Below are 137560 nucleotides of genomic sequence, written 5' to 3'. Positions count from 1 at the left end.
TATTATTTCTGTTGGGTAGGAAGCAGGGAAAGGGGAATTAACTTTGCCATTTAAAGCACCAATAAGTTAATATAAATAGGACATCATAATAAATAGACAATCATGCTGGGTCAGACACACAGCACTCTCGGCTCTCAGGCTTCTCTGAGACCCTGACCTCAGGTTCTGCTGTTCCCTTGCCCTCAGAACCAGAGATGACCTCTGGTCCCCCTCAAGTACCTTTGTGTGACGTCACAGGGCCTCCCTGGGTCCCAGATGTGAGCTCCCACTCTTAACTACCTAGTCCTTCCCATCCCTTATAGACCATTGCCCAGAAGGAAGAATCTGGGTCCCCTCAGAAACTCCTCAGCTGACTTTGCCACCTGCCCACCTCCACAAACCCTACCTCCAGGTCCAGCCACCAGACCCTGGCCAACCCAGGCTTCAGGAAAGCCTGAGGGCAAGAAGGAGAGCTTGTCAAAGCTTTCTGGACCTCTCTTCCTTCCCAGGCCCGAAGGTGGCCTCTCTGCCTCCCTAGGAGCCTGAATGCCAGTGAGCTCATTCTGGAACTTTCTGCCTCATAGTCCAGTCCCTAGGCCTGAGCTCTCCAATCATGATCAAGAGAAGGAGCATCTCAAACCAGAACTCCCTTCTCTAACTTCCACTCGCCATACTTGTAGGGGCCAAGGAGTCCTCAGGACCCCAGCTCCTCTGGCCTGCCCGAGCCCAGTCAAACCTTCCAAAACCTACATTAAGGGGCAGCAAAGGCACCAATGGCGGTCATTCTGCGGGGCTGGGAGAGTCCCCTGACCCCTGCTGTCTTGCCCCATGGTCAGGGTCACCATGGACAACTTGTACAGTTTTCTCACAAAGTCCCTGGCCAAGGGGACAAGTGGGGACAGAGATCCAGCCCATAATCCCCTGACCAGCCCGACACTCTAGTGCCTGGCTGCAGTCTCCCAGAGGAAGGGGTGCCTTCTTCTAATTGGCGCTGTAGATAGGCCCTGCCTTTGGGTGTTTTGATTCTGCTCGGCTTCATCACAGCCCACCTAGAGGGGAATGGACTGGCCAGAAACCCCTCGGGGTCTGCCAGCAGTCCCCACTTGGGTCTGGCGATGCTCTGGCCCTGGCCACAGTTTGACAGCTGCCTGAGCCTAAGATCTCAGGTCACTCACTGCATGCTTCAGGACCTCCTGTCTAGAAGGCCTGGGCCACCACAGCAATGACCTGTTTATACTTCCCCAGGAGCTGACAGCCCAGCTTCTTCTTCTGAAAGACGTCCTTGCCTGAGGTGTCAGGGCCATAGGCCACGTCCACGTGGGCCACGTGATACTTGTTACACAGGCGGCAGAGCACGTTGCTGAGGAGGCCCCGCATGATGTCTGCAGTGGCGTTCAGCTTGCTGTGGAGGCTGAGGGCATTGGGATTGAGGACCTTCTGGTCCCGGGTGATGTTGCCCAGGGAGGCACCAAGGTAAGCGATGATGCGGTACAGCTCCACTAACCGGGTCTTCTCTGTGCCGTTGGCATGGAATGGCGGGAAGTCCGTCACGTTGGGGCCGCACAGTTTGTCCAGGTTGTTGGGGAACGGCTCCCCCTGGGCCGTGTACTGAGGAGCAGAGAGGGAGAGGGGAGGTGATGTGGGGGTCAGGGATGGGTATTTCAGCCCGGCCACCAAGCCTCTGGGTGAGTTCTTGGGTCTCAGTTTCCCACCTCTGGCACAGAGAGCTGACTACTTGCCCCGTAGGCATCTTGGGATTGTTATGAGAGCCCAGAATAATCGTGGTGTGAACACACTTGGTAAAGAATCAAGGGCCACACCAGGCAAGGGATCGTCATCACCACCAGCAAGAGCATCAGGGGACTGAAGGGAAACACCACGTCCCACTTCTTGCGGGCACACCACGCACACTTGCTCTTTCAACCCACCATCCTCCTCTTCTTCCTCGGCGGCCTTGCACCTCCAGACACCCGCAGCCCACTTTCCCAAAAGCATCTCTCTGGCCCCCCTACTTCCTCTCTGTCTCTCATCGGCCTTCTGCTCCACGTGGGGGAGGAGTCCCTAGACCATCAGTGCCCGGCCTCTCCCTTCTCCCCCAGCTCTGCCCAGGATGAACTGGGCACCTTGGGAAAGTGGCTTCCAGTCTCAGAGCCTGGGTTGGGGGTGGGGTGGGGGGCTCAGAAGCTGTGGGGGTCCGCGTGTGGTTGAACCAAGCCCTTTCCCCATTCTCTCCTTCCAGCTCCAAAAGCTCTCTTCCCTGACCAGCCCCGACAGCCCAGGTCAGTGCAGCGGCCCTCCCCCCTCCCTCCCTCCTCTCTCAGGACCTGGAAGGGGGACTTACATAGAGAATAAAGAGGGCATTGGCACTGCCATTGAGCTGCGCCAGTTGGTTCCTGATCTGGTTCATGAGGTTGCTGTGACATGGGTGGCGTGTGGCACAGGTGGCGTTGACAGGGGTGATAGGAAGGGGGCTCCCCGCCCCATGTTTCCAGTGCAGAACCAGCAGCAGGGGCACGACTCCTGGGAATAGGCAGGAAGGAGCCATGAGCAGGGGGTAGGGGGCGGGCAAGGGGGCTCATGGCAGAAGATGCGCCTCATCTCCCCAGGGACACCAGTGCCCTGGCTCCCCCTCTGGCTCTATCTTCCCCTGGTTGCTTCTGGTTTTCATGAGGTCACTGCATCTGTTTCTATGTCTCTCTCTCTCTAGCTCTGCTTCCCTCCACTTTCCCAGTTTTTCCTTCTCTTTCCTGAGAGGACACGAGCTGTTCCCACCAACGGGGAGCTGGGTTCAGGGTGACACCAACCACCCAGCCCTTTCCCCTGAGGCCTCTTGCCCCTCTGGGTGGAAGGGACCATGCCCCAGGCCCAGCGAGTCTCAAGAAAAAGAGAGGCCCCTATCTTCCCACCTCGAAGGATGGTCCAGATTCCTGCACATTGTTTCATGCTCACTGACCCACTGCGGGCCAGGTCTCCCAGATGGGGACCCCATGGGACCCTGGTGGGGGAGGGGGTGGATCTTCTGTTGACACTCTTCTATCTCTTTAAACCTGTCATTTGATTCTGACTCCCAGGGTCATTTGTCCCCTAATTTCGCCTGCCACCCTCCCCCATCTCTTCTATAGCTTTCCTTCTCCAAATGTGGCCGCTCGCCTATCTAGGACCTTCAACCCCACCCCAATTCTGCAATTCTGCCCCCTCTCCAACCCCAAATCATCATTCAGAATTTCTTGTCCCCCCCCCACCCCCCACCCCGCCACCTGCTCTGCACAGCTCCTGCCTCCATGCCATCCCCCTCTTGTCCCAGGCCCTGGGTTAGGACTAGGAAAATCCTGGGGTCACAGGCCCTCAGAGCCTTAGGGAGGCAAAGGAAATGGTGCAACCAGAAAAGAGAAAAGGGAAAAGGTCACAGGCAGCCAGGTTGGCGGGGGAGGAAGGAAAGTGAAAGGTGACAGGAGAGCTGGGAGCTGTTGGGGCCTGTCCTGGGTCGCCCCTCCCTCCCAAGGCGCCTGCTTCCCCTATTTACTCTCAGGTCCCTTCCGAGGGACTTCTCCTGGTGGCCCACCAGCAGGAGCTGGGGGTCTGCAGACCAGTGAGGCTGGAGAACCGGTGAGGCTGGGGTGAAGGGGGGGTGCTGGAGCGCCTCAGGGATCTCCCCTGCTGGGACAGTGGCAGCCTCAAGTTCACTTTCCTGGGTCCCCTGTTCCTCCCAACATCCCCAGGCAGCTCTGAGGCCCCCGGGATGGTCGGGGGCCCCCCACACCCCCGGCTCACCTAGCAAAGACCACAGCTTTCCAGGCACTAGCAGATGGAGGCGGCACCTGCTTCCGTCCCCGCAGGAGTTTGCAAGCTGCTCGGCGGCCGGTGCCCCTCCCTGGGAGCAGCCCGGGACGCGGTTGGAAAAGAGAAAGCGGAAAGACAGAAAGAAAGAAAGAGGGAGGGTGAATCGGGAGAAAGCGGAGCGGGAAGAGCAGCAAGGGAGAGTGGCAGGAACAAGGAGGAGGAGGAGGAGGAGGAGGAAGCGGAGGAGGTGGAGGAGGAGCAGGAGGAAGGCTTCGGCAGCCCCCTCCGTTGCCCGCCAACCTGCTGGCCCCCGGGCAGGCTGGGCGCGCGGTGCCGGGACCATGTGTCTGCGCTCGCTCCCGGCCGCCACCCAGCGCCTCCGGCAGCCCGGGCCGGTTGCACGGGTGCCCGGAGCCCGTGTGTCTGAGGCGGGTGGGTGTCCCGTTCGCGATCGCCAAGTGCCCCAAGCTGCCGCAGCACCGGCAGTGGGGCGCGGAAGCCGGTGCGGGGCGGGTGGATTTACCTGCCGCCAAGACCTTCATTATGGGCTGGACTCCAGAGGGCCTTGGAGGAGACCTTAGATGCCGGCAGTTTTCAGAGATTCATGCTCAACGGGGAATTTGCCTGATTTATATACTGGAGCCTGTGTTGTAAGACAGAGAGAGAAACAGCTATATTTAGCAGGGATCCCCGTCCAGGAAGTTGTTTGAGGTGCATCATAGGAAATTATGAATGGAAGAAAGTGAGAGTTGAGGGGGGGGGAGTGAAGGGGGAGGGTGGAGAGAGCAGACTTTTTCCCTCTTCTAAGAATTTGATTGATAAAATTATAATGAACTCTTCTACAAAACAGCCTGTGGTTTTCCTGAATGGCTCGCCCTAGGAGTTGTTTGAAGTTGGAGAGGGCAAGGAGGGTCCCCAGGCCGAGTCATCGGGGTCCCCGTGGCTGTAGGTGCTCCAGACAGCCCTGACTCACCTGGGTTTGGGGAGGTGGCTTGACCATAGGCAAGCAGATGGAGGCTGGCACCTGTGGCCCCCTGATCAAGGGATTTTGGGGGCAGTGGGGAGGAGGCAGGCTGGGGCTTGGCTGAGAAGGAGGCTCCAGGAAGAGGGGCTGGGGCCCTGCTTGGACTTTAGACAGTAATAAAGCAGAACTGAACGTGGGCACCTCAGAGGTAGCCTCCTCCAACCTGCCCATTGCCACTGGGCAAAATGGGGCTCCAAAGACAACAGGTTGCCCAGAGTTCCACAGGGTCAGACCTCCTGACCACCATCAGCAAGCCTGCATTGCTGACCGCAGGTACCTGTGAGGCTGGGCAAGGGCTGGGAAGATGGGGAGGGGAGAGGTTGCTGTGACTTAGTAGTTCCTTGGGGACAGCCTGAGACACTTCTGGGAAGATGTTGTGTGTCTGGGGTTTACCTAAACTCTGCAACCCCAGCTTGCCCTTCAGGGGAAGGTGGTCCAGTGTTTCCATTCTGGAGGGACACCTGAAGCAGAGACCCAGGTTTCTTCCTCAGGATGCTGAGGGCTGGCCGGGGACGAGAGAAATAGCTTGCCCCTCAAAACCTGCCTTGGAAGCCCCTTGGGGCTCAGCCTCAGAGAATAATGGTGGTCCTCAAAAGGTGCCTCTAAGGTGTCTGTAAGGCAGGGTTACAAATTCTGGTGTCTATCGTGGCCAGTTAGATTTATAAATGAGTGAGGAGAGGCAGGAAGGAATGGTGGGGACCAGGGCAAAATGAGCACAGGGACATCTCCCCCCAAAAAGCATTTCCAAAAAATGATGTGAGTGAATGCTGGCCAGAGAACACATATCTGGCACCACACTGTCCCCCCAAGTGGTCAGGGGCACCCTTTGTCCCAGGAGATGTCTCATTCCCCTAGGGCCGGCCTGACCCCAACCAGAAAACAATGTGGGAGAGTTGGTTTTCCAAGACCAGGGAGACACACAGCCTTTCCCTGACCCCTAGCACCCCGTACTCACCCCCTCACCCATCCCCCATGCATGCCCCCAGCTCCTGCCTCTTGCCACATCCCGGACCTGCCCAGCCACGCGTTCCTCCCTCATCATGCCAGGACGAGCCCTCGTGCCTGCTGCGGTCGGTCCCCCTGCCCCCACACACACCCTGCCCTCTCCAGGCTCACTTCCCTCATGCTCTCCCAGCAGGGCCTGAGATGTGGGGTGATAAAACTGCCCATCCCAGCTGGCACTTCCCAGCAGGAAGGAGGCTGGTAGAGTCCAGACTGGCTCTCCTTCCTCTTCCCTACCTTCCCCCTGGTCTCTTCCTTGGAGGGCCATAGAAGACCCCACCTGGCACTTGCTCCTCCCATGCACCTACTGTGGGGTGGGCATAGGCCCCCAGGAGGCCCACCTACCCCAGCCTAGCTCGGATGACCCCAACGGCACTCCTCTACTCTCCTGCATGAGGGCCTGACATGAACACAGAGCACATCAACATGAACGCTGCATCAGCCTCCAGTCCTAATGCCACATCTCCTGGACCCCTGTCACCAGACTCAGCCTGGTGCTTCTGATGTGGACCCCAAATCCATTTGACCAAGGCCCCACCGTGGCCCCATCTATGGATCCCCTTGTTCCCCTACCTGAGACTCTCACTAGATGCCCTGATTTTCCTAGAGGCTGCGACCCTGTGCTGCCACTCTCCTGCCCCTGTCTCTTCCCTGCATCCTTCTGAGTGGACTTCCGGGTCCTCATACTGTCTTCTGGCTCCCCAGGTCCCACGCCAGCCCGACAATCCACCCCCAATCACCATGTAATCTCAGCCCCACCCCACAGGAAACAGGAAGTGGGGGCAGAGTCTAGAAGATATTTAACTCCCTCCCCAACCGGCCCCCTTCCCATGCCTCAGTTTCCCCTCTCACGGTACCTGACTTGGTCCATGCTCCCCAAGAGCTGTGAGCCCCTTGGCACCCCAGGCCCAGCCTCCCTTTCCTGTCCATGTCCAGGCACCACCTGCACCGGCCTCTGGGGGGAAGTTTGGGCAGGGTCTTGGAGCCGCCAGGCTGTGAGCTGCCTGCAACGTGGCCTCGGTCCCCAGGAATCGGCCGCCCAGACCGCGCTCCAGGCCAGCTTTGGTCTCCTGGAGTTTGTTTTCTTCCCTCCCTCTCTACACTCTGTGTGTGTGTGTGTGTGTGTGTGTGTGTGTGTGTTTTCCCCTCGGCTTCCTCACGGAAGGCATCCTCCCTTCTTGGCTGCATGCTCCTAGGGTCGTGACCCTAGGCCCCACCCTGGAGTGGCAGCCCCAGCTCAGCCCCTTCCAGCTGTGACTTCATCCCCAGCCTGTCCTGCTCCTGCACCCTGGCCTGCTGGGGATTTGACCTGCCTCAGAGTGAGGGGGACAGGAAGGGTCCACATGGGACCCTTCTCTGCCTGGGCAGGGCACTGCCAGGTCAGGGCCCCAGGGTGCTGTCTCCAGGTGGCTGTGCCAGCCACTTGCTCATCTCCTCTCCAGGAAGTAAGCCCATGTGTCGACCTTCCCTGGGCCCCTCAGGTCTCTTTCTGTCCAACACAGTCTGCTGCATGTGGCCATCCAGGCCTCCTTTTCTGCTGATTCTTACCCTCCATCCATAAGCCTCTCCTAGAAAGTCACAAGTGTTTTATTTTTCAGATGGGGAAACTGAGGCTTGGAGAAGTCAAGGCACTTGCCCAGGGCCATGCAGGGACAATACAGCAGGGTCTGGAACCCAGGCCTCTGGCTTGCAGGCCACGGTGATACCAGAAGCACCTCCCACTCTGATGAAAGCAAAGGTTGATGAGGAACACATAGGCCACTTCTTCCAGGATGTCTCCCCTGCACACGGCCCAGACCGGCTCGAGTCTGCCTCGTCCTGCCTGCTCTCCTTTCAAGTGGAGACAAGTCTTATTCCTTGCTCTTCGAGGGCTTGGATGGGGTCTGGTACTCATTTGTACTCTTGACAGCATCTGGCTTAGGGTTACACCAGAATAGATGCTAAGTAGCTTTTAAATGCATTTCACAATTTCCAAAAGCTCTCTGTGCCAAATGTCTCGTGGAGAGACGTTGTGGAGCTTCGTGGTTTGAAGCGTGGACTTTGGCCTCAGTCAGAGCCGGGTTGGAGGTTTGGCTTTGCCAGTTATGAGCTGGGTGACTTTGGAGAAGTGAGCACCCTGGGGCCTCAGTTTCTCCATCAATAAAATGGGAATAATGGTACCTACTCTGTGGGTTCGCCGTGAGGTGTCAGGGCTCAGCATAGTTCTGGGCACCCAGCAAGCCCTCTATACGTCAGCATTGATTCCTACCAGGTGAGGATCCTTACCTCACCCGTAAGGTAGGGGGTTTTGTCCCCATTTTACAAATGAGGAAAGTGGGCACACTCCAGGGCTGAGGGAGAAAAGCTGAGAGGATAATGGAGGCAGGACACCCTTACAGACCCTTGAGGGACACCCCGGGGAGATCAGACAGCTTACATGGGGGGGGGGGATGGCATGGCAGTCCGCTCACTCCCCCCTTGTCCCCTCCTGGCCCCTGACCACCCCCACCCCAGGCCTGAGCTGAGGACAGCAGCTGACCCCGGGCTCACCGCCCCCAGGAACTGATTCACCCCCAGGCCCCATCTGAGAAGGAAGGAGACATAGCTCAGCTCAGAGGGGCTTGAATCACCAGCCGCCCCCTGCGGAGCCCCAGGGGGGGATGTGGGGGCGGGGGCCAGCCCCCTGCCTGTCTGTCTGTCTCTTTCCTGGGCCTCGGGGCACTCAGGGGAGAGGGCAGTGTGGCAGTGGCCATCGGCAGGGGGGTGGCTGGGAGGTACCCTCACAGTCAGGCATCCTGTGTGGGCAGCCAGTAGCGGTTACTCACCAGGTAAGCAGCTCTCTGGGCATCGGGGAATTCCCCAAGACCAGTGACCCAGAAACAGTGCTCCGGGCAACCCCCACTGCCCAGGCCAGCCCCCTCCTTCCTTCACCATCCCCTCCCCTGTGCCCAGCTAAGATCTCAGTTCTCTGAAAAACCAACCAGCAGCTGCTCTTAGCCACCAGCTTTGCCCAGCCCGGTGCCTTGATGTTCCCACTTGGGAAATGAGCTCAGGGGAGTCAGATGGGCCCCGGGGAGGAAGGTGGGGGTCAGAGGCTGTGGTCCAGGACTAGGGCAAGTGAGGGGCAGCCAGAGTAGACAGGAGCAGCTCAGGAATTCCTGGCACAGCGCTGGAAGTTGGGTGTCCTGTCCAAAAAGGGAAAAGCACCTCATTATTCAACACTTGAGAAGTGAAAGTGTAGCTACACCTGTGGCCCCAGCCGGCAGCCCGCAGTACCACGAAACCATCCACATGCCCTTGTGGACTTTCCTGTGGCCCAGGGCCCCGTCTTGCAAGTCAAGCTCGGGCCAGCCAGGACTACGCTGGTGGTGGTGCCCATGGGAAAGGTGTGGCTTAGAGCCAGGAGAACCTGGGTTCAAATCCTGCCCACACCACCTACCAGCTGGGTGACCTGGGGCAACCGGCTTCCTTTCTCTGAGCCGTGATTTTCCCTCTGGAAGTAGGGAATCCTATAATGCTGTCATGAGGATGTTAAGTGGGAAACACAGATAAGGTGCCTAACACGTGACGGTCATTCTAACCAGAGATCTGAGTGGTCACAGGAGGGGCTCAAACCCCAGCTTGAGTCAGGGGTTTGGGTCAGAGAGTTAGGCCAGAGAGGGCCCCTGGGTCAGTACACAGAGCATGGCGTGGGTCCTGGGGGGACAGGCAGCTTTCCAGAACCTCAGCAGGGAATAAGTAATACTTCCCACCTCAGCATCCTAGAGAGCCCAGCTGTTGTTAGGACTCTTGAGGCCCAGGCTCTGGGCATATAGTCTGCTCTTTCTCACCCTCACCCCATCACATCTCTGGCAGGGACCAACTGTACCCCTCAGGGCCAAGCACAGGCCCGAAGCCATCCTGGCCTGCTTCCAACTGCCGCCATCATCATCCGGACATTTCCCGACTGGTTCTGCGTCAGGAATCACCCCCCTGGAGGTGAATCAGAGTGACTGCATTTTTTCTTCAATTCTGATAAAAGTTGCAAGGGAAGCAGCAGCCCACAGAGCCCTGATCCCATCACCAGCAGGGTCAGGAGCCTGCCTCCAAGGCCCATGTTGTTGCAGGGAGTCTGGTTCCACTCCGGGGTCTGCCCTCAGCATCTCCATCTTTAGAATGGGTTGCTCACCTCTCTCTTCATTCATCAGCATACCCTCTGTAAACACTTTGCCCTCCTCCGGGCTCTCCCTGAGTCTGCAACTAGCTCGAGACTGTAGCAGGAACATGTCGAGAGCAATACTTTCTATCATGCTATAGGTTTCAGTGGCTTCTTAGCAGCCCATGGATTCAGTTTGGAGGGCTTGCCGCAGCGCTTTCAAAACGGAAATGGAATGGCAAAATCATCGGGCATCGCCCGGAGCGAGGGCAAGCACAGTTCCACAAAACTTTTTTTCCCGTTGTCTGTATGTGTCAGCGTGCACATCATCTTCTTGTTGCAAGGTGCAATGTGTTTCTAACTGTGGGTCCCGGTCAACAACGTTTGTAAGCCACTGGTATCGATGATGAAAGCCAGGCCCTGAGGGGCTGAGGAGTGACTTGCTCAAGGTCGCTCAGCGGTTGGCAGCATGGGACTCATGACTTCTATGTCATCCGCCATCCCTTCCAGCTCAGGAATGGACGGGAAGCGCTGCAGGCGGGGCGGGGCGGGGCGGGTGCTCCTGGTGTGGGGTGGAGGCCTGTCATCACCTTGTGTGGGACAAAGGCCCTCCTGGGCCCCAACCTCCCACTGTCCACTCCCTTCCGTAGCCTCAGACCCCCAGCTCCCCACCCCAACCTGCCCCACCTGGGTGGGGTGAGGACAGTCATGGGCCTTTCCTCACTCATCCACAGGAGCCCTTCATCCTCACCAAAGGCGGTGGCTGGAGCAGGGTAGCCTACAACCCAGAGGCTAAATCCGTGTCTGGGAGTGCCTGCTGGGCATCCCATGGGTCTGTCTGTCTGGGTCTGAATGGGCACTCAAACATGAGTGTAGCAAGGGCCTTTGTGTGTCTGCACATCTGTGTTCAGCCATGTCTGACCCTATAAATGTGCACGCGTGTGCCTGTGCTGGTCTGTTTGCTTGTGGGAGAGAGCTGAAGCATGCACATCTCCAGCTGACCTTGTGAGTCCTCTGTGTAACTGTGTGGATGTGTAAGTGACTGTGTGCGTGAATCTTGTACACGTATGCATCTGACCTTGCGTCTGTGTGAGTCTGTGCGTGGCAGGGGGTCTCTGGTCACAAGCGAGGAGGCATGACCATGTGCGTGTGTGTGTGTGTGTGTGTCCTGAGTGTGTCTCCAAAATCCCTACCCCTCACCCTCCAGCTCCCGCCCCTGGGAACCGTGTGGCAGCCTCACGTCACGGGGGCCACCAGCAGCTGGTTTCCTCCCCACCCCGCCCCAGGCCCCCCCTGCCCTGGCCACCCTGACTCTTGGCACAGGGACAAAGCTGATGTCAGAGTTGAGCTGACAGCTTCCTTCTCCCACTGGATTTTCCAAAAGAGAGAGACCACAGCTCAGCTCCTATTAAATAATCATGGGGCCGGGGGTGGGGGGAGAAGGTGGGGGGAGGAGGATGTTTCACTCAATGATTTCCTGAACTCAGAGGCAATAAACAGAACAGGAAGCAGCCCTGTGGACCCACTCAGCCTGAAACTGGTCAGCCAGAGGTGGGGCCCAGGCTCCCTCCCGAGTCAAGCTCACTGGAGCCACCCAACCCGACCCCAGAGATGATGTCAGGGAGGCAGTCAGGCCCTCTCTCCAAACTGTCCCTCAGTGCCTGCAGGGACTGAGGAAATGTTCTGAGGACGGTGGGTGGGAGGTGATAAGATGGAAAGAGCAGAGTGGCCCCCTCCCAGTGGGTGGGGATGATGGAGGGAACGAGGCCCAGTCAGGGTTGGACCATTCTCTTCCCTGGGAAGAGAAGAAAAGATGAGTTCCCTGAAGTCAGGGGAGGGACAGGACCAGGTAGGGGAGCAGCTCCTGGGGAGCAAGGAGAAGGCCAGGCCTCCCCCTGCCTCCCTCAGGCAATCTGGATATGATGCCTGTCTCCCACAAACCCTGCACCTGTGGGCCACTCCAGCCCTGCTTCCCACCCTTTCTGGGGCACATGGCTGGCACACTTCAAACCCCAAAGGCCACCATGGGCCTCTGTCCCAATTAACGTCCCCCAAAGCAAGCATTACAAAGTGCTTCCTAAAGTCCCCTATTAACTTCAGTCCTAGTTGGCACCTCCAAAGGAGGCATTTTAATCCTGTTTCACAGACATGGAAACTGAGGCTCAGCGAGCTGAACGTTTGACCAAGGCCACACAGAGTGTGATGGAGCCGGTTCTCCCCCACACCCCCACAGCCTCCCCACAACAGGACCCAGGATGGCAGGTGTGGCCCGCAAGCCGGGCAGGGCCCGGGGGTCCCTGGGATGTGTCGTCTCGGGGGAGCCCCTCCTTCTGCTTGGGCCGGTCACTCAGCTGCTTATCAGCCACAGGACTCCATGACACAATCCTGCTCTGATCTCCTGCCCAGCAGGGCCCCTTCCACCCCGGCCCCACCCCAGGACCCTGTTTCCGTTTCCTCCCTTTCTGGGTGGGACCAGGCCTGCCCCGGGATCAGAGTGGGCAGTTGGGAGAGCCAGTATCCCTGCCAGCCCCTCCGCAGCCAGGAGCTTCCACTTGCACTCTGGCCAGCAGGTGGCCAGCAGGGGACCTTCACAGAAGGAGGATGGTGGCCTATAGTTCCCCATCCTTAGACTCTCTTCTGAAAGCCCACTTCTCCCAAGAGGTCTGAGGAGGAGGAGGGAACTTAGAGACCATCATGGCCTCTCTTGGCCTCGGTGTCCCCACTTGTAAAGGGAAAAGTTTGGGAGGATGAGACTGAGGGGTGGGGGAGAACTAGGTGGGCTCAGCAACTGGCCAGACCTCAGGTCCAGTCATAGCTCTGACACTTAAGAGCTGTGGCCCTCAGACAGGGGCCGTCATCTCTCAGACCTCCAACATCTACAAAATGGGACGGAACATCGTCAACCCGTGAGGGTAGCAACACCCTCTGGAAGGTGGGCCTAAGTTATAGATACTAACCTAGCTGTTAAAATTCCACAGGTGGGACCCAGAGAAGGGAAGTCACTCTTCCAAGGCCACAGGCCACATAGCAAATTAGTGGCACAATCCCAACAGCATGTGTGTGGTTTGCCTCACTTGGACTCTCAGACAGAGTTGGGAACCCTGAGTTTTAGTCCCCTTCGGTTGTGAGAATTCCAGAAGGAAGCTTCTTGGAGTCTCAGCTTCCTCAGCTGTAAAACAGTTCTAGAGAAGGCCATCAGTCTCAAAGGATCCAGAAACGGCTTTTCAAGATGTGGACTTTGGGGTCTGGTGGTGGAGGACAGAGAAAGTCCTCCAGGTGCCCTGGAAAGCTGGGCCCGGCAAGGTTGAGAGCTAGGTCCCTGGCTCGGAGCCCTGCGTTCTCCTCCGCCCAGCCACTTAGGTCCGCTCCAAGCCGCGGGCTGCAGCGCCCCCCACTGCCCAGTCAGCAGCAGCCGTCTTGGCCACAGCACCACCAAGCCCCAGGATGGCGTTTCTCGCGCCGGTGCCTCTCCCAGGGCTGGGCAGGGCGGTAATTGAGAGGGGGGATTGAGGAAGTGGGCGGGGATGCCTGAGGCACCGAATGGAGGGTAAGCAGAGGCCCTTGGCCAAGACCGGGGAAGAGGACACACGCGTTTGGGTCCTGGGAGAACCTTGGCCTGGCCCAGCACCTACGTGGGGAAGAGAAGGGGAGAGCCCCGAGTACCGGCCGCAAGGGGGCGCCAATGACCACACTCAGTGGGCTGGGGTGGGGCGGAGTGCCTGGATCCAGCTGGAGATCTGGAAGGAGGGAGTTGGGGACACCACCGCCCCTTCCCACCCACCTCGGGCCCCAGAACCACCTAGTTCACGTAGGACAGGCTCTGGGGACAATGTCCCCGCCATCCCGGAAGCTTCTCCACAGTCAGGAACTGCTGATGGCAAGATTGGGGTCCAGCCCCTTCTCAGGTTATTTGTGCCAAGGTGCCCTCTCCTCTGGTGCAAAGCTCTGCACAGACTTCAGTTGTGTTTTTCCTTTTTCCTCACCAAGCTGGTGCTTCCACAATTAGGCCCATCTTACAGAGTGAACAAAGCAGAGTGGTCGAGCCCTGTGCTTGACAAGGTCAAAAGTGTAGGAGCCGTGACCTTGACTGACCACACACCCCAGAGCCTCCAGTGAGGGACTTCGCTTTGCCCTTCTCCCCAACGCATAGGCAGGCAGGGTCCACCCCATGACCCACCACAGCCCCTTCTAAAGAGACAGGGACCCTCTGCCTGCCACATCTTCATCTGAGGAAAAACCAGGCTGCCATGGCCTCAGAACCCTCTACGTCTTTGGGGTAAGGGGAACTTGAGGGTCCCTTGGGAATCCAGGAATCAATACCCTGAAGAGAGGTGACCCTCTGGGATCACATAAAACCAGGATTCTGGCATCCCCATCCAGTTCTCTCTCCTCCACTCTTCCATGATCTTTAACCTTTAGTGACCCATAACACTTTCGAATCTAGCATCCGATCTATCCACTTTACCTCAACATCTTTGGTGAGATGGGCAGGGAATGTCTTCCCATGCCTGTTACACAGCTGGGAAGACTGAGGCTCGGAGAACTGTGCTGGCCACCAGGTACCCCCCCTCCCAAACACTGGAGGATTTGCTGGTGCTGAGGATAGATTTGGGGGCTGGCATCTAACCACCCCCGCCCCCCCCCCCCGCCCCAGCCTGCCCTGTGAGGGAAGCCTACCGTGGTCTGTTCTGGCGCAGGACCCTCTGGAGTCTCACAGGTGTTTTCCAGGTCTTCAATGGGACACCATCGACTTCAGGGCCAGGCCTCCTCTGCTTCCCTCTCTTGCTGAATCTTCTCTGGAGACAGCTCCTCACACTGCCCCCCACTTGACTTCCCGTCAAGTGCCGCGTGGCCCTGAGGCTCCCCCCACTTCCACCCCACCCCCTGGCTGAAGGGCTGGGTGCAACAGGGGCAGAGAACCCCAGGCCCCTGGCCAGACTGTGCCTAACAGGGGCAGGATCTTCAGGGTGGCCAAGGGGGAAAAGTGGGGCTGCGGCTGGGGCTGGGGAGGGGGCGACCCTGTGCCCAATGCCCCTACCCAGTGCTGCGTGGCAAGGCCGCTGGGACCTGAGTCACAACTGACTGGGCCGCACCCAGCCTGCCTGGGTGACCCAGGCCAGCATAAGGCGATGACTGAGCAGCCCTCCGCATGACCGGCCGGGGTCGGCCTTAGGTGTTTTGACTCAGACCTGCCACAAGCCGTGTGCACCAGGGCCATGCCCCTTGTCCCTGTCCCCAGAAGAGTCACAGGGCCGCAGCTGTCCCCCTGGACACAGTGCCCCCCCCCCAAGCCACCACACGCTTTCCGGACACCCACCTCAGAACCCCGGAGTCACCTGGCCCGTCTGGTTGGCCCTCCTCCACAGGCTCCAGGGCCCCACCTGCCCAACCCACCTCCCTGGGAGACCTTCGCCCCTCCCCGAGCCAGGGAGCAGAGCCCAGCCCTTGGGGCCGCCCCAGGAAGCAGGGAGTGGGGCTGGCCAAGTGGAAGGCCTCTCCAACGCTGACCATGGACTGTGAGCCTTGCCTCAGCATGGAAAAGGTGGTCTGTGTGCACTCTGGGTCCCAGGCCTGGTGTGGAGGGTAGGGGGTGCAGGGGGACAGGGGCACAGAGAGAAAAGCCGTGAAGAGAGCAATAAGGAAAAAGGGAAAATGAGAGAGAGAAAATACAGAGAACGTTGCTTGTGCACCTGCTCAGTAACCGCTTACGATAACGCCGAAATAGTGCAGTATTTGTGTGGTCTCCTGGGAAATCTGTCACAGCCAGGGCGGTGGGCCAGTTCAGCCCATTGTACAAAGGGGAAAGCTGAGGCTCAACCCAGGAGGTCACACGGCTTTGAGGGCAGGGTGGCTGGGGGTTGAACTCATTTTACTTAACTCTCAAGTATTTTCTCATCCTTCGAGAAAGAGGAGGAAAAAAATCGCATTAATAGTGGTGGACAGTGAAGGCCATGGAGGCGAAAAACCCGGCTCTGCCGTTTGCAAGCTGTGTTTGTTTTGTGGATAGGTAGTAAGTGCACCCCATCCCCACCTTTTTCCAGCAGTGTCCCTGCCCTCTGGGACCCCTGTCCTGGGGAGCTTTCCATCCTGTGTGTTACATGTAGTTGACTGAAGGTCTGTCACTTTGAAAAACTTGAAAAAGAAGAAGAAAATCTGGGTTCAAGCTGATGCCTGCAGCAAGGCCAGGACCCCTTTATCTTCCTGAGCCTTTGTCCCTTCACATAACCACTGGAGAGGAAACATACACTGTGGGCCCACAGGGTATCGCCACTCCAGGAAAATGTGCCTTGTATAGGATCAGCTCCTGTGGCACAAAAGCATTATTTGGGCCCCCGCCCCACTGCCTGTCACAGCAATGATTGTGGGAACCCCAGTCTCACCATCAGAGAAAGCTTATTCTGACTTGAGATGCAGACTCTAGAAATGTCACCCTGCAGGCTCTCTGTAGGCTACCTGTGGCCCCCAGGGAAGCCCCATAAACCCTTCTGGATGGGGGAATCAAGGAGGAGGGGGAATTCGAACTGGGGCTCAGGGCAGAAGGGTAGGAGGCTGAGGCTGGGAATGGAGGGGGGAAGTCCAGGCTTCAGGGAGGTCAGGATGCCTATATGGGTTAGGGAGCCAGCAAAGCATGGCTCGAACACAGATATGAGCGGGCAAAGCTGGCCTGGCATGAGAGCAGGGGCCTGGCATGTTACAATGAGGGGTTTGGAATTGATACCACAGCAGTAGGACAGGAAGGAGTCTCTGAAGGTTTGGGAGCAGAAGATACGGTGGCAGTGACATTTTTGACCGTGTCCAGGGAGCCAGGACCTGGCTGGCTGTCGGGAGAGCAGGAGACATGTGCCAGAGATGGGATGTGGGAGAGATCGAGGGACCTTGTGATCAACGGACAGGGGAGAAGCTGAGAGAGGTGACGGTGAGGACTGGGGCTCTGGAACCTCTGTGGGGGCAAATAGGAAGCAGAAATCAGGTGTGGGGTGGAGGTGACTTTGGCCCTGAGGCCTTTGGCACAGGGCTCCCGGCAGAGGTTCCTAGAAGTCGAGTCTGTAGGCTTGGGAGAGCACCAGACTGGAGATGGCAGTTTGGGGGCACCTGCAGCTGTGGTCTCATCAGGGTATGACATAGAGGTGACAAGTCCTCAAAGGTGGGACCCCTGAAACTCCCTCCCCAGATTCTGGAGCTCCCTGATCTGCTTCCTACGGAGTGGGTGCTGTTCCAGCTCAAAGTCAGACACCTCTCCTTAGGCTTATCCACAGAGTAAGGGGTTGGCAAGGGGCCCAGGCAGGGGTAGGGGGCAGCCACCCTGGGCTTTCCAGCTCTTCCTCCACAGACCAACCTCTGCTCACTCCGTGGGCAACCGCACGCCTGCCGCAGCGCCAGCTCCCCTTCTGCTCCGAGAACCTGAGCGTGCCTGGCTTTCGGCGTCTGCCACCTCCCACCCACAGCTTCCCAGCAACTCAGCCTGAGGAAAGCCCCCCCTCCCCTATACCGGGGCAGGGCAGAAAAGAGAGAGGCCCGGCCCCCTGCCGTTGGTGGCACTGGGATGGTACCACCCAAGCCAGCCTCTCTGGCATGCTGCTTGCTGAGCTCCTACTGGGTGCAGGCCCTGTGCCGGGTGCTGAGGTGGAGCAAAGGGAAGCAGCTGCTGTCTCCACATCCTTGGCAGCTCTAGGCTAGTGTGGGAGGCAGATGGTAAAGCACCACAGCAGGCAAGAGCCTCCCAAGAGGACAGTTTTACGAGGACAAATAACCAAGTTGCTGGACCCAGACCATGGGTGGTAGGGAAGAATAGCTGAAGATGCACTGAGCAAAATGACAGGGAACGGTGTTCCAGACAGAGGGAACAGCATAAGCAGAGGCCTCATGGTAAGACGGAGCCCTGGGCATATCGAGAGCCAAAAGGTGGCCTGTGTGGCAGAGCCTCAAGAGCAAGGGAGAGCCCAGTGGAAGATGGTGGAAAGCTCTTACTGGGGACTTGGTAGGTCACCTGGAACACATTGGGCATTGCCGGGAAGACTGTTGGTTGGGAGTCAGGGTCCGGAGTTCTGTGCTGGAGTTCCCTCTGTGATCTTGAGCAAGATGCTTCCCTTCTCCGGGCCTTTTTGATATAAATCAGTGACGCCCCTGGCTCACTATATGCTGATCCTGGAATGCTTGGAGCCTTTGCCCTAGCTGTTTCTGCCACCTGGGGGCCCCACCCCCTCTCCTGTGCCATTCAGATTTCAGAGTGGATGGAGAGGCTTCACCTCTCCCAGGGCCATGCCTGTTGCCTGAGGTTCTCACTCTATTACATCACCCGATTTCGTTTTGCAGAGCTCATACCCCAATATCCTGAGTTGGTTCTTCTGCATGTCTGTTGCCTGTCTGCCCCCTTGCCTGGGAGCTCTGTGCCCTTAGGGACTCATGACATTGCTGGCCAAGTTACAGAGGTTGAAGAGTAACAGAAGATGCTCTGGCATCTAACAGACCTGAATTCAGCATGTGTCCGCCCTCCCAGAAAACGTGTTCTGAGGACATGGGCAGGTAACTCAGTCTCCCTGAGACTCAGTCTTCTTATCTGCAAAGTGGATCTTATCTATTGCAGAGAGTCCTGCCAGGAGCCCTTCAAGAAACAGGTTCAAGCGCACAGCAGGTCACAGGCCATGTCTGAGGCAGGGTCTGTTACTATCTTGTCTATTTCACGTAACACGCATAAGCACACGTACCCCCCAGTCACACACCTACAGGGGCCCACACATTCCAGCTTTCCTCCCTCCTCTCTTGCTCCCAAACCCTCTAGTCCCTAGCATCTCAAGGGAGTCACATTCAGACACAATACATGCCCTGTTTGAGACACCCCCACGGTCAGGGCCCCCCCCCTTCCTCCAAGAGGCTAGATTCCCTCAAATTCTTTCCCACAAGGCAACAGAGAGACACAGGGACTTTAGAAACCAGGCAAGTTTTAAATATATGTTGGCACAATATTAACTTTAAATACATATAAATAAGCCTTATAAATAGGAAACAGATAAAAACTGATAAAAATCGATAAATTAATCATATCCCTGCAAAGAATTGGCCCAGCAGCTTCTGGGACTCCCTCGCTTCAGCATGAGAAAATTTCATGATGCACCACCAGGGGGAGGAGCCAGCAGCCAGGACCCAAGACTGGCTACTTCCAGACACTAGGTCTTTACTCCATGTCCATTTGCACTGCATTTGATATCCACTGTATGTCATAGAATCCCAGCTACTGGCAAGCAGAGAGGGCTTTACACGGTCCCAACCCTCTTGAATCACAAAAAGAAAACTGAAGTCCAGAGAGGTAAGGTGGTCTTCCCGAGGCTACACAGTGAGAGGGGTTGAGCTGGCACTTGAGCCCCACTTTTAGACACCCTACCCCGATCAGCACTCCTTCTAGGACACTCTGCCTGTGTCACAGCTGCCTAAAATGAGGTCACCCAGATGTCCAGGTGTCTGGCCTGAGACTGTCAATGAGGCATAAGAGGCCAGCTCAGGCCCTGACCTCCCCCTCGGAACCATGCCTCCATGGAAAGGAGGAAGTCTGGGGTCAACAGCCCTGCAAGTCATGAGAGGGAAGGGCCGACAGGCCTCTGGGGAGCAGAGCAGGGGGGGCAGTCAGTCTGGCCATGAGTCAGCCTGTGTCATCAGACCCCTGAATCAATGGAAAGTTAGCCCCGCGTGGCCTGACCTGGCCATCCCACCGAGACTGGGGAACTCAGGGCTGGGGGTTAAATGGTCTAACCCTACCCTCCCCGCCTGGAGGAGGTAGAGGGGCCTGCTTGGCTCCCACCCCTTAAAGTGCGCTTCTGAGTGGGGGGGGAACAGAGGAGAGCAGGTTTGGAGGCCGGCGGGGATGGGCCATCCTACAGAATACCTGTGAGTCCTTTATCTGTCAGGGGTACCCCTAAGGCTACCGGGGCAACCACCCTCTGGGCATGAGTCTTTTGTTCCTGCTGGAGAGATGCGTCCTGTGCTTCCCCTTCCGCAGGCCCCGGCGGGGGCTGTGTCTCCGTCTCCGACTCAGGCTCTGCCCCCACTCTCGGAATACCTGACCCACGGAGTGCATGAAGCGGTGGTAGCCATGCAGGAACCTGCAGCCCTCCAGCCTGCGCTGAAAGGCGTCTGAGATGGGGGTGGGTGACGGAGAAGCCCCTGGGCCTGTCGGAGTGGGCTCAGTCTTCTCCAAGGAGCCTGGAAGCAGCTGGGCCATGCAGTGGATATTGTTCTTGAACCCGCGAATGTTTAACTTTGCTATATTTAGCTTCTCTAAGTCCTGGGCTTTGGGGATGTCCTTCTGTAAAGTTCTCAGTCTGTGCAGAACGTGGCCCAGTGTGGTGTTAAGGATCTGCAGAAATTCCTGCCTGCTGAGCCGCTGCAGGACATCTTTGCTGGGGAAGACCCCGGGGCGCTCCCGACAGTGCTCCTTCAGACCATCCTTGTCCAGGCCTTGGATGCTGATCTGGAGGGAAAGGAGAATCAGAGGGTGAGTGCTAGAGCCCCCACCACACACACACACATACACACACACACACACACACACACACACACACAATTCTGCTCTGGTCAGCCTTGAAATGCTCAACCTCATGTATCCCATCCAATCCCCCCATCGTACAGATCAGAAACTGAGGCCAGGGAGGAGCAAGGACTCTCCCATCACTGCAGACAGGACAGAAGGATGTTGGGGGGCTGGCGGGTTGAGGTGACTGCACAGGCGGTGATTGTGGTGTGCAGAGTTTGAGTGGGGGTGGGTGGGTAACCTTGAGCTTTTTTAGGAGGACGGGACTCTGTTTTGTTCACTGTTACATCTCTGAGGCCTAGAGCAGGGCACATGGGTAGGTATACAATGGAGTTGAGGTTTTCACTCCGGCCCACTGAGCTGGGAAAGCTGTAACGTCTCCTTGGCATTTCAGAGGAGTGAAGTGCCAAGGAGTGGAACACTCCAAGGCCTGGAGTGTTCAATGTGGCCCAGGAATAACACAGGGACTTGGTTTCCCCACCTGCCCCATATCGAGTAGGGGTTGGGTGAATGGGAGTCAGGTCTCATCTTCTCTGGGCTCACTGCTGCCCTAGGCCTACGATTCTCTGAAACTCAGATGCCACCAGGGGCCAGGCGCTCACATAGGGGTCCAGGAGCATGCTGGTGTGCTGCATGAAGTCCGCCTGCTTCTGGAGCTGCCCAAGGAGCTCTTGGTAGTTGTCCAAACAGCTGCCCATGGCCGGCGTACTCAGGAACAGGAGTCCGAGGACCAGACCTGGGGCAGAGAAGGGGGATGTCACCTGACTTGGGGAGGCGGGCGGCTTTCAGAGGGGAGGGAACCTAAGAGGGCCTTAGAGGGCACAGCCCATCGTCTCAGGCTTCGTGCCGTCACGGGTGGGGCTGGGCACCGTGTGTGCACAGGAAGGAGCACCTGCTGGGGCCACCACCACCTCCCCCGTGAGGCACTGCCCAGCATCCAAAACAGGGCTGCACTTCACCATGCAGGCCTTTGAGAGGAGGTTTTGGGGCCCAGTTGGACCTCCTGCACTTGCCAATCTTCCCAACCCCAGGATCTGACACACAGCAGCCCAGGTGGGGCTGCTGCCTGCAAGACCTCCGGGTCCCCCCGTAACAGAGCCTGGCCCTCCTTGCAGGTGGGCTTAGCCTGGCAGCAGCCTGGTGCCCTGAGCTATGTCTGTACAAACAAGAGAGCCCCCATTTTACTGACAGGAAAATCAAGGCACTGAAGGAGAAGGGCTCACCCAGGTCACACAAGGCCAGCATTGTCCTCGACCTCTTGCACCTTCCTCTTCTCTCCCTTCATGTCCCACATCTGTCAGGCCCACCAGATACGCCGTGAGCCAGAATGTTCGGGGTGGGAAGAGCATACTTACTGCCGGCCAACCTCCCCACACCCACCCCCCCAGGCACCGGCAGCCATGTGGTCGGAAGGGGCCTGTGGCGCAATGGCCCGGAAGGCAGTGACACCATGTTCCCTTCCTAAGAACCGTTCAGCTCCTGGGGAAGGATGAGGGGCTGGCCACCCAGGCACGGCGACCACAGGGCACTCCTCGCCACCTCCTCAGGTATCTGCTGCTGGGCTTGGGCAGGGGAGTCCGCGTGAGCACCACATGCACGTGGGACTAGGGTGTCTTCATGGGCGTGTGTCCAGGTCTGTGTGAGGTGAAAGGAAGGAGCTGGCCACAAACAAACGTTGTGCCCTGTCCACCGTGGGGGCCCAGGCTGCATGTGGGGGTGCCCAAGTTGGTGAGATTGAGGGCTCTGAATGACATCACATGGCTCTGTGTGCGCATCATCCTGTGGGTGTGGCTATGTGTGCTGTGTGATTGTGTGGGTTCCAGGGTCCCTGGGCCTGGCTGGCTGTGTGTATCCATTCCAGACCCTGCAAATCAGGGCAAGAAGGAGGCCTCACCACCCCTCCAGACATCACACTGTTTTCCTCTTGGCTTCTGCAGCTTCCTACTCTATCCAGCACGTCTCTCACCTCCCCTCTGCTTCTCTGGCTTCTCCCCTCAATCTATCCCCTTCCCTCACTCTCTTGTTCCCAGAGCTGCCTCTACATCACCTCCCCTTTAGAAGCCTTCTGGGGATAGTCCTTCTCTACCTTGTAAAGATGCTGTGTTCTCAGTGGACCACTTGCTTTGCCTGACCTCCCAGCTCTCCCCCCTTCTCAGCATCCTTCTGGTGCCCAGCCTTTCCAGCTCCCAAAGGACAGAAGGTGCCTCTGCTCCCCGCTGGTGCCCAGGGGCACAGCAAGTGGGTACTGGTGGAGAGGAAGGAAGTACTTACTGAGCAGCGTCCTCCGCACAAGCTGTGCCCGCATGCTGGGTGCCCGAGCTCCGGCCGGCGCCTGCTGGGGGTGACACCTCCTGGCTGGGAGCCCTGCGGGCTAGCAGCCACTTTATGCCCGCCAGGGCGATTGGCCAACACCTCGTGAGGTGGGTGGGGAGCAGGGGGGGGGAGGGGCAGGCCTTCTGGGAACATGACCCCAAAAACCAAAGTTTCCACGGGCGGCCAATGGGCGCTGGGTGCGGTGGCATGCCTGCTCCTCCTCCTGTTTTCTTCGAATTCGTTCTTCGAGGTCAACCCCACGCCCAAGGATGATGCAAACCGCAGCCCCAGCCTTCCTGGGGTGAGTAGGGAACATGGGGGTCCGAGCCATGTGCAGGGAGCTGTGCCCAGGATAGAGGGGAGAGTGTGCCACCTGGGGCCTCAGAGGGCCCGCAGGCCAGGCTCGGCCCAGGAGCCATCAGCCTCAGCAGCCACTGTGGTTTGGGACTGAGGGGAGCGAGACATCTTCCTTCTTGAGTGCCCTTCCCGCCCTCCTGCTGGGGCTGTTGGGACATCTGTGAGCGGAAACCACCGGGCTCTGGGCACAGAGCCAGACCCAGGCTGGCAGCCCCGAGATTGTGGTTCTGGCCCCAGGACCTGCATCCCCCAGTGGGGCTCCCAGCCATCTCCTTTCTCCCATCATGCAAACCCCTTGCAACCAACCTTCTTTATCCCAGGCCCATTGCCCACACCTAGGCCCTTTCTTTACAGACAGGGTCTTCTGGGGGAAAACAGGTGCTTAAAGCAAGAGAAACAGGAGGTTAGGGCTCAAGCGGGCTGACATACTGTGTGACCAGAGGCAAGTCATTTAACCTCTCTGGGCCTCAGAGGCCCCACCTGTAAAAGGAGGGTTCAAACAGTATTTCCTGGCTCAGGCTCATAGAGCTGCTGCTGTCATGGACATAAAAGGCAAAAGTCCTTTGAAGGAAAAAAGAAAGCTGAAAGTCTAATTCCAAGTACTAGCTGTTGAGGGATGGTGTGGGGGGCGGAGGAGATGGGGAAGCTGTGAGCTCAGAGGGGAAGCCAGGGTGGGGGAGTCGCTGTGGTGACGGTTGGGGACCAGGTTTCACTTTCTCTGAAAGATAGTGATTGTGGGTTGGTCCTCAGCTTCTCGCAGACCTCTGGACGTCAGAATGAAGGAACCCTGGAGACCACGCCTCTCTAGTCTACCTGTTACTTTGCCTAGGGTGAAGGAGGCCTGGGCTAGGGCAGACAAGGGGGCGGAAAGGCTGGCTCAGGCCTGCAGGTCATGCCTGGCACCCGCAGCATATCTACCAGGCCTGGAAGGGGGTCTGTGGCCTGCACCCTCAGGAGCCCAGTGGGGAGGGGGGCCTCGGAAGGCTGGGAACCAGGGTGGGGCCTCTGGAATCCGCCAGGGAGGCCTGGGCTGCTCCAGCTGGGGAGAGCATTGGGCCTGTGGAGCCTGAACAAGGAGAGCTGAGGTGGCCAGGAAGGAAGAGGGTCGGACACCCTCCTGTCCATCCATGTCCCCAGCACCCATCATGACCACCAAGGCTATTCCTACCTGTTCTCTCCTCTGTATATACACTTAACATCACTCGTTTACCCATTCAAAAAACTTTTATTTGGCCCTTCTCTGAGCCAGCCATTCCCAAGTGCTAAGGATCCAGTAGTGGGTAAAACCAGACACACCTCCACGCCCAGGAGGCTGTTCGTCACCCCCCACCCACTCCCTGGCACCCCAGCATGGTGCTTACCACACCCACCAGTGCCACCCCCAAAGGCCAGTTCTGGATTCTCCTCCTGAGAACGTCGCTTCTGCTAAATTCCTCATCTCTGTGCCCACCCCCGCAAGACTATTTCCTGGGGCCCAAGCCAAGCTGGGATCCTTCTTCATTTCACATCCCTGATCTCATCTTGCAACAGCCCTGAGAGGGAGAGCACCCAGGCAGGGATGCTTTGGCTCCTTTTAATGAGGAAACCGAGAAGCTCGGGGCCTGGCTCCAAGCAGGAAAGCCACATCCAGCAGGAGAGCCTCTTGCCCCTCTCAGCTACTGCGGACCAACCTCCACACTTGGGGGAGAGCTACATGCCTTCACTTTCCCGTCCCCGTGTCACCCTGTGTGGGAATAGTTAAAAGGAGGCGACATTCAGCGGCGCTTGGGTGGCTCAGTCAGTTAAGCGTCCAACTTCGGTTCAGGTCATGATCCCGCAGTCTGTGGGCTCGAGCCCTGCCTCAGGCTCTCACTGACAGCTGAGTTGGCTTTGGATTCTCTCTCTCTCTGCCCCTCCTCAACTTGCTCACGTGTGCTCTCCCTCTCTCTCTCTCTCTAAAAAAATAAATAAACTTAAAAAAAAAAAAAGATAAAAGAGGAGGGGGCATTCAAACCAGGGCTGTCAAGTCTAAAAGACAATGCTCTGAGCACGTAGCTAACCGAGGTTCAGTGTGCAGGCCCCAGGGACAAAGGCCACCAAAGGCAAAGAGGGCTTCTATATTAGTTTGCGCGGACTGCTGTAACAAAGGAGCACAGATGGCAGGACATAAACAATAGGAAGGCATGTTGGCGCGGTCCTAAGTCTTGAGACCCAGGTGTCAGCAGGGTGGATTTCATCTGGCAGCCTCTCTCCTTGACTTGTAGATGGCTGCCTTCTCATCTCCTCACATGGTTGGCCCTCTGTCTGTCTATCCTAATCTCCTCTTCTTATACGGACACCGGTCATATTGTATTAGCCCCACCCTCCCACAATGACCTCATTATACCTTACCTCTTTGAAGGTCCTATCTCCAAATACAGCCACATTCTGAGGTACAGTGGGGTTAGGTCTTTAACATATAAACTTAAGGGATAAAATTCAGCCTATAACAGCTCGCAAGTGGAGGGCATGGCTGGAGGGCTGCAGGGAGTGGGGACGATGGGGGAGTGTCCAGAGCTCGGTGGGAGGGGACAGTGATGTGTAGGAGGACAGGGAGTGGCCCCAAGGTGAGGAGACCCGGCTGGTCAACAGAGCAAAGCATGAGGGGAAGATGCGTCAGCGTTTCTGGTGAGGTCAGCACCCAGTGACGTCCCTCTCGCCAGCAGGAAAAGCTTGCAACATGGCCCAGCCAGTATAAATAGGCTCCCCGACCACAGGCCCGGGCTGTCCCCTCTTCCCGGGCCACGTCAGCTAGGTCCGCGTGATTTGGAGGGGGAAAGAGGACCAGCTTTGTTCCTTAGAACTGCTGTTTCCATGTCTTTCCGGCCCACCCTCCGGCTGTGGGGCTCTACTGCTTTAAATGCAAGAAAAAGACCTGGGGTGACCTTTGTGAGTGGGTCAAAATGGAAGGCAGGAGGCCATTCATCTGGGAAGAGAGACAGTGATCTCTGACCTGTTAGGGTGGGAGGTGGAGATCCATCCAGTTACCGGTCTCAATTTGCTTATGAGCTCAGTGTTCTTGGCCCAGTCATATCCCCTTTCTGAGCCTCGGTTTCTCCTGTGGACTGCAGTGCCACAATTTAACAATCAAGAGGCAACCCAATTTTAAAATGGGCAAAGGAGAAATGAATAGGTATTTCTTCAAAACAGACAGACAAATGGCCAATAAATACATAAAAAGCTGCTCATCATCGTTAGCCATCAGGAAAATGCAAAATCAAACCTGCAGTGAGACACCTCTTCATATCCACTAGGTGGCTACAATCAAAGACAGACAATAACAAGTACTGGAGAGGACACGGAGAAACCCAAAACCCTCACAGGCTGCTGGTGGGAATGCAAAATGGTGCAGCTGCTTCGGAAGGCTGTCTGGCAGAACCTCAAACCGTTAAACATTAAGAGGTGTCATACACCGAACTATTTCATGCCTACATACACACCCCAGAGACTTGAAAGCATACATTCACACAAGAACTTGCACACAAATATTTATAGCAGCATTTATTCACAATAGCCCAAAAGTGGAAGCAATCCAAATGTCCATCAGCAGAAAACAGATTTTTAAACTGTGGTATATCCATACAATGGAATATTATTCAGCCACAAAAGGAATGAAGTACAGACACATGCTACAATGTGGATGAGCCTCAAAAACCTTATACTAAGTAAAAGAAACCAGTCACAAAAGGTTGCTGGATGATTCCATTTATATGTAATGTCCAGAATAGGTTAATTCATAGAGACAGAAAGCACCTGAGTGTTCCCCAGTGCCTGGAGAGATCTAAGGATAAGGAGTGACAGCTAATGGGTATGGGGTTTCTTTTGGGGTGATGAAATGTTTTTGAATTAAATAGTGGTGATGGTTGTACAATCTTCTGAATATACTAAAACCCACCGAATTATATACTTTAAAATGGTGAAGTTGATAATATACATATCTTGTATCTCTATTTTTTAAAAAATGTAGTGGTAAGTGCTATCTCAAGAGGACAGTGAGGGTAATTTGGTGGATAATGCGTGCAAATGCCTAGCTCATAGCAAGTGCTCGATAAATACCCGCCAGCCACTGGGGCAGACAGAGGCGTACATTTGCTTATGTCATAGCATGGCTTTGAGGACGATTGGGAAAGACGACATTACATAAACCCTGGGGTGAGCAAGTATCTACCAGGGCCCTCCCCATGAGGCCAGCGAGGTCACCCTGGGCTGGAGGATCCTTTGGCTTGAGATGTGCCACAGAATTCTTCTGGGACCTGGTGTGTCCACAGTGTGGGAAGCCTCTGTGTGTCCAGTGGCTCCCCCAAATTGGGTAACTGAGCCCCCTTCCAGAGGCCTGAACCTTCAGAGAAATGCAGCATAGAGATAGGGATAGAAGGAACTCACTTCTGTTCAGGAGGCTCACTGTCTTCGGCAGTGGGGCGGGGGACAAGCATCTACTCTGAGATGGGATGACCAGGAGATAAGAGCGCTGCCCTGCTATCTTCTCTCTGGCTGGCCTAGAACAACCACCCCCCTCATCCCCTCTGAGCCCAGGGTCCTCCTGAGAGATGAGGGGATGGGCGAGATGAACACAGAGGGCCTAGAACCCTACAGGCTCTAAGCACTGAGATATCACTGTAAATAAAAATAACCTTAACCATCAAACAAGGATCATGAAGTCCAATGGAGTCCTGACTTTTCTCATGCTGGCAACATACAACGCCTATTTTGAAACATCACATTCTTGCCAAAAATGTTTTGGTGCCCAGGCACGTGGCATTTGCCCAGTGGTAATAATCAGACGTTTCTGGAGCTCTTCTGTGGGCTGCACCCAGTTCTGAGCATGTCCTCCTACAGGCTGGCTCTGTGAATTCTCCCAACCATCCTCACAGAGATCATTGTGTCTATCCTGTAGATGGGGAAACTGAGGCCTGAGAGATGAGGTATTTGACGGGAGGTCACACAGGTGGGAGGGAGCAAAGGCAAGTTGGGCTCCAGGCAGCTGTCCTAGGTCCACACGATTGGCCGGCACACCATACACGCAGTGGCTTGCCCAGAACTCATGCAGCCACATGGCTCAACAAACTTGAAAACAAATGGTTTTCACAGTGGGAAGATGCATATCCACTTGGTCAAGGGCCAGCCAGGGAGTGATTGGGTGAGGAGGTCGGTATTTCTACAGGTCTGGGGTGGAGGAGGGGGGCGGGGAATGCCAGTTTAACTGGCAAAAATGCAGGAGAGAGATGCTTCAAATGCCACATGGAGAGGACTGCATGAGGTGATATGCAAGCAAGACTGCATAGGTCTGGTTTAGAGAAAAGCAGGTGTGGCTGGAAGTCTTAACAGAGAGGGAGGAAAGTCAGGAGGGAGGAAATGGATCCACCCACCAAATGGCTTTACTGCCATTGCAGTCCCTCCAGGGGCCTTGTACAATACAGCCTGGTGCCACCCTCTTGTTTAAAACACTCCCCTGGGGCGCCTGGGTGGCGCAGTCGGTTAAGCGTCCGACTTCAGCCAGGTCACGATCTCGCGGTCCGTGAGTTTGAGCCCCGCGTCGGGCTCTGGGCTGATGGCTCAGAGCCTGGAGCCTGTTTCCGATTCTGTGTCTCCCTCTCTCTCTGCCCCTCCCCCGTTCATGCTCTGTCTCTCTCTGTCCCAAAAATAAATAAACGTTGAAAAAAAAAAAAACACTCCCCTGGATTCATGCGGACGTTTGGTGAGGCCAAAGTTATTACCACAGCCACCAGGCCCTGCCCACCCCCCAGCCTCACCCATACCTTTCTAGCCCACTGCCTTCTCTGACTTTCCTCAGTCCCTCAGGGGAGCAGAGCACTCACCTCATGGCCTTTGCATATGCTGTTCCCACTGCCTGAACCTCCTCCTACTGAATGAACTGTCATCCAGACATCAAGGTCCAGTCCAAGCTTCACCTCCTCAGGGAAGCCCCCCCTGAACTTCCTCCACCCCGGGCTGGTCCCTGCCCACCCCTGACAAAATTCCGAGAGGGTGTGTGCTGTGGTTGTGGCTCCTCGTTGCCTTTCCAGAGCACAGCACAGTCCACGTCATATAGTAGGTGCTCAATAAATCTTTAGTGAATGGATGAATGCATGACCACAGATGTGGCCATCTGCAGAATCCCCAGGAAAGGTCACCTGTGGCTCCCAGGGTACAGGATCCAGATGTGTCCCTCCCATATCTAGTGTACCTGCAGCCAGGCCTCTGGAAGTTCAGGCCAACCTCACTGCTGGGCAGGAACAGGTTTTCTTGAAGCCTTTCTCATGCCTTCTCTTGGTCATCTTTCCCCAAGGAAATCAGAATTATATCACTCACAATACACCAAAGCACGTGATCCTTTTTTTAGGAAGCCTGGATTTTAAAGACGCTGACTTTTTCCTTTATGATATTTTTTAAGTGAATTCAAAATATATTCTTTCACCCACTGCAGATTTCAACACTTCCCTGGAAAACGAACTGAAAAAGAAAAAGACAAGGCATTTCTCCTACTTCCTTTAAAGAATTCACTTCAGAATGAATTCCACATAAGCAGTACCTGACAGCCTGATAGAAAGGGGCCAGTCTTCACTAGAGGGCACAATCCTACATTTTGCAAAAAGAGACAAATCATGGTGGCTTTTCAGTCCCTCACTCAACCTATATTTAAGGAATTCACTGTATGTGTCAGGCACCAGGCTAGGTATGGGGTAGAGATCAGCAAGAAAGACTAGGCTTATAGGTAAGTGAATTTGTTGTGAATGTCTTTTAATGTCCAGGTTTTGAAGGGTGAATAAACATACAAGCCAACATCCAGCATGAGGAAGATCTGGAAGACCCATCACCTGTCAGCCTGCTCATTTCTCACCCCAGGGCACAGGAGGGAGCGCCCAACCCTGCCTGGCCCTTCGTGGTACCTTGGAATCCAGCACTACACCTATGTACTGAGCAGAACCAATCATAATCCTTTCCCAAGACTGATGTCAGACTCAGGGGACACGCCTCCCTTGCATGGCCAGGGTTTCTGAGCTGGGATGTCACTGGTCTGATGCCAAGAAAGGTCACTTTCCCAACTCCATGGGGTGGGGTGGGGTCCCGTCAAGTGGGTGACAACATGGCTGGCACAGCCAGGGAGGCCAAGCGACTTCCTTGAGTCCCTGGTCTCTGCCTGAAGCCAGGACCAACCCCTTGGCTAGTTCCAGCTACACGGGACAATGATGTCAATCTATTTTCTGCTAGTTGAACTGGTTTCCTGGCACTTGCAGTGGGGAGTCCTTTGTCCTGCCCCAGTATGAGGATGGAGGCAGGAGGGGTGGAGGCTACAGAGGAAGTGGGGTGGGCTTGGAGCCTTCTCTTGGTGCCAGCTGCTGTGAAAGCTCAGAACCTCTTCTCAACAGAGAAAGCAACTGGAGAAAGATGGGTACAACCAGCCAGGGTCCCCATGGGAATGTCTATGATAGTCCTGGTGCCAAGGGGAAGTCCAGGACAGAGGTGGGACTCACTAGCAGGGATGCCTGGAGGAAATGACCTGGGAAAGGTGCTGTGGAAGACCTGCCTTCTTCCTCTTGTTCTTGGGGAGATGCCAAGGAAACTCTGGGTGTTAATCTTTTTTTTTAATGTTTATTTTTGATAAAAAGAAAGTATGAGCAGGGGAGGGCAGAGGGGGGGCAGAGGATCCGAAGTGGGCTCCGCACTGACAGCAGTGAGCCCAATGTGGGGCTCAAACCCACAAACTGCAAGATCATGACTGAGCCGAAGTCAAACACTCAACCAACAGAGCCCACCCAGGTGCCTCTGGGTGCTTATCTTGATAAGAAAAAAAAACAGATCCTGCAGCTCCAAGGGGAGAAAAGGCCATCAAAGCTTGCTCTGTCCAAAGGCCTACTGGTGGACAGTAGGGTGGGCACCCATTCCATGGGTGATGGGAGTGTGGCCAGCTGGGGCCAGGACACCTTGTCCACAGAACAAGCATGTGAGGAAGAGAAGCGGAACTGTGTGGCAGTAAACACAAATGTTGGGCACCCTCCCCTAGTCAAGAAGGCAGAGCTTAACAGCCAAAAGGTGGGAACCCAAATGTCCGTCAGCAGATAACAAATTTTTAAAAAGTGGTGTGTCCATACAATAGAATGTCATTCAGCCACAAAATGGAATGAAGTACTAATACATGCCACCACCTGAATGTACCCTGAAAACATCAAGCTGAGTCAAACAAGCTAGAGGCCAAAAGTCACTTATTACAGAATTCTTTGTGATATGTCCAGAATAGGGAAATCCAGAGATAGAATGTAGATTGGCAGCTGCCAGGGGCTGGTAGGAAGAAGAATGAGTGACTATTGATGGGTATGGGTTTCCTTTTGGGGTGACGAAAATGTTCTAGAACTATACAGGTGGTGGTTGCACAACACTATGAATGTGCTAAACGCCACTGAGGTATTCACTCTAAAATGGTCTGTTACGTACTATGTGACTTTCACCTCAATTAAAAAAATTTGGCAGGGGGGCACCTGGGTGGCTCAGTTAGTTAGGTGTCTGACTCTTGGTTTCGGCTCAGGTCATGATCTCATGGTCTTGAGATTGAGCCCTGAGTCAGGCTCTGCGCTGACAGTGGGGAGGTTGCTTGGGATTCTCTCTCTCCCTCTCTCTGCCCCTCCACTGCACGTGTGCGTGCACTCTCTCTCTCCCAAAATAAATAAACTTTTTTTTTTTTTTTAAGGCAGAGCTTAAAAGTTCTGGCAACTCCAGAAAAACCAAGGGGCTGGAAAGCAGTGAGTCAGTGGCAAGGGAGCAGGAGAGAGTCAGAGGCCTCCCACGGCCCCTCCTGTTACAGCCTGGTTAGCACTTGTCCCAGAGCTCTTGTTCGTTGACTTAGAGAAGGCTCACCTCAGCTTAAAAGGCCGGGGCATGCCTGCTCAGGACAGGGCCTGACAGCTGCCCCAGGGAGAGGATCCCAGTTTTGGGGAAGAACGAGTCTAGGGTGAAGCACTGGAGGTCAGAGCAAGCAGAAGAGCTGATACGGCCAGGAGGTCTCAAAGGCACACCTCCCGAGCAAGGGTCTACCCAAGGCTGGTGATCACGGAGGGAGGAGACAACACTAAGATTTTGTTGGGGAAAATATACTTGTGCAGCCAGATGACAGGGAGACCTGCAGGAAGTCTGGGGGAAGCGCAGGTGAGGACAACTGTGGGCTGAATCAGGGCCCTGGCAAGTGGGGAGGGCCAGGCTGTGGAGGACACTGGAGCTGGGAAGCCAGGGGTGGGGGGGGAAGGGGGTCGATTCCTCTGTGTCCTGGTGGAGGGCCCACGTTGAGGGGCAGAAAGGCAGGCCAAGCTTGACTTCAGGCTGCAGACAGAAGAGGAGGGACAGAGGAGGAATGGGCAGAGAGGTAAGAGGGAGACCAGGGAGGCTGAGGCAGCTGGGGCAGAGGGTAAAGGTAGAAGGGTAGGATCGGGGGGCACCCAGCACAGCCCATCAGTCCCCTGGTGACTGCAGGAAGCTGGGCCTCTTGAGATTAGGGAGAGGCAGGGAGGCCTGAGAAGATGTGGGTCCGGGGAAGGAAAGTGGACAGGAAGGCACACACGGACACACACCTGAACATGAAAACACAAGATGCAGATACGTGCACGGGCACACGCAGACATAAAAAGCTGCCATTCCACAGACAAAAGCAGACATATAGAAACCAGTACCACAAGTGCTCACACGTGCACATACAGTCACAGATGCACACTCCAGCCACGCCTACGCGGGGCACACGCAGAAATGGAGCCAGGCATGCAGCTGATGTTCATATGTAATTGGATGTACATTTGGCCATAGACAGAGGCACAGGTACACACTGGAATACACTGACATGGACACAAGTGTGGACAGACAGACACACTTTCTGGCAAAAACAGGCTTATCTGTAGAGACGCACACAGAGGTCTGCACTGACCGCAAGTACAGCCCTGTACATGCACACCCACACAGAAGACACCCATGCAGCACACACATCTACACGGCATCATGACCAACCGTTCTACACAAAAGAAGTTCTGTGCACCCCTATTCGAGGCACCGTGGCTCTAGAACCCCGGCACCGGGCCCGCCTGGGAAAGTGAGACACAAACCGCGGCCATTGCGCAACACACCTACTGGGCCCAGCTCAAGGTCAGGAAGGAGCCAGGGCCAGTCCTCTTGTGCCTGCCCACGCACTCACTGCCATCGGCGGCAGACACCAGCCACCGACAACGGCCAGCCACCGACGTAGACAGCTGGGATTGCAAGGGATCTTGCAAAATCATCCCCATCCCTCAGGGTTCAGCTAAAGTGTCCCTTCCCCCACAGAACCTCTCCAGGCTGTGGCCACTGTTAGCCTTTTTGAATTCTGGTTTTTGCCGTGCCCAGCTCTGTGACCTTGGGCAAGTCACTCCACCTCTCGGTGCTTTGTTTCCCCCTACGTAGAGCGGAAGGTAATGAGAACGTGTGTTGAGTACATGAGCACATCCCTTCCCACCTCTTGCACAGATGGGAGAAGCAGCTTCCCAGTACTCACAGTCAGCTGGCTGTAGAGGGGGCTGCCCTCCTGCCTCCTGCTTGGTTCCTTCCCACCAGATGGGATCTTGGGGCCAGGTGGAACATCGAGAGGGTGTGGGTGTATTCTCCTTTCTACACAAAACCAAGAAGCCAGCTTTGGAGCAACTTGGCAATAAGCACGGGACCATACAGCCCTGCCTGGCAGGGGTAGGGACAACTTTAAACCCTGAGTTTCTGCTCAAATAACTTCAAAGAGGACTTACAAGATCATTTCCTCTGCATGGGCATGCAAAATCAGAAAGGGTGGAAATGAGCCACTGACTCTCCCCGCCTGAGGTTTCCTCATCTCCTGTCCCCACCCACCCAAGAGCCCCCCACCTAGGTTCACATCCTCCCAGCAGATGTCAGACACTGGGCTGGCAGTCAGAGGGCTAAGAGCACCTTCCTACTCCCCAGGGGACTGTGGGTACGGTTTTCCCCAGACACAGGCTACCATCTTTATGAGGATGAGCACTCAGGCTCCGCAGTCTGGGGCCTTGACCCTTGAACTCAGGAATGGCTGTGCTGATGTGGACAGGTGGACTGGGGCTCCCAGGGTTGGAAGGACAAGGATGTGGACTGTGTGCCAGTGAGCACACCCCAACCTCAGTTCTGAATGACCCAAGCTGAGCTCAACTCCAGGCCTGGGTTGACCATACTGACTTCCTTTGTTCTAGAACCCTTCAGGGGCCTGGGTGGGACCAAGAGGTGATTCTGGGAGCCCCCCACCTCAGCTTGGGACAGCTTAAGGCCTGTCTATCTAATGGTACCCAGAGCATCAGCCACATGTGAGGTCCAGAGTCATGTTCCCTCTCAGCTGAGTGTGCCCCAGTCACCTCCCAAGCCCTGTGCCCTGACCCCAGGTGGGTCCTGGTCTTCCTGGCAATCTCAGAGCAGATCTCCCCATTTGTAACCTGCTGAAGGCCAAGCTGACTCAGTGAGCCCCAAGGATTCTAATGCCCTGGGAGCTAAGCCCCTCTACACAGACTCATACATATGTGGCAAAGAGACACACGTGAGCTCTAGGCCTGGGTCCAAGTCAGACTAGCCCTCTGGGGCATGCCGGTGGCCCCCCTACCTGTGGGCAGCATGCCAAGAACTAACCAATGCCAGGTTAAGACCTGGTCTGAGGGACTGGGAAAACCCTGATGCCACCTGGAAAGCCGGGATGACAGAAACATCCAAATCAGTCCATGACTCACAGGGACTCATAAGCAGACAGATGGACAGAGTCCCCAGAGCTGAACATGGGGCCCAGGAGCTCTCTACCTGCAGGTCAGGAGCCCTAAGGATTCTGGTGTTAAAGCCCCCACTCAGCCCAAGACATCCCTTGAACCAGGGCCCAGGGTGGGCCCTCCAGAGAGAAGCCAGAACTCCCCAATTTCCCCCCAAGTCAAACTACAAAGCAATGCCACCTTCCCAGGGCCAAGAAGAATAGGGATCCTGAAGGAGCTGCCTCCTAGATCTTGATACACATGAGGAAACAGAGGCTGAGGGGAAGGAGATGGTCTAGGGTCCCCGACCGCTCACTCACCAGGCTGGGCTGTGCTCTCTGCTCCTTGATCTGTAGCCCCTGGGTCCCAGGGGTAGGGCGGGCACACTGCCAGAGGCCTGGCCCCCGTTCTGGCTTTTCTGGGGAGCCACTGCAACCTCTGAATACGCCGAAGTCACACCCTTCTTCCTTTCCTGAATGTGGGCGGGTCTGGGCTGAGGGTACCTGATAACCTCCCCAGCACATCTGTAGGGCCCCATCTGGCCACAGTGGAATCCCAGTCTTGTGGAGCAGGGAGGCAGCCCCTCTGTGACAGGAAACCTGGGCCCACATGTGCTGAGCCTCTGGCCCAGGAAGGCAGCCTTTGAAGGCACATTGGGTTCCAGGTGGCCTCCAGGCCCCAGTCCTCTCCTTGTGGCCAGGGGAAGCCCAGTGTGTGGACTCCCAGGTCCCCACTCTGGCTGGCCCCCCTCCTACCACTACTCCAGGAGAGCCCTGGTGACAAGAACTAACTGATTTTTTTGGTCAACAGGGACTCCTGTGTGGGACCTCCAGGACTCAGGCATGGTCTGAAAGCAAGCAGGCAGCAGTCTAGAAGAAAGGTGCTTTTGGGCCCACCTTGGGGTGGCAGGGAAGGCTGGAGGACTTCCAGGTGGGATGGTCTGGGAATCTCTAACCATGTTCAGAACCTTCTGGACTATTCCAAAACAGCAAGAAAGGAAGAAAGAGCGGGGCGCCTGGGTGGCTCAGTTGGTTAAGCGTCCGACTTCAGCTCAGGTCATGATCTCACACTCTGTGAGTTCGAGCCCCATGTCGGACTCTGTGCTGACAGCTCAGAGCCTGGAGCCTGCTTCAGACTCTGTGTCTCCCCCTCTCTCTGCCCCTCCCCTGCTCATGCTCTGTCTCAAAAATAAATAAAAACATGAAGGAAGGAAGGAAGGAAGGAAGGAAGGAAGGAAGGAAGGAAAGAAGGAAGGAAGAAAGAGGCTAGGCTTCAGAGGCAGGTAGCCTTGGATGGGAATCAGGTGACCTTGGCTAAGTCACATCACCTCTCAAGGCTTCAGTTCTCCCCGAGGCGAGAACTGAGTCAGGTGAGCCCAGCCAGAGCCAGCTACACAGGGACAGACCAGGACCTCAGGCAGAGGGGCTGGAAGGAGCAGCAGAGTAGCCATGGCTGAGCTCAAACAACCCCCATGGACCACAGCCCAACCCTTTATAACTATAAGCCTTTATTAATAAGTCAATAAAAAAGGGAGAAAGATGTAAAAATACTTTTCTTGGAGGCCCCAGGAGGGGCAGGCACTGTCAGAACTCACCTGGCCAGGGAAGGTGACCCAGCCAGAAGCAGAATGGAGACCAGGGCCCTGTCCAAGGGAGCAGCTGGCTCAGGGCACTGAGAGGGGGGATGTCTTGGGCCTCAGGCAGGGAATGTGCAAACACTGAGGCCGAGCAGGGAGTGAGGGGTGAGGGCTTCCTGGAGGAAGCCCAGAGCACCGTGTTCCCCTGCGTGGGCAGACACGCGTGTCCACGTGAGAGCCGGTGCCTGCACGCAGCTTACATACAGAGAGCAGAAGGAGGGGTCCCCCAGCAGGAATGGGGGTGGGGAGGACTCATCCCAGAGCTTGAGGAAATAGCTTAGAGAAGTCTCTGGAAGCCTGGGGTGAGGGGACAGCATGGAGGCCTCAGGAGCCCTGGCCGTCCTGCCGTCGTTGGAGGACCTCAATGGCGCTGCCGATGCCATCCTCAGGCACCTGCGGGCAGGTGGACGGAGAGAGGGGTCAGGGCCATGCTGACTTCCTGGCCCAGATGGACTACATCCTGTACCCTCCCCACTCTCCTGGGCCTCAGTGTCTTTCCAGGAGCCCAACCCATGGTGCTTACCAGGGCATGGTCAAAATTGAAGGTGCTGATGTAGTAGGCAGAGATGTCGGCCGCAGCCAGGGGGCCTGCGATCTGAGCCACGATTCCACACTCATCTGAGGGTTATGGTGGGGGGGGGGAGGGGGGGTGCATGTGGATCATCCTGGTTGTCCCCCTCCCCCAGATTCCCCCCAAGTCCCCAGCCCACCAGGAGCAGCCCTTACCAAAGCCCAGAGGCTGTCCACCGATGCGCACCATCCTCCACAGCTCTCCCGAGGAGCTGGTCAGCAGGAGGTCACTGGGGAACCTGGAGAGGCAGGCAGGCAGTGGGCAGGGCACCCACCTGTCCCCTCCCTGCCCCAATGTGAGCCCCTGGGAGCAGGTTGACCTGGTGACCTCAGAGTCTGATGCTCCACCTCCTCCTCCCTCCCTAGGACTGGCTTACGATCTATGGTCCACTAGGGGTCAGGAGTCACATACTTTTTCTGCGTCTCAGCATCCATGACGATGGAGATGTAGCCCTCGATGAGGGAGAAGGCAAAGAATGTAATAGAGCTGGGTCCAGGACCACCAGAGGCTGCCTCCTTGGGGGCACTGGGAAGGGACAGAAGGCTCAAGTGCTCTTCAGGGCACCCGGCCCACTGCATCTCCTCCTATCTCTGGGCCACTCTCCTCCTCTGTCCAAGGGCCCTGATCTCCTGATGGTGTCAGGTGGAGGTGGGGGAGGACAATAAATCTCGCCTGTTCCAAAGACACTGGACCCCAGGGCTGGCAGAGGACCAGACCAAGGCATGGCTCAGGGTTGTCTGTTCACAATACAGGAAAGGGTTGCAGCTGTGGCATCGAGATCTTCCCTGAACATCAGTGAGGGGCACACGGGTATCACAGGCTGCCAGGAACCCAAGACATAGAACAGGGCACAGAGCTGCAGAACTGAGGGACAAGCGGAAGGTAGTGGAACACAGGATAGGGAACAATGGTGTGAAAAGAGAAACAAAGTGCAAACAAGGCCCACCTGTATGAGTAGAAGAGAACATCGATGAGGGTGGTAGCAATGGCTGGCAGTGTCTCAGGGTCCAGCGTAAGGACACAGAAGCGGTTCTGTGGGCTCTGGATGGGATGCACAGTGGGGCTGGGTCCTGCTAGGAGGGACCAGGCAGCAGCCGGTGTTAAGGAGACTGTGGGTTGGGGTGCCCCCTGGTGGCCAGATAGGGCCATCTGGGTGGGGTGTAGGGTCATGCTCTACAGGAACCCACCTCTTTTCTCCACATTTCCCTGTCTTGTGAGGCAGTCAGTATCAGCTGGTATCCCCATGCCCGCAGACCAATCCTCACAAGGGAAGGGTCCCAGTGGGAAAAGGAGGCCCTGCGTAGGTCTGGGTGTCAGAGGGTAACCTCACCATGCTGAGAACGGGGAAAGCCATTGCTGGAATCATCCCTGGCAACAGGCACAGGCTCCCCGCCCACTTCTCGGTAAATGTTGAACTCCTGGGATAGCGTGTGGATCACCACAGACAGGTCCTGTTCCCGCACCTGGACCACAGGGAGATGATATATCACATGAGCCCCCAGGCACCCATACCCACCCTGCCCTGCACTGGAGCTTGCAGAAAACTCACCAGGATGAAGTCCGTCTGGTAAGTAGACAGCATCAGCACAGACACATGGTGCTCGGCCAGTGGTGCAATGACTGAGCGCGCGATTTTGGTGACCCCAGCAGCCTGCACTGCTGCACCACTGTGGGATGACACGTTCAGCACCAGCCATGTGGCCTCAGCCACTTGAAGGAACTCAGATGGGGGTAGTTCTGTGAGCAGGAAGTACACACCATGTCAGGACCTACTGGGCTGTCCCCTGCCGCTCAGTTTCCCTGTCTATGCCTTGGCAGGGGTGGAGAGGGGGGAGGTGGGGCGTGCTCTACCAAGGTAGGAGCATGTCTGGAGACTGGGGCTGTCTCCCTCTCCTAAGTTCTGCTCCTGAGAATTGCATGTATGTAAGGACTGAGAAGTTCTTCAGGTGCTGGCCTGCCAGGGATCCAAACTTTCCAGTTAAGACTAGAACTCCAGATTTAGACAGACCTGGGTTTAAATACCAGCTTCACCATTTACTTGCTGTTGACCTGGGGCAAATGATTTAACTTCTCTGAATCTCAGTTTCCTCATCTGTAAAATGGGATGACAGCATTATATCTCATGATGGCATTCTTTGGGTGAACAGAGGTTTTATACCACCTGGCACCACCAGGGGGCGCCAGCAGATCAGGTTGGCAGAGAGATGCCCTTCTCCCTTAGCAGACCCAGACTTTCCCGCATTACAAACAGGGAAACTAAGGCCTGGAAGGGTCCAGCGGATGGGCCAAGCCAGTTTCATGGCCTGAGACTCCAGACCTGTGAGGACGGGTCAGGCTGGCAGGAGTAGGAGCCAGATATCAACTCCAGAGACCAGGGAGGGAGGAACCAGGCTGGCGTCCAGTCCGGAGCAGAAGCTGGGGCCAAGGTGTCTGCTAATCTCCCAACCGCAGCCAGGAGGCCCCCCAGGACCCTGCCCTGGACTGGCTGCCTGCTCCTGCATTCCTTTCCCAGCCCTCAGACTCCTGGAGTTCCCAGACCAGTCAGGGAGGGGATGATCCGCACCAGGGAGATAAGTCTAGCGTGAAATAATGGCCAGGGGCATATAAATGCCTCAGGAACACCCTGATTCTTGCTCTGAACTGTAACTGAAGCCCTGCTACTGGCCTGAGGCTGCCAAGTGCCTTTCAAACCCCTGTCTATAAAGTTCTCATGGGATTCTATTAGGCAAGAACCATAACTATACCCATTTTACATAAGAGGAAACAAACAGCTCAGAGAGAGGAAGTGACTTGCTCAAGGGCACACAGCCAGTGAGTGGCGGAGTCAAATTCGCATCCAGATCTTGGGACTCTGGATTCCAGCATCTAGTGAGAATCCCACAAAGAGGGGAGCACAACATCCTTCCCCAGCCCCCACCTTTGAAGCCCTCCTCGTCCACCATGAGCGTGTAATCCTCGGGGGTCTCCGTCAGGCTGAAGAACTTGCACCTGGATGGGGGTGGGGGGCATCTTCAGCCTGGGTTGAGCGGAGGGGGCGAGCAGACTTCACTTCAAGCGCCTGGAAAGACCCCTGCTTGCCCCCTCAAGCCCCAATTTTCTTCCCGGGCCAGGGGAGTGTGGGCCTCATCACCGGAATCACAAACTGTTTTTCGCCTCCCGACCTCCGCAGAAGCTCCGGACCCTCCTCCATTCCGGAAGGGGAGGCTCACCCGCGGCGACACCCCCGGGGGCGTCGGACTTTGGGCCCCCTAGATCGGTCCCTCTGACCCGATGGGAGGCATCTGGAAAAAGCTCCCCATAGTCGCCAGGAAGGAACTGCGTCCATTTGACACCACTCGGAGTTAAGCATTGCCCACCCCGGGTTGTTTGCGCCTTAACTAGCTCTGGGAGGGGGCCTCACGGGGCCGGATAGGCGGCGGTCCCAGGGAGGTAGGCCCAAGCCGGATGGAGGCCGGGACGGGGGGGGGGGGGGGGAAGGGGTGCGGGGAGGGCGGGGGGTAGAGAGGAGAAGGGCCCTCCCCGCCCGCTCCCGCTTGCCCCGCGGCTATGTTAATCTCCCGACCCCGTCCCGGAACAACAGCGAAGCCCACCCCCATCTATGCCTCCGAACCCGGGCGCGCACCGGCTGCGGCGGGGTAGGAAGAGTAGCTTGATGAGCGGGTGGGTGTAGAGCCAGAGACCTGGGCGGGCGAGGCTCAGCACCCGCACCCGGTGCTCTAGGATGTGCAGCTCCATCACGGTCCGCGCGGACCCGACCGGGTCGCCAACCAGACCCAGACCGCCGCGGGGGGCGGGGCGGTGGGGGCGGTGCCGGGGGCTTAAAGGAGCCGCTCTGCAGCCGCTTCCACGCCGCCCGCTAAGCCGTGGATCTTCCTAGCCCCATGCCGTGTCCACCTCCCTGACGGCCACGCCCTCAGGAATGAGCGGCCTATCTGAAGTGGCCACGCCTCCTTTTTGAGGCCAGAGCCTCTTCCCTCGTGTTCCAGCCCGCCGAGCTCCGCCCCCGATGACTCCGCCCCTTTAGCGTTGGCTGGAGATTTTAGGCTGATCCCGCCCCATTGAGTCCTCTAGGCCCCGCCTATGCCGCGCCCCCTCAGCCGGCTTTTCCGCAGGCCTCCTGCCTTGCTGGGGTTGGGAGCATGGGGGAGGTGTGGAATAGGTTTTTGTCCTTCGGGTCCCCATATGGGTCTTATGATTGATATCCTTGAGGCTCCGAAGGGCCGTGAGGCGAACCAGGGCTCAGCTGGGACCAGAGTGTCGCCTCCAAAACTCTGGAGTATGGAGGGGTATACTGTAAAGCCCTGGTGACCCTGTGATTCTCTCCCAACGAAGTGTCCTGCTGCCTTTCTCCCTCTTCCTCTTGCGGAGGAAGAATGCACTTACTCACGGGGGTCATAGAGATAGGGAGGGCCCCAGCCACTTATGTCTGAGCAACATACTGTAGGGTAGGGTAATGAAGGTGGCCAGGCTTATTTATGGCTTGAGACCCCTCAAGACTAAGTGGGCCAGGGATGCCCCAGGCTCAGACTTCAGTAGACACTCCCATGCATCTGGGGCTCATGGGTACTCAGATCTCAGACTTGAGACTTGAGCCCTGTTGAGACCTCCCAAAGAGTGAGCCATTAGCAGAACCCAGTTGGCCTGAGCACATGTAAACTTGCTTCATGCCCAGAGAGGCCCTCAGCACTGGCAGATGCCCCAGATCTGAGGCTTGTTAGGACCAACTTGGGCTCATTTCAACATTAGAATGTGTTCTGCTCAGGCTGCCTCAGGTCTAAGAAGACTTCAAAGTCTAAGCAGGCATCAGCATACCTAGGCTGGCTCTGTAGCAAGACAGACAGAGCATGCTCTGGGGGACCTTTTTCTGGCCCAAGCATCCTTAGGCCTCAGATCTGAAGCTTTGAACCAAACAGGTTAAAGCAGGCCTCAGGCCTGACTGGGACCCAGCAGGCCTACACAAGCCTCCTGTCTGCTCAGAAGCCTCTACTGTAGGTGGATGGAAGCTGGGCAGCACCCTCCCTCCCTGGGCTCTCTGGCTCAGGGGGCTCCTGTGGAACACTGCAGCTGCCACATCCTGGCCTGTTCCCTGGAAAGCCAGGGGGAAGGGAGTCCTCAAAACCCCTTATGACAGGTACAGATGGGGTGGGAAACCACAGGGGTGAGGGGTGGGAGACAGGAAGTGGTAGCCTGCCCTGATAGACTCAGAGGCGCTTGACCTCCCTAGGCCTCAGTATCCCCAGCTGTACCAGGACAAGATGTTCCAGGCCCAGGCCCTGTGATGCCTGAAAGCTCTTAGGGAGGCTCTATTCCTCCCTCTCCCACCCCCTCCCACAATGGCCCAGCCCAGCCCAGCCCAGCTTGATAGCCTGCCAGGAACAGACGCTATTGTTTGACTGGAAAAGCTGCTTCCTCAGCAGAAGGGAGGGCCTTTCCCAGGGACACCCTGTCCTTACCCTCACAGTCATCAGGTTGTGACCATAGTGCCTGCCTGGGCCCTCAATGGCATTGCCAGGTCACCAGGCACGCTGCTCAGGAGAGGTAACTGAGGGACTCTAGGCGCAAATCAATCAGCTTCATCTTTCCCACTCAGCTCCCCTGTTTGCTCATCTGTAAAATGGGGATAATAATAGAGCCTACCTGATCAGCAGGTGATATAACCAGCCCAGCCTGGCACATGCTGAGCACCAGGAAATGACAGGCAGCCTTTTATCAAAGACCCAAACTTCTCCCCTCACCCCTCTACCTAAAGTGGAGGTCTGGACTTAGCATGTAATGGCATTCATGGTCCCCCACCCCTGGCTCCAGCACTCAACCTAAATGAACACTCAGACCCTTACTGGGATCTGAAGTGGTATCCAGGTCAGGCCTTGATGGAGGAAGGCCCTGAAAAGACCTTCTTAAGGAGCCCCTCCCCCTCAGAGGTGGGTGGATATCAAGGCCTGGGAAGCAGGCCCCTGCTCTGCTCCAGCACTGGGCTCTAGCTCCGGTGACCCTCATCTATGGCAGCGGGTGGACATGGGGAAGAGTGGATAGGGTGAGAGAAAGTGGGGGCCAGCAACAGGACTGGCCCTGGACTTGGCATCCCCTATGGCAAAATCATTTCTAGAGAGGCCCTGGTGCTGGGCTGGGGTAAGGATGGGGGGGTCTATAGGGCACAGAGGAGATACTGAGCACAGAGGTAGCTCTCCTTCCCAGTCCCTAGTTGCACAGCAACTCTCTACACAAGCCTGTTTATTTCTGTACAAAATCATTTTTCTATTTTACACAAAGAGCACCCCACCCTTTACCCCACCCTCTCTCCTCACAACAGCACCCTAGCCCTGGGGAGCATCCCCCCAGGAGGAGGGGGCTGAGTGAGGCACCACCCATGGGTCCTCACTTCTGCCTGTCCCAGCTGGGCTGGCCCAAGCTCCACTCTGGAGAAAATAAATAAGGAGGCTCAGGCAGAATCTGTGCTGGGCCAGCCAGACTCTCTGCCACCCAGTGGCCAGGCAGCTGGGCCCTCAGTGCGTGGGCTGGCCCTCGAATGTCAGTTCATGAACCGTGTAGGTATGTGGAGACCCCACACCACAGGCCTGAGCTGCCAGGGTTACAAGTAGGTGTCCTCACTCTCCTGGGACGTCAGGCTCTCCTGGGAATGGTGGTGGGCTGAATCCTGGGAGTGGTGGTGGGCTGGATCCTGGGGAGCTGAGTCCTGCGGGGCTGAGTCCTGGTGGGCTGGATCCTTTGGGGGTACATCCTGTGGGGGACATGCATCTCCTGCAGCAGCTGCCACCTTGGCTTGACTTGGGACTGGGGGCTTGTCCAGCTGCCCACTTGCCTTTGCCTGCTTCCACTGCTCCTTCTCCTTCTGGCTCTGTTTGGGTGGCTTGGGCTTGCCTTTGGAGCCAGGGAGGGGGGCATCCGGGGGCAGGCGGATGGATGGTGAGGGTTGCAGTGTGGGCCAGGGGCCTGGCTCCGCCTCCAGGATGGCCTTGGCACCATGCAGCCTGGGCGGGGAGCAGCACTGCAGCTCACCCCGGGTCTCTTGCCAGCGCCGCAGCTGAATGAGGTGCTCACGTTCAATCTGGCGCTCTGTCACTGGCAACTCTACCACCTGTGTGGGTGGTGACAGGCAGATAAGACCAGGAAGAAACTTCCCCTCTGTCTCCCAGCCTGGTGTCTGTTCTCCCTCAGTGTCCTCCAGTCTTGGTCACTAATGGTTGACCTTAGGAATAATGGGGGTCTGGTTCCTGTGGTGATCACAAGTCCCAGAGCTGAGTGCCAGGTGAGCCAGGCACTTGAGGCCCACTGCCTCTATGGAGAAAGCTGCCCACAACTCATGAGTCCAGTTGCCCAACTATATGTCACCAAAGTATAGCCCCTGAGAGACAAAATTGCACAAAAGAAAGAAAAAAGGGAAAATAAAGCCAAGGCCATGGATGTGGTACCAGGGAAAAAGAGAGGTGATGAGTTGCAGCTTCTCTCATTCCAAAGTGGTTCAGAACTTGGGAGGCCCTGCAAACCTAGGCCTCTCTGTGACCCTGTCTTCTCATTGAGACAGAAGGATAAGGTCTACCCATATTATCCTAAGCTGCTGAGCACCAGGCCTGACACCAGTGACTCACTTTCAAGGGCAGAGCTACAAGGCCCCTTCCAAAGGACCCCCATATCTCCTGCTCCCACCCAGGGGTAAGGGAAGGGTGTGGGTCATACCTCCTGGACCAGGAAGGCCTCCTGCATGATTTTGGGGCTAAGGCTCCGCAGCTGCTCGATAGTCTCATACTGGCCCTGGCAGGCTTTGAGCTTGTCAGGGGAGCCCAATGCATGTTTCAGCAGCACCAGTCCCACACGGAAGATGATCTTGACTCCTGCATGAGGGGGTGGTAAGGGGGCCTGTAAGGAATTTCTCTGGAAATAGAGGCCCCCTTGGGCTGGGTTAGAAGCAGGGGTGCTCCCCTGAGCCCAACCCAGTACCTTCGCAAAAGAACATATCCCAGACGCGCAACACAGAGCTCCAGGGCAGGGTGCGGGCAAAGGCACACATGAACCACTCTGTCATGTACAGCAGTGGGTCGATCTTCTGCCTGCTGAGGTGCTTGTGGGCCACGGGTGACACCTTCTGCAGCAGTGAGAAGAGGATCTCCCCATCCAGTTGGATCGCCTCCTGGGGACACAGCAAGGCCATGGGACCAGGAATGTAGGCTCACAGCAGGCAAGACAGAGACTACGCCCTGGCTCCCAGTACCAGGCAGGCATTCATTCATCTCTCAGGCAGCTACTGCCTGTAGGCAGCCAACCTTGTGTTGGGTGCTGGGATACAATGAAGAGCAAACAAGACATAGCTGGTCCCCCTCATGGAGCATGTAGTAAAAAGGGGCAGACAGATGAATTACAGGAGCAAAGAGACTAGGAGCAGGGCATAGGGGGTGGCTAAGTGCCCAGAATATGGCAGGACCAGGAATGCTGGATTAGCATGTGCCAGAGATCCCACCTGTCAGGGTCACAGAAAGCTCCCTAAGGGCTGAAAACTGAAGGAAAGCAGGGGTTATTAAAATAAGGAAGGGGGTAGAGATTTAAGCCTATGCCAAGGCTGAGGCAGGGAAGAACTTGATGCACTGGTGGAACTGAGATCCTGACAACAGCCAGACGGCTTGAAGCAGGGATGGATGGCAGGGTGGAACCAATGAGTCTGGAGCCTAGAAGACCTGATCGTGTCAGGCCTTGGGTCTTCAGCCTGAAAGCAACAGAAGTCTGGGAAGGTTTTAAGCTGGGGCAAGAGTGGCTGCGGAGAGAAAGGCCTGGAGAGGCTACAAACAGCAGGTCCCAGGCCAGGTCTCCAACCACAAACACTCACCAGTTTCTCACTGTAGTAGCCAGGCAGGTACTTCTCACAGATCTGCACCAGGCACCAGAAGGCTTGCTGGGGGCAAGAGAGACATGAGGTCTTGCTGCTGGGTATTTCCTGCCCACCTACTCACCCGTCCAGGGCCTGGTGGTACCTCAGCAGGCATGTGCATGAGCAGAACAGCAGCAATGGGCGCCTGGGCCTGGCAGTATCCCTCCTCAGGTCGGTATAGGGTGTAGGCCTTCAGCACACGGAATAGGTCCTGCTGGCTGTGGAAGGGCCAAGTGGGGCAGGGAAGATAGGTGTGACTCTGCCATCCGCTGTCCTTACCTATGCCCTACCAGACCAGACCTGTCTTAGAATTTGCTCTTCTCTGGTGACCTGACTGTGGTCAGCAAGGGGTCAGTCTCCCACTGTAGCACACAGACTCTCACAAGACCAGAGGAGGGAGGCAGGAGGGCACCCCCTCCCCCAGTTTGAAAGGTGAGGGCAGAGGCTCAAAGAGAAAGCAGAGGCAGAGCCAGGCAGGATACCAGATACAAGGTAAGGGTGTGTCAGGGCTGGAAGTCTGGGGCTCTTACTCAGCAGTTGTGTCCCCTTGGCCAAGTCAGCTTTGTCCTAGGTGTCTGTCTTGGTCCCTTGGCCTGGCCTGCCTATCCTTCCCTTCCTACATACCCTCTGTGCACCCAATTATCTCTAACACTCTTTCTTACCACCGAAACTTATTTCTAGAAGAGGACCAGGCAAGCTCTAGCACTCTGGGGAGTAAATGAAAGTTGCCCCAGAGGTAAGAGGAGAAGCTAAGAAGACCCATCAGATTCAAACCAAAGGGAAACTCTAACAGTGGAGTTTGGGGCTGCCAGCTTCTGGAACTCATTTTACCCCCTCTGCACTCTGAGGGACAGGGCTCAGAGCCACCTCCAGTGTGCAAGACCCAGCCTACTCACCCATGGCCTCCCCGGGACACAAACATCTCATGGAAAGGGAACTGCCGGTGCAGGTCACGCTCAATCACATCTAGCCACTTGGGGTCCCCAGGGGACATGTCCAGCTCCTAGAAACAAGGTCAAGAGCATGTATTAGGAGTTAGGAATAGCTGCTGGAATATACAATTGTCCTGGGTACTGGAGGAGACCCCTGCCAGGAGTAATGCCCCCCCAATCCTATCATGAACTGGGCCCTCCTGAAGACAAGTCAGGAAGCTCAGGTAAGGAAGCCTGGGCAGAGGCAAAAAGGCAAGGAGGGAGGGCCCTAGAAACTCTGAGGGGTGATCCAGGAAGACCCATGTGGTCAAGTGTCTGTCATAGCTGTGGCTAGAAATAACCCCTAGACACTTTATTCAGGACTCACTCAAATACCTTATGTCACATCCTTAAGATGGAAGGCTACTATCAAAGCAATAGCTACCACCTGTTGCCACTGCTCTGAGCCACCCATGGGCGTCACTGACTCTTTTCCTTAATCCCAAAAGTCCTACCATTATACTGTTCACAGATAAGGAAACTGAAGGTCAAAGAAAAGTCACTTGCCCAAATCCTCATGGTTAGAAAAATGGTAGAGCTGGGCCTGGAAGCCAGGTTGACTCAGAGCCGTTGATCCCAACTCCTCTGCTCTCTGTCTCCCTGTGCAAGTGGTGTCACCTATTCAGGGAAGGGTGTTTGTGTGTGGGTGTGGGTGTGAGAAAGAGACAGTGAGAGAGGGAAAGAGAGGGAGAGATCTGCATAGAGTGTTATGTGGAAGGATACGACATTTGTCAAACCATTAAACTCAGCCATCTCTGGGTGCTGGGGTTTCAACTAAGTTTTACTGTTTTCTTTGAACTTCTGTGAACATTTTGTCATGAGTTTTAAAAAACAAAGTATTACACAAACAAAAATCATTTCCTCATCATTTGAAATGTCCTATATTGTGATTTGCTTGTTAGTTACATGGATATGTATTATTTGTCAAAACTCACTGAACTGCACACTTAAGATCTGTGCATTTTACCCTCTGTAAATTCATGCCCCAACTTTAAAAAAAGAAAGAATATATCAATAAGAAGGAAACCCAGAGGGCTGAGCAGGGAAACAGATTAAGTACATGTTGCCTGCGGGGCTCGTGCAGCATTAGGGAAGGCCCCTGGGATGAGGGCCAGGTTCTCAGCAAACACACCAGTGGACACAGACCCAGGCCTTGGCCTTGACTGGCAGGTGTCTTCATACAAGCTCCTTTCTCTCTTGTGCCCTCTCAGTGGGGGTGTCCCAATATTAAGCTAAAAACCCTAGGGTGCCAGGTAACTTGACATGAGAGAGTGAGTCTGAGAGAAAAAACTGATGGAATGTTCAAGGCTGGAAGGTGGAAGGAAGGGCGAGGTGCCTCCACAGAGGGCTCTTGAGCAGGCACAGAGTGAAGAAGTGGGTATACAACCTCTAGAGTCCCACATATTCTAAAGATGGGGGTCTGTGCATGTCCTATGAACTTCCCAAGTCAAGCCCAGGGCTGGATACTGTCTGAACACAATGCAGGATTGCTTTTGTCAGAAAGTGGAGGAGGATCCTACAAATTCTCCTGAGGGCTCTGGTAAGGTAGGGACCCGAGACTCCAAAAAGTCAGTTCCTAGGATGTACTTGCCTGACACCTCAGCAGCCCAAAGCACTTGACCACACATGGGTGGGTGAGAAAGAAAAAAGTATAGCTGAAGGACCTATGGGGAGAAAGGGCTCTGGGAATCAAAGGCAGGTGTGAGCCGCTGGCAACTCATGCCACTATTGCAGCCTCAAAGAGAGCCTGAAGGCACTGGCACCATCATGAGGTGAAGCCAGAGAAGAAAACCGGGTAAGGAAAGGACTTGCCTGCCCAATGAAGGAGGAAGAAGAGCAAGTGTGGGAGAAGACAGAACCACAAGAGGCTGCAGAACCTTCCCTGACAGCTGAGGTTGGGGTCAACTACCTGGATCTTCAGGGGAACACAGGAATAGGTGCTGTTATGTGCTGCCACCAATAGCCTGTCACTGTACCCTTGCCTTTGGCTATCTTGTCCACAGCAGCCAGAGGGAGCTTCTCAACCTTGCTCACTTCCTCCATGTCATCCACAGGCAAAGTCCTTCTAGGTGTGCTCGAAAACTACTGTTCCAGCCCCCAGGACTGCCTTGGGGACCCACTACTCAGCTTCAGAGTATCTAGAAGGCCTTTCTGGGAAAAAGCTACCTTTTCCCACAAGCAACCCTCAAGACTCCACAGAGGTGGCTGATTCCTCTCCAGATACACTATTCCCCACACACAAAATGCACACACATGCTCCATACTCTGCTATTCAAACAACACGTGCTCACATTTGCTAACTATGGAACCAGGAGTCTGGCCAGGCCAACTAAGCTCTTGGCTCCTATGCCTGTGCTCTGGCAGCCAGAGGTAACCTTGGGGTGAGGTTCCCACCACTGAGTTTTTCCCTCCATCCAGGATGCAGCCTCCTGAAATGTAAGGGATGGGAGGAAGACACTGGGAGGTAGGCTTTGGAGTTAAGAGGCTGCTCTAGTAGGACCTGGTATTGATGTTTGGTAGGACAGTCCAATCTGATTCAGAGCTGCCCTCAGCCAGACGCTCCACCAAATCCCCCAGCCCCAGGGCCAAGTACTGTTAGTAAAAGGCTCTCACCCTCTTCAGGTCAACAGCAGAAACTCTAGGCTCCCCGCCCCACCTACTCTTCTTAGGGAACAGGTTTGGCAAAACAGGAGTGTTTGCTGAAGCATGAAGTATGTCAACAAAAAGCTGGTAGCTGGCAGCTCTTTCTCACTGCCTGTCACCAGTCCCAAGAGGTTGGAAGAAACCCTGATGCCTACGGCCAGGTCTAGGAGGTAAGCAGGGGCAACCCCAGGGGAGCCAACTCCTGGAGAAGCTGCCCCGCCCAGGTGGGCCCTAAGAAGCCCATGAAAGAAGGGGTGTTCTTACTCTGGCAGTGATGGGGTAGGGGGCAGCAGGTGGGGAGGGGAAGGCATGCCTGCAGAGGACACCCTCTCTGGCCACTGACTGGTTTCTAACCCTTAAGGATACTGGTTTGGCTACGCCACCCCTAAGGCTGACAACTAGCAGCACAGGTGAACTGTGTCTGGCCAGCTTGGATGAGGCAGGAGAAAAGAGTTGAGGATGGGAGGCTAAGATTACTGAAGGTCCTGTGGTCCTGAGGGCAGGCCTCCAAAAGCCCAGAGCACGGAGCCCAAGGAAGTCAGGGAAGTGGTCTGAGTATCCCCTCCTGACAACCAAGAGCTGGGAGATGGCCTGCTAACCCCAAGAAAACAAAACTGGGTGGTTGACAAAATAAAGAGTTGGAATGGAGGATGCAAAATCTGTCCATCCCACTGAAGCCTGCACAGTTGGAGCTTCAGATGGACAGAGCCCCCAGGAGTCACAGGTTGAATAGGCCTGGCCAATGGGGCATTTTATGGGTGGTCCTATTGATCAGCTCATATTGCTGAGGTCCAAGTGAGTACATGGAGGACTGCTGCCATGGGTAGGGCATCAAGAGACATGGAAGAGAGGGTAGGTAGGGTGAAGGAAGGGCCACTCACGTCAAACTTTCCAGGGTTCTGCTGTAGCTTCACCTTGCCTCCTGACAAGTACTGCCAAGCACGGCCCCGCAGAGAAGGTGGGATGCCCTTCTGGCACCGCAGACGGATCTGAAAGTCAAAAGGACTGTGCTTATACATCCACCCAGGCAGCTCCTCCAGAGGCTGTGTGCCAGTCCAGCTCCTCTATTGGTGTTTGGCGGGCTTTTAGTTAGCACACTGGGCAAGCCGTAAAGTGGAGAAAATAAGACTCCCCTCCTGCTGCTACTGTTGCTACAATGCATAGCCTAGGATGCTGGTGGGGGCAGTGGGGGTGCTGACAAGTAATGACTGTAATTAGATATGCTGCCACCAGGTGATGGCAGTCTCCATGTCCCCTGGTCCAGTGATAAAACAGGTTATTTCTAAGATCTACCACATAATTCTGAATCCCCATGACCATTTTCTGGACCAAAAATGGAACCATTCAAGTTGGAGGAGCCCCATGGGATATCACTAGGGAGGAATCTGCATGGTGCGGGGCACAGCTGCAGCTCAGGAAAGGGTAGCTTATGAGATGACCCAGACTGTGCCCAGAGACATGGCCTGGGCACTTTCACAGGGGTGTTTGTTTAAGTAGCCGTGTGGCCACCTAGAGTGGAAACTCAGCAGAACTCAAGGGAGATGGGAACTGAGCAGAATGGCTCCATACTTGTTTTAGTCATGAATCCTCTCTCTTCTGCGCTCCTTGACCCTGAGCTCCCATAATTACCAGCCCAGCCCAAGTCAGAGGCAGCTTTCCTGGCTGTGAATCCTGATTCCAACCCTTGCTACAATGGCATGGGTCTTTCCTATTCATAGGAAAAGTCCCATAGACTGGGAGAGGTGAGGGAGAAAGTACCTGGGATAACTCATGACCCAGAGCTATGCTCAATTCTTATGCTTGCTGTCTTTAAAAGAAAAAGACTTGTGTGTCAAAATCCAGTTTGAAAAATCATCTTTTACGAATGGGAAAACTGAAGACAGAGTGGGAAAATATTAAGGTCACACCATAAGGAACCCACTACTTCCTATACCACACAGGCTAGGGGGATCCAGCCCCATGAGCTTTCCACTTCACTGGCCTCATAGGACTAGTTGGGAGATGAGCTCCACCTGGACTTTGGGACAGAATGAGACTGAGGGCAGCTGCCCTGATCATCCTCTTTGACCTCAAGGCCAATGGTCAAGGATGATAAGACCAAAAGCAGAGGTACCAATCCTATAGAATGGAGGTGGGGGTACTGACCAATGACAACTCCCCTCAACCCCTGCACTAAGCAGCCTGGCCTGGGACGGAGATGGGAGCTCAGGGCACTGGGAAGAGCAACTGGATATGAGTTTGAATCCAGCACTGGATTCAACCAATCAAGTCTCATCAATAGTTAAAAACAGAATGGTAATACCCAGGATTCTATTAGAAGGTTGGGAAAATGCCTAGAATGGGGCTTGACACACAGTCTGTGTTTAATAAATGCCTTCCTTTCCACCCCTCCATCCCAGGAAGATGCCTGACACAGAAACCCCAGGGGCTCCTGCTCACACCTAACTTTCCCTTACCTGGAAACCCCCTCAAATAGTCCCGCTGGAATCTCTCAGAGGAGCACAGAAGGCCTAGCCTTCCTGATGATGAGCACAAACAAGAGAAAACTTTCCAAGGGTCAGAGAGTATCAAGAACCAGGAAGGAGACAGGCAGACAGGCAGGAGGCAATGGGGGAAGAGCAGAGTAGCTGGTCATGAGAGCTAAGCTGGAGCTTCTGGGACTGCTTGCAAAGGGGGGCAAGGAAGGGAGTGGAAGGGAACTGCCCCAGACTCTGGGAATAATAGTTTCCTGCTGTGTGGGACGAGAGTCTCCTTAAGGAGTCCACTTGGTCTGAGAAGGTTTTGGCAAAGGGATATAGTATGGCCTAGAGCCACAGGTCCTTTGGGCTCTCCCCAGGGCCAAGCTTAGCTGACCTAAGCCAGCCCCCACATCATCACAGCCCCCTGTCATAGTTGGCCTGCCACAGGGGAGCCCAGGAATACCTTCAGTTCATTAAGGCTCTCAAAAAGGCCCTGCCCTCATTCAGGCCAGAGCTGGGGAGGTGGGGATGGAGAACCAGGAGTATAGCCATCTTTTCCCACTCTGGCCTCTGGAATCCTCCTCAGCACAGAGGTGTTAGAGATGGCAATTTCTACCTGCCAGCCTTAGAGAGGAGGCAATGGTGGGGATCAGAAAAGAAAAAGCAAGAGAAAATGCTCAGCAAACAGAAAGCACAAGGATTATTATTCTCTGACGACAGCTGAGTGAAGCCACACCCTGCCTGCTGAACTCTGGGAGAGCTAGGCCACAGTTTGAGCAGAGCCCTACAGGGGAAGACAGCATTCCAGCCACAGCCTTGCCTCCCTACAGGGCCTGGACCCCCTCCTGGGGACTCAGATTCTAAGTCCAGGAGAGGTGTTGGGTCTGGACCCACTTCCTGAAGCAGGTATTATCCTTCCTGTGCCATGACTTCCTGACCAAGGGGAGAGCCCAAGCCTGTGCAGCCAGACAGGAAGAGATCCTAGGGCCAGTGTGACCACAGCTGAGGTGGCAGGAGCAGAGAGCAGTGAGCTAGGGCTTCTGGGTAGGATAGGGTATAGCCTCTTGTGGTGGCCCCTGCTGGACAAGGGGAGCTCTTGGCTTCCTAACCACAGTGCCAGGGAAGCAAAGGGGAAGAGGAAGTGGTACTGCCTGCTCTGCTGAAAGGATCTTCCCAAGGCTCCCTTCTGGAATCCCCCATTTGCAAGGGATACTGGGGCAAGAAGGATCCACCATCCCTGCTAGTCACTAATCACGAGATTGGAGAGGGATCTGAAGCTCAGGGTAAGAGCCTGAGGGGTAAGGAGGGAGGAAAATAGACTCCAGAGTCATGCATGACACAGTTGAGAAGAGCTGTCTTTAAAAAAAAAATTTTTTTAAGAGAAATGTTAATAAGCAAAAAATGAATGCTCCAAAGCCTACATAGAACAGCAAGAAAGAGCCTGGGCTAGGTGTGCCTCTTCTCCATAGGCACAAGGCTTTGCAGTCACCAACTGATGGGAGCCTCCCAACATGACTGTCATTTCCATTCAACCAGGGAAACTGAGGGTGAAGTGGCTCACACAAAGTTGCACAGCTAGCCACAGGCATGAAGAGGGGAAGGTAGTGGGGCTGGGCCCAAGCCCATATATGACTTTCAGGCCTGAGATTTCTGCTTGACCCTGCAGCCAGCTATGCCAGCCTAGACCAGACCAGCATGTCAGGTGATAAGAGCAGGACAGCAGGTTCACTCTGTGCAGTGGGAACTTATGCAGAGACACCCTGGCTATGAAGTTCTGGACAGGTCTCCACTAGGCCAAGGAGTAACTAGATCCTGCCCAGGTATCCAAGGGCACCAACACACACATTGTGCTAGGCTACGATGTTCCTATGGGGCAATAGAGCTAGTGTCTAAAGAAAGACCAATTAGAAGAGGGCCAGAGGGTACTTTCATTTTAATAAGACCATTAAACTGCGAGGTTACTTTTCTTTGGCCAGGAGGCAAGAGGGAACTCATCAAATTCATCTAGAGGGTGGTGATGAAGAATGAAGGTACTAAATGTAGATTGCCTGGGTGCAAATTTTGATTTTGTGTGTCATCCATAAAGTAGGGGTACTACTGCTACCAACCTCACTGAAGTGTTATAAGGACTACTCAAGTCAAGTGTCCAGCACACTGCAAATGTTCAACACATGTTAGCTATTATTAGTATTATAAAGTCCTCCCTGATAGGTAGTAAACGGCAGTAAAAACTTCTCCCAAAAGAGGGCTGGAGGAAAGCTACCTATAAGGGCTTTTGGCTAAAAGCGGCTTTGAAGTTTGACTCCAGGACAAAGTTCTAGGTGAGTCTGAAGCCATCTTGGAAGATCAAGTAAAGACTGGTCCCTGCCCTCCAGCCAGCTTCTGTTTCCTTTTCAGAGCTGGCAGACAGAGACACTTAAGGCTACTGGCAGTTGGAGAAGGCTACTGGCAGTTGGCTACTGCTCCTCTAAGCTGATACAGTTCCTCCTTCTTCCTTTTCTTCTCCAGGCTGCCAACTCCCAGCCCAAGGCCCAAGGCCAGGCCCCTCACCTTTTTGTGCTTCTTGGCCATCCATTTGTCCCAGTTGTTGAGCATGTCCAGCCACTTGGACTCCCTCTGCCTCAGCACCTCCAGGGGGACTTCCTCTAGCCTGTGGAGCAAAGGGTAGGACCTGTCAGAAGTGCCAAAGGAAGCAAAGGCCCTGGCTTAAGCCCCAGCCACCAGCCTTGTCAGGCCTTCATTCCTACCCATCTTCCATCCCTGCTGTTCCCTTCAGGGCTGCTAACTCTTGAACACGCTTACACAGACAAGAGGGAACGCTGCCTCTTCCCTAGAAGGCACAGGCCAGAGAGACACCAGGTTAAGTGCCCACTCCCCCAATGTGTCAAGGGGCCAGGGGCCACTGTGCCTCTCTGGGGACAGAGGTCTGAGTGCGTGCATCTGTGCACCAAAGCAAAGCATTCCTGTCCTGGGTCTGTCTAGATAAATAAGTCTCTTAGGGGGCCTGCATGCAAGGTGTAGAGCTGGATCAAAACAAAACAAAACAAAACAGTCAAACAAGTACATAAATAACATGCTCACCTCTTCATTCTAGCAAAACTAGTTATTCATAGTTTCCACAATTATGCCCTGGCCCTTTCCCACCTCTCAACCTTGCTCATGCCAGTGCCTTTGCTGGAAGAGACTCCAAGTTGTCTCTACCTATCAAAATCCTACACATGCTTCAAATCCTCATCAATATCACTTGTATTTGTACATCTACTAACTGAGCAGCTATCACAGCTGTGCTAGCATTGTTCTAGGTCCAGGGCTTCTGGGCAGGCTGTGAGGAAACACTCCTTTGACTAGAACAAAGTCCTGGCCTTCATGGCATTGACATTCTACTGGACTCTGAATGCCCACTAGAGTCAGTGGCAGAAACACTGGGCATGGAGACCCACCCTAGGCAAGAAGATCAGCACCGGAGCAGCTGAGGCAGGTTGGGGCAGAATCCCTGGCTTAGCCAGAGGGTGCTTCAAGTGAGTAGGCTTCCTCTAAAAAGTGACTTCCTGAGAATTCCTGAGTTCAAATAACTGAGGGGCAAAGAGGAGGAGACTAGCATTTACAGAGTGATTATTCTACATATGCTTTCTTATTTAGACTACAGAGCAATATTGATAAGAAAAAAACGAAAAAATGTATGTGTACACCTCTGTACACACACATACATGCTCTCTTTTTATTTTATTTTTTAAGTTTACTTATTTTGAGAGAGAGGGAGCATGATGGGGGAGGGGCAGAGAGCAGGAGAGACAGAATCCCAAGCAGGCTCCCCACCATCAGTACAGAGCCTGAAGCGGGGCTTGAACTCACAAACACGGACATCATGACCTGAGCCAAGATCAAGAGTTGGACGCTTGACTGACTATGCCACCCAGGTGCCCTACATACATGCTGTCTTCTTTTTTTTTTTTTTTTAAGTTTATTTATTTCTGACAGGGAGAGAGAGTGTGTGAGCATGAGCGGGGCGGGGGGGGGGGGGCAGAGAGAGAGGGAGACACAGAATCTGAAGCAGGCTCCAGGCTCTGAGCTGTTAGCACAGAGCCCCTTGCGGGGCTCAAACTCATGAACCGTGAGATCATGACCTGGGCCGAAGTCGGAGGCTTAACCGACTGAACCACTCAGGTGTCCCAAGCTCTCTTCTTAAAATCATTTTTTAAGTGGTAGATTTTGACTTTCTTATTTTTAACTTTTTTTTTTTTCAATTAAAAAAAGTGCTTGATGTTATTTAGAGGTAAGATACCCAGGGAGGGTATCTTGCTCAGAGTCAAACAGCAAATCAGTGGAAAATCCCAGAATCCAAGTTAGATCCTAGCCAAGAGCCTGCACTCAGTCCTGCCTGACCTCCCAGAAAAGAGTGCAGGGTCAGAAGCACTCAGGCAGCTGGGAGGAGGCCCTTAGGAACAGGACATAATGGGGCTAGGGCTTGGCCCAGGCCTCGATTCTCTAACGGAAGGAAATGCGCTGCTGTGACTTTTACTGGTTGGAAGAGCAGAGGGAGGGGCCTTGGCAGAGCAGAGGCCTCCCAGACACAAAAGGGCAGGTCTTCTTTATGCACTTTATTCTGGGGAACTGCACAGGCCTGAGAGCAGCTTTGGAGCTGAAGAGCTGAGGAGGAAAGGCAGTCTAGGGCAAACTTAGCCCCCTCAACACACTGACAAAAGTCATTCTCCTCTTGAACTGCTGACTCTCTCCTCACCACCCAGAGGCAGAACCAGGGTGTGAGGACACTTCTTTCCTTTCCTTCCTCATGGGAGAAAACCAGAGACCACACCTTTAGATCAAATAAACTGACAGATGCATGTCTCCAGGCAACCCCTAAACACCCAGGAAACGGAAACCAAAGGCCCAGACACCACAGGGCATGCTGCCTCCCACCACCTACAAAGCACTAGCTTATACAAGTCAGGGGACGAGGCTTCTGGTTAGCTAAATGAAAGGGGATGCCCACACTGTGTTAACAGGAAGTTTTGGCAGTTGTGGATGTGGATAATATTTGATCCAACCCCTCCACTGAGCAGATGAGAAAACTGAGGCTCAAAGAGGGCAAGGCTTTTGCCTGAGACTATGTTTCCAGTGAATTCCCATGTGATTAAATACATGCCCATTTGATACCTCAACCCTCCAGGTCTTTGTTGATAAGATCTGATTGCAGGGCCTCAGAGATACCCATTCTCCCAATTGCAGATACACAGGGGAACACATTCAAGTTCAGTGTTCCTTTAAATGATGTCAGATAACAGCTTTGGCAGTTTCAAAGCCCCAACATCAAACCTCAAACCGGAATTTCAATTGGTTACAAAACAAACGACCATATTTCCTGGATTCTACGACGCTACTGACTTTAAGCTATACCATTGATTTGGCAAGATCTTCTCAGAAACAAAAAACCCACCACTACTTGAAATGTACATGTCAACTGAAAGATCTGCTTTGACTTTTAAAACCTTAAACTGGGAAAACTTTGAGGAAATAGGGTCATTTGAGTAGCTTCTCCAATAGTAGAGGAGTTTAAGCCACCTGGAGATGGTGAAAAGGAAGACCACTAGAGGTCTGGTTGTACCCAGAACTCACCACACCACATGCTCTCTAACTGCAGGTAGATTTCTCTCTATGCACAGGATGTGCTCCTGAAAAGTTGCAGGCTATCCTTTTTTTATTTTTTATTTTTTTTTTTTTTTTTTTTTATTTATTTTGGGGACAGAGAGAGACAGAGCATGAACGGGGGAGGGGCAGAGAGAGAGGGAGACACAGAATCGGAAACAGGCTCCAGGCTCCGAGCCATCAGCCCAGAGCCTGACGCGGGGCTCGAACTCACGGACCGCGAGATCGTGACCTGGCTGAAGTCGGCCGCTTAACCGACTGCGCCACCCAGGCGCCCCTGAAACCAGAAAGTTCACATATCCTTTGGTCTAGTCAGTCAGGATCTTAAAAGGTATCTGATCAGACTGCTGTCTGGTATAGGAATCCCTTCTACAACAGGTAAGCTGCTTGCCCTCTTCAGACCTCAATTTCCCTACATGATTAGAATGATCTGCATTGTGAATTGATCCTCAAAGGAAGCCCAGAAAAGAGCCATGAGATGAAGATAGAGTCAGGTGTGTCCCTGCAAACGGCATGATGGTGTAGAGGCTATCTGAGGTGGTTTCCTCCTGACAGTGGAGGGAGAGCATGAGCCAGTTTCTAGTGACAAGGAAGTTGACCAAATGGCCAGTTTAAGGGATCAAACGGCCCACTGGGGATGTTTCAGGTCTCAGAGCTTCACTCTCCCTTCAGAAAACCCCTCTTTCTTTCAAGTGGCTTGAGGGACTCTCTGCAATCAAAAGAGCCTAATGAGGAACAGTCTCTAGTGGCACAATCTATGCTGGAATTCTGCCAGGGATGGGTCTCATTATCACCAGGTGAAGCCACCCTATTGTTGAAATTTCTAGTGCTAAAAATTTCCTCCCCCTGTAATGCCAAAACTTTCCTGGCACCATCTATCTATAATCTCAACACCCCTTTTAAGGCTACACACATCTCAGCCAGATCAGTCTCATATAAGGCACACACATACTTATCCCTTGTCACCGACCCATCCTTACCTAGAATGCCCCTTCTTCTCCCCTCTCCAAGTCACAGCAACCCTTTCAGGGCCCAATATAACAATACAAATCACAACTGCAACAATACCAGCAGCAATAGTAGTTACCATTTATACATCATTTTCTACTTACCGATTTCTTCCTAAAAGTGTTATATACATTTTTATCATGTACCTTTCATAATAACCCTACCATAATATCATTCTTTTAATTTTCCAGAAGTAGAATCCAAGACTTAGTAAAGTTAAGTGACTTACTTAAGGCCAAATAGCTGGAAGAGACAAAGCTGGGACTCAAATCCAGGCCTGCCTGACTCCATAGTCCATGCTCTTGACCCTTGTACTATAGCCCTCTGGTCCTATAGGTCAAACCCTCAGCCTCCATCCACATGGCCTCCACACTTGCTCAGATCTCATTAACTGTCCTCCAATCTGAAGACTTTTATCTTGACTTAGAATACCATTTCTCACAAGTTTTAAAACTGAGACCCATAATAAGAAATACATTATATATTGAGATTTTATACACACACACACACACACACACACACACACACAGCTGAAATACATTTTATGAAATAATTTACTTTTTTTAAGTTTATTTTTTTTATTTTGAGAGAGAGTGTGTGCATGTGCACACACATGTGGGAGAGGTGCAGAGAGAGTGAAAAAGAGAATCAATCCTAAGCAGTCTCTTTGCTCCCTCATTGGGCTTGGCACTCAATCTCATGAACCGTGAGATCAAGACCTGAGCCAAAAACAAGAGTTGGATGCTTAACTGACCGAGCCATCCAGGCATCCCATAATAATTTATTCTTACATGCACTCCAAAATTTTCAGTTTAGTTTTATATTATTCTATTTTCTTCCTTTTTTTTTTTTTTTCTTTTTTGAGAGAGAGAGAGGGCACAAGTGAGCAAGAGCAGAATGAGAGAATCCCACAAGGGGCAGAGAGAGAGAGAAGTAGGGCTCACCTGAAGTGGGGCTTGTGTTCACCTGAAGTGGGGCTCGAGTTCACCCAATGTGGGGCTCAAGCTCCCGAACCGTGACGTGAGATCATGACTTGAGCCTAAGTCAGATGCTTAATGACTGAGCCACCCAGGCGATACCCCCCCTTTTTTTCTTTTAATACTGTCCCAATCCCCTAAAATTAATTTCAGCAGTAATTCACTAATAAATCAAGACATGAAATTAACACTTCATTACACCTTGCTCATATTGCTTAGCACTGTCCCTCCCTAACTAGACTGGGTCTTGAACTTCTGTAACTCCCACCAAGCACCTCACAGGTATTCAACAGTGCCTGCCTGCTTTTCTCCATGACATCATTACTTTCACATGAATTGCCTTCAGGTCTACAAGCCACTGCTGCCTACAGCAATTTTATTTGTGCCCCTAATAGCTCAGTGAGGTGGAGCCCTCCTTAATTAATAGATGATTTACTATTTCCACTTGGTCCATGAGAGATTTGACCCAATCAGAGACGTTACATGACTTGGGCAACGTCACAAAGGTAATAAGTTAAGTGGCAGAACTAGGGCTTCCCCTCTGCCACAGTGACTCGTGTGCTGTTTTGGACTCCCCTGGGAAGACTATGAGGAAATCAGGCTATTCTCCAGATGCCACTGTGGGGATCTATCTCTAGTCCCCAAGCCCCTGAAGCCAGTCTATCCCCATCATCAGTGTTCTGACTGCCCCAGTGAGCATCTTGCCCACTCCTAGTAATGCTCAGGGAAGCCAATATGCTGGATGGGCACAGGTTCCAAGCACAACCTCAGTTGGAGATGGCAAGCCTGGGCAATGTACTGTTTGCCAGCCACCCCTCCTGAGGGAGAGAGGCACAGAGGAGACAAAAGTGGGCAGCCAGGGGGGTGACTGAGCCCAGATTCTGTTGGGCTCTCAGGCTGAGCTAGGCTTAGCGGTGTTATGCCAGGCCATGGCCCAAGGCAGTAGTAACACTCTGCTGACCCTGTGCTCTGAAGGCTCCCAGTTACCTACTCTTTTCTCCAAACTCAGAACTGGAAGTTTCCAAGAACTCAGAGGAACAAGACCAGTTCCCAAGGCTATCAAGACCAAAGACTGGGGCTCTCTCCGCACTTGTGCCTTCTGCCCAAGCACACCTCAGCCCTTCTGGCTGGCAGTCAGCCACGTATGGTGCCCATGCCCATGCCCCCTTTATCCGATGGTGGAAGATAAATCTTGGTCCCAAAGACCCAGTGCAACCTCCTCCTTCAAGCGTCACTCTTCAAAGAAGCCCAAATGAAGAGAAACACAGCCTAAGCAGAAAGCCCAAGGCCACAGATCACAGGATTGTTCCTCATCTTAAGCACTGGAGGCCAGCTAGGTTATGGAGCGAGTGAACAGAGTGGAGATCTTGAGGCCAATCAACTTCCAGCTCCTCCACCTGGGAAACCATGGACAAAATACTTGTCCTCCCTAAGTCTTGACTTCTTCATCTTTAAGTGGGACTATAATACACACCTCAGATTTTACAGGGCTGAAACAAGCCTGATGAGTGGACAGAAAATGGTAGCTATTAGGTGACTGATATTTGCAGCTAACCTAGCACTTTCATATCCCGTTTGTCATCTGACTGGTCCACATATACAGCCACATACACATGCAGCAGGGCAGGATTATGCCCATTTAACTATGAAGCAATTAAGGTCCAGAGAGATTAAGTAATTTACTCAATGACACAAAGACTCCTGGCTTCTGATCCCAGCTCTATCATTTTATAGCTGCCTGAAACAGGGCAGGCTGCTCCACTCCAAGCAGGTTCCCCACCTGTAATATGGGGGCACTGCCACCTCCTTAGAGGGCAGTGGTAAAGATCACAAGAGGTAGTAAGAGCTGATACATTTCCAGCATTGGCCATGTAGTAGCTCTGCCAAGTACTACATATGCACACAATTCCCCAAGGAAGTAGCTTTTATTATCTCCATTTAATAGACAAGAAAACTAAAGCTCAGTATGGTTGAGTAATCTGCCCAAGGTTACACAGCTTGGAAGTGGAGGCTGCCACTTAAGCACTAAATTATCCAATAAATATAAAATGTCTCACCACCTGGCCTCAATACAATCTAAAGCCCTCAGTGCCTGTCACATTCTCTTTCCTCTTCTTTACTACCAATAGAGAACCACTACCCTCTGTGCTGAGAACGGTAGAAGTGAGCAACAAGGAAGTGTGGAAAATTGGGAAGTAGATGTCCAGAAAGAGCATAGCCAATGACAGATCCAGTGACAAGGGGGGGGCGGGGGCGGGCTCCCTTCTCCCAGAGCTGGAAAAAGTGAGGATAAACAAAAGGCTGACCTACTTTGCACACTGGGTAACAACCTCTGGAGTTCATTAACCTAAGAGTTGGTAAGGACTGCAAGTATAAATAGCTTTTATGCCAGCTCCATAATAACTGATGATAAGAAACTGGAATGCAAGAGAGGGTGGGTTGGGAGGGTACAAATGGCTGACAGTCCAGGCTGGAAGGCCTGTGAAATCACCCAGGGGGTCTACTCCTCCTCAGAGAGCCAGCAAGGCCTATAGCCCAAAGGGTAAGTGATTTGCCCAAGGCCATGCTGTGAGTCAGTGTGGAAAAGCAAGATGGTCTGCAGAAGCCTGGCACTCCCTCCTGCAGCCTGGCAGCCACTGGTTTAAGGGTAGGGCAATGTCCAGGCTCTCTGTCTGGGTGGAAGTCTGGCTTGCTTCACTCTCCCCAATTCCCAGTGCAAGCTAGTTCTGGGTCTGCTTCCCTTTCCCATAAGGAATTCCCTGGCTTTGCTCCTTCTAGCCCTGGGTCAGTGCACAATGGTAAACAGGTTCTCTCCACCCTTCACTGGCCTTGGGCCTCTGCCCAGCTCTCCACTCTGTTCAGCTCCACCCCTCTTGATGTCAGATGGAAGAAATGGTTCCTTTAGGCACCAACCTTGCTGGTTCCAAAAAGCAAGGAATCCCCACTTCCTCACCCAGCTAGGGAAAGGCACAGACCATAGCAGAAACCTCCAGGGCAGCTCTCCCTGACAACTGCAGAAAGGTATGGAGACTATTCTCAATAGACTTCCCTTCCCCAAGCCTTCACCCTTAGCAGGCTGAGTAGTGCTTGAAATTTCCCACTGGCAACTGGGTTTTCAGATCACAATCTCACTGTGGGCACCCAGGGGCCATCCTGACTCATGTATGGGCTCCTTAGCCATCCTTACCAAATTGCTAGATCTTACTGATAGATTTTACCAAATTAGTTTTGACTCACTGTTTATATAAGGCCTTTCCTCTGCTCACATTCCTTCAAGGCTCCCTACTGCCCTCCTTGTCCAACAGAAACCTCAGGTCCTCCTATTTCCTCTAAACATCCCTCTTCTTTCCCCAGCCCTATCTCTAGGTGGCCCTCTCTCTGAACTGGCCTCCCTCACCCCTACCCCCACTCTAGTTCAGTCCCACTCATCTTCCAAGGCCTCATTCAGAACTCCCTCTCATGTCTACAAAGCCTTTCCTAACTACTCCAGGGACAAAACACAATCAGCCCCTCATTATATTCCATACACATTTCTCTAGAGTTTGTGTTCCAGGCCCTGAATCTACAAAGATGAATAAAATGCAGTCCTTGCCCTTGAAGAGGTCAATCTGGCAGAGGAGACAGATGGGTGAGTAGAAAACTAGCACACATAGAAGTGCTATCACAGAAGCATGTAGAAGGTGCTAAGAAACTGCAAGAAGCCCCCAGGGTGGTGCTAGTGGTTGGTGGGGGGTGGGGGTGGTGTTCAGAGAAAGCTTTTAAGAGGGGGCTGATTTTTGAGATGGTCTTTGAAGGGTGACAGGAAGTAGCCAGGGTGAGAAAGGGGAAAGGGCACACCAGCCAGAAGACCCAGTATGAGCAAGCACAAGTTAACAGAAAAGACCACGGCTTGTTTGGGGAATGTGAGCAGTCTAGTGGAGCAGGTACAGCTTCTCCACCCGAATATCCTATCTGCTCTGCTGAGGCAGCATTCCGTGAGAAGGTCCACTCCTGGAGGGCTCTGCCCGTCTCATTCTCCACAGTGTGTTCTGGGCCTAGAACAGAGCTTGGTTTTGTTGGTGCCCAATAAATGTGTGTTGACAGAATCATTAGCTTTGTGACCTCGGGAACTCTGTGTTTCAGTTTTCTCCACAGTGAGATGGGAATACTGTCCCCAACCTTGAGATCAGGTGGGTAAAACACAGAAAGTGCTTCATAAAGAACATTCCCTCTCTGGCCTGATACCAGCTCTGGATCTTCCTTGAAGCCCAGCACAGGGTTGAACAGATGTGCTTAATGACAGCCTTTTACAACATTATAATTCAAATATTCAATTAATGCAACTGAATGTCTGTTAGAGCACTTACCAGGCACTTGCTATGCAACAGACATGGTGCTCAGCACTTAACTTACATTATTTCATTTAATCTTGACAACAGGCCCATGAAATAGGTCCTCTAATTATCACCGCCTCCCCTTCCACAGATGAAGAAACAGGTTTTCAGTAAGCCAGTAACTAAGGTCTAGGGTGAGCAGAAGACAGCCCTGGGAGATGAATCCAGACCCTGTTCTTCTTCTGCTCTGTCACTCAACTCCAGCACAGAGTGCTAACCACTAGGCAGGGTTCATACCAGCCTTGATCCCAGGGAACTTGGAGCTTTGTGGACTCAGAGCCATAACTGTGTGGTGTTTGGCAAGTCACTTTACCTCTCTGAAATTTGGTATCTGCTTCTGTGAAATGGAGATTATGATGAACTGTATCTCACAGAATTAAATGGGGGCAGTGTCAGTGAAAGCCTGGTCCACCATTCAGGCTCCTCTGTGAACCGGCATTACCATGTGACTATGCTGGGAGGGTGGAGGAGGTCACCCTGAAGCAGGACAGGAAGCTCAGGATCAAAATCTACAAGAAGCACAGAAGGAGGGTGGTAGTAATTATGAAGCAAATTCTGATTTCTTCCCCAAGTAACTGCCACTACCCAGGAAGGCTGAGGTCCCAGGCAGCACTATGGTTACATGCTTTGAGGTGAATCTTTCAGGAGACCCATCTTTATTCTCACTTCTGCTTGATCTTCACAGTCCAAAGAGAAGGAAGATCAGGCCCTCCAAGTCAGGGTCACCTGAGGACTCTGTTCCAAATGACTCAAAGAGGAACTGATGGGGGGATTCCCAGTCTGCCCTGGCATGCCAGAATGCTCCAGACCACAAGCTGAGTGGGACTGGCTCCTCTGCCCACCACTCCCAAGGGTGGTGGGCAGAGCACATAAAGAAATCTGGATCTTCACACCCATATTGCCTTGCTGTCTCACCATTATGCCAAAGGCTTGAAGTAAACCTCAGAGGATAATTCACACTCGAATTATAAGAGCCACCCTGTACCTTTATTTTGTGACAGACACTGTGCTGGGTGTTTTACCAACATTAGCTCTCTTAATCCTCATAACACCCCTCTCTCCCAGTGTCAACACGGCCTATTTACCTTAGAGAGGTCACATGACCAGAAAGTGACAAGAGCCAGGACTAGAAGTCAGGTCTGCCTGTGTCTTAAACCCAAGGGTCAAATTTAGGTTCTCCCTTTTTGTGAAACCAATACAGAGAGGTAAGGGAAAAGAAGCAGCATCCTCCAAAAGTGGATGGTTGGAAAGGATCGTTTCTGGACATACAGAGTCTAGGGCCCAGAGTGCACTCAGAAGGAACAAGAGCTCTCCACACTATGTTTCTGGACCCCCTCACTAGCCAGCTGTTCCTGCCTTGTCTTGGGGTACATACGAGGGGCTGTGTGTGGAGATCTGGGACAAGAAGTGCTCCATTCATCACAACAATTCAAACAACTTGAGAGGCCTACTAGGAGAAGCACAAACACTTGGGGCTGAACTGAAGTTCTAAAGCTGAGACAGGGAGGGGCCAGAGAGGCCACACAGTGGCCACCAGCTTTGGTAAGATAGAAAACTGGAAAAAAGCAGTCCTGAGTCCCAGGCCCAATTCCATTATTTGCTCAGCTTTGGTTTCCTTGGCTGTAAACGGGAAAATAAAACTTAGCCTACCAATTTCCCATTGCTCCTATAAGGACTACTGTAAGGCAATGGGAATGAAAGCACTTTGCAGACTAAAGAGCTAAACAAATCAAAGCATCCTTTGATTTGATTATACTCCCTAAGACATGAGGGCCACTGGTCCTACACACAAAGAGAGGTCCTCCCACAAGAAGAACAGAGCATGCTGAAAGAACTGGCTTCTGTGGGCTGTGCCATAACGACCCCTTGCACTTGCGTGATACCTCATAAAAAACTTCTCAAAGCACTTTTCATATACTCCAAGGTCAGTCTCAGAATATTAGAAGTGAAAGAGCTTTTCAACATCATCCCATTAAAACTGCCTTAGTTTAGGGGTACCTGGGGGGCTCAGCTAGTTAAACGTCCGACTTCAGCTCAGGCCACGGTCTCATGGTTTCGTGAGTTCAAGCCCAGCATCAGGCTCTCTGCTGTCATCCCAGAACCCACTTCAGATCCTCTGTCTCCCTCTCTTTCTGCCCCTCCCCAAGCTAATGTACATGCATGCATGTGCTCTCTCTCAAAAATAAACATTAAAAAAAAAAAAACAAACTACCTTAGTTTATATGTGGGGAAAACTGAGGCTTAGAAAGATTAAGCAAATTTCTCAAGGTCACACAGCTAGTTAGGGATCCACGAGGCCCAGGACTCAGGTCTCCTGACCCCTGTTCAGTAGTCTTTGTTTATGCTATGCTCATAATCCACTTATCTCATTTGATCCTCACAATCCTTTTGTACACAGGCCATGCCTTTAACTACCTACTGAACGTCTCACTTCCCTGCTAGGCTGTAAGCCCCGGGAGGGCAGGACCAGATCTGCATCTCCTGAGCCTAGCACACAGCTGTACACATAGTAAGTGCTGGGTGAGAAACAGGGAGCATCAGTCCCATGATCAAGTGAGGGGATGTGCCTAAGTCATATACCATAACAGTCTGAGGTAGAGCCGGCATTAGTGCCTTGACTCCTGTGCCTCATTCAGAGCCTTTTCCGACTACTAGCCTAAACCTATATTTCCAGCCAGAATCTTTAATCTCTGAGAAATGGCTGCTGATGTCCCTAAGTGCTAAGGGGTTCACCTTCTAATAGGTACTGGACTTATTTCCACCTGTCCCATCTGAGGAACCACCTCCAGGAACAGAATAAAGACATGAGGTTGAGGTCAAGCCAGCCCTGGCTGCCATCTGCCTCCCCTTGATCAGTTTATCTATGCCCAAACCCCCAAACCTACCCTCTCCAGCTGCACACTACCCTAAGGCTGGTTTTCTATGCCCTTAGGACTTACTCCTCTCTCCTTGGAGAGAAGTCTGGCTCTCCTTGCCATCCAGTATGTTTACCGGGCAGAGAACACAAAGCTCAGTACCACTCACCCCACCCCCTCCCAACCAGGCCAGCTAACCCGCTCTCCCACTGGAGAGAGACAAAGAACCCCTTGATGTGTCCTGGGCATGCCAGCCATGCCAGGCACCTTGGGGAGCCCAGGGCTGTGACAAAGCAGAGTTAGCAGCAGCCCACTGTCCACTTCACAGGAAGGCCACAGCTGGCCTTCCCTCCCTGTGGCCAGAAGGCCCCAGGATGGGTTCTGTGAGAGACTAGGGCCCCTTCAGCTTATCCTGAGACTTCCCAATTCCCCATCAGTCCACACAGCCTGCCAGGCACCAAGCCCTACTGATTTGCTGGTCTCTTCATCCTCACAGCTCCAGACATCTTCCAGGCCTCTCCATAGCCCTTTTGGGCCGTCCTGAGCTCTCTCAACTGGTCTCACTGCCTGTGGTCCAGTTCTTCCCTATGCCATCTTCCACACCAGCACCAGACTGACTTTGATGAAACACAGGAGGCCTCAGTCTGGCATTCAAGGCTAGGCATGGTCTGCCCAACCTACTTTCCTAGCCTCCCCTTGCTTCACATCCACCTCCTGCCTTCTGCTCTTCTTGTCACCTCTCTTCTTGGCATACCACGTTTCTTAAACAGCTGGATTTTGGTGGGGGGGAGGGGGTCTTGTACATAGGTCCCCTCCCACCCAGTGAAATGCCCTTCCTTGCTACTTCTGAGGCCTGGATCAAACGTCACTTCTTCCTGGGCTCCTATAGATGGAGCTGGCTATCTCTTCCTATATATTCCAGAGCGACCACACACCTCAATTATGGCCTTTATTGCTCAACATTGTAATGATTTATTTGTGGTTCTATTTTCCAACAAGTCTATGAACCTCTTGAGGGCAATAAGACAAAGATGCCTTTGTTCAGTTCTGAATCCTTTGTTCCAATCACAGGGGCTGACAGAGTAGGTGCTCAATAAATGTTTGGTAAATAAGCTCACTACTAAGGTGGATAAGCTGGCAAAAGTAAGCCTTGGCTTTCTCTCCCAGACTCCTGAGTCTGCTGCTTACTTCCCTACCTGAGGAGCAGTAAAGAGCTAAGCTGTGACAGCCTCTTAGGAGCTATACAGGGCATGAAACAGAGTAGGTGGGATGAAGAAGGGAAAAAGAAAGGTGAGATAAATAAAGCCAAAGTTGGCAGCTACCCTGAAATCCTGGATAGGAGGCTTCTAAGCAGGTGAAGCATCAGGAGCTTTGGTTTGCCAGTGGGGAGGACAGGACAGCTTTCCCTCTGCCAGGGAGGTTCCTTGGGCCCTGGATAGCAGATTTGTCAGGGGCAGACAAAGCAGCTAAAGGAGGCCTCCTCCCCCTCAGCTGTGCTGCCTGCAGGTTAAAGTGATCAACTAGGGCACTGACAATGAGTGGATGATGGCTGGGTTCTGCTCTGGTGGGCAATGTCTCCTGGCCTGGAGGCTCAATTGGCTTGGAGTCAGGAAGAGAATGGGCACTGACATATAGGGTAGCAGTGGGCTGAGTATCAGAAGATCTGGGATCCCTCCTTAATTTGGCTCCATTGTTAACTAACTGCCAGGCTGCTCCAACCCTCAGATTCCTCACCTGTATGGGGAGCATAATCCCTGCCTAATCTACAAAGAAACAAAGGCACAGACTGGATATCAAAGTCAGATGACCATTAAGCAGTATTTTGGGGTCAAGAGCAATGCAGTGTGGACTCTGGCCTATGGGAGGACTAGACCAGGCCAGTCTGGTCATGCTTTCAGGGCCTCCCCAAGGATCTTTCTCACTGGGTCTTTCTGTGATTTGGCTGGCTATGGACTTAAGCTGTACTGAGACTCACACTGCCCTCCACACCAGGTTGGAGAGGTAGCCAAGTTCCTGCTAACTCCTGCTCTGGGTGTGGGGGCCTCTGGGACTAGTGAGCACCTGTCATCTGCCTGCTGCCACATTAGCAAGGCTTAGTCACTGGATTTAGCATTGAGAAACAGGTTCTAGTCCTAGTTCTGCCATTTACCAGCTGGCAAACCTTGGGCACTTTCTTCTCAGATCTTTGGTGTGTTCATCTATAGAATGGGGATATCCATCTCTCTCCGGGGAAAGTGAGTGTGCACCACTGGTTAGAGTTCACTCCTCCCCGCAGGAGAATGGACCTCACTGACACTCATCATCATATCTAGAGATACAAATAGAAAATGAAAAGACAGGACCACTAGCCACTCCAGTCTTAAAAAGAAGCAAGAACAGGGGCACCTGGCTGGTTCAGTCACAAGAGCATGCAACTCTCTTGCATGACCACGAGAGCATGATCTCGGGGTCATGAGTTCAAGCCCCATGTTAGGTGTAGAGATTACTAAAAATAAATAAATAAATAAACATTTAATAAAAGGAGCAAGAACATTCATTGAGCACCTACTGTACTGTGTGCCAGGCTCTTTTCAAACATCAGCTCATTTAAACCTCACCAACATCCTGCAAAATCAGTATTATCACAACCATTTCACAGTGAGAAACTAAGACTTAGTAAAGTGAAGCAACATGTCCAAAGTCACACAGACAGCCAGACTCCAGAGTTTGTGTGAAGAGGGAACACAGAGCATCTTCTTTCCCCCACCTCAGTGTAAACAGATTGGGTGGCTGGACCAGAGCCAGGCCTCACTGGTCCTCTGGAGGTCCTGTTTCAAACCCAGATGCTAGGAGGACAAAACATCAAGCAGGTCCCACTGCTTTATCTCTTTCCCACAGCTTAGGATTTCCTAGCAGGCGGACATGCAGGCACCTTCCCAGGGCAGCAGCTGGTGCGCTGGCCTTCCCCTTCACCAAGTCAAGTCTTGTCTGAGGCCCTAGAACACCCACAGGGCCACCAAACCGGATTTTCCTTTGAAGCTGGAAAGAGAAGGAGGAGAGAAAATGGAGGGCCTGTGGTCTAGTCCACATGTACAGCCGCCTCCTTCCAGATGGACCACCCAGGGACCACTCCATTGCCAGTTCCATGCTCTCCTGGGAAGCATAATAGCTCAAGAAAAGAGGATGCTCTGAGCTTACAAGCTGGAGAAGGTGGTGGGAAGGCAGGGAGACAGGCTCTGGCCTGCCAGGAGGGCCCTGGCCCTACCCCAACAAAAACTGGCACAAACCAAACTATAGGGATGCCAATTAAGCCAGTTCTACGATTTCCAAAGCCACAGGGCTGCCATAGTTGGCTAGGAGTAGTGGAGAACCCCAGGGGACAGGAGAACTGAATCAGCCGAAGACAATACTACTGTTCCAGATGTTTCTCTCTGGACCCAGCTCAGATCCCTCTCTCCCCTAGCAGGAAGCCAACACCCACGGGATCCCAGAAAGCATAGCTCCTCACCTCATCTGGCCTGCAGCACTGAGCAGACTGAAGCTGGGTGGGAAGCTCCAGCCTAAGGAAGCCAGTCCTGGCAATTACATGGGAAAAGTAGAGGGAGGTTGGGAAACCCATCTCTCTCAGGCCATCTCCCTTGGGCCAGGAGACCTAGTATCCAACTGGTATCCTTCTTTTCCTTCATGACCCCCTCCCCTATGCTGCAGAAGGGACTTCCCCACATAGATCTTCTCTTCCTACCCCAAGGTGATAGGAACGGTAACATCACTCTTCCTACCCCTCCCCTCTAAGGACACTTCTTTTTCCTCCTCTGGTCCTTCCTGGGCTTCAACAACCAGCTCAACTCCCAACCAAGCCAAAAGAACTAATGCTATCAGCTCCTCTGTCTGTGTCCATGCCTCCCACAGGGCTCTTTGCTGGTTTGGTTGCTTTCTGGTCTTTCCTCACTGGCTTCTGCTCACATGCAGGCGAGGACTATCACAGGCTCACCAAAGGTGCCCCATAGAGTAGGCTCAAAAGACAGATGAGGTGAAGAAGTAGAAAAGGCTCAGGGCTGGGAATCAGGAGTTCTGGGTTCAATTTCTGGCTTTGATCTTAACAGACTGAAGAGGTGAGGCTAATCAGTTCTCTCAGATCTCAGTTTACCTATCTGTATGATGATTGCCATCTCTAAGGTCACTTTCAGCTCTCTGACTTGAAATGTCTGTCAGTTAATGTCATTCAGTAAGTAAATACTAGTTGAGCATTTACTTCTCTGCAGGCCTGAATAGAAAAAGGTGAATAAGCCTGGCCCCAGCCCTAAAGTTGATAGTCTATGAACTGGTAATGACAACACACTCTTACCCTTGCTGGGCAGGACTTGTTAGCCTCCTACACTACTGAGCTAAGCCAGGGAAAGTGAGGGCAGGCAGGTTCCTGCTAAGAACCTTCTGTTCTACCTACCTGGCACCTGGTTTCCTGTTGGGACCACAGGCTGTATTAATGGATGGTGAAAGCAGTGGAAACTATCCTGACCTAGGAGTCAGAAACCCTGGGTTCAAGTCCTGGTTCTGCCAACTAATATGCTGTGTGTTCTTAAGTAAGTGATTCTCCTCTCTGGGCTTTGGTTTCCTTATCTGTAAAAGCAAGGGCTAAGCTCAGTCAATCTCTTAAGATCCCTTCCAGTTCCAACAGTCTATGATTTTATGATCTACTCATGCCAACCACCTAACAGTCACCTAAGCAGGGTAGCCTCTGATCTGCTTTCTTCCCTGCCCCCAAGCCCCTGGTAACTGCCAAAACTGACCATCTTGAGACAACCTTTGGTCCAGGGTGGCTGAAATGGACCTTTAATCTAGAGCCAGAGTTCCTGCCCTCTCCACTGCAGCCATCAGTGCTAATGTTTCACTCTCTGGGATAACACATGGACTCCTAGCCCTTAACCACGAGATTAGCTTTAGGGCAATCACCCTGATACTTTCCATAACTTCCCCTCTTATGGCTTTGGGCAGGGACTTACTTTTGGCTTCCTTGGAACCACATTATAAACTCAGCAGGGAACAGTCAAAACTTTCAGACACCAGATATTTTAGGTTGACCAAGAGGGTCAAAAAAGTGAGGCAGGGAGAGAGAAAGGAGCCTGGGACCCCATCTCAGTCCCAGTTCTATAAACACCAGTGAGGTAGAGGGCATCTGCAAAATCTGGGTTTGTGGTTGGAGTGTGGGGAAGACAGATGTCTGGCTGTCTGGTGGGGGAATACAGCCAAAGGGAGGTGCTCCCACTGGGGCGTCTCTCTGTTAAAAAATACCAGAGGTACGCCCTCATTTTTCTCATCAGTTCTCAGACCCTTAGAAGGAAAAGAAAGGAAACTAACATATTCTGGGCCACTACTTGGGTCAGGCACAGTGCTAGGCACCTTCATATACCTGATTTCATTTCATCCCCATAGTAATCTTGGGAGTACATGTGACTGCTGCCCTTTATGGTGAGCAAACAGGCTCAGAGATTCAGGATCTTGCCCAAGGTCACACAGCTAGCAAGTGTGATTTTTTTCCTAAGTCTGGTCTATTCCCACTATATCACTGCTGTGTACCCCGATATCTGGTTAACTGTCTGGTAAGAATGTAGCAGGAATTCTTATCTCTTAGAACTCACAGGCAAATTTGAGGTCCTCCTTCCAAGAACCCACAAATGCAACTGGGAACTCCTTTCCCACTTCTCAAGATCCCATCCCTCTCAGGGCCCTGATCCCTAGTGATTCAAAAATTGATCCCTCAATTCAAAAAATATACTCCAGGTCCCCTTTGGGTTCTCACAGGCTAATCCCTGGGGAGCTGTGACAAAGCATCATAGCAAGATGAAGCATCAGAATAAAGGGTGATCTCTGGGGTCCTGCACTGGACAAGGTTTAGCCTGCTGTGAGCAAGTGGGGAGAGGCTGGAGGACACAGTCCAGTGGGTAAGAGAGAGCTCTCCTTAGAGGAGGGGGCTATATTTCTCCAAAGGAGAAGGAGGCCTGGTGAATATGAAACTGGGAGAAATCCAGAAGTGACCTTTATGGGGCTGCTTGTATGGGGTGGGGTTCTTAACAGATGGTCAAGTCACTTTCATTAGTCATAAGAGAGGCTGGAAGAGGCTTGGACAGTCACAACTGGTCAGAGAAGGGGAGAAAGGACCATGTGGAGTAGGATCTTGGCTGAGTCTTGTGGGGCCCCCACAGGTAATTGTGTGAGGCCCTCTGTTGAAGGGGAGGCACACCAGGAGGAAGGCTTGTCAATTCTGTGCAGAACACTGGTCTCATGTGACAGGACAGCTGGAATGGGAGTGGGGTCTGGAGTCTGTCCTTCTCAGAGGGTTCTGTGGGGCAGTGCGGCTGCCCAGTTACCCAGCTTGGAGGGAAGGTGCTGCTTCACTGCCTTGCATATCTCTGCCTGACAGCTGGGTCCTGGAGGCTCTGGGGGTGGGGGATCAGAGTGTGCTACCAGCAGGGACCCCGCTGTCTCCATGACTGCCCCCTCAAGAGTCTGTGTTTGGGAGGAGGTGTGTGTTTCCACAGCATACACAAAGACAGCCAACAGTCTGTCCTGGAGGTGAGGCACTGTCACCCTGTGGGTACCAAGAAGGGGGAGTGTCTGCCCACCTGTTGCCAGTGAGGAGAAATCAGCCTCTGAAGGGCGGGGAGAGCACTCTCTGACCCTTCCCTGAAGGGAAGGGACTATCTGCCCCAGGGTGGGACTGTCTGGGAGGGAGATGACCAATGTCAGTCCAGTCCACCCAGGAGCCTGTGTGTCTTGAGGTAAGGGGTCAGTCTGCCCTGGAGTGGAATGAGGGCAGGGCAGTCTGTCCCTTTGAAGTCCCTCTCCCTAAAGTATCCCCCTGGTGCGGGGTAGTAGGGTGGAGACAGGGCATCTGTGGGTCTTGGGGGATGGGGGTAGAGAAGGTATGTGTCGGGGGAGGGGCAGCCATCTGTGAGCCTGTCAGGGGTGGCACAATCAGGCCTAAGGCCGCGGTGGCAGCAGTGGGGTTGGGCCAGGTGTCTGTCTTTCTGTCCCGCAGTTGGGAGGAGGGCACTGTGGGCCCTTCTTGGGGGCGGGTCAATGTGTCTGGAGGGCGGGGGCTGGGTGGAGGGTTGTCTGTCCTTAGGTCGGAAGCAGGCTCGCGAACGAGGGGCGGGTCAGTCGGCCCTGGTTGGGGGAGTGGGGGGGGGGGGCAGGGAGAGAAGGGGTCAGTTGTCCCCGGTTGGGAGGGGAGCTAGTCGGTCTGTCCTGAGGGCAGCTCCGTCAGCGTCGAGGCCCCCCGCGAAGGTCCCGCGCCGGCCCCGGCCCCGGCCCCGAGCCCCGGCGCTACTCACGCGCCCTCCGCGCCTTGCGAGCCCACGATGAAGCCGAACTTGTCGATGCGGCGTTCGGCGAAGCCGTTGGCCTCCGAGTCGGAGCCGAGAGAGCTGAGCTCGTCCGCGGCTGCGGCGTCGGGGCCCGGGGCCAGGCTCTCCCGGGTCCCGGACAGACTTCCTTCGGCCGCGGGCGCGCGCGGCCCGTTCTCTCCGCGGCTCTTCGCCATCCTGGCCGCGCCCGCCGCCTCAGCCCCAGCGGCCACCTCAGCCACCTCAGCCGCCTCAGCCTCAGGGCCGCCGCCGACGCCGCCGACGCCCCGCCCACGCGCCGCGTCCATTGGCCGCCGCAAGGCCAGGGGCGGGGCCCTAGGCCCTCCCGGGAGCTTCCCCCCACGCCCAATGGGCGCAGCGGACCCCAGGGCCCGCCCACCTGCCCTAGACTGGCGCCAACCGACCCGACGTGAGGGGGCGGGGCAGCCGTCACTGGGAGCCCTCCCCCCCGGGCTGTCAATCAAGAGAGCTTACCTGAAAAAGCTCCCCGGGCCTTTCTCGGTTGGCTCCCGCCCGCCCGTCACCTGCAAGCGCCGCTCAGTCACAGGCTGAGGGAGTGCGCTGGGGATTCCGCATTGCCTCCTGAGCCCCTGGCTCCTCGCGAGACCCCAGGGATGTAGGTAGGGATGGTTTCAACCGTTCATGAGGACCTCTGAGGAGACCTAGGAAGGGTCCAGGGATTCGCCCAGGGACACTCAACGTCTTAAAGACACAGGCTGAGCTAGAAGTTCAGCAACCCCTGCTCACTGCCTCTAGGGCTTTAAATGAGCCCTTGGGAGACCCAGTTAATAAGAGTAATGACCAACGTTTATTGAGACACTCATTGCCCCAAGTTCTACCTTTCTCTTGTAATCTTTTTCCCAGCAGCTTTATTGAGACATAACTAACCTACCATAAAAATCACCAGTTTAAAGTGTATAGTTCAATCGTTTTAAGCATATTTGTGGAGTTGTGCAACTATCACCACAACCTAATTTTAGAACATTTTCATCACCCCCCAAATTCCTATCCATTAGCAGTCACTCACCATCCTTCCTCCCCTAGTCTCTGGCAACCACAAATCTGCTTTCTGTTTCTAAAGATTTGCCCTTTCTGGACATTTCATAGAAATGGAATCATACAACGTGGCCTTTGTGTCTGGCTTCTTTCATTCAGCATGTTTTCAAGGTTCATCCATGTTGTAGCATGTTATCAGTACTTCACTCCTTTCTGTGCCTGAATAATATTGCACCAAATGCAATACTACATTTGTTTATCCATTTGCCAGTGATGGTCAGGTACAAGCTTTTGTATGGACATACGTTTTTGTTTTTCTTGGGTAAATACCTAGGAGTGGAAATTACTAGGTTATATGGTAACCTGTTAATCTTCTGAGGGAGGAACTGGCAAACTGTTTTCCAAATTGGTCACACCATCTCTTGGAACCTTCGTGCAATGAGGTAGATACAATTTTGTCCCATTTTTTACAGTTAAAAAAAAACCTGAGGTTCAGGGAAGTTAAATCAGCTCCCTAAAGTCCCAGCAATAGCTGTGGCAGAGGCAGGATTTGAAAATAGCTCTTACCAACAGTTTATGGGGAGGCATGGACCAATTGTATCTATATAGACTTAGCTCCCAGAAGCCTACTTCTCACCCCAGGATTGTCAACACTTAGAGTCACTATAATAGCTCCTCAGTTAAGCCCAGTACTTTATAGTTTACAAGTCACAACCACGTTGTCATCTGATATTACCCATAGATCTGTGAGGCAGACAGACCCAGAAAAAAGAAAGCACTGTGAGAGCCAGGCCTGAGCTGCAGAGCCTGGGGCAGGCTAAGGGGCCCATGGCATGGTCCCAAGAAGGGGGTCTTAAGACTTGAGTGATTTCACCGGGTGTTTCCTTGACGCCACATGGCCCAGACATTCTTGAAGACTTCACTGTGCAATCTTCACATTCCATAGGCTTCTGGTTTTCCATAAACAGGGCAACAGCAGACGTGGGACTGGGCGCAGGCTATTTTGGTCTTAAACTCTCAAGTCTAGGAGGACATTCCTCCTCTCCAATGGCTCTAGACAGTGGTGGGCTCTTACTCCCAGCTCCTAGGAGGGGCAGAGTGGGCCTTACATGGGGATGTGGGCCTATCCCAGGGAAGGGAGAGAGGAGCCAGACACACGGAGAGCATATGTGAGACCTGAAGTTGAGCAAAGTATTGACAACCCTTTGACTTCATAATTCTGGTCTTAGGATGATCATATTCCAAATATGTTCAGCTCTGTAAGGGCATAGGCACAGTGATGTTTAGCTCAGAGGTATTTGCAGTGGGGGTGAGGGATATTAGAAGCACCTGGGTGTCCATCTTTGGAAGAGTAAATGTTTCTCAAGTTAAGGCCTTGAGGCCCCAGCTTTTAATTTTCTTACACAAGACCACCCAGAATTCAAATCTCAGCTGTCACTGTGTACCTTAGACAAACCACTTCTCTTTGAGCCCATTTCCTCATCTGCAAAGTGGAAATACTGGAAAATATACCTCCTTGGGGCAGTTGTTCTGAGACTTTGGTGTGATAATATGTGCTAAGCATCTGACACATGGAGGTACTCAGTAGATGGAAGCCAGGAGTGCTGATGTTTGTAGTTTGCAAAGCACTTTGCAAATCCATTATTGTCTTGAATATTTCCCACTACGGCCTGTGGCTGCAGCAGGGGTGTTTACCTAATCTAACCAATGGAACATGTCTTGGGAGACTTCATTTCATGGCTGTGCCCCTCAATAACTGGGCGTTTCTTATGCAAAATCACTTCACTTCTCAGAACCTCAGCTTCCTCTTCTGAAAAATGTCAATAATTACTTGGTGATGGGGCATCTGGCTGGCTCAGTCAGTAGAGCATGCAACTCTTCATCTCAGGGTCATGATTTCAAACTCCACATTGGATGTAGAGCTTACTTAAAAAAAAAAAAAAAAAAGACATATGGTAAACTCCATGAACTGTTTCTGAAGCCTCCAGCACATAGTAGACACTCAATTGTTACATTTCTTTACTTCAAATTCCAGAACTCTTTATCTGATATTTAGTGAACAAGAGAGATGAAGACCAGGACCAACAGTTTATATTGCAGTAGAGGAAGAACATGTGTGTGAAGAAGAAAATAAAGCAGGGTAAGGTAGGAAGAATGCTAGGGGAAAGGGTGCTGGTGGGGGTGAGCAGTAGATGGAAATAAGGAAGCTTCTCTGTGGGGATCTAGGAAAAAGTGGGCAGGAAGCAGGGCAGCAAGTTGCAAAGCTCACAAAGGAGAAGCAGGCTCAGAGATTGGGGTGATCAGACTGAAGTAACAAAGCAAGAGTGAATGAATGATCCACAGGAATGCCCTGCAGAGTCATGTGGCTCCCTGAAATACTAAGAGGCCTTTGGCAATGGTGTGAGACATCCAGGTAGACTGGCAGCTGTAGGTGTTCTTTTGAGGATTAGATGCTTAGCCAGGGCTACAGGAAATGTATGGATAACCTAGAGTCTCATCATCTACTGGGGTCATTCCTGCAAGTTTTGCTCTAGGAGCTTACACAGGCCCCGGGGAAGTCCCCTCTCCTGGATCCTGGAATGAGAAACTTGCATGAGCTTAGAAAATCTGGAAGCATTGGCCATGAGCCGATGTCCAGATGTCATAGCCTGGATTTGTAATGAGAATGGAGCTGAGGTTTAAAAGGTAGACAGTTTTAAGCGCCCAGAAGCCAATGAAGAGTAGGCAAACTATAAAACTTCCTTATCCCTACACTGAGAATAACAGTTAAGATTCTTTTGGTCCAAGTGGCAGCAGTCCAAATGGGCTTACCCCCAAACTGCATTTAGTGGGTCCTATAACTTAAAAGAAATTCATAGGCAAATGAGCTTCAGGAGCAGTTTGATCCAGAAATTGACAAGGGAGAGCAGCCTCATTTTCCTCTTTTCCCTTTTCTTTTTGTCCTCCTTCCTGTGGTTACCTTCATCTGAAGCTAGAGCCCCTCATGGCAGCAGCTACAGGCTCACATCCTTCCTCCACACATCAATACAACAGAATCTTCTGGTAGCTTCTGTTCAATAGTGAGGTGGAGGCATTCCTTCATGTATCATGTTCACACTAGGATACGCGCCTAACCCTAATCTAATCACCATATCTCAGGGATAACACTGACTGGACTCAGTTAAAGGCAACAGTAGTACCTTCTCTGTAACGATACAAGGAACAGGAGTATCTCTTGTCTTGCTTCATGGATTATATGGCTCAGGAGTTATCTATAATTATTCACTTACTTTTTAACAAAATATAACAATATAGAATAGTTGAGAGCAAATTCCCAAACTAGAGTTAATAACGTTAATTTCAAGATGGTACATTTTAGGGGTGCCTGGATAGCTCAGTCAGTTGAATGTCCGACTTCAGCTCAGGTCATGATCTCCTGGTTTGTGGGTTGAGCCCTACATCAGGCTCTGTGCTAACAGCTCAGAGCCTCGAGCCTGCTTCAGGTTCTGTGTTGCCCTCTCTGCCCCTCCCCTGCTTGCTGTCTTTCTCGCTCTCAAAAATAAACATTAAAAAAAATTTTTTTAAACGGTACATTTTACTTGTATTAAAAAAAATAAACTAAAAATCTTATATACTAGTATGTGTACCCTTAAACACGTTGCTTAAGCCGTATTGTATTTTGCCTTTAATTGTGAATTATTACATATGAGAACTGCTATCGAGTATGCCTATATTTCCATTTAAGTATATACCCTAATGTAACCTAATATAACTTTTATATATATTCCCTAATACAATATTTAATTAAAAAAAAAATGAAACGGGTATAATCATAGGTGGCTTCCTCTCGGCTACATGACAATTCAAGCAGCTGGTAGAGTTGAAAGTGAAATTCCTAATGTCTGTAATTCCCAATGTCTTCTTTGCCTAAGTCTAAAATGACAACCACTCTGACAGCATTAAGTCCTGCCCATTTTCCCAGCAGTCCCACAACAGGAACATCTCTCCCCTCCACTGGTGAGGCAGTAGGACAGTGTGGTCTCCAGGAATATAAGAGCTATTTTGGCCTTCCAGAGCCCTCACTGGCTACATGACCTTGGGTATCCACCTAATCTTAAAAATGGGGCAGATAATTCTCAGAGAATTGCAGCGAGATTCAGAAAAGCTGTGTGAGCAAGGCATTGCCTTCATGTTGCATACCCTAACCCAGAAGTACAGAGTGCTGTGCCCAAGGCCAATGATGGTCACAAGGCTACCCTGGTCAATGGCCCTTCTTCAACAGGAGTAAGCCAGGACAGATGTCCACTCAGGAGCTCTGGGAAATTGGGTTTGGGCCCCAGAGGGTGGCTCAAAGGACCCATTCACTCATATTCTACCCAAATACATTCCTAGCCTCCAGTCACAGCCTCCGTGATCCAGAGCCCTTGGGATCTGCCATCTGTGGGGGACAGTGCCCAACACCACACTCTACTCCCCATCCTCAGAGTCAATCTGTGAAAGAAAGGAGAGCTTGGAGCACAGGACTCCCCCAGGTCTCCTGACCCCCTTCCCAGGTGGTGTTTAGTGTTTTTGGTGTTGACTACAGAGAAGCAACCAGCAGTGCCTTCATTTTAGGCACCCAAACCATGGAACCCACTCTGCCCCTGGGGGGGAACTTCCAGTAAATGTCAAACAAGGTGAGGAAGAACATCCCTCTGACCAAGTTAAAAATGTGAGGGATCCAGCAGTGTGTAATGGAGCCACGTAAGTGGCACTGCAGAAGGGCCATCTGTGCCCCAGGTCTAGAGTAAGAAGCTTTAGCTTGCAAGTGTATATTAGGTACAAGGAATAGGAGTATCTCTTGTCTTGCTTCATGGATTATATGGCTCAGGAGTTATCTATAATTATTCACTTACTTTTTAACAAAATATAACAATATAGGATAGTTAATTCTATATAGTGTGCAAAGTAGAGCAGGGTGGTGACTAGAATACTGGTTCTATGACCTTGGGAATGGCCTCACCCCCTGAGCCTTGGAGAGGACCTCATGGAGCAGCTAGGAAGATCGAATGGAGGGACTGCAAAGAAAAGGCATTACAAACTCTCAAAAGATAAACACACGTGAAATCTTCAGAATAAAATGGGATTTAGGTTTCAAACCAGGAAACAGTTTTCAACAGGCTCTCACCTTCCTTCCTCTAAACACCCACAGCGGCGCCTATGTCCCTGTGATAGCATAATTCCAAAAATAATAGCTGGCGTCTGGCTCTTACTAGGGAGCAAGGCCTGTGACAAGCATTTTGCACACATTCTTTTCATCTTCTTACTGCGTGGCTGTGGGCATATGATCCACCTTCTCTGTGCCTCAGTATAAAACAGGAATACTCAAGATTATGTAGGTTAAAACTACATAATAATAAACAATAAACAGTAAACTACATAATAATAAAACAATAAACAGTAAACTGGTTAAATTTTATAAAATCCTTGGAATGGTTCAAGGCTGTGGCACAATTTAGCATTTTGTAAATAAGTAAGTTTAAAAAACGTCATGTCCCTGTGCTCACTCAGGGTAAGCCACCTGCCTAAGGTCATAGAGCCAATCAGGTGATGGGTGATTCCAGGTCTGCAGAAAACTATACTGCCCCCCCACCCCCACCCCAAGTCTCATCTACATGTATCTCTCTGCTGCCCACTGGCCCAGGAAGTGCATCACACTTGTCCTTGTTCTTCTGTGGTCCTGGCATGTTAAAGGCATTTTGTAGTAATCTGTTAAATACGCAGGGTATGCCTTTGAAAGGTCCAAATGTTTTAAACGAGCCATAAAAAGAAATCTAAGACGGATTCATGAAAGACTTGGTGGCAACAAGAATTTAGTTAAAAGTCCAGCACTCCTCAGAGCAGAAGAGGAGCCAAGTCTCAGGACACTGATTTCACAAGAAGGACACAAGAGGTTTATTAGACAACCCATGGCAAAATACAAAATGATTAATAATGAGAACAACCATATTCTATCAGCCAAGTGCCACTTGGCACTATGATACTATCCCACAGGACATCTCTGGGTTCATATCTCCTAATATGCTACCTAAAGAAATGAATCCCCTCAAATCAAGACTCAAACACAAAGGGATTCCAGAGACCACTGGGAAGGAGAGTGGCTTAGAAAGCTCAGGACCATTTGAATTTCCAAACTTAGTAAGAAAGAAAGAAATGTGCAAGGCAGGGTCTCCTGGGTCTGGGGCAGAGGGTGGGGCAGTAGGGGATAGTAGAGGCAAAAACGGCAGTGGCTGAGATCTGACAGCAGGTTTCCCTCTACTTCTTCCTCCCGCCTCTCTCCTTGAGGGCCAGGTGGATGACAGCGCCATTGGCCATGTTGTAGTAAGCCAGTGAGTTGGAATCCTTGATGAAAATGCCCTGGAAAACAGATGGTGTGCTTTAGCACAGGGCAATCTGGCCTTTAACAGTATATAGCCTCACAACTCCCAACATCCATTCACTCTGAACTCAGAGAATACAGGGGCCTGAAAGAAGGTAGGACAATGGCAGGGGAGTGGGGGGGTGGGAGGGTGTAAGGGTGGGACTGAAGGTCTCTGGTTCCCTCCCAGAATGCTCTGCTTTTCCCTCCTTCCTAGTAAGTCACGCTCTTCCTCTTTGTCAACTCCCCAAGAAGTTGGCCCAGACCAACCCCCATGAAATTCTGACTCTCAAATCAGAAGATCTTTAGAGATCAACTTGTCCAAGTCTCATCTGACAGAGCAGGAAACTGAGACTCAGAGTAGGGATTTGTCAAAGTACTGAGACAGAGAATAAAGCATGCCAGGCGGACACCAGGTTGAGGTGGACTATGACCTCTGTGTCCCTGCACAAAGCCAGGCTACCCCAGACCACACTGGCTGGGATGGCTCTACCTCCCGTTCGTACCTCTACCTCTGGGCCAGAAACTGACCAAATGTCCACCCTAGTCATCAAGGCAAAAAGTTTTTTGGGCCTCACACAAGACTATACTGTGACCCCAGCAGAGTTTCATTCTGTCAGGCTAACCTGCCCTGGCACTCCTAGCCAGCATCATCACTTCTAGGATAGACTCACATGGCCACCCCACATGTCTCCCCACTCCTTTAGATTCCACAGGTCATTAAGCTTCTGCGATGGCAGAGGTGTTGAACCCAAGGGGCAGGAGCACTGATATGTGACCCACCTCATACTGCAGCTTCTGTTTCCCTGCGGGCATACCCGTGGCTTCGTGAATCTTCACCTTGATGACAGAGACCTGTGGGACAGAGAGAGGTCATTCACCTCTTTGCTAAGGTCAGCTAAAGAAAGCTGCCCCCTGAATCCTGGGATCCAGTGCACCTGATGCCAGTTAGCAACACCAACTCATACCTGATCTGTCAGAGGGAGGGTGAAGACCAGAACTTGTCCATTCAGTTTCCATTCAGTCTTATCCTGCATGTTGGGCACTTGGACTTTGATGGACACTGGACCCTGCAAAATAGGACATGGCCATTATGGCCAGGGAACCCTGAGCCCATCAGCAACTATGCTCTCCTATTCCTGGACCAGTCTGAACAATGTCTCCTGTCCATGTGAACTCCTGGACTCTGCTCCAATTCACTATTAAGGCCATTTGTATGATGTCACAACTCATCCCCCCCATTTTCAAGATTTGGGATTAAAGGTCTCTGGTTCCCCCCAGCATGCTCTGCTTTTCCTTCCTTCCTAGTAAGTCACATTCTTCCTCTTTGTCAACTCCCCAAGAAGTTGGCCCAGACCAACCCCATGAAATTCTGACTCTCAAATCATAAGATCTTTAGAGATCAACTAATCCAAGTCTCATTTTACAGAGCAGGAAATATCTTTCCTTACCTTACCTTTACAGAGCAAAGAAATCTTTAAAACGATCTCTACCCTGCCTTTTGGTGAGTCTGGAACCGAAAAAGTAGTAAGAAAATGCCCTGCAAACCCCAGAAGCACCACAGAGAGAATATAAACTGCAAGGTCAGAGACCTAGGCTCCCAACTCAGTTTCCCTGCTAACTAGGTCTCTCTGAGCCTCAACGCCAAGTTTATAAAACAAGTGATCACAACGACTGCATGGTACTGTTGTAAGCACTGAAGAAACAAGTGCCCATAAAACGTGTAGCTCTTGGCACTTCAGCTGGTACTCAGAAAATGGGAACTGCTATCAGAAAGAAAAAAAAAAAATCTGGTCAAATGCACTGGGGGAGTGCGGCTAGGACTGTTTCTGCCTCCTCACTAGAGGCGGACAGCTTCCTTAGGCACTGGAAGTATCAAAGTTCTCCTTATTTCTAGCACCCCAACAGGATCCCCACAACAGGGAGAACTTCAAAGGACTGGAGCCACAGAAGAAGGTCGCAAAGAAATTAAGAACTACACCCGGGATTTCTTCCAGTATTCAAGGTCCCTTCACACTCAAGTCCTGCTGCCTACGTTAGTCCTGCTGCCTACCAGCTAGTTTTCCTACTGGTCTCCATGATAGTTCACAACAGAGGGACTGCCTATTTGGTCCGGTCCTTCAACTGTTGACTATGCATCTACTGTGTACCCAGAAGCCCTTACAGGCTTCCAATAACTGACCCAGGCCCCAGAAGCCAAAACGGTGGGAGAAGAGGGTGCGCCAGGGAGTGTGGAACTGGGGCAAGACTGGGTCCCCCCACTAGTCACTCCAGGCCACAGGTGGCACTCTGGTATCACATACCTTATTTCTGCGTAGGAACTCCTCCTCAGGCACAAGGCTGTCCTCTGTCTTCAGTTTCTTGGAGGCAGGCTCATCCTCCATGGGAGGTGGGGGGTGGACAGGGGGCATGGGGGCTGGAGCTGGGACAGGTGCCACAGGAGGAGCAGGCACAAATGCTGCCAAGACAGGAATAAGCAGCCGCATGAGTGGGAGGAAGGGCCCTGGGACTCAGGGATGGTGATAAATGAGGAAAGACTGCAAAGGTGTCCCACTTCTCACACTCAGGGGTGTGAAGAGTCACTCCTGGCTCAGTCTGAGAGCCAGTAAGTTCCCTGGCAGGGAGACCTAAGAGACTGCCCACACTGGGCAACAGAAGCCTAGAAGAGGGGCAGGATTGATGGATGGAGTAGGTGCCAGCTGACAGCAAGTCTCACTAGGCCTCTGCACCTGTCTGGGGCCTGACCACTCTAGGTGCACAGACCCCAGCTCTGCCACATCAGCCTATCTCCCCTAGGACCACCAGTTCCCCAGCTCCTAGCTCAGGGATTGTTCACATGGGGAAACCAAGGCTCTTCTCTGAGCTGGACGCCCAACTGGAAAAGCTGGGCACTACCATCAGCCACTGCTGATGTGCCTGGTCCAAAGTCCTGACCCAATGGCTTGGAAAGCTACATGAGAGACACTGACCTGTTGGCACAATCATGGGGGGTGGGCGGGGTGCCATGATAGGAGGGGCTGAGGGAGGCATGGGCACCACATTGATCCTGGGTGCATGGATGATTGGCGGCATGGGGGCAATCACTGAGCCTGGGGGTAGTCGGACCACTGATGCCATCGGGGGGCGGGGCATGACAGGTACTGCAGACACAACCGTGGTACGAACAGGAGGTGGCATCTGTGGGGAAAAAGGGACACATAGATCACAGAAAACCAAAGGTGGACCTCAATGGCACATATGGCTGGTGATTAGCCACCAGCAACCTTTGAGGATGGGGGCTGGAAAGCTCCGACTCAATCCCCTGGGACTGACAAACTGCAGCCCATGACTAAACTCTGACAGGAACTACGCCAAGAGAGGCCCAGGGTGACATTCTTTCCTCCTGAGACTCAACCAGCTGCTTGTGGCAGACACTGAAAAAGCCACTAAAGAGGCTGACCTCAACTTAGCTTCCTGGAGACAGGCCAACAGTCCTCGAAGACCTGTTAAGCCCTGCAGCCCTTCTCTGCCCCAAGCCTGCTTCTCACTTTTGCCTCCTGCTTCCCTCCCTGTTCCAATCCTCCCACACAGACTAGAGGTTCCCACTTACTATTAAAGAGTTCTTTGTCTCTCAACTTAACCCAAGCAGCCCTTGGGCCCCACTGCAAGGAAGCTGTCCTTCTCAGCCAATAGTGTCTAACCCCAAAAAGCAAATGCTAAAAGATTAGTCCCAAAGTGGCTACTGGCTTACTGCGGGTGGCCGAGGCACAGAGGTAATGGGAGGGGCAGAGCTAGGAATGTTGGTGGCTGAAGATGGAGGTGGTGGCTGCTGAGGAAGTTCATTGGGTTTGCTGGGACCAATCTTCTCCTTCGTATCATCCTCTGGCACTAGGCCCTTGGCCTTGTGGATGGCCTCAATCTGCTCCTGGAGGGTGATATTGGCCTGGGCAGCCTGCTGGGTCCGCGCCATGCTGCCTGAGTGACCGTCCCAGGTCACCTACAAAGGAAAGCAAAGCTGCAGCTTGTCAGGGCTTCTGAAACTGAGCCCAAGTATAGGAGTGTGAGGGTGGGGAAAGTACTAGGATCCATCAGAATGTCACCTTTTCCTCTGGCTTCTGGATCTCCTCCTCACCAATCTTCTTACCAATAGCTGTTTCCTCTACACCGAAGATGTCAGTACGCCGCTCAGCCAACTGTTTCAAGCTGCTTTCGATATCCAGACCTGGATAGTCACAAAATGGAGGCAGGGAGCAAAAAGGAAACTAAAACCAGGTGTCCTTCCAACATACCAGCAACTCTCATGGTGCAGGGTAGAGGCTGGTCCCATGGAGCAGGCCTGAATCTGGGTCCCAACATAGCATGCCTATCCACTGAGCCTGGGGAAGGCTGCCCAACCAGCAAAAAGCCCGTACACTAGAGGCTATCCAATTGCTTAAGTTACGAAAAGCAACTGGGAGGACAGGGTCACAAAAGCGACAAGTAGCAGTCAGGACTAAAAGCTTAGTCTCCTGCTTCCGGGACAGTTTTCTCCCTATCGTGTCTCATTTCAAATTGCTCAAGGTGCTCCAGCCACCAGAGCCCTCATTCTAAGACAACTCCAAGACGAGCACCCTTCCAACTCTGGGATGTCTGGGATGCCATCCATGTCAGGTGTCTGCCTCTGGAGGAGTCTTACGAAGAGTCCTTCTGGAAAACGGGCAGTTCTTTTGTAGCATCACAGATTATACCTATCCTCCAAAGTTTTTGTTGACCTCAATTCTTGCTTTTCATTTCTTTAAAGTCTAGACGTGCCCATGGGTCAAAGGGAGTCAGGGCGGAGTCAGAGAAGGGGTGTGGACTGGGTGGGAGAACCCCCACCTCACCTGGTGCATACACCTCATCATCGCTCTGCTTCTCACGGATGGAGCGGTCTCGCTGCTCCAGCCAGCGGGGATCGAGAAGCCCGATGCGCATGTGTTCCTGCATTTTGCTGGCAGGGATCTTCTCCCCCGTGATGGGAGACACGAGATATTCATCTGGTGCAGGGGCTGGAGGCAGGGGCTTGGAAGCTAAAAAAAAAAAAAAAAAAACCAAAAAACAGAGATGCTTGAATGAGAATACTGGGAAGCAACAGACGTTAAGAAATTATTGTTTTATTCATGTGTTACTCATCCAAGACCCATCCATTTAGTGCCATGCTGTACCTAGCACTGTGCAAGGCACCTGGGCACCAAAGAGGACTAAGCTCTGTTCCCTATCACCAGGCCTGCAAAGGAAAAGACTATCAATGCCTTCGCGACCAGCAACCTTGAGCCCTCTTAGAAACAGAAGGTCTGAGGAATATGTGAAGGCAGGAAAGCAGGCAGGCCCTACCTTTAGGGTCATAATCCTTCCGAACAATGACTTGGTCTGGAGTCGGGGGCAGAGGAGGAGGCATGGGTGTCTCTGGGGGTGGGGGCACTTTCTGCCCTTCTTCTTCATCATCTGAACCCTGAAAAGCAAAGCAATGGCAGGACTTAGAGAAGGGCCGACAGGCCATCCCCCTGCAGCTGAGCCCTGGCGGCTCTCAGAGTGGCAAGGAACCTAGGTCCCTGCCAGCCAGTGTCCATGTGCTAAGCCTCTGGGGGCAGCCGAGGCCAGCCGGCAGCCAGCCAAGCTGCTTCCTCACAACATGAATGAGAGTGCTGGGGGCTGTGGTGCTAACACTCCGCCCAGGCATTTCCAGCAGCTGGCACCAGGCAGTCCCAGGAGGCCAAGGGCACTTAAACATGCTGGGGAGGGGTGCGGGGGGCAAGCTGGCACTCAATGGTAGCTGCTCATGGAGCAATGCTGGGAGGGAGAGAAAAAGTCAATTCCCACAGACACAGGAGCCTTTCTTCTCACACACAAATTCTTTCCAAGGGGAGGAGGCAGCTTGGCTCTAGAGGCTCTATGCCTGCTCGGAGGGCCTGCCTCGAAGGGGGTAGAGGCGGTCGAAGGGAAGCAACAGGCTACACTTAGAAAAGGTCTGGGAACTGCTGATCATTTGGGCCCAAGCTCAAATGTATCAAAGCATGTGGTGCAAAGCGTTCCTTAACTGAGAGCTGGCACAGGAGCAGTGGGGAGCAGGGCCTCTGGGCAAAGGGGGAAGGTCACAGAACAGAGCCAGCACAGCTTTCAGATCCTTGCCTGTGAATGAATCTTTGTTGCCTGAGCTGGAAAGAGGTTCTATGCTGCCTGAGTTTGGGCAGCTGCTCAACCAGGATGCCTTATTCAGGACCTGTGCCTCCTTCCAAGGTTCACAAGGGAGGTGGATCTCTGACTCTGGTGGAGAACACCCCCATCTCCTTAAGCTCCAGAAGGAAAGGCCAGCCCCACAGGCCCTCCCAGAAGCACACCTCATCCATGTCTTGCACTTGGGTGTCCTGGTCCAACTGGGAAGGAGGCTCCTCCGTTTTTTCTTGTTTCTCATCCTCCTCATCAGACTCAACCTCCATCTCAACCTCTTCACTTTCCCCAAACTTCTCATAGCGCTCCTGAATAAGGATTCGGGCCCCCAGCTCCTCCGGCGTGGTAGGGGGAGGGAAGTTTCCTGGCAGAAAGCAATCCAGAGTCAAAGGGAGACCTCCACAGACGCTCTTTATCAAAGGCCCATCCATCTGCCCTTCCCGCACTGTGAGCTCTCCAAGGGCCAAGGCTGTCTGACTTCTCTCCCAGCTCTAGACATCCACCCAAGGTCTGGCACTAAGTTTGCTCAATTGGGTTTAAGTGGGGGCAATGTGGTAAATCTAAAGTCTTCTGAGAGCAGAGATGAAACATACTGATAAAACCCTCGGGGGCACTGTGCTGCTCCCTGGGAAGAGATGTATATCTGAAATATCCCAGGATGGTTCTAAGCTCCTGGCTCCCCATCTGGAGTCACACACCTCCCTTCCTCACAGACCTACCTTGCTCATTGGGTTGGAAGTCTACTGTTTCTACCACAACAAAATCATGCCAGTCGATCTGTGCATACGCCACCCGCTCCTTCTCCTTTTCCTCTTCTTCCTTCTTCCTCTCTCGCTCCTGGAACTTGGCCCACTCCACCCGGTAACACACCTGAAGAAACAGAAAACAGCATGATGCTATGCTGAATCAGGGTCAGCTCCTGATGGAGCAGCCACCTTCAATACCTTTACCAAAGCCAGCATCTCCCTTGGAAGAGGAGACTGTTCTGCCTACAAGAGGAAATTCCTGGTATGTGCATCTGGTCTCAGTCAGGCCCAAAGCTTGGACAGAATAAAAATTCTAAATGTCGGGGCACCTGGGTGGCTCAGTCAGTTAAGCATCCGACTTCGGCTCAGGTCATGATGCCACAGTTTGTGAGGTCGAGCCCCATGTCAGGCTCTGTGCGGACAGCTCAGAGCCTGGAGCCTGCTTCGGATTCTGTGTCTCCCTCTCTCTCTCTGCCTCTCCCCCACTTGTGCTCTGTCTCTCTCTCAAAAATAAATAAAATGTAAAAAAAAAAAAAATTCTAAATGTCACAGAAACCTTGTGTCTGGGCCCCAAGGGCAGCCATTTGTTATAACCTCAGAGTTTTCTGCTTGATTTGGCAAGAGGCTCTGTTCTCACAGAGCATCAAACTCCGTCCCAGGAAGTCTGTGTGACAACCAAGTACCCACAAAAGCAGCAGCAATCTGAGAGTCTGAGAACAAAACCTTCATGCAGCTACCCAAAACAGGCAGCACCAATATGCCTTCTCTCCTTGACTCTTGAGAACTTGGGGCCTCAAAAGGCATCTGTCACCAGAAAACCTGCTCAGGAGTTGGCTTCTAGTGAGGGCAAAAAAGAGGAAGATCCAGTAAAGCTGAGAGAAAAACACAAAGTTAGCGACCAGACAATCTAGGTTTCTTTGGCTTTTTGTGGCCACAAGGCCTTTCTTCTCACCACTCCTGTGCCTGGAACACAGCAAGGTACCACCTCAGAGACTATTTCCAAACATGAAACAACCCAAAGTAACTTGCACCATCAGTAACTGGTTATAATTCAGTTTACCTGGTCCAAAACTTCTCGGGGATTCTCAGCCTCTTTCTTGAGCTTTGTAAATAACCCTTTAGGTGGAATCAAGATCTGAAACACAAAAGAGTTAAAGCAACTGTCAGTGCACAACACAGGACAAAGAGGTTGCCTTCTGGAGCCTGTGGAAAGGCATAAGAAAAGTGAGAGCATAGGGTTCCAGGTCCCAATCCCAGCTCCACTTGGCTATGCAACAACTTTGGGCAAGTTACTTAACCTCTGTAACTTGGCTTCCTTCTACAAATGGTGACACCACCACTTAAAGTCAGCATGGTCAACATTAAAAGGTTGCTGCAAGAATCAGCAGGAAAATACACAAATGCACTGCCTATATCACCCAGGGTACAGTCAGCATGTGCTGGCTGCTCTCAGGGCACAGAAATGTTCCTACCCTTTTGCACATGCTCCCCTGATGACCCTACCCAAGACTGCCACCCACAGGCCCTATCTCCTAAGATCTCTGTCCCCTGCTTTCTATTTCTCCACAGAATTTATTACCAGCTAACATCCACTGACATTGCACTTGCCTGTTGCCCCCTCACTAGACCAGAAACTCCATAGACAGAAATTAATCTGTTTTCTGTTCACTATTAATTCCAGAATTTGAAATGAATTCTGACAATGAACATACGTTTGACAACAAATGATGGCTTTGTTCAAAACAGCCAGTCATTCTACCTGCCCCAATAGTTTTTTTTTTTTTTAATTTTTTAAAAAATACTTATTTTTGAGAGGGAGACAGAGAATGTGAGCAGGGGAGGGGCAGAGAGAGAGGGAGAAACAGAATCTGAAGCAGGCTCCAAGTTGTCAGCAAGAAGCCCAATGCAGGGCTTGAATTCACAAACCAGAAGATCACGACCTGAGCCGAAGTCAGATGCTTAACCATCTTGAGCCACCCGGGCACCCCCCTCCCCCCACAAATAGTATTTATTGTTACTGATAAACTGGCTCAGCCCACCCCTCCCCCGCCCCCATCCTCTCTGTACCTCTATCCCAGGAATAAATCTGCTCCTGGAATCTCCCATGGCTAAAGACAGACACCAGTGCCCTCAGGTTAGAGTACTAAATGTCTATATCCAAGTTCTGAGGGAGAAGAAACAGGAAAGTAACAGAGTAAAAAGGTATCTGGGGACCTTTAACCCTGGAAGTAGTCCACTAGGGAAAATTAACACAGGGCTCACTTAAAATTGATACTGTGTAATTACACTAACCCTTTGGCCTTCAAATGATTGTTTAAATTTTAGCTACTCTACCATTTTTGGATTTGATCATTTTCTAAACGCATACATCTTTGTAATTCTTTCTAGTTACATACTCAGATCAAAATTAGAGGAAATCATTATGAGTCCTTTTAAGTCAGATCTTTAATGTACTGTTTCTAAATAACAAGAAAAGATGTACAAATCATGCCACTAATCAGGAAGACAACCTCCACTACATGTATAACAAGAAAAACAAGCCACTGGCAAATCTGTTATCAGTGTTCTTTACAATAAATTAATGATCTAATTTTTTTAAATTTATTTTGAGAGAGAGAGAGAGAGAGAGAGAGAGAGAGAGAGAGAAAGAGAAAGAGAGAGAGAGAGAGAAAATGGGGAAGGGAATCCCAAGCAGGCTCCACACAGTGTAGAGCCTGATGTGGGGCTCAAACTCACAACTCTTATGTGAGATCATAACCTGAGCTGAAGTCAGACATTTAACCGACTGAGCCACCCAGGGACCCCAGATCCAACTATTTGTCAATACCAATATTGACTTGTCCAGATTCTTGATTACAACAATGTAGTATAATAATTAAGATATTTTTAACAGGATAATTAAGATCCAGGTCTTAGGGTCTGGAGTAAAAACGCCAGAGGTCATGTCCCAGCTCAGCAAGCCCTGGCTGTATAACTCTATCCAAATTAACTTTGCTGTGCCCATTTCCTCTTCTGTAAAATAAGGAGACCAGTGGCTACCTTAGAGTTTATTAGGAATTAAATGAAAACATGCTACATATACAAGTATTCCATCAATACTGGCTATGCTTATGTTGAATTGTTTCTCAATACCTACTTACATTATATTCTAATTCAAGGTACTTTTTAGGGTGAAAAACAACATAGGTGTTAAGAGTCAGCGCAGCCACTTACTAGCTGAGACCATGAGTAAGTGATTTCAACTCTCTAAGCCTGTTTCTACTTCTGAAAAAGGGGAGAGGGGAACACATCCTAGGTTCTTGTGAAGATTAAACTGGGCAAAAAGGAAGCAATTATTAACGGCTTGCTTCTTCTCAGGTACTATGCAAGGCAACTGAAAATTTAAATGTACTTAAGAGCAGCTAGTACCACTTGGCCTTGTCACATAGCAGGCACTAACCTAATGACAGTTATCAATCACACGTTTCACTTCTCTTTAAAACCAGCAATCTGTTACATTTAAAAAGAAAAACTCGGGGCGCCTGGGTGGCGCAGTCGGTTAAGCGTCCGACTTCAGCCAGGTCACGATCTCGCGGTCCGTGAGTTCGAGCCCCGCGTCGGGCTCTGGGCTGATGGCTCAGAGCCTGGAGCCTGTTTCCCATTCTGTGTCTCCCTCTCTCTCTGGCCCTCCCCCGTTCATGCTCTGTCTCTCTCTGTCCCAAAAATAAATAAACGTTGAAAAAAAAAATTTAAAAAAAAAATAAAAAGAAAAACTCAATAGAAATCAAGACTTTACACTAAACTGGAATTTTTACATCTGCCCAGGGACTCACGGTGGAGTACTGTCCTTGTAGACATGAATAGATTCAGTGCTTCCGCAAGATGCCTTCCTTCCCTAGGCCCAGCACCCCGGCCCCTGCCCTGCCCAGGCACCTTGGTGTACTGCTCCACCAGCTTCGTGAAGTAGTTGAAAAGGCTGTGCTGAGGGCGGAGGAAGTCAAACTGGTAGTTGCGCTGTTCTTTCTGCATCAGCTGGGTCAGAAACTGGCGGCCATTCCTGGCCACAAACTGAGCCGTCAGCTTCACCACATCCAGGTCGAAGGCTGAGATGGAGGGGGGGTCTGCGATGAACTCAAACTCAGGAGGGGGCTCTTTGGGCACGATGGTCTCTTGGATTACCTGGGCTTGGACCTACGATGCAGATAGAGAGAATGTGAGGCTCGAGGGGGGTGGGAAGACACCCCCGATAGGATGGCATGGACCTCTACGCTTCTGTTAACCATGTGCACATCACTGGCCCATGGTGTGAGAGAATACTAACTCACAAGAGCACCAATTAGTTGGCCAACTGTGGCCTCAACTCCCTGCATGGCTTTGAGCAAGAACCATGCCCCTCTGTATTTCTGCTGTTGCCCTGAAACTGAGGGCCAAAACTTGGTGGCAGAAGATTCTACAGGAACATGCCATATTAAATCCCATCCGAGGGATATGGAGGCCACGGTAAGCCCTACATGTGTGCAGAGGACCCACTGGAGAGGACTCCACGGTTGTTACCTCATCTGGCCTCCACACAAACCACGAGGTGGACAGAACAGGTACTGTGAATCCTTTTTACAGATGAGGAAACTGAGGTAGCCTGAGGCCCTAGGAGTAGTAAATTGCAATGCAAGGTAACAGAATCTACTTGAACCTTTATTTCCCACTGTAAAACAAAAGGTAGCCTTTGCCACCATGGTTCAGGAAAACAGCAAAGAGAAAGGACGAGTCCAGGTCTATACAGGAGGGAAATTGTGCCAGCCCTTCTTGTCCACACCGACAACCCTTAATTGTCCCTATTTGTGGACCTAGTGAGGATTAGGGTATTAGGGCAGGCCAGATGGAGGGGCCCTGGGAAGGTGAGATGGAAGGGAGGGATGCTCAAGAAGGGGATCACAAGCCACTGTCCTCACTCCACGGTCAAGGCAAAGAGCAGGGGCCAAGAGTTTGAACTCTGGACTCGTGACTGTGGCCTGGGTAAATTGTATTTCCCCAAGCCTTAGGTTCCTCAGCTGTAAAATGGTCACTTTGCTGTCCTCCTTAAGCAGCTGCCGTGAGGTGACAGGAAGACTCCTAAAGCACTGAGCAAAGAGCTGGACAAGCAGTGCTCAGAAAATGCCAACTGTCAACAGTACTTTGCTATCTGAGCCTCAGTAGATAAAAACCTCGTGTCTCTCCCTGGCTGGTAGAGAGGTTTGGAGAGCAGAGTTCATTATCCTCCCCTCTGTGTCCAGGCTTCCCTCTTAGCCCTGGGGATATGAAGGGAGGGGTGAGCTCCAACCTTCTGGGGCAGCTGCTGCTGGGTGGCCTGCTGCTGCTGCTGCATGACCTTGGGGATGGCAGCCGAGGGCTCCTGAGCCTTCCCCTCCTTGAACTCGCTGACCTTGTGGCGGTAGTAGGCATGGTAAGGGTCATTGGGGTTCAAGAAGTTAAACTTGGGATTGTTGATCTCATTCTGTCGTATCCTAGCTTCAAATTCAGGTCCATTTCTACAAGGAAGGAAAGAGAATTAACACTACAACCCTTACAATTGCCTAGACTCAGATACCCATTCAAGCCCCCTTCTTGTCACCACTCATCAAACTAGCCCATCCCTAAGCACTGTAGAGGTCCTCCTGAAACTCTTGGTGTCACCAGCCAGAGTTGTCTACCTCCTTCAAGCCTGGCCCAGAACACCTCTACCACAGGGTGTCCCAGAGCTCTGTCATTCCTGCAGCCCTTCTGCTAGTCTTGCCATTCCCAAAATTATCTAAGCTACTGTGTTCTTTTAATGAAGTTTATTCATTTTAAGAATTACTCAAAAAGGAAAGCATATACTACTACTTCAAGTAAAAATCAGTATGGCTTTACTAACAAAAGGAAACATAAAATTAAACATAATGAAAACAAAATAGTATCATTAAAGTCTAGTTCAAGGTTTCCTGAGACTGAGGCCAGATCTTAGTTAAAAAGAGAGAGGACAAAAAAAAAAAAAAAAAGAGAATGAAAGAAAGAGGACAGAGGGCTGGAGTACTGTTAAAGATACACTAGCACCAAACTGACACTTTGTCCTTTGGGTAACCACAAGGATTGAGAAAAACATCAAAACATAGACCATTTGATGTAATGCTTTGTCCAAGTACTACCTTGTCCGAAGTAGCACTTTGTCCAAGTACTACCAAATCACCCCATTTACTAAGTGAGGCCCACACTGGAAAAACTGCTCCCCAAGGACATGATCTGTGCTGCTATGTAAGGCACATTCAGATAACAAGGGGAGCGGTAAGAATAGAAGGGAGGTCTCTACCTCTCTCGGTAGCTGAGACAGTTTTCCACATAAACCCCAGGTCCCCAGTTTGCATTCCTTTAAAACTTCAGGATAAAAAAAAAAAAAAATCCCTGTCGTGAAATTTAGGAAACCCTGATTTTTAGAGAGCCCAATGGCAATACTTCAAGGTGTCAGACATATACACCATCTGTGTCAGTCAGAAAGCACGTTAACCCTAAAGACATAAGATATGGACAATATTCATATTTTGGGTTCACTAATGATTCTTCAAGTTACCAATCCTCTCCACTCTTTTTTTTTTTTAATTTCCTAGATTACCAGTTTATTTAAAAAAAAAAAAAGATATTTTAAAGGGTAAAAATGAACAGCCAGATGAAAAGACACACAGGGATAGGTCTGGTAGGGTCCTGAGCACAGGAGATTCTGTCCCTGTAGAGTGTGGGGTGCACCACCCTCCCAGCACCCCCTCAGATGTGTTCTTACTTACCGACCTGGAAGCTCTCTGAATCCCATCAGTTAGGGTTTTTTATGGAGACTTAGTTACATAGGCATGGTTGATTAAATCACTGGCCACTGGCGAGTGAACTCAATCTCCAGCCCCTCTACCCTCCCCACCCCCAAAGTTGGGAACCCAACCTTCTCTTTGACTCAATTTCCCATGTGTAAGATGCAACTAATACTACCTTCTCTCTCTACCCTGGTGTACTGAGAAGATCAAATCAGCTAAGGAGATGCCAAAGTTTTTCTGAATCATAGGGTGGCCTGAAATCAAAGGGCTGTCACTCCTATGAAACTTAGAAAGGGCTGTTCCACAAACATTAGAGATGATCTGGGTATTAGATGTCTGTGGGGCTTCCCTCACTACTCCAGACAGAGCCCAACACTCAGAAGATGCTCCAAAATCATCAAGGGATGGTTCTAGGGGCTGCTGGTAGCAGGTTGCTCCCTTTCTTCAGACTTTCACACCCTGGCCCTATTAGTTGAAGAGAGGGCAGGAGACAGGGTACATAAAGGCAACGCTGTGCCCCAGATTAGCAACCATAACAAACTGCCTTGGCGGTGGTAAACACCCAGGCTAGCTACTTTGCAAGCTGTGGCCACACCCTGTAGCATGAATAACACCATGAGGTCTCAATTTGACAGTGTATTAGTCCAACTGGAACCTCCTACTTGGGGAAGAAGCATCTTTCCCTTTCTTATAGTGCAAACCATATATGAAGAGGAAGGTAAGTGCACACTTAGATATTGCTAAACTAGACAATCATACCCAGCAAACCCCCAGGGCAGACAAAGGGCTGCTAAGAAAAGGGGGCTCTGGTTGCTTCTTCTATCACTGCCTCCTAAGCCATAACCTTACCACATCTGGGAATAATCTGAAAGAAAAAAAGAAGGCAAGAATGTTTGTTCCAAGAGATTCTGTTCTTTTAAATTAACTTAATGTTAATTTTAGAATTATGTTCTCTAACACAAGGAATAGATTTCAGCAGAAAAAGACATGATTCTGAGTCAACCCAGCTGGTGGGACTTTTTAAGGGTAATTTCCACTTCAGTTTCTTGACAGGAAAATTCAGGAAAGACCAAACCAAGAGAGAAAAAACTTCTTTTGGAAAAACATACTCAGTGATTTTTACTGTATGCTCCATCAATCAATATATGTGACCCAACAGAAGTGAAGTAGAGGGTCCTGCATGCTTTCTTTATCCCCGAGTGGGATGGTGCTGGTCTGTTCCTTCATTGCAATGTACATGAAAGCATGTCCAGATTTTAAAAATGCCTACAAAGCAATCACCTTAGCCAAAAATAAATCTAGAAATATGGAAGCATACATTTTTATTTTTAAGAAAACTTGGAAACTCTTATTTCTATGGCAGCAGAGGCTGGCACAAAATTATTGGAAAGCTACTTGGCAAAATGTTTAAGAAAATCTTTAAAAACCCTCTTTCAGCCAGTTATGTGCCACACAGAATTCTCTTCTAAGGAAACAATCTAGAAGGGAAAGAAAATGCTCAGATTTCCCCACAGCTTCATTTGCCAAATTGAAATGTTGGAAACAACCTTGAAGGAAAATATAGAGGAGACTGCCAAGTCCAGAAAGGAACATCACCTCAGCATGGTGTATCAAGGACGGCGCAGCATCAGGGGACCATGGAGCTACATGGGAAAAGGCTTATAACACAACACAAAAGGGAAAAGCAGGATGTGAAAGTATCTACTAGTATTAAAGGATCTAAAAAAGGATGCCAAGGCCCAGAAGAAAACCGGAAAGTGAAAACAGCTGGTAGAAACTATTCTGGTAGTGAGACTGTGGTGATTCTTCCTCTAACACCCTATTTATTCTGTTTTTAAATTATCAGGGGGAAGAGAGAAGTATGAGCGTTGCTATGAGATACTAAACATTTATCATAAACACAACACTTACTGCCCTAAATCTGACTGTTCAATCAAGCACAGAACAGATTTAACGCAATACCCAAGTTAATCAAAGCCTTTGAAATGTAATAATATGAATCTGCATGGAGCCTGACAAGTGAAAGCCATCAAGCAGAATAACTTCTACCTTTCATTATATTAGGGGGTTGGGAAAAGAAGAAGTCCTGTATTACATGATGTACTGTGATGGGGATGCTGCCTTGGGGTCAAGGAGTGGCCCTTTGGAGTATACGCCCTGACTGAAGGCAGGAGTCTATTCTAGGCCAGCTACTTCTTCCATGCAATGAGCTGTCTGGTTGCCCACAGAAGCCAGAAATCCAGATTTATTGTGCAATCTCCACATTTTTCAACAGTGGCAACTAATTCTAGTTTTAAAAATATATACTGTGAAGAAAAACAAGAGCTCTGTAGGTTGCATGAGGCCTGCTGGCTGCCAAAGAATATTTTAAACTAGGGGACGTGTTGACCTTTGGAGTCAAGTGACCATCAAGAAGATTCCATCTGAGGAAGTGGGAGCGTATATAAGATGCGGAAGAGTGAGAGGAACTCAGACTGACTTCCATGCCATCCACGAAGACTGCTGACACGTGCAGCTCAGTCCCACTCCTCCTCTCCTGCCTTACAACAACTCTGAGGTGGTATTTTATTCCATTTTACAGATGGGTCAGTTGAAGCTCTGAGCACAGTTCTTACATAATGAGAACAATCAACTCCTTTCTTTGTCTTCCTCAGGTCAGCAGCTCAGACTATCATACTATCATACAGTAGTACAGACACACATACTACCCATGACAAAGCAACTTTCCAGGCACTTCCTCAGGCCCATTTTGGAAGCACAGGTTCCTGGTGACTCTGGGACTGGGTGTGATTCACATTCTGCCCCTACCATGCTGTGCTGTAGACACCAATCTTGCCCACTGCCTACCTCACCGCCAGCTTGTGGTGTCAGATGAGCTAACAGGCCTAGGCTGACAACGCAGAAGCAGCTACGTTACCTGGCCACAAAGCTGGCAGTCTTGTCAACGATATTCCTGACCTCTGGAGGAGGATAAATAATTCCCACCACTGGCTTGGAGGGAGTAGAATCCTCCTTTGAAGAAGCTTCTTCTTCTGTGGGCTGTGAAAACAAGAAAAGGAAAATAATGTCTTAAAGTTCCTGATTTGGGACTGGATCCCCACTGTCAAACTCCTCTAAGATATTATTGAGAATATAGACTCTCTTCCGTGGACATTCCTCTAGTTAGGACCCTCTGTTCCAGAAAAGTGGTTATCTTAACTGCACTATACTTGAATGGGACTCTCCTGGGGAAACCAGTGAAAAAAGCAGCCTCCTTGGCTCCCTCACAGGCAAGTGGTCTCAGTGACACTGGGAATCTACATTTTTCCCAAGTGCCCCGGTGATTAAGATGGGGGATGGGGGTGAGAATCTGACCACATTCTAAGAAACCATCTCCCAGAATTCAGAAGGCCATGTCTGCACCTAGGGATGTGCCTGGCATGGAATATTTAATGATTGTTTGCTGAATAAAGAAACAGGAAACTCTTTGCTGACAACTCCTTATGCCCCTTTCCTCTGCATCTATTCCAGTCTTAACTACCACTCAATGCACAAATGTTCTGTGAAACCCCACTGGAATACCCAACATCAACTGTCCCATAAACTCCAATATTCTTTCTTTACTAGCTTCTTCTCCTTAGTAAACAAAGGGTCCATCTCTCGTCTTAAAAAAAAATAGCAGCACCCCTGCCCTCACATTCTTTTCTGCTGTTGTCCTCTCCCCCTCTTCCTCTGGTAAATATCCTGAGTTCTCTGTCTTGCCATTCCTACCTCCTCACGTCCCATCCATTTCAAGTGCTCTTGCCAAAGTAAAAAATGCCAAATACAGCAGCCATCTGATCATGTGACCAGTGACCATGCCTTCACAAAACTCTCTACTCCTCAACTCCTAGGTCCCATTCTCACCTGTCTTTCCTTCTTGCTCACCATTCCATCCAAGTTTCCTTCCTAGCTCCTGTTTCATCTTCTGCTCTAGGGCTCCCCCAAATTCTATTCTCCAAGGTATTCACACTGTACTCAGGCACTCACAACCATGTCCTCTACTTCCCCTACCACCTCTAGGTTGAACAATCCAGCCCAAACTGATGTCCCAGATCACTCTTATGTGCCAGAGAACTCTAGATCCAGCTGACTTCCGGGCACTTTCTTCTCTAACCACTTTCCTTATGAATGGTCAACCATGCACTCAGTCATTCAGGCCAGAAACATGGGTCTCCTCTCCCTTCCTCAGCCTCCACATTCGATGATAACATTTACCAAGAACGTAGTGGATTCCATATACTTTTCTAAAAACTTTAAATAGATTAACTCTTATAAGAGCCTTATGACGTGAATACTCCCATTTACAGATGACAAAATTGAGGAATGTAACGCTTAACTGGACCAAAGAGCAGAACCAGGATTCCAACACATCACTTTAGCTGCAGAGTCTGCACGACCAGCCATTTTGTGACTTGAGCTTGCCCATCCCGTCTGTCTCACCCCCTGCCACGATCTAAGCTAGGCCCTCAGCATCTTTTGAATAACTGTGCTCCTAGCATTTCTCATCACAACCTACCTGAATTTCTGAAACACAAACATGTCATTATCCAGCTTAAAACTCTTCCCTTTCTCCCCACTGTGTACTAGAAAAAGTTCAAATCCCCCCAAATGCATCTTTTGCCACCCCTTTCCAACCCTACGCTTCAACCACACTTTTTAATTTACTCTTGATCTGAGACACCACCTGATGCCTACCCTGGTGTTTTTGCAATTATCTGGTATTACCTTGTTTACTTTTCCCCAAATGACTGGGAAAATACCAGGGATACTGACATACTTAAATATTTGTGCTAAGGGTATGGACCTCTTCTCTCACATACTCTGCTGTATACTGAACCCAAAGCAGTAATCAGCACACCTGTATGTGCTCAATAAAGGTTTGCTGAATGAAAAAAGGATGCTATTTCCCCTTTCCAATCACCTATCTGACAAACCAATTCATCTTTCTAAAAACAATTTACTTAGCATTCATGTGGGCTTCACCTACAGGGCATATCACACCACACTGCAATGATTTACACACCTCTTTCCCTCTCGGTTGATTTAAGAGCTGGCTGGTATCAATTCTGGTGATTAAAGCAATAAACATTTGTTGAGAATTCACTTATATCTGTCTCCCCACTAGAACCGTGAACTTCATAAACTAGCTGTGCTCCATTCATTCTGGTTCAGTCGGAGCCTCACACGGTGGTTGGCTTAAGGGTACGCAAAGAGTAGATACGGAGAACTACCACAAATGTACCCTACAGGCTGGGAAATTAGGGATTACTGGGCAAAAGCCAGAGGGCAGGGTGAGGAGAGGCACTACCACAGAAAACCTGCAAGTGAGCTGGATCGGTGTTTCTCAACCTTTAACCAATCACCTTGCTAAAATGCATTAGTATTTAGTTCTGGCATTTCTAATGAACTCCCAGGTGATGCTGATGCTGCTGGTCCGCGAATCACACTTTGAAAGACCGCTTGTTTCGCTACCCGAAGGCAGCGTAGGGCGGGAAGCGCGCTGCCTCCTGGGACTTGCAGTCCCTCCAAGCCCTCGTAAGCGGCCGCTTCTTCCTCTACATGAGTGAAGAGCGCCCGCGCCGGAGAGGAGGGCCCAGGCCGAGGCTTAGGCTGCCGATTAAGGTGCGGGGGTCGCGGTACCTGTTTGGGCTCGGTGGCCGCCGGCGGCGGCGGGGGCACCGCCTGCACGGGTCCGGCCGGCATGACTGCGACGCTCAGGGCTGCCAGTCCGCCTTGTTGAAGGTGAGCGGTGCTGCGTCAAAGCAGCTCCCCGCACGGACGATACGACAAGCTCGCAAGATGGCGGCAGCCGAGAAAATCGTCGCCGGGGAGGAGAGGCTGACGCACTTCCGGGACCGCCCCTTCCTCGTGATGCAACTTCCTGCCCCTTTCCTAGGGCTGCCGGCGCGAGACGCCGTTGCCATGGCAGCGGTCGGGGCACCAGGCTAGGATTTGTTGGCGATCACAGGAGCAGCAGGCGCGCAGGGGACAGTTCATGAGCCGACCAGACACTGGGCTGAGGCTGCAACGCAGGAGACTGGGGAGACGTCCTATATCACCCTCCGGACACTCTCCGCCCGCACCTCACGACCTTGGCCCCCCTCTCCTTTAGTCCTAAGGTGGGTTCCTCGCACCCTCACATTGGCCTGTCCCTTTGGAGAGCCCCTTCCCCTCGAGGCTGCCTTCTGAAAACCCCGCCTTCCTTCTCCCTTAAACTCCTCTTTTGCTTCAGGTCCACCTCCTCTATACCCCCTTCCCAAGTCTCAAGCCCTAATTCCCACTGGTCCCTTTTCCCGTGGGACTGCCTTTCTTAGGTTCCACCCTCTACCTCCCATAGTCCCGCCCTCAAGTCCCACAGACCATCTCAAATCAATACCTTTTCAGGTGCGTTCCTGCTGACCCCAGCTTCCCCGAGGCTCACCTCGAATCCCGCCCATTCCACTTCCTCTCCTGAGATGCTGTCTTCTTTGTCCAGTCACCCCTCCCTCCCAGCTCCTGAATCCGGGCCGGCTTTTACCCTGTCTGGATAGTTTAACAGTTTCTTCACCTGTGAAATGGAGCCCGGGTAGGAAGAGATGCCCTCCCAAGTGTCTTACCCCAACCCTCTTTCTCACACGCATACACTCCATAGCTGGTTTATGTCATTGTTGTTATTATTAATGTAGAACGATGATAGCTAGGATTTATTGACCCTGTGCCAAACACTACATGCTTTACATCACTTATTTCTTATAGCAACTTATTTACAGATGAGAACAGTGAAGTTTTGAGTTGGTGGAGTGGAAATCCAAACCCATTCTTGTTCCTTTACTAGTGCAGCTACTTATTCCTTTGTCTTCATTCAGGTCCTTTATTATCCCCAGGGATCCAGGCAATTAGCAATCCTGAGTCAGAGGCTGACAACTCGTTTTAGAATTTCCAAAGTGTTTGATGACCTTGAATCTCAGCAGGGGCACTGACCAGGAGGTAGGCAAGATCTTTTTTTTTTTTTTTAAACGTTTATTTATTTTTGAGAGACAGAGACAGAATGCGAGCTGGGGAGGGGCAGAAAGATAGGGAGACTCAGAATCCTATGCAGGCTCTAGACTCTGAGCTGTTAGCACAGAGCCTGACGCAGGGCTCAAACCCAAGAACCTCGAGATGATGACCTGAAATGATGACCTGAGCCGAAGTCGGACGCTTAACAGACTGGGCCACCCAGGCACCCCAGAGGTGGGCATAATCTTTACCAGAGGGGTAGGGTCCTATGGCTCAGAGAAGGAAAGAGCTTTCATGTTGAATGGGAGTGGAAGAAAGGCCCCTTCCCTTCTCTGCAAGTCAAAAGTCCACCTTAAGCATGAGGGAACTCAGAGGCAGGGTTAGCTGCTGCTCCTTCCTCAGGGCAATGTTAGCACAATTAGTGCCATCACCTATATGATCTCAGTCAGTACAGGGCTGGCAGCTTCAGGCTGAGGGTTCCACTCAAGACCCAGGGATTACAGAGAAAGCCCATGTCAAATGCTTCTTCACTTGACACAAAACTAAGTGGTTCTCAAAACACGTTTGTAACTGCAAATCTCTAGTGTTCAGAAGAAAACGACGGGTGGTAACCTTGGATATTTTTCAGTGTTGTTTTCCTTTCACATATTACTGATGCTTTGGCATTTGTTCTACTTAACAGAACCAGAGTTCAGGAGTTGGTATCTCAAATGGTCCCAGATAGCAGCTATAGTTATTTGAGGGTGAACAGGTCAGTGTTTCTTGATGTCTTCACAAGCAAGCTCCTGAGTTCCAGGTGCTTTGCCACCTGCATATGCCTCCTGCCAGGATGGGATTGCTTGCCTTATTTATTTCCTCCCTCCCATTCCAGGAAGGAAACCCAGAATCTTTCAGTCTGTTTTTTCTGTTTGTTTCTGCCTCATTCCTTGGGGATATAAATAAAATCTCACAGGTGGCAATATCTCACGAGAGGCGGTCACCGCAGCAACATGAGTTTGCGGGATGTGAGCCAGTGTGTGTTTATGAATGTTGGAGGGTGGATACTCATTGCCCCGTGGGTGGAACTGACAGAACTGACACACCAAAGACCTGCCCCCCGTAGGGGTCCTCAGAGGTGGTCCCTGGGGACAGGGCTCTGTGTGTCCTTCTCTGTCTGTATTCTTGACACAGTGCCCAGCATTCATAGGTGCTCAGTCACCATTTGCTTCGTGAACACACAGGATGTGACCCTCTATATCTGCACTGTCCAGTACAGTAGCCACCAGTCCATGTGGTGGTGCATTTGAAGATGGCTGGTCCAAATTGAAATGTGCTGTGTCACATAGACACTGGATTTTGAGACCGAATGTGGAAAAGACTGTAAAATAATCTCCTTAATAATGTTATTTTGATTTCATGTTGGAGTGAGAGTATTTGGGGTTTATTAGGTTAAATAAAATATAGAGTTAAAATTAACTTACCTGTTTCTTTTTACTTTTTTATGGCTAGTAGAAAATTTAAAATCCCATATAAGGCTAGCATTACAATTCTTTTGGACAGTGCTGCTCTAGAAGCAGCATGGCCTGAAGACAGAGCAGAAATGTTGGACTCAAGAATCCTAGCTCCCTGAGTGACCCCCGGTTAATCCCCTAACTTTCCAGAGCCTCAGGTTCCTCACCTGTGTAAAGGAGGCAGATTCAGGAAGTAACACACACTAGGTCCTTGTGGTCAGGGCCTAACACCATTAAAGTACAACCTCTGTGCTCAGGCTCAAGGTAGGTGGCCCCACATGTGCTTTCTCTCACTCCATTCCTCTAGCCTGGGACACCCTCTTCTTCTTCTGGGACAGGCTCCTCCCTGCCCCCACCCCACCCCAGGAAGTCTCCCTGAGTGCCCACTCACTCACTCTTGCCTTCATCCATTCCCAGACACTGAAGAGCTACTTGGGGCCAGCCCTGCACTGGATATAGGAAGCCAGGGACCTGGATGAGCCTCTGACCCTGAACCCCAGAGCCCACAGGCTAGTCTGACAGCCAGACATACTCGGGCATTCAGCTTCACCGGCAGGCACCTGTGTAGAGGTGAGGACAGGGCCCAAGTCCTCTGGGAAGCCAGAGAGGCCAGCTCAGCCCTCAGGAATCACCTCTGGGTGCCTTTGAGCATCCCAGGAGCTGTGGGCACAAGCAGTCCCTCAGGTCTCTCAGCCCAGGTGGCCAGGTCATACCACAGTGAACTTAAAAGACAGTCCATGCACTTGTAGAGAAACAGACTGCTAACTACAAATAATTATTCAAATAATAATTCAGTGCCAGTGTGGCGTATGCTGGGAGGGAAAAGAACAGAGTGCTCTGAGAATGTGTAACAGGTGAACTCACCTGGCCTCGGGACCTGAAGGAAGGTGTCTTATCTAGAGAAAGTGTCGGAAGGTGAGGGCACATTCTGGATGGTAAAATGCTGAAGTGGGAACAGACCACACAGGGGCAGAGCCCAAGGAAGTGTTCCAGTGTTTATGCTGTAGAAAGCCATTCAAGAGTTCTAGGCTGGGGGGTGAGTTGCCTTTTAAATGATCACTCTGGCCATATACAGAATGAATGGACAAGGTGGTGCTGGGCAGAGGGACGAGGGTGACTTCTAAGGGAGGCGGTGGCGGTGGTCTAGGGAGAAGATGGGGTGTGGAGCAGCACTAACGAACACAGTGGTGGGTTCTCAGTGTGGTCTGGACACAGGATTGGCAGCACTAGGCGCTTGGATGTGAGGGTAAAGGAAGGGAGTACAAGGAAGTGTCCAGTTGCACATAGTGGGGGTGCCATTTTCTGAGATGAGTGAGGTTGGGATAGAAATAGGTTGGAGGAAGAGAAACTTCTGTACCAGGCCTGGACTTGCTGGGAATCAGGGAAACCAACCATGACCTAAATACTGCCCAAGCAGCCCATGCAGGGAAGGGAAGAGCTATGGTACAAGGAAGTGCTTTCTGCTGCTAAGAAACCCACAAAGGACCAGAGACCCTGCTGCAGGGTGGGGAAGAACCAGGGCTGCCCAGCTCTGAACAGAGGGAAGAGGGTGAAACTGGCAGGGCATGCGATGAGCCACTGGAGGGGCAGGACAGTGTCATGCTTTTCCACCTTCTGAGTCAAGGACCAGGGACCATTTGTCACTTTCTTCAGATGTCCACAGATTCCAGAGATGGACAAGAAGCATTCTGTATGGGCTGCAGGGGGAAAGGGGACATATAGAAGGCAGGCAGTGGCTCCAGACAAGGATGGTCTTTGTTGTTGCTACTGCTAATAATAGTAATCACAAGAATAATGTTTATTATTGCTTGAGCACTTTTACTGGTGTCTTGCCCTAGAGGGTGGTCAGGGAGGGCTTCCTGAAGGAGGTGATATCCAGGAAGCCCAAAGGATGAGAGGAATTAGCGGGGTGATGGGAATTAAATGGGGAAAGCATGATATAGACAGAGAGACAGATCGGGCCCAGGTTTAGAAATGAGTGCTGGCACTTGAACTGCTGTTTGGAGCTGATGGTGGTTGGGACGCAGAGTATGGCGGTGGGGGAGATGTGGCCAGAGGTGGCCTTTCTCCCAAGGGAGTCCTGAGGGGGTGTTGGCCGGTGTGACATGCTCGGGTCGGGTTTGGCCCAGATCTCTAGAGCTGAAGTGCATCACTTGGAGGGATCAGACCTGTGGCCCTGCTGGAAGATGCTGCAGCTGTCCAGGCAGGAGCTGACAGTGGCCCAGCATGATCCAACCCTTCCTGTCACCCTGTAACTACCACTCTCTTTTAGGTGTCAGTTGCCTGTTCAGTGGTTTGCTCAGGGAGAGAAGGACTATAGGTACTTGTTCATAGCTGTATCTGCCCAGCCTTTAGCAGGGGTCTGGCACACCTGGGCCCTTGGAGGGACTCCTGGAGCTATGGAATTGGCAGTGTGGGCATCGCGTTGGGGGGATGAGAGGGACTTTGGTAAAGTCTACCCACCAGCAGGTACCAAAGGGCCCATGACCCAGGCCTGGGAAAGACTTTTCCCCAGGGTCTAGGTTGGACTTTCGGCCTAAGAACAGGGCAGATCGGGGTTTTAGGAAGTTTCCTCCAGCAGCAGCCACATGGCTCTGGCTAACGGGGATCCTCTCTGCTCAGCAGGAGCCACGAGGATGGCGCACTTGCTGGGCAGCCAGTCCTGCATGGACAGCCTGCGCAAGGACCTCACCGACTTACAGGGCGCCATTGTGGATGTGTTCTCTCGTGCTGGGCCTGTGCGCTTCCCCTCCTGGAAGTTCCCTGACCGTGTGGCTTGCGACCTGGACATGGTGGCCCTGCTAGAGCACTATGACCATGTGCCAGGTGACCCCGAGTTCACGCAGCTGTCCCATGCTGTTCTGCTGGAGCTGGTCATCGACAGGTGAGGGCCTCCACCAAACCTGGTGATCTCAGGATGCTGGCATCTGCCCCTTAAACCAGTAGACCAGCCTTGGGATCCCTCTCAGCAGGGATAATGTTGGTGACAATAATCACCTTTAACTGAGTACCTGTCAGGAGGCTGGTCAGTTCAAGGCCCTCATAGTGATCTCTTCTGTCACGTGCTGTACTTTCCTATCGTGCCTGCCTCAGGGGGTTGCCAGCAACCTCCCCCCCGACCCCACCACAACAACTGCCTCTCCAGCTGCCGTTGCTGCCTCCTCAGGGTTTCTGTGCCTTGGGGACACCACGGCTGCTGCTCAGAGTTTCCATCCCAGGCTCTTTTTCCTGGTGTCTTGTGGGCTATGCTATTCTCTGTGTCACAAGGTCAGACATGGGATATGTTTTTCCAGATTCTGGCCCTGCTGGGAAGAGGCCAGCAGATTTCCCTGAAGCCCCTCCACTTCCACACTATCATTAAACGTAACATGGTCATCAGGCTTCCACTTCCTGGGGCCCGAAACCCAGGCTCCCTGTGCTCCAAATCCATACACGTACCGAAGTCATGGGGGCCTGACAGGCAAGGACACCAGCGGTCTGGGGATGACCTGCCTGGGGACAGAGAAGCCAGGGTAACCACTTAGAAGAACCCCCAGTATGAAAGCATTATTTGGAGCCTGTGAAAGGCTAAACACGGATAAGCACAGAACACACCTTCCTTCCTCTGTGCCTTTACATACACTGTGCCCTCTGCTCAAGCACCCCTGCCCAGCCCTTCCTGGTCCGGCCAAGCCCCACTCATCCATCAAGGCCCAGTCTACCTATGCCCCTGGGGAAGCTGTTGCTGACATGTCTTCTCCACTCCCTCTGTCAAGGCCATGCTCTGTCTTCTTTCCAGGCTCTTCCCCCTGCCCCCCCCCACCCCGCCAGTGCTGCCCAGCCCTGCAGCAGACACAGCTGTCCCCATTCACAGAGGAAGACACCTTCGCCCAGAAAGGGGTGGGCCCTGGAGGCATTTGGTGCATCCTCCCCAGGCCTTCTCTGCCCAAGGCCCCGGTGGGTTTAGGATGACCCTTCTGCACTCGGAACAAGACAAGGTGGCTTACCTGCCCAGTATGCTCTGTAAACATAATTCCTCTTCCTTTAAAATAGCTTGGTTCCCATGCAGATCCAAGCTCATCCTTCTAATGCCTCTCTTCCTTAAAAGTAGCCTGACTCTAATTTTGAACACTGAGGTTAACATAGACACCCAGCTGTCTTCATGTGTCCCATGTCACAGGAGCAGCTTGCCCTGCAGGAGACCCTGACTAGAATCAGGAAACTCCAGGGCACGCCTGCCCTGCATGCTCGCCCTGAAGCTGTGGGCAGGCCCTTTCCCCTCTCAGAGTCTCCGCTCTGTCCTCTGTAAGGTGAAGGCTCTGAGCCATGTGATGTAATGCAACCACCCACCCAGCACCTTCCGAGCACTCACAGCACAACTGAAGCAAGACCCTGTCTCCCAGAGCATCCCAGTGTAGTGGGGAACAGCCAGGTAGCAGTGCTGTTACCCAGGAAGCCTGGAAGAGGCCCCCAAGCGCAGCCCTCAGGGAGGGCTTCCTAGAGGAAGTAGCTCTTGGATTGGGTTTGAAGCTGGTCCAGTAGAGCACATTTTAAGGCCCTCTAAGTCCTCAGAGCCAGAGGCTGCTAGTTGCATGGTGTGTAGGCATGCCTGCACCAGGCTCTACCCTAGCTGACCCTCCCGTCTCTGCCCACAGGCTCCTGCTGCTGCTTCAGAGCTGTGCCAGCTACTTGGAGAACCTTGGTTCAGAGCAAACGGTGCCCTCTGCCCAGGCCGTGGGGCGCTGCATGTCTGTGGGGCTCACAGCACGGTGCTTTTGGAACAGCCTACTGAGGCTGGGCATGCTCTACAAGCAGGCAGCCCCACAGGTGGGTTGGCTCCCCCCCACTCCCCAACCATGGCCACCCTCATACCTGCCGCAGTCCCAGCTTCCTTGCACACCATGTGTGTACCACATCCTTTGCTGGCCCCGTGCTTCCTGAAGGAGATAGTATCAACTCTGGAGCCTTCCTATCAATGCCAAATACAGTATGCAGTTAGCAATGCAGGCCTCAGGGGTCATGTCTGGGCTACCTGGCTCTGCTCTTTATGCATGGGACTTTGGGGAAAATCCCTACCTACTCTGAACCTCAGTTTGTTCATCTGTACAGTGGGAATAATAGCAATTCCTACCTCTCGGGGCATTGTTGGGTAATACTGTTAATGTTAGCCCCATTTGTTATGGCTTATCTCGTAATCTTCACAAATCCCCAGTGAAGGGGAGGAAAGGAAACGGGGGGGAGGAAAGGAAACAGGGAGGAAAGGAAAACTTCGAGCAGCTACGGTGACCTGACAGCAAGCAAGTCCACTAGGCAAGACCCCAGTAACTGGCAGCTGCAGCTTCACTGTTAGACACCTAATGCCATGCATGTAACTACACGGAGCCTAGGGCAGGGGGCAGCAGAGAAGGGGCCTTGGCTTGGTAAATTGAGGCAGTAGAAAGGAGAAGTTTCTCTCTCTCATTCACATTGGTGTCAGATAATGAGGGTCTGAATATCAGGAGAGGCTGTCACAATATCCCCAGGAAACTGGTCACCTTCCAGGCCTGTCTCCCTCATCTGCTTTCCCTTTCTTTTCCTGACCACAGAAAAGGGTAAGCCAAGGGGAGACCCTCACCTCCAAGCCCACAGCCAAGGGTGAGCCAGCCAGGAGCCCTGAAGTTGTGACTGCCAAGTTCATCAAGCCCCCCTCCCCAATGCCGGGCTCGCCCCAGACCTGCCAGGAGCCAGACAGCCTCCCTGCCAGAGTATCCCTGCAATGTCCAGCCAGGACCGTCAAGAACAGTAGGAGCGTCCACTCCCAGACTGTGGAGACGGCCCTGGTGCCCTGTGATGCATGCATCAGTGTCCAGGGAAGCCTGCGGGAGGTGGGCAACATGGTCATCAGCCTATGTCAGAGCCAGAACTTGCCTTCGTCCTTAGGCCAGTTCCAGCAGCTGGTGCAGGACAACATGGGGCTCAGGCCGCTGCCGGCCGCCACCATGGCCCACTGGGCGGCAGAGCAGAGCAAAGACCTGACACGCCTCAGTAAGCATGTGGGGGCCCTCACTCAGCTTGTTGGGCCCCTTAGGGCCCAGCTGGAGGAGGCTGAGGGCCAGAAGGATGGACTGAGGAAGCAGGTGGGCGAGCTGGAGCAGGCACTGCAGCAGGAGCAGGGGGAACGGCGGCGACAGGCAGATGAAGCCGCGCAGCACCTGGTGGAGTGGGAGCACAACAAGCAGCAACTGCTCACAGGTCTGTGCCCCAGACCCCGGACCCTTAGTGCCCAAGGCTCTGCTATGGCCTTAGCGCGGGCTCTCCCAGAAGCGGCCCCCACAACAGGGCTGCAGGTATCAGTAGTCGGTGTAAAGAAACCCAGGCTAAGGAGTGGGCAAGAGACACAGAGGGAAGGCAACTCATCAAGCTGGTGACACTGCAGGCAACTGGAGCTTGATCCCAACGGGGAACACTGGAGCTGGTGGTATAGAACACGCACCTCAGAGCTGCCCCATAGGAGGGTGAGGGAGCCAGGGAATTAATGCACTCACTCCGGTGTCGCTGAAGTAGCTCCTGGCAGAGCTACTCCCCTGGTACCTCCAGCCAGCAGAGCAGCCTCTTTGGCTTCAGTGGAAACCGTCAGGCAAAGGTACGGCTATGGCACCAGAAATGGGCCAGCACCCACTGATGCGGTGTGGCCTGACGGATTTGGGCAAGCCGCTGCCTTTTCTCAGCCTGTTGCCTCTGTGGAGGACACTAAGGCCCAGAGAGGTATAGAAGCATGGCAGTCAGCCAGGAGATAGGGTAAATGGGGGCCCAGGCCTCCTGGCATCTCCCTAGAGCTTCTACAAGCTCAGGGAGCCCCTCTGCACGGCAACAGCTGCCACTGCTTTGCAGGGTACACCGGGTGTGAAGGCACTGGCTGGGGCCAAGGGAGCCTCTGAAAGACCCCTCTCTCTCGGCTGCCATAGAAACAAGTGACCTCAGGATGAAGGTGGCCACCCTGGAGAGGGAGCTGAAGCAGCAACAGGAGTCCATGCAGGCTGTGGGTGAGGAGTCCCATCGTGTGGCCCTGAACCCCGTGCCATGTGCTCGGTGGTGCAGCAGGATGAGCACCCTCCATCTCTGTCCCCTGGGCTTCTGGGGCAGAGAAAGGGAACCACAAGGAGAGTGGGCCTGACTGGCCACGCTGTTGGGTGATGGCCAGAGTTGGGGTGCCACCTCCCGCCCAAAGAGCACCTTCTATTTTTGCAACCCACTTCAGGCAGTGTTCAGGGCCCCATTTTGTGGCTGAGGACACTGAGACCCAGAAATGAGACCCCTCCGCACCCCACCTCAGGTCCCATCCGGGTCAGAGGCAGCACAGGGACTTGCACTCAGGCTTCCCTGCACTACCCTTTCCCATGCCCACCCAATCCTGCAGAGACCAAGGCCCGGCAGCTTCAAGAGGAGGCCGAGCGCAGGGCAGAGGCCGAGAGGCAGGTACACCGGCTGGAGGAGCAGGTGCAGGTGCTGGCAGGGCGGCTGGATGGGGCCAGCCAGCAGATCCGCTGGGCCAGCACAGAGCTGGACAAGGAGAAAGCCCGAGTTGACAGCATGGTCCGCCACCAGGAGGTGAGGCCCCCAGCACCTGAGGGTATCTGCAACGTGGGCTGCAGGAAGAGAGAGCTCCATTGGTGGGGTGTGGGGGGTTATCCGTGTAGGGTACCTACTCCCCAGCATGCACCCAGGTTGTTTGATTTTTACCAAGAGTCTGAGCCTTTCCCTGAGCCCTGGGCCCTGGGGAAACAGTGATCCAGGAACAGATATAGCCAAAGGAGGCCTTGTTCTGGAGGAGCTCCCCACCCAGTGAGGACAAGCAGTTGGGCCACCGTAGTTCTGCTGCCAGATGGCTAACAGGGGCAGGAAAAGTACTGCAGGAGTACAGAGGGACAGGCACATCTGCCTGTGGGAGTCCAGGATGGCTTCTGGGAAGAAGTGGCCTTTAAACTGGATGCCAAGGGCTGGTGATTAGTCCATCAGTCAGAGGAAGGATAGGGAGGGCAAGGGTGAGCCGAAGCCCAGAATACAGCTGTGCCCTCGGCATTGGGGCCTTGCAGGAACCCTCAAGAGTATGGCTGAGGGAGCAAGTAACCTGCCACCTAGAGAAGGGGATAGGTCTGGGGACTGTCCTGACTGTTCTTAGTCTCAGAGGCTCATTTGGGAAGCCAAGACCCCAGGTGGAAGTCCCCAGCATCAGGCATGGCCCAGTATGGGAAAGCCTGTCAACTGCAAGCAGGTGCTTTTCTCAGTGCCCTGCAAACAGTCATGGTCACCGTGCATCAGGTGTGTGTAGTGATCCAGATGGTAGGCTTCAGCCTCTGGAGCCCTCTTGTTCTTATTCCTCATCACAACAGAAGGAGGCAGATACTCTTGTCATATCCCCATTTTATGGATAAGGAAACAGGCTCAGTGAGATTCAGGAAATTGCCAAAGCTGCACAGCTAGCCAGAGGTAGAGCCAGGACTCAGAACGGACCAGCTTTGGTTCTTCCTGCTTTGCACTCAGTGGGTGTCAGGAAATGTGGGTCCCAAGTGACGTGGGCTGATGGGACACTGAAGACCTAAGGAGAAGAAGAAAAGCATATTGCCCAGAATGCCTCTCCGAGTGGAGACTGTGACTGTAAAGAAGGGGGCGAGACTGATAATGAATTGGCCAACTGCTCTACAAAGGGGCAGCGGTCTGCAGGTTGGGGGGCTTGGCCCTGACTGGCCTGGGGGTATACATTAGGGTATACAGCTGTGTTCCCTGTGCCCCTTCTTCTGCATGCTTGTGCACAGCCTCCCCTCTACACAGGCAGGGCACAAGGGAGAGGGCTTGGAGGGTCAAAGATACCATAGCCTTCTTTGTACCAGCCGGCTGGGCCTCACCCGCCTGCCCACCCCGGCTCAGTCCCTGCAGTCCAAACAGCGAGCCCTGCTGCAGCAGCTGGACAGCCTGGACCAGGAACGTGAGGAGTTGCGGGGCAGCCTGGACGAGGCCGAGGCCCAGCGGGCCCACGTGGAGGAGCAGCTGCAGAATGTACGGAGCGAGAGGGAGCAGGGGCAGAGCCAGCTCCTGGCCCAGCAGGTGGGAGCGGGCAAGGCAAGGGTGTGGGATGGCTCTTCCCTTTCACCAGAGGGGTATCCAGCCAGCTGAGTGCCTGTGGGCCAGTCCCCTGTCTGGAAGGGAAGGGGGTGTCCCCAGGGGAGTCAGGAGCCATTCCTTGGACAAGACGAGGCTCTCCCTGCCCCAGGAGCTACTGCAGAGCCTGCAGCGGGAGAAGCAAAGCCTGGAGCAGACCACGACAGATCTGCAGTTGACCATATCGGGGATGGAACGGGAGCTCGTGGAGCTGAGGGAGCGGGAACGACTGCTGGTGGCCTTCCCAGACCTGCACAGACCCATCGAGGCCCAGATCCCAAGTAGGGACCCAGAGGTGGTAGAAAGGGCATATCAGGGCCCGGACGGGCAGCTGAGGGTTCACCTGGGCAAGACACTGGGTCTGCAACTCCCCAGCCTGCAGCGTGGCCCCTACCGAGCTCCCAGGACACACAGTGCATCATCCACTCTGTGTAGATGGGGACACAGAAGCCCAGAGGTGAGGTGACCGCCCACTGTCACACAGCTGAGTCCAATGTACAGTTGTAACACCGCAGCCTGTGTTCTTTACCATGTCACATGCCAGTCCTTGCTCAACTTCCTCGTGTCCCCCATCCTGGTGTCTCCCCAAACCACACCACGGAGCCAGCTCCAGGGGTACAGCCCCAGTTGTCCAGTGTCATGCAGCCCATGGCACAGGAGTGCTAGTTACCCATCTTAGCAGAGGACTGGATGCCAGGCAACCTGGGTTCTCATTCCAGCCCCTCCAGCCCTCACCCAAATGGATGGGGGTGAATCCATTTGCAAGGCTGCCAGGAAGATCCACCACAATTTAGTGGTCCTGAGCACTGTGTTCCAGGCCCTTCCACTGTCCCTTCATCTGCCCCACAAGGCGGGCAAGAGCCCTTTTACAAGCCGTGAAACTGAGAACCACAGCAAGCAACAACTTGCTCAGGTTCATAGAGTCAGAGAAGAAACCTCCATCCCCCAAGTGGTGAGAAAGAACGTCTTTGCTGAATTCCTGTGACTCATACCCAAGAAGAGCTGGCTGTGTGACTTTGGACAGCTCACTGTCTCTCTGGCCCTCTGAAAACAGGCGGTTTTGGCAGAGATTTACTCTCTTGCCTAGTTACAAAGTCTTCAGTGAGCTGGAGGTCCCACCCAGCTGTCAGATTCTACAATGCTGCAGTCACCTCCCAGCAAGTAGGGGTGGGAAGCAGAGACAAGGCCTCAGGAGAAGGAAGATGAGGTGGAAGGCTCAGTGCACTGACTGTGCTCAGCTCACCTGTGCTTGCCAGGCCACCAACCCAAGCCATACCTCAGCTGGCATGTGTGCCCTCTGAGGTCCTGTTCCACGGGTTGGGGTGAGGTACCAGACAGCTTGTCTCCATAGGCTCCGGCAATGTTACAGACGACATGGAGAGGCAGGTGCAGGCCAACGACATCCGCATCCGGGTCCTGCAGGAGGAGAATGGGCGGCTCCGGTCTATGCTGTCCAAAATCCGGGAAGTAGCCCAGCAGGGCGGCCTTAAGGTGGGCATCCTGGCTCCCCAACCTGAGAGGGACGACCCTTGGAGACTTGGAGGAGGTACCTAACTGGCAGGTCTTCAGACCCCACCCTGGGAACCTGTTGAAAGCCTGCCTCATCACGTGGCTTACACAGGTTTCAAGCAGGCATGAGAGTGTTACAGTGCCTGCCAGCTCCGAATTTCCCCCTCCAGTCCTTGGTACCTTTATTTCAAGTGCAACCTGGAGTTTGTCAGAAAGCAAAACGTCCCACACTTACTGCAGCTGGGGTAGCCCTGGAAGGCTTCCCAAACCCTGCCCCTCAGAGGAAGGGTGTGGGTACAGGTTTGGGCCCTCCCTCTCCTCCATGGTGATGATACCCTCTCTGAACAGTACAGAGAATTTCCTGAGCCTTTCTGATATTGGTTTTTTTTGCAGCTGATTCCACAGGACCAGCTCTGGGCCCCTCACAACAAGGGCATCCACAGAGCAGCGCCCCTGGCGCAGGCCCAGAACGCATCCCCAGGGTGAGTAAGGCTTTGCCAGAGGTGGGGCAGATAGGTGGGCTGGTCCCCCTTACTCACAGGGGATCTTGCCATCTGGTCCTCCCTCAGGCCCCCGGACAGGCAGCACCTGCCCAGCAGCAGGACAGCCAGTGCGGGCAGGACCCTACCGTGCCAGCTCCGGGCATCCCCACCTCAGCAGCCCTGCAGCCGGCCCAGCAAGCCCTCCTTGGAGGACATGACCCACTCGACCAACTGTGCTCAGAACCCCATCCGGGCCTTGGCCAGGCTGAGGAGGAGACTGTCACCAGGCCAACGCCAGGCCAGCCCTGCACATCAGCCCCAGGAGCGGCCCACGTAGCCTGCTGTGGGGTGGGGCTAGAGGGCAGGTGTCTGGCAACCCACTCAATGTAATAAAGCCTTGGCCATCTGCCCACAGCAACCTTGATCTCAAAGCCCTGGCTGAGCCAGGCGAAGAGTCCTTCCTTCCCCTTTCTGGGCAGGGACCACCTAGTCCCCGGTCATGCAGGTCACCTGCCAGGAGAGGCCTGGCACACTGTGGGCCCTCAGTAAATGGGTGTTACCTGCCTCTGTCCTGACAGGGCAATGGGAGAAGAGGGCACACCAAGGACAGAAAGAAGCTCCAGTACCTGGGCCAGGTGAAAGGCCCACAGCAAGGGCAAAAGGGTGATGTGGAGTCGGTGATTCCTACCAATGAAGAGCAAGGTCAGGGTAGGGGGTATGTCAGGGAAGGAGAGCAGCTGCCAAGGTAGGCCCAGTGAGGATGTATGAGGCAGAAGGGTGTCAGAGAACAGGGTCCCGGCTCTGGGCTCACAGAAGCAGGCAAAGGGCAGGGAAGCCTTCCCCAGCCCCAGACTGGGCCTGGGACCTCCTGCCCCAGCTCTGAATCTGGGATGAGGACATTAAGGACCCAAGAAAGGCAGCCCTCCTTTTACCGAGGATCTGTTCACCTTCAAGAAATGTAGGCGTTTTCTAAATCCAGGAGGTTGGATTCCTAGAAGGCAGGGCAAGGCCTCATCTAATCAGACACCCAGCAAGCCCTGGCTTCCAAGGCCTGTCTCCTAAGACCTGGGCATAGATGCTACCAGCCACACCAGGCCCATGGTCCAGTTTTCCTCACGAAGCCTCCAGCCTGCCCTAAGTTACCTCATCAGTGAAGGATAAGCTCTAAGGCCTTACTGAGGACTTCTCAGGGTAGGCACTCTCAGCTTCCTGTGACATTTTACCCTGGTGAGGAGGCCAGCACGTAGTGTGCCTCAATTTACAGAGAAGGGTTGAGAGGGGCCATGTGTGTAGCTCAACTGGCATGGCCACTGTCTGCCCGACTCTCGCTTCTGTGGAGCCCGGCGGTCCTGGGATGCCCTGGCCCTGTCCCTTATAGGTGAGAGCCAGCCCTTGGGGTGGGATCCCTGAGGTAGGAGGCATGGGCCCCAGGGGGAGGACCTGTCACAGCTAAGCTCCCCTCTGCTCACAGTTCTGTAGGTCAGAAGTCCAGGCCCTGTGGCTGGGTTCTCCATTCAGGATCTTAGAAGACTCACATCAAAATATCTGCCAGGTTACATTCCTTTCTGACAGCTCTGGGAAAGAACCCATTCCTAGGCTCATTCTGATTATTGGAGGAATTCCGATTCTTGCAGCTATAGGACTGAGGTCCACTTCTTTGCTGGCCACTGGCAGCAGGGGCCACTCTTAGCTCTTAGAGGCTGTCTGTCTTCCTTGCCCCCTCTGTCTTTAAGTCAGCAACAGAGAATTTCTCATGCATTGAATGCCCTTCCTGCTTCAACTTTTGACTTCTTCTTCCATCAACTAGAGAAAACTCTCTGCTTCTAATGGGCTCTCGTGTTAGGTTAGGCCCTCTTGGATACTTTCTCTACCTTAAAGTCAACTGTGCCATATAACATAACCTAATCATGGGAATTAAATCCATTAGATTCATAGTTGCAGGTTTATAACAGGGGATGTTCAGGAGGGCTGGGAGATCTTGGGGCCCATTTTAGAATCCACCTCCCACACAGTAGAGCCCAAAGTGACTCTTCTGTCTTAAAACATCCACACAAATCTGATAGCTTATGTTAAAATATATCCATGTTTACTTCAATATTAAACCTCCCCCCTACCCCAAATCTAAAAAAACCGGCTGCCCCTAAAAGATGCACCACATTTATCCTGCAGCTTCAAGTATCCTGGGCGGCAACCTATAGCCCGGCCAAGAAGCACAGGACTTGATGGCTCTTGAGGCCTCTGATCCCAGCCAGGCCTGGGAAGGGAACCCCGCTGGACAGGCAGTAGCACTCATAGCTCCCAGTGTCCAAGGGCTGAGGGCAGTATCAGTGGAGAGGCCTCTCTGGGTTGACCATCACAGCCTTGACCAAGAGGTGTCCCCAAGGCTGGACAGCTCCTCCCACAACCCAAACCCCAATAAATAAGCATAAAGCCTGGCCAGCCACTGCAGCCTCAGCCCCCAGGGATACCTGGACAGGCAGGTCAGAGAGCCGCCAGAGCCCTGGGAACAGCTGCGCTGCCCCACACCCTCTTTCCAGGGTTCCCACCCAGGGTCATGGGATCTGTCTGTGGGAAGGGCAGACACAGACACGCCAGGATGGCAGAGAAGGGCCCCAAAGTGGCTTCTCCCTCTTGACTGGCAGGTCCAGACCCTGCATCCTTAACTGGGGGCTGTGGTCCCTCCTTCCCAGTACAAATATGATGGGGTGCCTTGCCCCCCAGGAGGGGAGGCCCCTATCCTTCCTCCCACCGGCAGAGCTTCCCGTCCATCTGCTGTTGTGTTCCACAAGCCCAGGCCTAGGGCCAGGGTGCAGGCGGGAGGGTCCCTTGCCCACATGCAGAGACCCAGCTGCGGCAGCTAATCATCTGAGTAGCGGTTCCCTGCAGGAGAGGAGGAAAAAACAGGAGGGAAGGGTCAGGTGGGAAGCAGGTATATAGCCAGCCAAGGGTCCCCACCCTTGGTGCTTACCCAGCACATTGAATTTGCACAGAGGGCAGGTCTGCTGGAGCATCAGCCAGGGGTCCACGCAGTCTCGGTGAAACTCATGCTTACAGGGCAGCACCCGGAGCCACTGCAGGGGGTGAGGCAAGAGTTCAGGCCGCAGAGTCAAGCCTCCAAGTGGGGATGCCTGGCCCCCACCTGAGCTGGGGAAATGATGAAAATCCTGTGGCCTATCCCCCGCCCACCATTCTGCTTTCCTAATTATAGCGGGGGCTGGGAGCATAAGGGCCTGGTCGGAATGGTTCTGGGGTCTCTCAGGAGTGGAGTGAGAGACATCATGGGTCAGCTGATGGCTGGCCTCTGCCCAGGGCACTAACCTGCTTGTTGCAGAAGTAGTCCAAACACACGGCGCAAGTCTCAGCACCAGGCTCTGGGGGCCCCTGTGCTGCCCTACCCAGACGGCAGCGCCGGGTCTTGAGGGATGCCAGTCTCCGCACCACGCGGCGCTTGAACAGATCTACCTGTTGGGGGAGGGCAGACACAGTTAAAGGGTAGGTTGGAGGTCTGGGGGCAACGGGGCTCCCAGGAGCTGGCTCTCACCTGGCCTCCGGGCTCCCGCTGGCTCTGCCTTGACGCCTGCCGCTGAGCCTGGACCACAAGGCCTGTGCACAGGAGCATGGCCACCAGCAGGATGGCGTTCCACAGCTGCTGCAGGGGCTTCTGGAGAGGGGAGTAGAGTGTCAGGGGTCCTGGGGCCACTCCACACTCTTCCCACAGTAAATCCACTCAAAGGACCAGGCAGGTAAGGTCCGTTGGCACTGTGTCCCTGCAGCCTCCTGGCTTCCTCTTCTGAAGCCTCTGTTCCTCCCATCTGTGTGCTCCCAGGGTCTGCCCCCGGCTGTCTACACAACTCCTCGTCCAGCAGCTGAGGGGACCCACATGTGTCCCCAGCCCAGGCCTCTCTTGGGCAACAAACTCAGTATGTTTTGCATACTTGGAAGCTTCTCTCTGGCAGCCTTACAGACTCCCCAGCCCCTCCCCAGCTCACCTTCCCATCCCAATCCCTAACCCACACTTCTCCTGGTCTACTTTCTTGAGCGCCATCACTTACCCACTTCCGTGTGGGCAGAACATTCACATGGTCCCCTGTGGCTTCACGCTTAGGAGTCTCATGCATCCCTTCCCTCCGTCCCACCCCTCCACTCCTTGGGTGACCTGCTCAAGCCTCATTAGCCCATTTCCCACAGCCACAAGGATCTCACCTGCAAACTGATCATGGAGGACCCCTGCTGGACACTCTTCCCTGCAATGCCCCCACCCCCTGCCCCCACCCTCAGGAGAAAACCCAAACTCCTCTAGCAGCCCTCTGACAAGGCCCTAGATCTTCCACCCACTCTGTTCCTTGCTTCTTCTCATGTTCCCTGTTCTTCCTCACCCCTTCCCTTGGCTAATGCCTTTGGAAGTCCCTTGCTCCCAAGCTCTCCCTGACCACCAGGGCTAAGCAAATGCTCCCACTTGCCTCCCCCTGCCCAGCCAAGCCCTCCTCACACTCTTTAGTGTGTACTTCCTTGCCGCCGCCCTTGGTGGTCCCGCTGGTGGGAGGGAACCACATCTGACCTGCCTCAGCCTTTGAGAGTCCCCTTAGGGCCTCAGAGTTCTGGGGCACACAGTGACTTTGACTGAACTCCCCCCACAGCAATGTGGCAGCTGGACTTTGACTACAAAACAGCTGGCTCAGGAAATGATGCAGCAGGGTAAGCAAACTCCAGCCAGCTCACCCACACAGGCTCACCTTTTCACAGGGTCTTTGGATATGTTAGGAGGAATGAAAGCATTCATTTAAAAGCTTTCTGCATTCCTAGTAGCTTTCTGCCATCATGTTCTTCCTCAGCCAACAATGAAGTTCAACTATCATCATGTTGGGGGAGAGAGGCCGAGAAATGATTTGCTACCAAAAGAGAACACCACTCTGGATAAGGCTCGGTGTCACTAGTGTCACAAGATGTTAATCTTGCTCAGTGGTGGCACCCAAGAGACCATTATCAAGAGATGTCAGTGAGCCCCAGCTTCCCACTCCTCACCCTCTCCCCTGTGGTCTTTGTGTCCCTGTCTCCCTTGTGCACCTGCTCCAGGAAGCTTTCCCCAGCGCCTTAGGCTGAGCTCAGATGCATTTGCTGTGTCCCAAGGGCCGATGCCCACCATCAGCTCGGTGCTCAACCCAGCAGAGGGACAGCCATGGCCTATCTCCTCCCCAGATGGGGCCCAGGGCTGGAGCCCAGGGCTGGAGCTACCCTGCTGAGCCAGACTGACACGTGGCAGGACTCCATGGCCATTGCAATGTAAGCTCTCCAGGGTGGAACCTGGACTTCCAGGGTTTGGAGCAGCCTGTGAGCACTGGGTGGGTGGAGGGCATGGCCGCCTTGGAGCTCTGCTGCAGGCTGGAGACCAGCCTCCCCAGGCTCAGCCCATCTTAGGGACCCCCAGGTGAGGAGGGAGGGCAGGGTCTGTCCATCCGAGCAGTAAGGGAGTGGTTCATCTGACCTTTCTGATACACGGGTGCTGTAGCTCTGGATTTTGAAGCTGGAAGGATGGTGACTAGGCCCTGGGGTTGGGGCTGAGAGCTGGCTTCAGCCACCCTTAAGATTCCTCAGCTATCATGGCTAGCCAACAATTGTATGGGTCCACCGTGGCCAGCAGCATGGCTGTTCAGCTTTGCCCTCTGTACCAGCCAGACTGACCTGAAGACTGCGTACATTCCCAGCTCCAGGCCCCTTGCCCAGCCTGCCCCTTCCCTATCTCCAGTCTTTCTACAGGCACTCTCTACAGGCACTCTCATCTGACAGCCCTTCACCAAATGTCTGCCCCACCCACAGGTCTGAGTGGGCTGCCCTCCAGGGGGAAATACGGTGGGGCTCCCTTTTCTTCCAGAAAGCCCTTCCATTCTACCAGTCCCAGTGGCTGCTCCTTCCCTTCACAGAACTGTGGTTCAGTTCCTGCTGCTCAAACAGTAAATACCACAAGCTGGGCTGAACTGCAGAGGCCTTTTTGTGTGAGAGAGCCCTGCTCATCTTTGAGCCCTTCAGGTCAGAGCCCAGGTGTCTCAGGTCTTTTGGACCCTCCACAGCCCTTCTCATGGAGCCCTAAGTGTCCTAAGATCTCAAAAGTTATCTGATGACTGCTAACTCATTCAGGAACTTCTAACAGTGAAGATATTCAGGGTAGCAGCACCTGCCCATCTGCTCCATGCCCACTGCGAGCTTTATGTACACGACTCCCTGACAACCCTGTGTCTGTGTGCTGGCCTTGGTTCACAAGCGAGGGATATGAGACCAGAGAAGTTAAACACACAGCCTGAGATCACTCAGCTAAAATTGCAAGTCTGCCTGACTTGAAGTTGCCCCGCATGGTCCACATCCAGCAACATCTACCGGAGGCTGCCCACCAGGAGACCAGGACATGCCTGCCCTGCAAAGAGTAGGGACTCGAGAAATGCTTATGGATGGAATACCTTTGAACCCTCTCGATGCCCAGCATTGAGAAATCCAGAGATAAGTAAGACATAGCCCCAGCCTTCAGGAGACACCCATTCCCCAACACATATACAGGATGGCCTGTCCTAAGAATCCTGTGAAGGGGTTGACAAGGCACTGCTGTGATTTAGAAGAAGGAGAGAGGAACAGTGAGCGGAGGTTGTGAGGGAAACTTTCCAAAGAAAGCAGGCAGACAGAGACATATGGAGACGGAGAAAAAGAGCAGGCATGGGCAAGGCCTAGCGGCAGGAAACCAGGGTATGTGTGAAGGCCAGTAAATGACACAGGATGCAGAATATAAGGAGAAAGCTAGAAAATAAAGGATAGGTGAGTAATTAGGAGCGCTGGTCTGAGCTTTATTCTGTAGGCAATGGGCAGCCAAAGAGGGCTTCTGAGCGGGAGAATAACATGACAATAGTAGTTGACACTGTGCATGACCCTGGTCAGGCACTGCACGGAGCACCCACCATGTCAATGAACACTCATTTCAGCCCTGGGAGGTGGAAGAAGTGCTCCTGGTCACCAAGGCGAGGAGAGGCCACAGGATCTGAGACAAGGCATGTGTGCGGCCCCACCTGAGTCTCCTCCCCCCAGGCACCCACCTGCTCCTGGGCCCGACTGCCTCCCAGGCACACCAAGTCCTGCCATCCTCCGTAGCCATCCTTGGAGAGGCCACAGGTGGTCCACAGGGTCAGCTTCCACTCGATATTGGCTGACAGGGACTCTCCGCTGGTGATCTCAGCTGTGGCCTGGGTCCTCCTGGAAGGGAAAGCCACAGAGGGGCCAGACGGAAGGACTCTTGGGAGGAGAGGCCCAGACCCATCCACCCCAGCCTTGTAGAAAAAAAAGGATACCCCCAAGTATCCTCCCACAGCCCTTCTGCTTTGGCTTCTAGGTCCTTCCTGGCTATTGGTTTTTCCAGTTCTAGTATCAGCCAGGCCAGGGAGGCCTGCAAGTCCCAGAAAGAACCCGTCAATCAGGAATTCAGCTTCCTCCTTGCTAGAGCCAATTCCCCTCTGTCCCTAGAGCTGTCTCTTTGCTCCAGGCCTTGGTATCTTCTTTCAGTCCCCTCACCCATTTTTCAGACTAAGAGACTATAGCTTTAAGGTCAACAAGAAAATCCCTGGTCCTGCGACCTCTGAACCATGGCAGATTCAGGGACCCCTCAGTACCCAGGCTCCCAGGCCCAGTCCTTTGGAACCCAAACCCCAACTCACTGCAGCAGTGCCTCCAGTAGCTTGGTGACATTGGAGGAATAATGGAGGACAATCACTGGTCTGAGCAGAAGCTGCGATATGTCTAGCTGTTAATGGACAAGAAGGTCAGCTGGCCTTGGTCCCCTCTTCCCTGGCCTGCACACCCCCACTGCCTGAACACGTTTACCTCTCGGACCACGTTGTGGTTCAAGATGAGGAGGAGCAGGGCAGAGGCTCCCAGGAAGAGCGCCCTCTGCATCTGCAAGGGGACAAAGGCAGAAGCTAGCAGGCACCCTGCCCACACACCTGCCTCACCACCCACGACAGGGTTCTTAGTTGCTGGCTCTGCACCAGGTGTTTCCTCTGAACAGACTGGCTGTACACTCTTTGAGGTCAAGGGCAGAAACTCTTATTCCTCCTGCCATTCCCCCAGATGCTCTGTGGGACTCCAATGATTCTGTGCCTTCCCTGGTCCTAGCAGGAAGGGCCTGCCCCCAGACCCTGGGCAGGAACTCCCCATCTGATACTCTCAGAGCCTGATGAAGTTTCCTGACTCTCTGGCCTCCTCCCACCTCCGTGCTTCCACTGACTCAATTCTACAAACTGGGGGCCCTTGCCTCACCCAGGCCCAGGGTTTCTCTGGAAGCTCCTTAGGGGCCCACATGGTAGTCTGGCTCTAGCAGATGCCTTGAAACCCCTTCCTCCAGCCCCCTTTGCCACCTACACCCTCTGCACCTGCTGAACCAGGGCCTTAGGATAGGCCTGCGGGCCGCTGCCCTGACTCTCCTGGTGGAACTGGGCCGCCTGCTCCTTGCCCACGTATGCCACTGCAATCCAGCCTTCTACCGGCACCTCCTGCTCAGCATCCACGATGTCCATCTGTGGGGCAAAGGACCATGGGCAGAGGGAGGAGGGGGAAGAAGAGGGGACACACGGAGGATTCAAGGCCAGGGTTTGGAAGCGAGTTTGAAGGGGAGAGCATCTGGATCTCGGGTTTTGGAAGCCGGAATCTGGGGCCTGGGCAGCCTGGGGAGGGGGCGCTGCACTGCTAGGGCTTGGTCCAGGATGAAGGCCAGATCTGGGTGCGGAGCCAGATGGCTCGGCTGCGCTCACCAGCAGCAGGCGACCGCCCAGCGTGGGTGCTGGGTCGGCTTCGGGGCCAATCCTGACGCCCTCCAGGATCAGAGCGTCCTGCCGCGGCAGCCTCACGTCCACCCTCACGGCGCGGGCCCCGCCCCGCCCCGCCCTGGCCGCAGGCTCGCTGCCGTCCGCCGCGGCGCCGGGTCCCGCCAGGCCCAGCCAGAGCGGCAGCAGGGGCAGCAGCAGTAGCAGTGGCGACGGCGGCGGCGGAGGAGGCGGCGGGGGCGACCTCAGAACGGGGCGAGCGGCGGGGCCCATGGCCGGACCCTGCGAGCAGACGAGACGGGAGCCGGGGGTCCGGGGCGCTGGGGGGCGAGGGGGTGGGGAACGTAAGGAACGAGGCCGCGGCCGGACGGGGCGGGGCGCCGAGAGGGGCGGGGGCGGGGCCGGACGGGGCGGGGCGGGGCGCCAGGATGGGGGTGGTTCTTTGCGACTCCAGCGCTCAGACTGGGCCGCGCGCACCCCCTGGTGGCGGCGGAGAATTCAGGCGCCGGCGGCCGCGGAGGCAGGAATGGGGCGGAGCCCGGGTAGAGGTCTGTGCAGAGGTGGGAAGTAAGAGAGTTAGCGGTCACCGCCTGTGGCCGTTGTCAGACCTGCGGAGACCAGAGCAGGGGAGACCGAGGGAAAAAGTTGGTCGCAAGGGGAGGCGGAGGCACGATGAGGGCTCCAGAAGGGCAAGAACAAGGGACAGCCCTTGCTGTGCGCCAGCCTTAACGGTTACACGGTCATACGGTGTGGCCTTGGTCAAGTCACAACCCCCTCCTTCCTGGGTTTCTGTCTCTCCTCCAGACCAAGCTCCAGGAGACAGAGAACCAGACATTGGCGTGGGAAGAAGATGGGGGAAGGGTCCTGAAAGGGCTGAGAAAGGGGCTCGGGGTGCTTGCCTAGACAAAGCAGGGCAGACACAGCTCCTCAGTGGCTCCCACAGGCTGGGTCTTCAGGCAGGTCACTTTCCTGGGTAGTAAAATGAGCGCGATATTAGAGCAGCACTGCCTCATCTCTAACAATTTCTGATGCCTAAAGGAATGTGAGAGGTCCACACGTCCTAAAACTCATCCTTTTCTCCCAAAGGTTGTGGCTGCTGGGAACTACCTCGTCTGAAATCCGAACCTTTTAAAAATTGTATCCTGGAGCGCCTGGGTGGCTCAGTCTGTTGAGCTTCCTACTCTTGATTTTGGCTCAGTGTGATCTCGTGGTTTGTGAGTTCCAACCCCATGTCTGGCTCTGCGCTGGCAGCACAGAGCCTGCTTGGCATTCTCTGTCTCCTCCCTCTCTCTCTCTCAAATATAAATAATTTTTTAAAAATAAAAACTGTATCTTGATAAAAGGGCAAAGGCCAGATAAGCCACAACACTCTTTCCCCAGTATTTTATTTTGAACATTTTCAAATATACAGAAAATTTGAAAGAATTTTATAGTGAACACCCATAAAACCACCGATGATGAACTGTCAAGATGCCCCTGAAGAATAAGATGGAGAGAATAAGACAGTCCGATGTAAGTCCAAAGACAGACAAGCAGGCATCCAACAGAGAAGCCAGAAACTGGCCTCCATACCTAAAATGTGGCTATGTCAGAGGAAGCGCTGCAGTTGGGGGGAGTGGGGAGGGCCAGTATGATCACTGTTTGGCAAATTGTGCTAAGAAAATGAGTTTACCATAAGGAAAAGAAATGAAATTGGACCTCTTCTGCGCATCATACACAAAAAAATCAATTCAGTATGAATTAAAGATCTAAATATGAAAAGTAATACTTCAAACATTTTTAGAAAGCAATATAAAAGGCTATCGTATTTCCTTCAAGGTCAGGAGAGATTTTTTACAATGTAAAAACAGATTATAAAGGAAAATATTGAAAAAATGCATCTACAATAAAATGACAAACTTCTAAATTTTATTTTAATGTTTATTTATTTATTTTTTAACATTTATTTATTATGGAGAGACAGAGACACACAGAGTGTGAGCAGGGGAGGGGGCAGAGAGAGGGGGAGACACAGAATCCGAAGCAGGCTCCAGGCTCTGAGCTGTCAGCCCAGAGCCCAACCCGAGGCTCGAACTCACAAACCGTGAGATCATGGCCTGAGCCAAAGTCTGACGCTTAACCAACTGAGCCACCCAGGCACCCCTAAAATGACAAACTTCTGTTAATCAGAACCTTGTAATAGAATGGCAGGGGAAGCCACAAACTGGGAGAAGGTGTTTGCAACCAAAGGATTCCTCTGCAGAATGTACAAATGGATAGATAGTTAAGGTCCTGGGGTACGCTAGGCAATTGACAAAAGAGCAACAAGAATGGTCAACAGATATAACAAGGTGCTCAACGTCATCAGTAATCAGGAAAATACAAGTTAAGATCACACGAGAGATCAACTGGCAAAAATTTTAAATCTGACATGTCATGGGTTGGTAGGGATGTGGAATAATGGAATCTGTACTATTGAGGGTGGTATGGCTTGGTTGTACCATACAGTTGGCAATGATTTTACATCAAATCAAACTGAAAATGTACACTCCCAGGAATCCCACTCCTAGGTATACACTCTAGAGTAGTGGTTCTCAACACAGACTGAACATTAGAATCATCTAAGGATCTTCTTAAAAATGCTGCCCAAACCCTACTCCAAATCAACAGAATCTTGGGAGGTAGGGCCTTGTTGCTGGTAATGACAAAAGACTTGTACTCCAGATGACTCTAATGTGCAGTCCCAGGTGAGAACCATTCCCTGGGTATATGCAGAGCAGCCCTGCTTGAATAGTAAAAGACTAAAATAGCCTGACTCGTCATCACTAGGAGAAGAGATAAACTGTAGTATCTTCTTATGTAAAATACCACGCAACAGAGAAAAACAAATGTATTAGTTGTGCATATCATCATGGACAATTCTAATAGAATGCTTGGCACAAAAAGCAAGTCTTCAAATAATAATATCATTTAAGCCCCAAAACATCAGGATTTAAGGGCGCCTGGGTGGCTCAGTGGGTTAAGCACCCGACTCTTGATTTCGGCTCAGGTCGTGATCTCCCGATTTGTGAGATGGAGCCCCTCACTGGACTCCAGGCTGACAGCATGGAGCCTGCTTGGGATTCTCCCTCTCCCTCTCTCTCTCTGCCCCTCCCCTGCTTGCACATGTTCTCTCTCTCAAAATAAACTCTTAAGAAGTCAGAATGTATAAGATCAACACACAAAAATCAGTTGTGTATCTCCACACCAGCAATGAAAGATTTTAAAAGAACATTAAGGTAACGATTCTATTTGTGATAGTTTCCATAAAAAAATTAAATTACCTGGGAATAAGCTTAGGCAAGGAGCTGAAAAACGTGCATTGAAAACTACAAAACATTCCTGAAATAAACTAAAGAAGACCTAAATAAATGGAGAGACATCCATGTTAATGGGTTGGCAGACTTAATATTGTTAAGATGGCCCAACTACCCAAATTAATGTGCAGATTCAATGCAATCCCTATTGAAATCCTAATGACCTTTTTTGAAGACATGGAAAACTCATGGATGGCTTGGTGGTTGGGCATCTGACTCTTGATTTGGGCTTAGGTCATGATTTCACGGTTTGTGAGTTTAAGCCCCATGACAGACTGCACTGACAGCATGGAGCCTGCTTGGAGTATTCATTCTCTCTCTCTCTCTCTCTCTCTCTCACTCTCACTCTCCCCACCTCCCAAATAAGTAAATAAACATTAAAAAGAAAAAGAAGAGAACAAATTTAGAGGACTCACACTTCCCAATTTAAAAATATACTACAAAGTACAGTAATCAAAACAGTGTGGTACTGGCATAAAGCGATCCATAGATCAATGGAATACAATTGCCAGTCCAGAAATATACCCAGACATCTATGGCCAACTGATTTTCAATAAGGGTGCCAAGACTATTCAATAAGGGAAAGAATAGTCTCTTTAACAAATGGTGCTGGGACAACTGGGCAGCTATGTGCAAAAGAATGAAATTGGACTCCTACCTCACGCTATATACAAAAATTAACTCAAAATGGATCAACAATGGGAATGTAAAATGGTACAGCTGCTATGGAAAATAATATGATGGTTCCTTAAAAAATTAAACGTAAAATTACTATATTATCCAGCAATTCTACTTGTGGGGATATATCCAAAATAAATGAAGGCAAGGACTCGAACAGAGATTTGTACACCAATGTTCATAGCAGCGTTATTCACAATGATTGAAAGGTGGAAACAACTGAAATGTCCATTGATTGATGGATAAATTTTGATATGTCCATATAATAGAATATTATTTAGCCATAAATAGGAATGAAGTACTGACCCATGCTACCATATGGTTGAAGCTTGAAAACGTTATGCTAAGTGAAATAACCCCCACACAAAAGGCCTAGATATTGTATGATATATCCAGAATAGATAAATTTGTAGAGACAGAAAGCTGATTGGTGACTGGGTCAGGGGGCAGGTAGAGGAAATGGTAAGTAACTGCTTAACGGGTATAAGGTTTCTTTCCGGGGTGATGAAAATGTTTTGGAACTAGATAGAGGTGCTGGCTACACCACATTGTGAATGTACGAAGTACCACTAGACTTTTTTTTAACTCTAAAATTGTTAATTTTATGTTATGTGAATTTCACCTCAATTAAAGAAGAAACACGCAAGACTGACTATATTTTTAAGAGATAAATTCATCTGTAACATAACTATAGAGAAAATCAAGGGAATGAGAAACACAAACTTCAGTTCAGTGGGATATAATTGGGGAAGGGCACCCAGGAGTATTCTGCTTTTTAAATCACATCAGTGTTCATTATATCATTCTTTATTTCTTTGCGTAGGTTACTAACATTCTTTCATACGTCAAAGAAATCATTCTTGGGGGGCCTGGGTGGCTCAGTCGGTTGAGTGCCCAACTCTTAATTTCAACTCTGGTCATGATCTCACAGTGTGTGAGTTCGAGCCCCACATGGGGCTCTGTGCTGACAGTGCAGAGCCTCCTTGGGATTCTCTCTCTCTGCCCCTCCCCCACTTGTGTGAATGCTCTCTCTATCGCTCTCTCTCTCAAAAGTAAATAAATATTTTTTTTAAAAAAGCATTCTCCATAATTTGCAAAATGCACTGTGCAGTCTCCTTGGTGTCCACTGACAGTCTTGTTTCTCCAATTCTGTGGATGTCCCAGCCCATCTGTCAGTCCCAATGACAGGGTTGCAAGGACACACCCTGTAATCAGCCAGGCTGCTGGCTCCACTGTCTGCCTATCCCCATTCCCACTACTTGCTCCCTAACCCCCATCCTGCCCACCCAGGCAAGGGGTCCTCACTGCCCCCTTAATGCACATACACAAACCAGGCACAGAACCTTGCCTGTATCTGTCACCAGCCTGGAACAAGTTTCTGCTTCCCCACGAATATACATATCCTGGCTTTCCCTCAGTGGGAGCCTGAGCACCCTTGTAAACTTGGTGAGTAATCAGAGTTCCTCTGTGGTCTGTCCTCCCACTGGGTAACCCTTAGTTACCCTCGAAGAGACAAGTGCTTGTAAACGTGGCAGGGTATGGCCCAGCCCAACTAGGGCCCTTCTGCTGTTGTGTGTGGTGGGTTGGGGTGGGGCGCAGGTAGAGGGGCAGTGAAGATGGGAGCTACTGCTGGAGGGAGTATCAGCCCAGGGACAAGGCAGCAAAGGTCAGGAGACTGACTGAAGGGAATGAATGCCAGAAGAGGTCCTGCTTGGGATCACAGCATCTGAGGAGGAGGAGACTAGAGGACCCAACAGGGAAGGAAGGGATCCCAGTTGGGAGAAGAGGCAGGCAGCTAGACCTGGTGCCGTACCTCGGGCTTCCCTGCTCTCAGGGAGGGACAAACAGGATGCTCAGCCCTGTGGGCCGCTCCAGAGGAGCCAAGTTCCTCAGATCCTAGCTTGCTTCACTTCTGGGGCTGGGTGGGGAGCTGGCAGGGACAGGGCTGTCACTCTTTCTGCCATGTTCTTCTGAGCAAGCCACTTCCCTTTTCTTGGCTCGTGTCTCCAACTGTAAAGTAAAATGGGAGTTGGACCAAACACTTTGGAGCTGGGGGAGGCTTTCACCAGAACATGCCGTCATTCCAAATGGCTTGTGTCTTGGGTTACAAGGTTTCCTAGCCCTGGGCTGGGCTGTGAACTGTGTGGAGGAGGCCCCAATGCACCCTATCTCCTTCACCCCCTTAAGTTGCAGGGACCTAGGAAGAAATGAAGCTGTTAACAAAAGTGTGAGGCATGGCATGTGTTCCCCCAAGTGGAACAGGGGTGGGCCAGTGAAATGTTTTAGAATCGACACCAGTAATAGAATATGTGGTAAGGCCGGTGAATTCCACAGGCACAAGCCCATGGCTGCTCTTCCTTTGCTGTGAAATGAATTCTTCAATGTGATGCCAGGCTGTGCATAAAAATGGACAAAGCATTCCGTGAGCGATGCTGGAAGTAGGATGAAGGGCAGGGAAGGCAAGTCCATATCCAGAATGTGTGTCTGCCACCCAGGAGTACCCTCCCGGGATGGAAGAGGGCCAATGTAATCAAGCTGCCACCAGGAGGCAGGCTAGTCCCCGGGGACCACGCTGGGGCCCCGTGCTGCACTCTGCTGTTTTCAAAAAGGGCCTTCAGGAAGGCAATGCCTAGCTGAGGGGAGTGCGCCCCGCCCCTACCCCCATGGGAGCTTTGGGGACCAGTGGCAACAAGAGAGGGCTAGGCTGGGGGCTGCATTTTCAGACCTCAGAGATCCTTGAGGTCCTTTCACTTAATAGGCATGAGCTCCGGGACATGTAACAAATTTTCTTAGAAAATTCTTAGACTGTCAGGGCATCTGGGCGGCTCAGTAGGTTCAACATCCAACTTCGGCTCAGGTCATGATCTCACGGGTCATGGGTTCAAGCCCTGCGTGGGGCTGTCAGCACAGAGCCCTCTTCAGATCCTCTGGTGCCTCCTCTCTCTGCCTCTCCCCCACTCATGCTCTCTCTCTCTCTCTCTCTCAAAAATAAACATTAAAAAAAAAGCAGATTTTAAAAAATTTGTCTAGTTACATTGCCCTCTCCCTCCCCTCCCCCGGATGCCCAAAAAGGGGTGGTGACTTTCCAAAGATCACACAGGGCAGGGTCAGAGGTACAGAGTAGCAGCATCTTAACTGTGGTGTCAGGGGGAGGAAGGGCTACCAAAGGAGGGGTGGCCAGGGGCCTGCTCCTTCCCTGGGCCCAGCCCTTGGGGGACAGAGTGAGTGCTGGGTCCTGCCCACAAATGGATATGGAGCACCTGCTGGGTTCTAGGCACTGGACATGGAACGGTGACCAGGACCAGCAATGGCTCCTGCCCTTCCTAATAGATAGGAAACCATCACCACATATACAAGCAGGGTAATTTCAGGCCACGGTTAGTGCCATATGAAGGAGATAAAATAGCATGGGGGGTGGGTTGCTGGGGGCTACTTCAGTTTCAGTACCAAGGGAGGAAAGGCCTCTCTGAGAGGTGGTGTGTGTGTTAAGATCTGAATGGCAAGAATATCATGGGGGGAAGAAATAAGAAGTACAAATAAAAACAGCCAGTACATTTAATATGTTCCAGGCACTGTTCAAAGTCTCTTTGCATGAATTAGCTCATTTAATCTCGCCAAAGGCATATGAGGTAGTAGATGATCATTGCCATCTAATGGAAGGGAAATTGAGGCATGGAGGTCAAGTAACCTTGGTAGGTGATGGAACCAGGACCTGAACCCAGGTAGTCTGACTCCAGAGTCAGGGGGCGCTTATCCCATGCCATTCTGTTTCTCAAAGGCACTGACCTGCCCTGAGCAAGTCTGACTGTAGAATCTGGATTCTATCTCGGATGCAGGGTACAGGTGTAGAAATGAAAACCCACTCTGCCCAAGGGAAGTCTCCAGGCTCATGCCAGCTAGTCCAGAGCCAGGGTAGGGTCTCCAGTACCCTTCCTACCCTCCTCCACTGTCCCCTCCACTCGGGGGGAGTCCTGAAGTCCCTGCTCCCTGCCCCCAGCTTCTGGGTTCACAGCTAACTGGGCCACCTCATTCTAAAGGGATTTGAATCCCTGGGACAACTGGAGACGGGTGAGAAAAGGCTTAGGGATTAGATAATGATAGCTGGGTAGGTAAGGGACTTAATTAGGGGGGTTCGGTTGTGGGAAGTGGGGCGGGGAGAGGATTTGCGCGTCTTCACAAAGCCAGGATGGACTGCGGAAGTGAAGAGGAAGTGGGCTCCTTGGGAGGAGCTGGGCAGGCTCAGTTTCTCCAGTCTGTTGTGCCTTCAGAATTAACACATAATAGTACTAATAATCCCCCACATTTGTGCACCCATCACTTTTTCAGCCATTATTTCACTTGGAATTCTCACAACAGCCCTGGGAAAGAGGCAAGGATTATTTTTCTCCCCAGGAAACAGGCACCTGGAGAAGGCAGGTGACTTTGCCCTCTGAAAAGGTAGGATTTGGCTCCAGGCTTCCTTGCTCTCACTGCATTTCTTCAGGGAGAGAGGCAACAGCAGGGGCCAAGGAGCTGCCTCAGGGGAGGAACCCCGGCTGCCACCTCCTATCCTGAAGTCCTTGAAGACTCCTGCCCTCCTCACTGGGAGCTGGGGAGGAGAGGAAAGAGTAAGGGAATAGAGAGATTGCCAATCTGTATTGTGGGCAGTTGGGCAGGGCTGGGCTGGGACCTGAGGGGTCTGGCAAGGGGGCTCTTTACCCCACCCCTTCTCCTACACATACCCTGCCCTCCCCAAGGGAGATCCATTTGTGGCCCTTCAGTCTTCAAAGGTACTTTCTGCCTGCAGTCTGAATTTACCCTAGCAGATGTCCCAGTATTATTCAACACCAAGGATGTTGAGGCCCCAAAAGGGAGAAGACTTCCCCACCCCCGCCATCCACACAGAGCATCCCCAGCTCAAGGGTCTTAGAATAACCCCTCACCACCGCTCAAAGGTCCTTCCTGACCCCTGCCTCTCCTACATGCATGTACCCCCAAGTCCTGATTCTTTATCTGAGCCCCTACTAGCCCCTCTCACTTCTCCACAGCCCAAGCTCAGTCTGGGCATGGCCCCAACCCCAAGTTCCATGCGGGCAGTTTTTTTACTCCAGGATTACCACAGTGCTCAGTGAAATATGGGAAGAAAGGAAGGAAGGAAGGAAGGAAGGAAGGAAGGAAGGAAGGAAGGAAGGAAAAAAGAAGGAAGGAGGGAGGGAAGGAGGAAGGAAGGAAGGAAGGAAGGAAGGAAGGAAGGAAGGAAAAAAGAAGGAAGGAGGGAGGGAAGAAGGGAGGAAGGAAGGAAGGAAGGAAGGAAGGAAGGAAGGAAGGAAGGAAGGAAGGAAGAGGGAAGGAAGGAAGGGAGGGAGGAAGGGAGGAAGGGAGGGAGGAAAGAAGGGAGGGGGGAGTGAATGGTTTCCAGGACTCCTGCCTCCTCCAATATGGCAGACTCCTGCTCAGTCATTAGGTCTCTTGACTGGGTGTAGAACTTCCTGACTGCACCAATGTGGTGGTGCTGGCTGCACTATACTGGAATGACCTGTTGCCTTAGCCATTCTCCCTGTGGACCAGGAACTCCTTGAGGGCAGGACCTGGTTGGCCTCATTCTCTGAGGTGTCCCCATGCCTGGTGACATGCCTGTTGCCTAAATACTCATGGAGCCAAGGCACGAAAGGTGCTCTGGCTCCCAGCTCCAGTTAGGAGCTGAAGCCTTGACCATCTGGAGGACAGTGCAGGCAGGAACAGGAGTCAGTCTATCACTGTTGCCTCCTCATTCTGCTGCTGTCACCTCCACTGTCAGGGTCGTGTCATCCCAGGTAGGGTAGATTTCTTCATTCCTTCCCCCACTTTGTTGGAAAAAAACTTAAGGCAGCTGAAACTCTGCATGGCAGGCTTGGGATAAGGACAGGAAGCATGGAGGCTGGAGTCAGGGCCCTTCTGCATGGTCACAAGGGCTTTCTAGAAAGTTCTGTCTGGCCCTATGGAAGTAGAGTTTTCCACAAATATTTGTTGAAGGGTTTAAGAGACTGTTCAGGTCTCAGACCACTGTGCCAATCTCAGCACCACCCCTTTCCCGCTGGCACCAGAGAATCAGAGGACAATGCACCTAGGGGCCTCTGATCTGGAGGTCAGTGCCCTTGTTTTAGAGAAGAGTCAACCAAGGCCCAGAGGTCAAGGCAGATAGCTCCGAGGTGCACACCCCCTCTCCCCAGTATTCATTGCTAAATAGTCACTGTAGCACATTCACTCAAGAACACAGTCAAAAGCCCTAGCTCTGGGGAGTCTGGGTGGCTCAGTCAGTTAAGCATCCAACTCTTGATTTCAGCTCAGGTCATGATCTCACAGTTCGTGAGATCGAGCCCTGCATGGGGCTCTGCACTGACAGCATGGAGACTGCTTGGGATTCTCTCTCTCTCTCCCTCTCTCTGCCCTCTTCCGCTCACTCTTTCTCTAGAAAATAAATAAATAAACTTAAAAAAAAAAGGGAGCGAGAGACCCCAGTCCAGTGCTCCTGCACACGTCTGTAGCCATGTCACAGAGGAATCTTAGCCCCAGGGCACTAACTCCCAAGACTAGAACCATCAGTGACCCCATGTTCCTTCTAGACCTCCTAGGCCCAGCAGCCTTCTTTCAGCTGTTACCATCACCTTGCCTGGCAAGGTATACTCAGCACAGCACCCTCGTCACACAGCTGGCAAGCAGTGGGGCCTGGATCTCACCTGGGACCTGCCTGACTAAGGATGCTGGGCTCTTCCTATTGGGCCAGGCCATTGCCTGATAGTCACCACTGCAATACAGAGTAGTCAGTGTCAAGTTCAAGAGAGAGGGGCTGGGGCGCCTGGGTGGCGCAGTCGGTTAAGCGTCCGACTTCAGCTCAGGTCACGATCTTGCGGTCCGTGAATTCGAGCCCCGCGTCGGGCTCTGGGCTGATGGCTCAGAGCCTGGAGCCTGCTTCCGATTCTGTGTCTCCCTCTCTCTCTGCCCCTCCCCCGTTCATGCTCTGTCTCTCTCTGTCCCAAAAGTAAATAAACGTTGAAAAAAAATTTAAAAAAAAAAAAAAAAGAGAGAGGGGCTACTGTTTTGCAAGGCTCATGTTGGATTGGTTAAATCAGGGAGAGGTTCCTGGAAACAGCAGGAACAGGGTTCTGATGGCCTGGGAGGATCTGGCAGGAGGATCTGGCAGGAAGAAACAGAAGAGAGAAGCAATTTTGATAGAGGCAGGAGGGCCAAGGTATGTCTGAGGAACAGCACAGACCTTCTTTGACTAAAACGAAAGTGTGTGGAGGGGAGGAGCGGCAGTGAAGGCCCCAAAGGATGCTGGAATGAGATAGGCCTTGGCCTTGAATGCAAGTCAGTGAGATTGAGCTGATGCCTGAAGGAACTAGGGAGCCGCTGCAGAATCTTGAACAGGGGAACAACATAACTAGCAGGGAGAGAGAATTGCTGGACAGGGGTAGGGGGATAGAGAAAAGGTAGGGATGTGGAGGAGGGGTTCTCTCTTAGTAACCAGCTCAGAGGAATTTACCAGATTATTATTCTAGGATTTATATTATCAGATTAACTAGTCCTTCCATAGTGGGCCAGAGATAGGTAAGTTTCAGTGGAGGAAGGAGAAGCAGGTAGCCACAGGACTTGGAAAAAGCAGACTGGAAGAAGGGTACTTCACTTAGGCCTTTATTGTAGGTAACTCCAGATTCCTGGGGGTTTGTTGGGGGCTGAGGGTGATTTCCTGCTGTGTAAACGTTTTCCTGGGTAGCCTATGCAGGTAACTCCGAGGCTAGTCCACACCCCAGCCTATGGGTGCCTGGAAGCATAGGGCCCAGAAGCCAGAGACTTGGGTGCAAGTCCTAAATTTGCACATATTCTTACAGGATCACTTCTCTCCCTAGGTTCCTCAATAAATCACCTGACTCAGAGGGTCACCATAGGCTTAAATGAAAAGCTAGATCTGAAAGTGCCTTCTAAACTGTAAAGTGCTGTAAAGGGGCTATTCTACTATTTTCCTTTGAATGGGCCCTACATCTTGTCCCTGGGAGGGTCTTATATAAGGATTTGAGCCACAAGTCCAACAAGGAAGGCAGCCTTGTCCTGCCCTAAGCCAGAAGGCGATGGTTCTTTCTTTAACTAGGGCAGAACAGCTGGGACAACCTGAAAACTCCTCCCAGAGGTGGGAGTTGGGGGCTTCTCAGTCACAGAGCTGAATCTGAGACCCTCAGCTCTGCACCCTCAGGTCTGCACTCTAGCAGACCCTCATGGTAGGGGGCCTTGTCAGGTGCAGAGCAGAGTCCTCCCAGGTGTCTTTAACAGGCCTGCTGTAGCCGGCCTCTGCCTTCTAACTGGGATCCTCCTGCTTTCTACTCTCCTGGAGACCGGAGCGTAGAGTTGGCGGGAACCAACTCTGAGAGGTGGGATGCCCACAAGCTCCTGGGCCTAGCTCTGCAGGCACTAAGTGGTGGTTTTCCATGTGCCAGGCACCGGGCAGAGTTCTCCACATCCGTCACGCCACTAACGATTTGGGGTCGTGCTCTCTCTGGGCTTCAGTTTCCACAGCTGTCAAGTGAGGTGAGCTGCCTGATCCCTGAATGATCTGTGCTTAGGTCTTCTTCCCTGGGCTCCCTCAGCACCGGGCTCCATGCCTATTGGAGCATTTCTCACTTTCATTCATTCAGCATACATTTATTGAACAGCCCCTGTGTATAGGATGCTCTGCTGAGGGTAGGGGGCTTGTGGGGGTTCAGAGATGGGTAAGCCAGGACGGTGTGCCCAAGGACCTCACGGTGTAGCAGGGCCGATGCTACTAAGCAGGGCCACACTGTGGTGCTGCCGGTCCCTCCTGCCTATTCTTCCTCTCCCCTTCTCTCTGGCAGGAGCCATGCTTCCCATCAACCACCCGAACTTTGCTTACGCCATTGTGCCAGCATGGAATGAATGGATTTCCTTTCCATTTCCTCCCTACCCCATATTTTAGGGTGCAGCTCCAATGTCTCTCCCTCCACAAAGCCTTCTAGGATTCTTACAACCCAAAGCAAATTCTCCTCCTTAACCTCCCAGGCACTTGTTCTGTTTGGAACATTTATCTCGCTCCTATATTCTAGGTGATGGTGCCTATATCTTATCTTTGGGAGGCAAGATGGTGTCTGATTCATTTCAGAATAGTGCCTAGGGCCTGGCACACAGTAGGAGGAAAGAATGGTCCAGGGTATATGAGCAGCTGCTACCACAGAGGTAGGAAGAGAGTATATAGTGTGTGTGTTACGGGGCGGGGGGGGGGGGGAGGCAGGAGGGGGCAGACAGAGGGAGGAGGCTGTTGAGCACAGAAAGGAGGAAAGGGCTTCATTGTATGAGGAAGGGGCTGTCAGACATGGCAAGACAGTCAGATGGCACTGAAGCATCCATCACACAAGTCAGACTTGCAATTATAGGAACCCAGAGCTCTGGCCCTTGGGCAGAAGCAGGGGAAGCAGATAAGCTGATAGCAGGCCTGCTTTCATTGAGTGGTGGCTTTACTGTGGCTTCCTCCATGTCCACCCTACATCCCCACCCAGAGGCCAAAGCCTGGCCAGGCAGGCGGCAAAGGGAGGTGTGCAGGGCAGACTAGGGAGTGGTCACAGAGGCAACCCCTTTGTTAGGCACTTGAGTGCATAAGGCACAGAGTGACTTATATACGTTAGCTCCCTTGATGTTCTCAAGCTGACTTGAAATCCAGATCATCACCTCCATGTCATGAATGAAGAAGCTTGGGTGCACAGAGGTGAAGTCGCTTGCTGAAGTCTGACAGACAGAAGTGGATGATTTAGGATTCAAACCCAGGACTTCTGATTCCCAGAGAGGAAGCACTCCTCTCTGCCTGCTGAGGAGCAGCTCTTGGAGAGCTGGGAAGGTCAGAAGCAGGGCCCTGGGTTGGGAG

At 52.5% G+C, this 137560-nt stretch overlaps 7 protein-coding genes and 1 long non-coding RNA gene across 17 annotated transcripts; 1 reads left to right on the top strand and 7 right to left on the bottom strand.

The window, feature by feature from the left end:
• Window positions 1–963: 963 nt before the first annotated feature.
• On the bottom strand, window positions 964–4301 carry LIF (LIF interleukin 6 family cytokine). Its single transcript, XM_047088538.1, has 3 exons — window positions 4283–4301; window positions 2321–2499; window positions 964–1587 (listed from the first exon to the last, which is right to left on the bottom strand). Exons 1-3 carry the CDS (start codon window positions 4299–4301, stop codon window positions 1177–1179), a joined length of 609 nt encoding a protein of 202 aa, XP_046944494.1. The 3' UTR covers window positions 964–1176.
• A 14520-nt stretch (window positions 4302–18821) lies between these two features.
• On the bottom strand, window positions 18822–24920 carry OSM (oncostatin M). Of its 2 annotated transcripts, XM_047088020.1 has the most exons (4): window positions 22693–24920; window positions 21645–21715; window positions 21024–21157; window positions 18822–20361 (listed from the first exon to the last, which is right to left on the bottom strand). In XM_047088020.1, the coding sequence occupies exons 2-4, from the start codon at window positions 21664–21666 to the stop codon at window positions 19813–19815; spliced, it is 705 nt and encodes a 234-aa protein (XP_046943976.1). In that variant the 5' UTR covers window positions 21667–21715; window positions 22693–24920; the 3' UTR covers window positions 18822–19812. The 2 variants fall into 2 exon arrangements, with proteins under 2 accessions (XP_046943976.1, XP_046943975.1); XM_047088019.1 differs by lacking the exon at window positions 21645–21715.
• A 3799-nt stretch (window positions 24921–28719) lies between these two features.
• On the bottom strand, window positions 28720–35912 carry LOC124518187 (uncharacterized). The gene is made up of 3 exons (XR_006963635.1): window positions 35168–35912; window positions 33614–33726; window positions 28720–29559 (listed from the first exon to the last, which is right to left on the bottom strand). It is a non-coding gene; the product is annotated as an uncharacterized LOC124518187 (long non-coding RNA).
• A 425-nt stretch (window positions 35913–36337) lies between these two features.
• CASTOR1 (cytosolic arginine sensor for mTORC1 subunit 1) lies at window positions 36338–40939 on the bottom strand. 6 transcript variants are annotated; one of them, XM_047088368.1, is made up of 9 exons: window positions 40677–40939; window positions 39972–40042; window positions 38604–38791; window positions 38385–38517; window positions 38001–38127; window positions 37466–37579; window positions 37210–37292; window positions 37007–37101; window positions 36338–36876 (listed from the first exon to the last, which is right to left on the bottom strand). In XM_047088368.1, exons 1-9 carry the CDS (start codon window positions 40787–40789, stop codon window positions 36808–36810), a joined length of 993 nt encoding a protein of 330 aa, XP_046944324.1. In that variant the 5' UTR covers window positions 40790–40939; the 3' UTR covers window positions 36338–36807. The 6 variants fall into 6 exon arrangements, with proteins under 6 accessions (XP_046944324.1, XP_046944327.1, XP_046944325.1 ...); XM_047088371.1 differs by having other exon boundaries at window positions 40735–40938; XM_047088369.1 differs by having other exon boundaries at window positions 38001–38124; window positions 40677–40937.
• A 2340-nt stretch (window positions 40940–43279) lies between these two features.
• On the bottom strand, window positions 43280–74884 carry TBC1D10A (TBC1 domain family member 10A). Its single transcript, XM_047088216.1, has 9 exons — window positions 74172–74884; window positions 54556–54655; window positions 50428–50535; window positions 46829–46935; window positions 46036–46150; window positions 45891–45956; window positions 45011–45200; window positions 44750–44904; window positions 43280–44150 (listed from the first exon to the last, which is right to left on the bottom strand). The coding sequence occupies exons 1-9, from the start codon at window positions 74489–74491 to the stop codon at window positions 43644–43646; spliced, it is 1668 nt and encodes a 555-aa protein (XP_046944172.1). The 5' UTR covers window positions 74492–74884; the 3' UTR covers window positions 43280–43643.
• Window positions 74885–81089: 6205 nt separating this feature from the next.
• SF3A1 (splicing factor 3a subunit 1) lies at window positions 81090–101102 on the bottom strand. The gene is made up of 16 exons (XM_047087989.1): window positions 100940–101102; window positions 98196–98317; window positions 93784–93991; window positions 92400–92657; window positions 89548–89622; window positions 88461–88611; window positions 87912–88105; window positions 86908–87025; window positions 86418–86603; window positions 85656–85777; window positions 85307–85552; window positions 84546–84753; window positions 83880–84034; window positions 82545–82646; window positions 82360–82431; window positions 81090–81575 (listed from the first exon to the last, which is right to left on the bottom strand). Exons 1-16 carry the CDS (start codon window positions 101000–101002, stop codon window positions 81474–81476), a joined length of 2382 nt encoding a protein of 793 aa, XP_046943945.1. The 5' UTR covers window positions 101003–101102; the 3' UTR covers window positions 81090–81473.
• Window positions 101103–101108: 6 nt separating this feature from the next.
• On the top strand, window positions 101109–115286 carry CCDC157 (coiled-coil domain containing 157). Of its 4 annotated transcripts, XM_047087991.1 has the most exons (13): window positions 101109–101418; window positions 101684–102265; window positions 104185–104337; window positions 106393–106651; window positions 108402–108573; window positions 109332–109977; window positions 110691–110768; window positions 111143–111333; window positions 112651–112827; window positions 112994–113162; window positions 114233–114372; window positions 114784–114872; window positions 114960–115286. In XM_047087991.1, exons 4-13 carry the CDS (start codon window positions 106404–106406, stop codon window positions 115207–115209), a joined length of 2160 nt encoding a protein of 719 aa, XP_046943947.1. In that variant the 5' UTR covers window positions 101109–101418; window positions 101684–102265; window positions 104185–104337; window positions 106393–106403; the 3' UTR covers window positions 115210–115286. The 4 variants fall into 4 exon arrangements, with proteins under 4 accessions (XP_046943947.1, XP_046943948.1, XP_046943946.1 ...); XM_047087992.1 differs by lacking the exons at window positions 101109–101418; window positions 104185–104337 and having other exon boundaries at window positions 101427–102265; XM_047087990.1 differs by lacking the exons at window positions 101109–101418; window positions 104185–104337 and having other exon boundaries at window positions 101427–102265; window positions 106390–106651.
• On the bottom strand, window positions 112127–124014 carry RNF215 (ring finger protein 215). The gene is made up of 10 exons (XM_047087994.1): window positions 123653–124014; window positions 123275–123418; window positions 122727–122798; window positions 122561–122646; window positions 121946–122102; window positions 118414–118533; window positions 118191–118334; window positions 117841–117943; window positions 114125–117752; window positions 112127–112321 (listed from the first exon to the last, which is right to left on the bottom strand). The coding sequence occupies exons 1-9, from the start codon at window positions 123935–123937 to the stop codon at window positions 117730–117732; spliced, it is 1134 nt and encodes a 377-aa protein (XP_046943950.1). The 5' UTR covers window positions 123938–124014; the 3' UTR covers window positions 112127–112321; window positions 114125–117729.
• Window positions 124015–137560: the final 13546 nt, after the last annotated feature.

Source organism: Lynx rufus, unplaced genomic scaffold, assembly GCF_022079265.1.
Source record: "Lynx rufus isolate CCGP_SWC_20201006 ecotype Redwood Valley unplaced genomic scaffold, mLynRuf1.p SCAF_24, whole genome shotgun sequence".
In the NCBI taxonomy this organism is placed as follows: Eukaryota; Metazoa; Chordata; class Mammalia; order Carnivora; family Felidae; genus Lynx; species Lynx rufus.
The sequence above is the reverse complement of the archived record's forward strand: the minus strand, read 5'-3'. Positions and strand labels throughout refer to the sequence as shown.

Excerpts from the sequence above, each read along its gene's own strand:
- LIF (XM_047088538.1), bottom strand. Across the intron at positions 1,588-2,320 it reads ATGCCCTCTTTATTCTCTAT|TACACGGCCCAGGGGGAGCC; the intron begins GTAAGTCCCCCT and ends TCTGCTCCTCAG.
- OSM (XM_047088019.1), bottom strand. The coding sequence starts at position 22,726 with ATGCGGGCACAGCTTGTGCGGAGGACGCTGCTCA. Across the intron at positions 21,158-22,692 it reads TGTGCGGAGGACGCTGCTCA|GTCTGGTCCTCGGACTCCTG; the intron begins GTAAGTACTTCC and ends TCTCTGCCCCAG. Across the intron at positions 20,362-21,023 it reads GCATGCTCCTGGACCCCTAT|ATCAGCATCCAAGGCCTGGA; the intron begins GTGAGCGCCTGG and ends CTTTCCCTCCAG.
- CASTOR1 (XM_047088366.1), bottom strand. The coding sequence starts at position 40,403 with ATGCTTAACTCCGAGTGGTGTCAAATGGACGCAGTTCCTTCCTGGCGA. Across the intron at positions 38,518-38,603 it reads ACCAGACGGACTTCATCCTG|GTGCGGGAACAGGACCTGTC; the intron begins GTGAGTTTTCTG and ends CCTGTGGTCCAG. Across the intron at positions 37,580-38,000 it reads GTTCTCTTCTACTCATACAG|TGCCCCCAAGGAGGCAGCCT; the intron begins GTGGGCCTTGTT and ends GTCCCTTCCCAG.
- TBC1D10A (XM_047088216.1), bottom strand. The coding sequence starts at position 74,491 with ATGGACGCGGCGCGTGGGCGGGGCGTCGGCGGCGTCGGCGGCGGCCCT. Across the intron at positions 46,936-50,427 it reads AGAACCCTGGAAAGTTTGAC|GAGCTGGACATGTCCCCTGG; the intron begins GTGAGTGGCCCT and ends CCTTGTTTCTAG. Across the intron at positions 45,957-46,035 it reads TCATGCACATGCCTGCTGAG|CAAGCCTTCTGGTGCCTGGT; the intron begins GTACCACCAGGC and ends TCTTGCCCCCAG.
- SF3A1 (XM_047087989.1), bottom strand. The coding sequence starts at position 101,002 with ATGCCGGCCGGACCCGTGCAGGCGGTGCCCCCGCCGCCGCCGGCGGCC. Across the intron at positions 98,318-100,939 it reads CGGCCACCGAGCCCAAACAG|CCCACAGAAGAAGAAGCTTC; the intron begins GTACCGCGACCC and ends TTGTTTTCACAG. Across the intron at positions 81,576-82,359 it reads AACAGAAGCTGCAGTATGAG|GGCATTTTCATCAAGGATTC; the intron begins GTGGGTCACATA and ends TCTGTTTTCCAG.
- CCDC157 (XM_047087991.1), top strand. The coding sequence starts at position 106,404 with ATGGCGCACTTGCTGGGCAGCCAGTCCTGCATGGACAGCCTGCGCAAG. Across the intron at positions 114,373-114,783 it reads CCCAGCAGGGCGGCCTTAAG|CTGATTCCACAGGACCAGCT; the intron begins GTGGGCATCCTG and ends TTTTTTTTGCAG. Across the intron at positions 114,873-114,959 it reads GCCCAGAACGCATCCCCAGG|GCCCCCGGACAGGCAGCACC; the intron begins GTGAGTAAGGCT and ends GTCCTCCCTCAG.
- RNF215 (XM_047087994.1), bottom strand. The coding sequence starts at position 123,937 with ATGGGCCCCGCCGCTCGCCCCGTTCTGAGGTCGCCCCCGCCGCCTCCT. Across the intron at positions 123,419-123,652 it reads TGGGCGGTCGCCTGCTGCTG|ATGGACATCGTGGATGCTGA; the intron begins GTGAGCGCAGCC and ends TTTGCCCCACAG. Across the intron at positions 118,534-121,945 it reads GCAGTCGGGCCCAGGAGCAG|AAGCCCCTGCAGCAGCTGTG; the intron begins GTGGGTGCCTGG and ends TCCCCTCTCCAG.